This window comes from Megalobrama amblycephala, linkage group LG12 (genome assembly GCF_018812025.1).
Source record: "Megalobrama amblycephala isolate DHTTF-2021 linkage group LG12, ASM1881202v1, whole genome shotgun sequence".
Lineage (NCBI taxonomy): Eukaryota > Metazoa > Chordata > Actinopteri > Cypriniformes > Xenocyprididae > Megalobrama > Megalobrama amblycephala.
In genome coordinates, this window is record NC_063055.1 from 13,819,448 (window position 1) to 13,922,481 (window position 103,034).

Sequence of the window (103,034 nt, forward strand, 5' to 3'; positions counted from 1 at the left end):
AGTGACTTTTCTTAAATAAGACATCCTTGATGATGTATGCATCCTTCAAATGTGATCTCCGGAGGATGCAGCCTCCAAAATGAGATACAGTCTGTACAATACTAGTCAAAAAAGTTTTTGAAAAGTCCTTTATGCTGATCAAGGCTGCATTTATTTGGTAAAAAATACAGTAAAAACAGCAATAATTGAATAATTTAAAAATATAATTTATTCCTAAGATGACAAAGCTGAATTTTGAGCATCATTACTTCAGTCTTCAGTGTCACATGATCCTTCAGAAATCATTCTAATGTGCTGATTTGGTGCTCAGGAAGCATTTCTTATGATTAAATTAATGTGGAAAACAGTTGTACTGCTTAATATTTTTGTGGAAACCAACTTTTTTTCACAATTCTTTGATGACTAAAGTTCAAAAGAGCAGCATTTATTTGAAATAAAATTGTTTTTGTAACACTGTACAAGTCTTTGCCACTTTTGATCAATTTAATGCATCCTTGCTGAGTAAAATATTTATTTTCAAAAACATCTTACTGACCCAAAACCTTTGAGTGCTAGTGTATGTGCATATGTATAAACATACAAATGTGGCTGAACTATTTCATTCTGCATGTATTTTTTATTAAGCTTTGTTACAATATTTACAATCACAGTATTCGTGATTTTCCATGTTCTTACATTTTATAAGGCACAGGACAGGTCTTAGTTATCTGTATGTTACACTGATACTGCATTTGGTAAAAAAAAAAATAATAATAATAATAACAATAATAATTAAACATAAGGCAGAATTTTGCAGTCCAAGAAATTAAAGATGATATAGAATCAGATGATTGCCATTTAATAAAGATGACAATTGAACATAGGGAAAATACATTGCAAATATTTCAAAAAGAATAGATTTTAGGACAAAATTGCTTATACCCCATAACCAATAATCTGTTTTGCCTCTGGATCAATCACTCTAGCATGAGTTTAATATCAAGCAGTCATATTTGTCTATCCACACAGGGCAAAGCTTATTAGTTCTACCTTAAACCTACACACTTTATAACATTGAGTCCTTATCTAATAAAAGTAAAACATAAATGCCCTACATTCAGACTAGTCCACATGCCAAGTGCTTTAAAGAACTTCAAAGTGCGCTTTCAATGAATGGGTTTTCCATCAAGGACTGTAAAAATGTCTTCCAAGGACTTGTGAACACACTTAAGGAACTCATGAACATTTCTAGCAGGGTAGCTGGACACATTGCATCCGATCCATTCATCATGGACGCCATAGCCCACTCCGAAACCATCAGGCACCACAGGAGCAAACCCGCCCAGACTGACCGCAGGGCTGGTGAGAGTACTGGTGGACAGGATGTTGTGGTTTATGGCGGCATATGCTGGATCCTGGTACAGACTGGGCAGTGCCATTCCTTTCGAATTAGCCAGGTAGCGCATTGCAAAAAGATGGCGATCAAACCCTTGACCTAGATGAAAACACACAAAGAAAAAACAATGACGATCAAATAAATAAGCTGAGAGTGAACCAAAGATCATTTCTTCTGTGGAATACAAAAGAAGATATTTTTGAAAAATATATTTTGTCCATACAATGGAAGTCAATGGGGTCTAATGTTGTTTTGAATCACAATTTCTTTCATTACATGGACAAAAATATCTTCTTTTGTGTTCCAGAGAAGAAAGAAAGAGTCAGACAGGTTTGCAACAACAAGACGGTGAGGAAATGATGACAGAATATTTCATTTTATCCCTTTAACTTGCTCAATACTGGTTAAAATAAACATGTCTTGCTAACAAAAACATCAGTTTTTGCCTCACAAAGACACCACATGAATATGACAGAGGTTGTAAAAGTGCTGCCCTCACCCATGGCTGCCTCTTTAGTGAGCTGCCCGTGGTATTTGGAGCATTCACTCAACAGCCCCTGTAACTGCTCCACTGTGTGCTGTCCGGGCTGCTGGACGAAGGCCTTGGCACAGCGCTTTGTGTGGACGCTAGCGGGACGGATTGTTTCTGTGCGACCGTGTTTAAAGGCAGCGGTGCTACAGGACTCATATGTGGCGACAGTCTGGCCATACTGCCGTAGGAAGCCCATCTGGAAAGCAAGCTGTGCAATGGCATCCGGGCTCAGCTTCTTCTTCTTAAGTTGCTCCTTTCCACCTTTCTTGAACTCCATGGCATCGATGGTGAGCTTTGACACGGCGGCATGGAAGTTCTCTTTGGCTTTTGTGATTCCAGCTTTTAACTCTTCATCAAGTTTGAACCCTAATCGGCGCACTGCAGAGGCAGAGTCCACAGATGCGGGCTGAGAGCCAGGGCCAACCAGAGGCTTCTCCGTCGTGTCCTTGAAGACTTCATTCTGGAAGCGGAGAACGGCCACGCCGTCACCCCAAGAGTGCTCAAAATTGATGGCCGCCTGTCCGTCCTTAGCCAAGATGATACTGAAGGACTTGTCATACCAACGGTTGCAGCCATCTCCATGAAGCATGTTGTGAGAGATGTGAATATGGTCTCTCATCACCTCCTCATCCAGGCAGAGGCAAAACAAAGCGGTGTCTACTAACTGCAGAGCTTCGCCATTTCCAGCATCCAGCAGTTTTTGTCTTAAGCCTGCCCAAGTGTCTCTATTCTCACTGGTTAGAACACCCAACGGGAATGAAGGAGCTTCTGTGGGGTCTGTCAGGATGTATTTCAGGTGAGCATGAACCTCAGCAGGCTTTATCAGGTTACCGTCCCGATCCAGAATATCAAACACATACAGGTTGCCTCGTCTTATTACGAGCAAGTGGTGGCCCTTGTCGTCTGTGAGGAGCTCATCACGCTTGTACTTGGGTATACGTGTGGAGTTGAAAAGGCGGAAGTACTGTGACATATCCAGAGGATAGGCGTTTACCATATAGGCTCCAAACCATGAGATGGAGGGGGGCACCCATCGGATCAGCCTCTTGAAACTATCTGTGTCACTTTTGGCCGGGTTAAGGTGAAACACCTCCGGCTCAAGCAAACCAGCACGAAGGGTCTTCATGAACCGGACAGCTGAGCACACCATGTTGGTGGCCCGCACAAGCTGGTCATTGTACTCGGGTTTGGGGTCAGGGTTAAAGGACATGAAGGGGTTGAAGTTGAGCACAACAGACTCCCGAGCAGACAAGTACATATCAAACCATGGAGCTAAAAAAGGCAAGAAGGAGAAATTCATTGATGAGGTTACAATTAAAACAAAATTCAATTGTTATTATGTGATTTTATATATATATATATGTTTATATCCCACCTGATATATAGCTGGTGTGCTTGTTGTTCTTGTCTAAAGTCACAAGTTCCTCGTGTAACTGCTTGCCTGCACCACTCTGGAAATCGCGTGTTACTTTCTCTGTATTGCTGTTGGATTTTAAGGGAACAGAAATATTTCAAAACTCAAGTTAATTCTGATATGAAATGAATAAATTGATATAGTTACCGTTGGCTTAGTACCTGTACTGTTCATCATTCAGCAAGGGTCTTTGGGCTGCCAAATATCTCCGTATGGTATCCTCCAATTTTGGAACTGGTAACCTGTAAAAATCATGTAAAATGTATATATTTTGGGAAACACATTCATTGAAAGTTTTATGTATTCATTGGTTTCGTATAATATTCTATAGTATTTTGTACTATACTTGAATCCTTTGTATTGTTTTGTAATGTTTCATATAATTTTGTATGAATTTTATCTTTTACTTGGTATAATAACACTACTCTTATTTAAAGATTGATTTTAACATTGTTTTGTGTATGTGCATTACCATTCAAAAGTTTCTGGGCTGTAAGATTTTTGTAAGAAGAAATTAATTCAGTGTGGATGCATTAAATTAATCAAAGTAAAGACTTTTACACAGTACAAAAGATTTCAAATCTGTTCTTAGGATCTTTATCAAAGAATCCTGAAACAAATTATCCCGTTTTTGCACAAAAATATTAAGCAGCACAAATGTTTTCAACACTGATAATAAGAAATGTTTCTTGAGCACCAAATCATCATATTAGAATGATTTCTGAAGGATTGTGTGACAGTGAAGACTGGAGTAATGATGCTGAAAATTCAGCTTTGCCATCACATCACATATTTACATTTTAAATTATAAATATATTTCACAAAACTACTGTAAACTGTCTTCTCTTGCAGTGACACTTGTGATAATTGATTGTTATTGGTGTTAATTGATGATTGTGATTGGATTCAGCTGATGGCTTTGAATTGCTTGTCTTTCTAGAAAGAGGGTGATTGTTTGTTGCATTTTGAGCACTGAGGATAGCAATCTGCTGAAACCTCTGCTCATGCTCCTCTGTTTTTAACTCACTTGCACTTTATCGCACCATGCAATTGACAAAATAAATTTTATATTTTTCCAGACTTCAGTCTTTTTTGGATTCAGTGTGCGGTCAGCCATTTTTTCTGTTTTGCAACAGTATTTTTGTAAAATAAATGCAGCCTTGGTGAATTCTTTCAAAAACATTAAAATATATTACCGAGCCCAAACTTTCGAACAGTTGTGTATAAAGCATCACAAGCTCAAGACAAATTCCCTTCAAGGACATTTCTTTCAAATAAATTTAATTCATTATTAACAAATGCAATGCAACCAATGTAACACGGACCAATGCTGAGGGAACGAAAATTGAGGCAAGGGGGGCATTTTTACGTGTAACACCGTGTCCCCATCCCCTCGTAGACGTTGCACTTTCACCTACATTCTCTTATATGACCTAAGACTGTCGTAGACATAAGTTTAAATATAATATTTCCAGCTAAAAAGCGATTCAATATCAAAGACACAACATCAAAGGACATTATCACAGAAATTAATTATCTGATGTGGGTTATATGTCATATTTGTGATTTTATGTAATTCTCCTACCTTGGTAAACTCTTCTGGTAGTGCATGGTCGGGACGACACTTTTGTGTAAATACTCAATCCCAGCTCCATCCTTACTACTGTATTGACGTTGAGTGCTCGTTAGGACTGACAGGGCAGGGTTATTCCTTAACAGGTTTAATTTACTCAGTGCTGAATTATATTGCGTAGAGAGCAACCCTGCCATCATACAACTTGTAATTTAATGAATTACGAATTGTGCTTTTCTTAAAATTCAACTTCAATTCCAAACCTTCTCAAGCTGCCAACCCCCTGAATGAATGCAGGCTATCTGACAGATCCTGTCGCTTTCGGTATGGCCAACAGTAATTAGCTGCCCGTGCTCGCTTATCGTTTCAATTTAGAAAAATATTTCAACAAACTTTAAAAAATCGTCTTTGTTAAGATAATTTTTCCCTAACGGCTTCCTAACAAAAATCTCCTTTTTTTAATATTTAACTAGTAACTTCCGCCTCACTAACTGTGACACTTTTCACAATAAAAGTCCCAATGTATATAAACAAAAAATATATGTAGGCTGATAAGTTGTGCATCTAATAATTGGAAATGGAACTGTCTCACAAAAAATAGTAGCAAACCTCTTTTTTTAAGATTTAATACGGAAATGTATTTTGACTCTATTGAATCTTTAAAAAACCTGAAAGGACAGTGACTGTGTTTACTTAATCTGGACTGAAAGACTGTTGGACTCTGGCATATTGTTTTATTGTTATATGACAATGATGAAAATTGTTGTTACTGTTTTTTTTCTTTTTTTCTTTCAAGCATTTAATAAAAAACAAACAAACATAAAAAACAATAGTAAGAGTAAAACGTAAGAGATTTTGCCAGAAATAATTTATAACGTATATTTAAATAAAACCATATATTTAAATAAACCAATCGTACGAAAAATATTTTTAGTTCATATATTTCGAGTATTTATTATATTCCTCTCATAAATGTTAAATACATTTTAACGCACTGGGGCTGCTATCAAAACGTAGCCCCGCCTTTTCGTTCTGATTGGTTCAGCCACAGATGAACAGTAAGATGATTGGTCGCCGGGTCCCTTTGGGACGCTGTAATCATGAACGACGGACGGCATCAATGGGAATCAGCCATCAGCCACATCAGGCGCATTGCCAGCATCATCTGGACCGATTGTGCTGTACGAAGCGCGACATAATTCTCCATATTTAGATTAGAACCTAGGCGAAAATCATACAGCTTTATTGTAAATTAAAATGTAACAATGTAATATAAGAGAATGTATACAAAACTTGACATTTTAGAGACCCACAGACGTATTCCTATTGCGGTTCATCGCTGTCTGAGTTGATAGTGGGGGTGAAGTGCTCATCCTCCTCCTCCGCTGTCGCGCTTTGTAACGAATTGTACATTTCAGCTATTATCATTCCCATTCAAAGGATATAATACCTGACGACGATTTTACAAATAGCTTGCATCTCATACGTCCAGACCGTGCATGCTTTTTGCATTGGGGTGTAAGGGTATTTGACATCTTGCAGAGGTAAGATTATTTGAATATTGCATGACGACACGGCATAAAACATTTGGGTATTATAACAAATATATTCAGAATACCAACAAGAAGCATTTTCCCCTTATGATAATGGATTTATATAATGAAATTATAAAATAATTTCTAAAAGCTGTTGTAATCATCACATATAGGTGCATGGGTTTCAGTATTAACCCTGAGATTAAATTTACAAACACTATGTTCTGACCTCAATTCAGCCTTGATCTTGAAGCTTAATCACAGTATCTGTCATTGCTCATACCAAATACCCTGACGGTATTGATATTCTTATTTATGATACAAAATCAAATTGTATTATTATTTTCTCAGAGTCAAAGCAATGGGAGCTCTAAGCAGACAGGAGTTCTTCCAGGAACTGGGATCCGGTTGCTTGCTTCCGACTGTCCAACAGGGTCTAGAACAAGTATGGCAGCTGTTACTCATCTGCCTAGTATGTAGGCTGCTGTGGAGATTGGGTAAGAGGGTTTATACAACACAGAACATGTACTGTAATTTTAAAGGAATTGTTCCTTTAAAATGAATATTATTTACTCTCCCTCATGTCATTCTAAACATGTATGACTTTCACTCCCCCTTGCCACTTGTATATTTAAGGAAAGCGAATAGTGGACAGGTGTGTAGTGGACAAAAATGCTATAAAAGCTCTATAAAAGTAGGTAATGTACAATGTACCATATCTCAAGTCTTTTGAAGACATATGAAAGCTTTGTGTCTTGCTTGACAGCTGCGATCCCATTCACTTTCATTGTGTGATAAAACACTTATGCTATAAATAACATCTTTTGTGTTCCATGGAAAGAAGAATGTTTCAAAATACACAACAGTGAGTAAATAATTACAGAGTTGTCATATTTGTGGGAACTAATCCTAAAGTACAACTAAAAACATGTAATTAAATTATGTTATGTTAAAAATAATTTTTCTCTCAGGTCTGCCCTCTTTCTTGAAACACCTGAGTACGGTGGCAGGCGGTTTTTACACTCTCTACCTGTTTTTCGAGCTACACATGGTTTGGGTGGTGCTTCTCAGCCTCCTTTGCTACCTCATCCTCTTCCTGTGTCGTCATTCAAGCAGCCGCGGACCTTTCCTGTCCATCACTATCCTCATCTACCTTCTTCTGGGGTATGTCCTCCTGTCACACTCTTCTGTTTCTTCATTTTTACAGAACACAGTATGTACAATGTAGTATGTATATTTGTTTTGTATATTACAGTGGAAATAGTTAAGATGAGGGATGAATAATTAGGCTGAAGGATTTGAACACTATATATATATATATATATATATATATATATATATATATATATATATATATATATATATATATATATACAATATTACAGTTTTTACTGCATTGTTGATGAAATAAATGCATAAGAGCATATATATATATATATATATATATATATATATATATATATATATATATATATATATATATTGTAATATTGTTAAATATTTAAAATAACGGTTTTCTATTTTAATATATTTTAAAATGTAATGTATTCCTGTGATGGCAAAGCTAATTTTTACAGCATTACTCCAGTCTTCAGTGTCACATGATCCTTCAGAAATAATTCTAATATGCTGATTTGGTGCTCAAGAAGCATTTCTCATCATTCTGTTTCAGAGAGTTTCATATGATGGATACAACAACCTGGCATAAAATGAGAGGTCAGTTTTTTATGTTGTTTTGTTTTCTGACAACAATGACCATTAGACCAGGATGCTAAATGTTTACTGTACTGAATTTTGGCTACATTTACAATGAAATTGCTGTTATGGTCATCCAGGTTCCCAGATGGTAGTGGCCATGAAGGCAATTTCTCTTGCCTTTGACTTGGACAAAGGCATAGTGGAGAAAGTTCCCTCTCCAGTGGAGTTCATGGGGTACATTTACTTTGTGGGAACTGTCATCTTTGGACCTTGGATCAGTTTCAACAGCTATATGGATGCGGTAGAGAGTCGAAAACTTGTGAGTCTCGAGTTTGCCAGCTTTCGTTCTAATGCAGTTCAGAATTAAAGATGTATAAGAGCATTTCCAATGACACTTTAGAGCATCTATCTGATCTTTTCTACAGAGTGTCTCCTGGTTTATGAAGTCAGTCTTCAGCTGTGTGAAGAGCCAGCTCTGTCTAGTCATTTCCAACTGTATTGCACCCTATCTCTTTCCCTATTTCATCCCAGTCTTTGGAGACAAGCTGCTCCGCAAGTGAGTATAAATTTGAGTTGAGGAAAAATGTATATTTTTAATATAACTGTATATTTTTTATTCAGTGAGCAGTAAGGTGTAAAGTATAGATGGATTCTTTTAATATCAAACATGTTAATGTTAATTGTTACGCTGCTATCTGTGGCTTAGTGAAGGTTTTTAATGTTTGACTGATCTGTTTTCGTATTTTTTCCTCAGCAAGAAGCGAAAGATGAGGTATTGTCCTACTTATGTTATTAATACATTTATAAATTTTGAACATGAAGAATAAAGACATTTTAATATAAGCATGCTTACGTGAGCTAAATTTACTTAGAAATACATATTAAAATAATTATGGTTAGAGAATTCTGAATTCTCCATTAATAAAATAGCTATTTTGGACTGTGTTTAATAATGCATTTCATTTCATATTTCAATGCAGAGGCTCTATTAAAAGGTAAGAAATGCACAAGCCTTTAATGTTAAAACTCAACAGTCTCTGCGGTTTTCTCTCTGATCTGTGATAACCTTCCGCTTGTGATTCTCCTCATCAGGTGGCTACAGGCCTATGAGAACACCTTGTCCTTCCATTTCAGTAATTACTTCGTAAGTTACCTTGGTGAAACGACAACCACACTGGCAGGTGCTGGTTTCACAGAGGAGAAGGACAACCTTAAGTGGTTTGTATAAATTATACAGATTCACATACTACCAGTCAGTGTCAGAAATAAAACAGGGGACATAGAAACAATGCAAAAATGAGAAATTCCTCCATTTTCATATTCACAGAAATCTAAATTGGCTTGATCTTATGTTTAGTATGGTTTTAGTGGCTCTTAAGGCACTGATGTGACTTACAGTGGCCATAAGATAAGTGTATTTACTGTCTGATTATATTATAGGAATTATTTTGTGTTTTATATTATTTGAAAAACAATTATAGAGGGCAAATATTGTTAATAACATATTATTGCTAGGTTAGGCAATTTCAAAGAAGCTAGCAATAGCGTGCTGCAGGGATGACAAGATGTTTTCACGTTTTATTCTACAAAATAAAATACCTCAGTGATACATCAGTCATGATTTTTTTAAGTTGTTACATGTTTAGAAAAAAGGCGGTTACTAGTGGCTAAATGGGACTACAGAGGCAGTCAGGGACATTAACGTTGTCACGCCAAACAGGTAAACTTATGTACACGACACGTTAGTCTGCTTTTGCAGCCTTGTTGTGTTTATAATCAATTGTGGTGGTTATGTTGAAATCGTATGACCATGCTGTAGTTCGTTTATAGTCAAGTCAAGTCACCTTTATTTATATAGCACTTTTTACAATGTAGATTGTGACAAAGCAGCTTTACATTGATAACTGGTACATTATTTTGGCTGCACAGCAGCTCTTAAATAGTGTCAATGCAGGCAGATCAAAGCACTGTTGAATATCAAATGTCAAGTCAAATGTCAAGTGTCCCCAACTAAGCAAGACAAAGGCGACAGCGGCAAGGAACCCAAACTCCAAGAGGTGACATCAGGTGGCAAGCAAGTGGCAAATAGGTGTTAAAATGGAGAAAAAAACCTTGGGAGAAACCAGGCTCAGTCGGGGGGCCAGTTCTCCCCTGGCGAACAGTGCTTTGTTACGAATCAGGTTGCTATCCGATAGGGTCGCAACATTCAAAGTATTTATTTCAGTTCCATCCAGTTGAGGATCGTATTCATCACACCGGTATAGGCGGTTTATAGCCTACGTTTAGCTTTTTACTTTTGTAAAGCTTGACCTTTTTATTTGTTTAGCTTTCTTCTTATTGTATTTAGGCTTTAAAATTCATAAAAGTTGTGTTCATTTGTGAAGATTATTTTGATGAACAAAACGTAAGAATCAGAAACTTTTGTTGGTCACAGAGCTTATTTTCTGCAATATTCCAACGAAAAAACCTATTCACTTTTTGTTGAAGGATGCTAAGTGATGCTCAATTCCAGGTTGGCCTACAAATATACATCATCCTTGCGGCACACTATAGCAAACTAGCTTTGAAAGCATAAGTACGCTCTCTAAAGCCACGACTCCTCCAAAAACATGAACGCGCACAGCCAGAGCAGAGTCTGCAAAGTGTCACGAGAGTTGGCATCTCAAAGGACATAACATTACAATAATATTGAACATAAACAGCCTACAGAGCTCTGACTTGTACCACCTGACTGCTGCAGATTCATTTTGCCGTTGATACTGTTGCCATAGAAACACTGTCTGAGCATGTGAACAGCTTCGAGTATGAACGTCACGGGTTGCCATCTCTTAATTATGGTAATTACGACGGTGTGAACGCAGCATAGGCTTGTTGTTTTGGTTCAGGAGGAACTGTAAAAGGCGGCTGCTGTTTGTTTGTGGCATCGGTGATGGTTTGTCTATAACTCTGCATAGCCTCATGGAACACGCTGATGACGTGTGATGTCTGCGCAAGCAGGGTGCGCGGAGGTATGGAAATACATAGGATGACAAGCAGGACTGAATGGAATGATTGAATATTTTCTTGGTCCTGAAACTTCCACAGAAGATATACAGTACAGTCCAAAAGTTTGGAACCACTAAGATTTTTAATGTTTTTAAAAGAAGTTTCGTCTGCTCACCAAGGCTACATTTATTTAATTAAAAATACAGTAAAAACAGTAATATTGTGAAATATTATTACAATTTAAAATAACTGTTTTCTATTTGAATATATTTCATATATTCCTGTGATGGCAAAGCTGAATTTTCAGCATCATTACTCCAGTCTTCAGTGTCACATGATCCTTCAGAAATCATTCTAATATGCTGATCTGCTGCTCAAGAAACATTCAATGTGTACAATTGTACAAAATATTTGTGTACAATATTTTTTTTCAGGATTATTTGATGACTAGAAAGTTCAAAAGAACAGTGTTTATCTGAAATCTAATCTTTTGTAACATTATAAATGTCTTTACTGCCACTTTTGATTGATTTATTGCATCCTTGCTGAATAAAAGTATTCATTTCTTTAATTTCTTTTCAAAAAAATAAAAATAAAAATTCTTACTGACCCCAAACTTTTGAACGGTAGTGTATAATGCTACAGAAGCTTTGTATTTCAGATAAATGCTGTTCTTTTGAACTTTCTATTCATCAAGGAATCCTGAAAAAAAAAGTACACAACTGTTTTCAACATTGAAAATAATCATAAATGTTTCTTGAGCAGCAAATCAGCATATTAGAATGATTTCTGAAGGATCATGTGACACTGAAGACTGGAGTAACGATGCTGAAAATTCAGCTTTGCATCACAGGAATAAATTAATTTGTCAAATATATTTAAATAGTACACAGTTATTTTAAATTGTAATAATATTTCACAATATTACTGTTTTTTACTGTATTTTTAATTAAATAAATGTAGCCTTGGTGAGCAGACGAAACTTCTTTTAAAAACATTAAAAATCTTAGTGGTTCCAAACTTTTGGACTGTACTGTATATGCAATTTTTTTAGACCACATCTATTATAGATGTGATTATAGATGTGATGAGTTTCAACCAGTATAACAAAAAGTGTTTATGAAAAACATTGCCTACCCTAGCTTTAATAAAAATATGAATAAGGTTTATTTCTGACATTGATATCATTAATATCACTGAAAGTTTATAATTGCCATTTACTTTTAATTGATCAATATTTCATGCTCTTCCCTTCTTTCTTTCTCTCAGTCTATCTTTTTGTCATTCCATTTCTGTCTTTTCAGGGACATGACAATAGCAAAGCCGCTTAATGTTGAGTTTCCCAGGTCTATGGTTGAAGTGGTCACTTCCTGGAACCTGCCCATGTCCCGCTGGCTCAACACCTGTACGTGATTTTTTTTTCATTTGTAAATTGGCTTCTCTAACAATTTTGTAATTAATTAATTTAAACATGTATTTTAGCTCCCAAAAGACTTGAATGAACAGATTGACCAGCTTTTACTTAGAGCAGGCTTTTGTATATTTTCATTACCTCCAAGTATACGAGTAAGTCACATTTCTCTTCCTTTTTAGATGTGTTTAAGAAGGCTCTCAGATATGGGAGCTTCACAGCCATTATCTTGACATATACAGCGAGCGCTCTGCTACATGTGAGTGTGCTTTTTTTTTTCTTTTTACTTTGCTATTTTCTTAATTCATTTGAATTTATTGCATTCTTTCTCAAGTGTACAATAAATGCAGTATTATATTTCTGTGCATACAGGGTCTAAGCTTCCACATTGGGGCAATATTATTAACACTAGGCTTTATAACATATATTGAACATGGTGAGTATCTGTTCAGGTATAGTTATTTAATCATAGACATCTATTATTGCTCATGTCACTGTTTTCAGTTATTGCAATATGTAATATCATTATAAAACGTTTTAATCAGTTTATAAAATGTGTTCTTCACACTTTCAGCTTGGATTTTGGTTGTATGTTTAATGGACTTTGCCTTCATTCTGTGTTTCAGTGCTTAGGAAAAGATTGTCAGTCATTTTAAATGCATGCGTCCTCTCCAAGAGATGTCTATCTGACTGCAAACACAGACATAAAAAGGTGTAGTATATGTCATTATCACTATAGAAGCACTTGTGTGAATACCTTTTAAAACATACAAACATAAAAAGCCATAAAAAAGAGTAATCATTTGAATATGGTAAAATAAACATATTTTAGTAAAAACTAAAGTTGTAGATTATGTCTTTAAAAATGTACCTTTTTTCTTTTCTCTAGGAATTGTGGGTATATTTAATTAATGGGACGTTTAGCATGTTGGCAGTGCTACATGTAACATACCTGGGCTCTATTTTTGGCTCCAGCACAGATGACACGGATTCGGATGAGGTAAAAGCCACTTCTCCTGAAATTCTATGGCCCTTACTTTCTGTGCAGGTTATTATTCATATTTGTTTAAAATATTTTTCTTTTTTCCGCAGGACGGCATGGCTAGCCACACCATTCAGAAATGGATGCAGCTCAGCTGGACGAGCCACTGGTTGACCTTCGGCCTTTGGGTCCTGTATCGCCTTATTCTATAAACACTTAGACCTACATAGACGAGGAGATATTGGGAGAGGATAGCAATAACTGTGATTGGAAATTTTATATGACCTTACCGTAGAGGAGCCGTGGCCATTCATGACATCACTGTGAACTCTGGATGAGCGTGACTGCGGACCAGAGTCCTCAAATCCAGGAAAAACCGCAGTACAGTTAATATTGATCCACACCACTGGTTTGACATGAACAGAACTCTACAACTACCAGGATGTTCTGAAGCTTCCTAAAGTAGAAAAAATCATCAAGACCTTTTTACAAACCACAGCAATCCACAATAAGTGTGAATATTGAATTATTCATAGTCAATATTAATGAATTGATCAAGATTTTGTTATGACTGACTAATAAAAATTGTAGTTGTAGTAGGTTTTGTTTGATGGTTTAGAACAATTACCTTTTAGTGTGAAAAGAATATAAATATTCTCATTGATTGTTTCAGAAGCTCTAAAGTCAAACTACTCAAATCAAGTTTTGTATTGCATCTATTATATGCATCTATTCAGACTGTTTGTTTTTTTTTGCCACTTTCATATGGAAAATCAACTAATGCTAATGCTTTTCCACTAAAGCACACATTCTGCGATTCACAATCAGATTATGTCCATTACGGTTCTCATGTGCAACAAACATGCCAAGTGACTTCTTTTAGTCATAAGTTCATCCTCATAGGGCTCTGAATGAACAAGTGATAAAGTTCACATCCTCTTTATTGTATGAGTTGTTTAAATGGTGACAGTAAGTCTCTGGGTGAGTTTGAAACCCTTTGAGACACTCGAATACTGAGACAGTATTAGCAGTGTTTGATAGTTTCTTATATTTAAACTTTTTAAAAATGTAAATTATTTACGGCAACAAGAAACGGGAAAAGGAAAAGTATAAAGTGTGTTTTTGTTTGTGTATTTTAATCTTTTATTATTATTGCTATTTGGTAGTGAATAGAGTATTGACATCATCAAAACATTGAATTAGATGGATTGTTTTATGGATGGTGTGTTTATATATTAGTGCCAAACAGAACAATAATAATTAATAGCCGATGAATGAATGAACACATTTTCCATTGAATTACACTGTTGTTAATCCCTATACTTTTATTAGTGAATATTAAATAAAGAGTTTAAATTACATGGATGATTTTTGCTGTATCATGTATGTTTGACTGCCAATCCACTCTATAATAAAACTTGAAATTTTCCCCAGTTTAAATTTATTTTTACAGTAGGGGGCAGCAGCGCTCAAGCATTTGGACAGCGCAACCTTGCGACAGAAACTGAAGGAAAACGCACTACAAATGGGACAACATGGCGATGTCCTCGGGCATGGCACTCTTTTGCCGATTGACTGGCAGATATTTGGGCACGGCGCTCGGTCACGGCCGTGGGAAAACCCTGACAGCTCGGAGATGGTATATTACTGCCAGTGCAGGCAACTGTGAGTAACTTAAACGCATGCTTTTCAGGAACCTCAATGTTGAGTCCAGTCAAACCCGGAGGTCAAAGGAATTAAAATCATACTTCTGGCTATAATTACACGTGAAACATTTCCTTTTTATTAATTATTATCGCCCGAGGCTGTCACTCAATAGAGTGAAATGCATTACTCATAGATGTCTGTTCTGTTGCATAAACTGTAAAAAACAAAAGGTTTCTGTTGTAGACGTTTGCAGTAGTCACGTGTCTCAGCGGAGATGCCAGTAGATTGGCACGAGCTAAGAATAAAATGCTCGTGATAGTAATGCGATATTAACTCGGGTCAGTGTGAATAACAGTGCAAATGTCCCTGTTACCTCAGTGTGATGCGGCCACATCATCATCATCGTGATCTCGATAAATTTGACAACGGGAACATTATGTTCTTTCATATCAATACTTGATAGAGTTATCATTTATCCTTTCCCAGTTTGCTATGCTTACCAGTAACACGATTCCAGCAAAATACCATACAGTAATTGTACTAACTGTAGCAGGGATTATTAATTAATATGTTATCTGCTTCATACAATTATAAGCTTTAGCTTTCAGAATGGATGTTATTTTTATTTATTTATTTATTCATTTTAAATGACATTTGTTGGCTAATATCAAGTTACCACTGCTAGTAGTAACCCTTACAAAAAGTACTACTTTAGCTTGGGTACTTCGTAACAAAAATCAAGATGGTTTCTTAGATGGTTTCTCCCAGTCTGCTCAGCTGAATTAGCATTGGACCACTGAGGGACCAGCCATCCTTTTTTTTTTTTTTTGCCAGTATATACAATGATACTGAATAATTATCATTTATTTAACATGGTATTTACAAGGCACTCCATTGTACTCCGAGAATACCATGGAATTACGGTGTTATCGGTTAAAAAGTAAATAAATAATAAAAAAAACTTATTGTTACATTATTTTATTATTGCACAAAATTATGTTTTATTAACAAAATTCGGGAGGAGCAGGTGCAGATAATTAGACTAATTATCACAAGTGAAAAAGCATTCAGCTAATCAACCAACAGAGGTATATATACTGCAGACTGACCTCTGTTCAATTGACAGTTTATCAGCATCCCTCCACCACCCCATCTCCTCACTTCTAGTTCTATCTCTCATAACCACATCCGGGGGGAGTACTCTGGGTTTGGGCCAAAATTCCGAGCTCGGAGCCCTGCCCCTGGACAGCACGCCAAATACGCATTACTTTATCTAATTATATGTATATGTGAACTCGTAAAACTATATAGTAATATAGTTATATATATCAGGGGCGTTTCCTCTGAGGAGGCAAGGGAGGCAGTGCCTCCTCAAAAAAAAAGGATGAGAAATTAATCCATATTACATATAAAACAACACAAATATTACAAATTCTGACATTAAAAACAGCGCAAGTTACTCGTATTTCTATAAAGGAACACTGCCCAACAGCGACACCCACAGGTTAAGTTACAGCTGGAGTCGTGCCTCCCTTTGCTCTCATAGGAAACCATTAGACCCCTATAGCATGTGGTGGGTTTAGTGGGGGGTAATTGAGAATGAATGGGGGAAAGTCACATGAGAGGAGGCAATGTCTCCATTGCGCTATGATTGGTTTGTGCGATAAATCCCGCCTCTTGTTTACGTGCACATTCCATGTGTCAGATCACCCAGTTAGGTATCACCGCTTTATGTCACGTCAGACTTGAAATGGACTGAAAACATGATGACCGCGGTGTTTTTTAGTGCAATCAGCTTGGTGAAATTAAAAATACATCTTCGTGTCTGTGACAGACGGTGTTTACGGAGCATGACTGATGATCCAAAATAGCCCAAGTTGACTATTAAAAAGAAAAACATCAATACACAAATAAAATATATTGTTTAAATTGTTACAGCCTTTAGTTATTATTTAGGAATGAATGTAGAAATGCTTAAAACACTAACTTGATGAGATTGACTTGGTTTTGATAAATAGAACATTACAATACATTGTTAATGTAAAATAAAAAAATATAATTGTATTTGTTTTCTTTTTTGATGTGATGTAAAGTAAATGTAATGTTCATTTAACAAGGAAGATGTGTCAACGTTAAGAGTAATGCATTTGAATTTTACATTTGATTCATAAAAAATAAAAAAATGTGCCTCCTCATTTCAGAACACCACTGCACACCACTGATGTTTATATATAATGGAATAATATTATAATGCAAATTAGCCAGTATATATATATATATATATATATATATATATATATATATATATATATATATATATATACGATTTTTTTTTTTTTTTTTTAATTATTTATGTCTCTATAGATTTGCAGTTTAAGCTTGATGAGCGGACAGCCCACAGCAGCCTGGACCTTTTTAAGAAGGACACAGGTGTGATCTATCGAATGCTAGGCTTGGACCCTTCCCTCGTGCAGGATACCCCTCTCCGGTTCCGGGACTGGGCTGTGGTTCTCGCCGACACCCACATTGACTCTGGACGGCACTACTGGGAGGTCACGGTTAAAAAGTCCCTTGAATTCCGTGTGGGAGTGGCCGAGGCGTTGACGTCACGTGACGAATGTGTCGGCACAAATTCCAGTTCCTGGGTGTTCGCGTTTGTCCAGAGGAAGTGGTTTGCCATGACCACCGGTAAGCAGGTCCCAGTGCCGTTGGTGGGGAAACCTGATCGGGTCGGGCTCTTGCTGGACTACGAGGCGGGACGGCTCAGTCTGGTGGACACCGAGAAAGCTGAAGTGGTGCATACGATAAAAACACAGTTCCGCTCGCCCATCTGTCCTGCGTTTGCACTCTGGGATGGGGAGTTACTCACACACTCTGGGCTGGAGATCCCACCAGGGCTTCAGTGATTCTTGTTCATTCACACATAGATGCTACATGTCTCTTAATGGATAGAGAAGAGGAAGGGGCCTTATGAATAGACATTCAGTGAGAACACAGCTGTTTTTTTACTGCCATTAAACCAGATTTGTCCGTTCAGCTGGTGAAAACATCCCCAGACTCTACTGTTTGTGATTTAATGCTGATGAACTTATGAATCTGTATATGCACATATGAATACTTGATATCCTTAGTCATTTTTCATTTTGCGTCTGTGCTCTACAGTGTTGAGAGAGGTTTTTCAATAAAAAGACACCCTTCACCAGTGTTATTCTTTATTTAGTCTTATACTTTAGTCTATACTTTCTTTTATCATTTCATCTGATTCTGTCCATTTCACACTTTTCACTTTCATTTGGAACAAACACAAATTTTTCCAAAACCTTCAGTTTTGCATCCAGCAATAAAGTGTGTCCACATAGCTAGGTTTAAATACCATTAATTTCTTGTTTAATATGCTCTAGATCCACAGAGAGTTCAGTTACAGCTTTTGTGCCTTACATTAAAGCAACATTAAATTGCATTAAATACCTTACAAAAATGTCTATTAACAAACATACGAAATTCAAACATCTTAGGAATAGTACAAATATACAAATAAGTGCTCAAAATGTTTAGCTGAACATTATTAATAACTTAACACAGAAACTGGGCTACAGTTCACATTATGAAGAGTGCTGGCTAACCTCTTAAGGCAATATCATGCAATGACATTTCCAGTATGGTTATTTAATAAATAAACTACTTTTTAATATGCATGCTTGTTTGAATTTACACTAACCTTGTACTTAGTAACATAAGGCCAGAGTCACAAAAATCTTGAAGTTCTTAAGATAAATTCGAAGTTCAAATAATGGTTCCTATGTGCAAAGTTCTTAGGTATTTCGTAAGAGCATCTTCAAGATATGACAAGAGATCTGATGTTCAAGATGTTACTTTTTTCCTTTTTAAAAATAAAATGTCAGTCTTTTATATTTTCTGATTGTATACTAGCTTGCTCATGCTGTATACAAATTCAAAACTATAAAATTGTGTAACTTAATACAGCGGGCTCCAAAAATATAGGCAACGATGGTAAATATGAGCAAAACTGACTGTAAAAAAAAAAATAGTTTTCACTTCACCTTTCACATTTCACCTCTTAGTCTTTCATTCAAAATATTCACAAAAATCTAACCTTTAATTGTTAATTTATACAACAAAATATAAATGTGAAATAAATGTTTTCTTCCAAAGATGCTGGACAACTTGTTAGGATAAACAGTATCATAAACTGGCCCGTGGTTGGATCTTCCAGCATGACAATTATCTAAAGCACTCCCAAAATAAACAGCAGAATAGCTCATTGACCACAGAATGAAGGTTTTGCCATGGACATAGCAGTCACCTGACCCACATCCCATAAATAAACCTGTGGGATGAGCTGAAGTCTACAAGAAAGCTCCTCTGAATCTGAAGGATCCTGAGAGATTCTGTATGGAGAACTGGTCTCAGATCTCTTGCCATATGTTCATCATCATATGCACAAAGTATTAAATGAAAGGGAGCAATGATTGTGGAATACGTATATTTAAGAAAAAAATTGTTTTATGATAAGAATTTTACTTTAAAATATTTTGAATGAAAGACTAATTTACAGTCAGTTTTGCTCATATTCACATCATATTCAGGATGCCAATATTTGTGGAGATATATTTGTGCTAAGAATTTTAATTCTTAAGTTTTGTCTTAAGAATGCTATTATCTTTTTTTCCCCCCGTAAAATTGTAATGATATTACAATTTTACAGGAAAAAAAAATTTATAAAATAATTTTTAAAGTAAGAAATCAGTAAGAAAATAGATTTTTTTTTTATCTTAAAGGGATAGTTCACCCAAAAATTGCATTCATTATACATCTGACAGACTGCAACGGTTGTGTTCAAGTCATCTACATCTTGGATGTTTAGCAGATAAACATTAAATTTTAATTTTTGGGTGATCTATCCCTTTAAGAATGTTTTGTGAATCCAGCCCCTGGCCCCAAGTTCCTAAGGCTTCCTTTGAGTTAAGGCTTTTACATAAAATACTTTTGCAGCAATAAACTAGGAAGCTTCAGCATTTCTAAATTGGTCCAAGAACAAACCAAACTGTCTTTGCGGAGCCGTGCCAGAAATTACCTGGAAGTACCTGGTAGTTTCATAATCCCACAGTAGACTGAATGGAGGTCTGAGAAACTACAGTAATGACTATCTTAAACCATCAGCAGAAGCTAGCTGAGGTCTACATACAGCAAAGCTTTGTCACACACCTGCTCAGTCCTTGCACAGGATTTGTCATAAATCTCACACCCTCATGCTTCCCTGAAGTCACGAGACACTGCGGTTTGGGATTTCCCATGGTAAGTTCTCACTCATATTAAACCCTCCAGCGTCTCCATGCTCTTCAGTTCCTCTACGTCAATGGTGGAATTGGGACAGGTGTCAGCGCTGATCTCCTCTGGCATTAGTGTGTGTTTGTAAATGCTCTGGTACTCCTGCAGTACCTTCACTACTGCGTTGTGCCCAAACTGCATAGCGTCATCGAGAGGTGAGTTCCCCCATCTGAAGAACAGATAGGCATGCATTTTAAATCAATGAAACAAAAACAGCCACAAAAAGTGCAAGGGAGGGGGGTTTTGCCGTACCTGTCCTTTGCATTGGGGTTAACTTTGCAAGTATCTGTTAAAAACTTGACTGCTTCTAAGTGCCCTGAAATCAGAGTTTTAGAGACCTATTAATAAATGCATCAATAAGATTCTCATTTAAACCCAATTTCATATTTCACAATTCGAACTTTAGGACTCACTTATTGATGAAATAGTAGTAATGAATTAAATAATGACTTAAGCATCAGAACAATGCCAAGAGACTGACAGAATATCTTTTATTTTTACCTCCATCATGAGATCAAATCATGAGGCACATGAGACAAAATAAGCATTTGAGGCATTACTATTTTACTTCATGCAGTCACTCATTCACTATTTATCAACCACATATGAAAGTAATTTGGATCGGGACTAAAAATTCCATGCATTTGTTGCTGGTCAGACTAGATGTTACATATCCCATGTCTCCCGGACTCCATTTCCCAGAATCCTCTTGTCTCCACACCTGCACTCACTTCCCTTGTCATCTCCCCATCATCACGGATCACCTGCACCTGGACTCTATCATCATCACTCCCTTTATAATGGACTCACTCCCTTCACTCCCTGTCCGTTCTTAATGTTATGTATTTTGCTGAATGTGTGTATCTTGTATGCTTTCTCCTGCTTTATTGAGTAAAACTCATTACTGTGGATATCCGTGTTACTCTCATCTCTCCAACACACCAGCAGTTGTAACACTAGAAATAACTACATTTTTTTTAAAGTCTCTTCAGTAATATTGTTGAATATTACAATTTAAAATAAACTCAGTATATTCTGAATATTCATTACTTCAGTCTTCAGTGTCACATGATCCTTCAGAAATCATTCTAATATGCTGATTTGCTGCTCAAGAAACATTTCTTATTATTTTCAATGTTGCAAACAGTTGTGCTGCTTAATATTTTGTGGACATTTTTTTTTTTGTCAATTTAATGCATCCTTGCTGAATAAAAGTATTAATGTCTTTAAAACTGACCCTAAACTTTTGAATGGTAGTGGAAATTTTTTTAGCCCATCTGAAAAAGGCCTTATTATTACCTTCTGCTGAAGCCACATGTAGGGCGGTACGGGTGTCATAGTCAGTCAATTCCATATTGACTGCAGAGAGAGCAATTCTGAAACAAATTAATATCTTATTGTTGCTCATGACCATTCACATGAAAATTTTTGAATGTATTTTTATTTGCTTTAAAAAAGAAAGAGAGATTTACCTCCTGAGAGCTGAAACGTCACCACTGTATGCAGCAAACATCAGATCCACCACAGACTTGTTCTGAAATATATGAAATATAATCAGTGCTCACAAATATTAACTTTGCTTTGTGAGCATAGTGTGAATGAAATGGCAAATTTGGTCAGTGGTCTCACCCTCTCGTGGCCTGTCTGTCTACGAGGGTCTAACTTCTTTGCAAAGTGTCTCAGATTGTCATAATTATGGAAGTTAAACTGCGAGACTAGCTCCTAAAAGAGAAATATGTTAACGGTCTCAGATAAAGAAATAGAAAGAGAGACAAAAGCACAGATCATGAAAAAGTACCTGGCAGAAGTGGATGCCTCGGATGCTATTGCCGACACGGTCAAGAGGCGGAGACCAGCACATTACTCCCATAATATTAGGCACTACGAGCAGCACGGCACCAGACACCCCAGATTTAGCAGGCAAACCCACCTGAGGAAGAGAAACACATAGGGCCGGTTCACACACGGTTCCACTGTTTTTCAATGTAAACGCGCTAGATGGACGTGTTTGACCATTGCGCTTGTGTCTCGTGTCTTTTGCAGCATGGGCCCATATAATAACAGTGACTTTATTTGAGTAATCAGCTGAGGTTTAAAGTAAATGACTGAAATAGTTTCATCTAGATATAAAGTCCACTGTGTACTTTATCACACTGAGGAATTCTGCAAGCAATCAGTCAGCTGTTAGTGTGTGACTCACGTGAAAGGCGAACTGGCCGGAGAAGTCATACATGCCACAGGAGTGCATGAGACTGAGAGTGTTTCGGACGGCCTCGGCACTGAGCACACGCTCGCCTGTGATTGGACAGATCCCTCCATTAGCTAATGTGGCTGCCATGACACTGCCGGACTCACATGTCACCTCAATAGAGCACAGCTGGAAATGAAAAAAGAGAAAAGAGAAACATTTTGTTGTTTTAATATGAGCAATAATAGCAAGTTCTACTTTTAAACACAATTATGTGTCAGAATGACAGTTCATTTACCTGAAAGTAGAAGTCAAGGGCTGCCGTCATGTCAGCTCCACTGGGAAAACACTACAGGAAAAGGAGCAGAGCAGCAGGTGAGAAAGCAGGAAAAATCCCATCATTATGCTTATGAAAATGACAATAACCAATAAGACACTCACTTTTTTTTCTTTGAGATAATAGCCAATTGCGTAGTTCCTGTTACCGGTCTCTTTTTCTGACTGGAAACTTTAAAAAGCAATAAAATGTTATCATTCACCAATAAACCAGTACAAATTAGATAACAACTGTAGGTTCCCCTCTAAAAGAGTGTGATTTGATAGAAATAATGGAGTTATATTAAACACTCACGTGGCATTACTGAACCCAACATATTCTCTGCCAGCCATTCTCTTCAGATAATCCATCATCTAAGCGACAAACAGAAATTAATTTTTATAACAAGTGAGATAAAATGAAAAACCTGGGATATTTCACATGGTGGAGATGCTGCAGTGTACTCACAAAGTCAAACTTCTCTGCCTTGTTGGAACCAGGCTGTGATAGAGACAAAAAAAGAGAAAGTGAGAAAAGAAGACAGAAAAATCATGAATTCCCTTGTGAAAAGAAGTACATACGTAAAGTATATAAATATAAATAATATTTCATTTACAAAATAAAACAATAAAATGCAACAAGATCTGCTCTCGCGTCAACACAACACTAATGTGTTGTAGTGCTCTCGTGAATGTGCCTTGGAGATAAATATTTTGTAAATAAAGTGGTAAATTTAGTTTTTTGCGCAAAGTCACATGGATTACTTTAATAATGTCTTCACTACCTTTCTGGGGCTTGAAAGGTAGTTGCATAGACTGTCAATTGAGGCACAGAAAGCTCTCAGATTTCATTAAAAAGATCTTCATTTGTGTTCTGAAGATGAACAAATGTCTTACGAGTTTGGAACGACATGAGGGTGAGAAATTAATAACAGAATTTTCATTTTTGGGTGAACTAACCCTTGAAATAATGTTCTGTCAAATGTACTGACAAGTATGGTAAACTAAAATATACTAATTAAATTTCTATTAAAGTTGCAACTTAGTACATTTAAATATATTAACATTAAATATTATATCAAATAACACACTACAGTTACAATTTTAATCAAGTACATTATATGTGCTCAAGTACAAAAGTCAACACATCAAAATAAATAAGTGTACTTCTTTAAAGCATGACAAAATATTATTCAAACATAATGATTTAAAAAGTACTTTAAAGTGTCCTTAAATGTGTTATATAGTCATGGAAGTGCACTCTCTTTAAGTACACTTAAGTGGCCTTTTATTTCATTATATTATACTATATGCAAGTACAGTTGCAAGTAAGCACACTTCTTTTTCACAAGTGTAGTCAAGCCAATAAAACTCATACTAAAAGCAGTAATAAAAGGCTAACCTGGAAGGCTAATTTGCCCAAAAGGCTTCACTAATTTTTATTTATTAATAAATTAAGGTCTGTGGTTAACATTGCTTGAAAGGACTATGGAAATATTGTTCAACAATATAAATTACACAGTTATACTTAGGCTATATACAATTGTGTGCTTTAAAATTTAAAGGTGCCCTAGATTCAAAATTTGAATTTACCTTGGCATAGTTAAATAACAAGAGTTCAGTACATGGAAAAGACATACATTGAGTTTCAAACTCCATTGCTTTCTCTTTCTTATGTAAACCTCATTTGTTTAAAAGACTTTCGGAAAACACGCAGATCTCAACATAACACCGACTGTTACGTAACAGCATATAGCCTCAAACTCATAGAGAATCAAATATAAACATCAAAATAAATACTTTACTCACATAATTCGAAGCATGCATACAGCATGCATGACGAACATATTGTAAAGATCCATTTGAGGGTTATATTAGCTGTGTGAACTTTGTAAATGTGCTGTAATATAATCGAGAGCTCATGTGGCAGGGAGCACGCGAATTAAAGGGGCGGCGCGCTGAAAAAATCAGTGCATAGTTAATGATGCCCCAAAATAGGCAGTTAAAAAAATGTATTTAAAAAAATCTATGGGGTATTTTGAGCTGAAACTTCACAGACACATTCAGGGGACACCTTAGACTTATATTACATCTTGTGAAAAAGCATTCTTGGGCACCTTTAAGTTGCTAACAAGTTACTTCATAAGGACTACACAAGTTTTGGAATTAATCCTTGTTATATAGTATATAACAGCTTATTTTACTCATAAATACATTTCAAAAACCCATTAGAAATTTCTGAGGGCTAACCTATAGCTAATGCTAATTCTCTTCACAGCAACAAAACACCTCTACAGACACAGCAGAAAAATCCAAAAGGAAAGAGTGAAACACACAACATATTCAACATTCACACCATCCACTGTAATTCTTTACATGTAGTCATTCAGTCAAATGGGCTAAAAATGAACTATGTATAAATAATATTAGTTTCTGTTGGCTAGTGAAAATATAGCTAACAGTGGTTCCACAGTTTGTTTGGGGATTGATCCAAAGATCCCTCTGCAAACAGTAATACAGTGCCAAATTTAGACACTTGGTGGCAGTGTGCACAGATGTTTGCAGCACAGAAAAATGTGGTATGATATGAGATCATAACTGTCCAATTGTATAAAAAATCCAAAAAAATTTATTTTATGTATAGATATATAATATGTGTTATGCATGTGAAACCATATTAAACCATAAATAGCATCTTCAATGATAATACATCTTATTTTCAATTTTTTTTTTTTTTTTTTTGCAAATTCAGTCATGCACATTTCTTTGCATAGTTGCAGTTAACATGAAATTAAATGACAGAACATGAATGCTGATTATAAAGCCAAATTACAGAACGTGAAACACTAGTCCCTAACATCTGCTGGGGGACAAAGTGCCCACGCATATTGGGTTTCATATTTCCTAAGGTGTGATGTTAAGGTGACCAGTTCCACGAGTGAGTCCAGAAGGGAGTCCCATAAGCAAAGGTCAGTGTAATGCGATCACAGCTGTTAGATGTCTTCATCTTAAAAAGCACTCCTGTGTGTCTCCTGTTGTGTAACATATTTAAGAGCATAGGTCAAACTAGCAGTGTTTGTGTGGAGTGAGTCCCTTAATTATACAGGCAGTCCGGTTTTGTTTTTATATCAGTTAATTTAAACCACTGAAACCTTTTACTCTTTCATTGCAGTCATAGAACTGCAAGTAATTTTGTAGAAAATGTGACCCTTTCAAACACACTGAAAGGCGTATTTCTCAGCACATCTACTGATTGGCTGCTTAGACACACCTCTTGACCACTAGCAGCTCTTATTATGTGATTCCTCATCGGACCACCCACTACCACCATACACACAAACACATACCTTGTCAGCTATTTAAAACAAGGTCAAAAGGAATGGAAAGAAACATAATTTTGTCCCAATAAAAGCACTTTGCCTGTCACAGCAATTATTTCTGAAAACAATAACACAGAACACAGCAATGCTGCTAGATTTAAAGTAACGATTCACGGTATGTGTCCATATAAAGGCGGGGACAAAAATTCAATTCAATTCAATTAATAAATGAATTTATGTTGGCTGTAGAAATTTAATTTTGAGGTATTATTATGAATGTATATTAACAGCAAAGTAAAAATATACAAAAAATAGCCTCTTACCTTTATGAGAGAGCTGATTACAATGGCTCCTGCATTCACCATGGGATTATGAGGTTTATCTAGGAAACCAAAAAAGTTTACAAATTGTCAAATCTCAATGTCAAAGGAGCATCATGTTGACTGGGAAGGATTCCGTAACAGATCCAGTAAAGATTGCAGATGCAATGTTCCTTAGAGGTGAGGAAATCCATTGATAAGGTTTATACTGAAAGCACGTCTGATAACTGGCATCTGTTTTACAGCTTCCTCTTGTTCCCAGACTTTATGTTGCAATATAACACAATGAGCCTTTGATATCACTGATTTAGAGTCATGCCATTGATTTTGAACCTCTGGAGTTTCGTCTAGGGCAAATTAAAAAAGATTATAATGTCCAAATACTATTTGAGTGACAGCAACAAAAAGTGAAATAAGACAGATTGTGATGGTTTCTTACCCTCTTCATCTAAAAAGAGTTTGTTGAATTTGAGGCCACTTGGTTCTTTCCCCACATATTTGTGCACATGTTCAGTGCCAGCCTCATGCACGGCCAGCGCATACTCCAGAGGCTTCACACATGACTGCAGACAAAATGGCATGTCCGTGTCCCCTATAGCATGTCTATGAAAAGAGGAAGAGATCAAACGAAAGATACAGTGAGAGAGGGAAAAGAAGCGAAAAATAGACAGAATTACTATTATTCAAGAAAGCATGTGATGTGAGTGAAATTTGGATTTGCTGGCAATTAAAACTCGTTATTATGAGATACAACATAACACATTAAGGTGGACGGTAAAAATGATAATGTGATGAGTTTGATATCATAGTTTGATGTTCATGATTCAAAGACCAAAATTGTTGATGTTGATGTAAAAAATGATATTGTTGTTGAGACAAAGAAAAAATCATTAAAATAAATGCATATTATTTTAGAAATAATTATAATCAGAAGAATATTGTGCAATTATTTTGAAATACAATACCATTCAAAAGTTTGTGGTTGATTTTGAAAGAAATCACGTTCACCAAGGCAGCATTTATTTACACAAAAATACAGTAAAAACAGTAATATCGTGAAATATTACTACAATTTAAAATAACCATTTTCTATTTTAATATATTTAAAAATGTAATTTTTTCCTGTGATGGCAAAGCTGAATTTTCAGCAGCATTACTCCAGTCTTCAGTGTCACATGATTCTTCAGAAATCAGTCTAATATGCTGATTTGGTGCTCAAGAAACATTTCTTATTATTATCAAATTTGAAAATATTTTCATTTAGGATTTTTAGATTTTTTCATTTAGGATTTTTTGATTAATATAATTAATTCAAAGGAACAGTCACTTTGATCTATTTAATTTAATGCATCCTTGCTGAATAAATAAAAGTAATTTCTTTCCACCCTTACCACCCCAAACATTGAACGTAGTGTATTTTTGGTCAGAAAATGTAGTCAATTCAGCCACAACTGCACATTGTTTGCAGAGATGCTGCAAAAAGTTAATTCTGGACATAGATGTGAATAAAGAAAGTTTTAAGACAGTATATTTTACCTCTGACCATCCACTGTGCACAGAGAAACTCCCCAGAGGTTTGGACTGAACTTAGCCAATTGAGGGATGTAGTCAGCTACCTGAGCAAACATGCACATGGACAAATATAGAGATTATAGGTTAATAAATGTGTTTGTAAAAGACAAGGTGATTCAGAAACAGCGATAAGGAAAATCAATGTCTTACTTTGCCTCCTTGCTGTGCCTGTACGTTATAATACAGATGGTTTATGAGGGAGGTAAAGGCCTCAAAGTCTGGAATGATGAACTTCCTTTGGAAGGCTTGAGTCAGGAGAACTATGTTACTGCCAACACATCTAGAAACAGAAACACATATGCCCATGTGACACAACTGTGACTTATCGGCCACCTGTGATCAGTAATGTGCTAAGAGAATTGTACATGATATTTGATCCATGTTTATTAACACTGACTGAATCGGTTCAAAAGAAACATAAGCTGTGCCTCAGAGGACTAACAAACACGTTATCGCTGCTTAACATAGCTTAGCTCCACACACACACTCCAGCAGAAAACATATACACACAATACATACAAATACAACAGGTGGAGTGTTGTATTTATCTCTGTTGGGGAGCAGAAAGTCAGGTGAAGCATTTGTATGTGATGATGATATGTGTGTATGTGGGAATGATGAATCGACTGGTTTTATTTCCAGCCTTCCAAGAACATTGAGCTATCATTCACCCGTAAGGGGCACGAGTGCATGTATATATCATAACATGAGCGTGAGTGTATATCGTAACAGCTGCAGGCTGTAAACTGTAAGTGATGTCATGACATATCGCTAAAAACACACATAACATGTTCTCTCACTCTTTGTATTGCGGAATCAATTTTCTACCCACTTTCTGAACATTTCCTGGTCCATCATTGCCGTTCCAACAGACTCTTGGAGAGCGTGATGGATCTGTCGCATACAGTCTCTCAAACGGGGGTCAGAGGTCAGCAGACCAGTGCTTTTGAGTGCCTAAGAAATACATGAATATGTATTTTAAAGGTGCCCTAGAATCAAAAATTGAATTTACCTTGGCATAGTTGAATAACAAGAGTTCAGTACATGGAAATGACATACAGTGAGTCTCAAACTCCATTGTTTCCTCCTTCTTATGTAAATCTCATTTGTTTAAAAGACTTTAGAAGAACAGGCGAATCTCAACATAACACCGACTGTTACGTAACAGTCGGGATCATTAATATGTACGCCCCCAATATTTGCATATGCCAGCTCACGTTCAAGGCATTAGACAAGGGCAGGCAGTATTAACGTCTGGATCTGTGCACAGCTGAATCATCAGACTAGGTAAGCAAGCAAGAACAATAGCGAAAAATGGCAGATGGAGCAATAATAACTGACATGATCCATGATAACATGATATTTTTAGTGATATTTGTAAACTGTCTTTCTAAATGTTTCGTTAGCATGTTGCTAATGTACTGTTAAATGTGGTTAAAGTTACCATCTTTTCTTACTGTCTTCACGGAGACAAGAGCCGTCACTATTTTCATTATTAAAACTTGCAGTCTGTATAATGCATAAACACAACTTCATTCTTTATAAATCTCTCCAACAGTGTAGCATTAGCCGTTAGCCACGGAGCAAAACCTCAAACTCATTCAGAATCAATGTAAACATCAAAATAAATACAGTACTCACATAATCCGACGCATACATGCAGTATGCATGACGAACACTTTGTAAAGATCCATTTTGAGGGTTATATTAGCAGTGTAAATTTTGTTTATGCACTGTTTAAGGAAAGCGCGAGCTCCGTGGGCGGGGAGTGAGAGCATTTAAAGTGGCCGCACAGCATGAATCGGCTCATATTTAATGATACCCCAAAATAGGCAGTTAAAAAAATTAATTAAAAAAAATCTATGGGGTATTTTGAGCTGAAACTTCACAGACACATTCAGGGGACACCTTAGACTTATATTACATCTTGAAAAAAAACGTTCGATGGCACCTTTAATATTGGCATAATTGTCAAAACACAGTTCTGTGAAAAATTATTGCTTGAAAATTTTAGCACAAATTTACGGGATGAACTACAAATTCAGCAATGTAAAATAAGTTATTTGGAGACATTTAATGTCAACATGAAACAAATTGGACAGAAAAGTAACAGAAAAGTGTAACATTATAAATGTCTTTTTCAAAAGTGACAGAAAAGACATTTATAATGTCAAAGGAGTATTTATTTAAAATAAATTCTGTTCTTTTCAACGTTCCATTCATCAAAGAATCCTGAATAAATATATCAGGTTTCCAAAAAATATTAAACAGCACACCTGTTTTCAACATTGACAATAACGAGAAACTTGAGCAGAAAATTAGCATATTAGAACAATGAAGATTGGAATAATGGCTGAGGAAAATTAAGCCTTGCCCTCAAAAGAATAAACTACATTTTAATGCATATTAAAATAGAAAAACATTATTTTAAATAGCAATAAAACAATAAAATTGAAACATTTGATCGGTAGTGTATTTGCGAGTGAGAGTGAAACAGGATATTATGGGAAGTGGGTCTTGATTTGATTAATTAGGAATTTAATGGATTGTAAAAAGTGGTCTCTATATGACAGGTGTCAAAAAAGGAAAGTCCTTTCAAAACAGCAGAGCAAGTTATTACATCGTGATAAAGATTACAAAGTTTTTTTGGAATAACATGGATGAATTGTTTACAATAATACCAGGAACATCCATTAAGACAGTAAAAAGATTCAACCAAAGGTTAAAATATTAATAGGTACTGTGCAACAGTGTTTACATAATTCAAATGAAGGAGTTCACCATCAGTCATTTGGAAGCAACATATTATCTTCAGTCAATGAAATGGCATCTGAGTTGTTAGACTGCAGCTGGTAGAGATGACCATGCAAATAAATTACAGAAGACACTTTAACAGCTATCTATTTCTGGATGGCATGTGCACTGAAGCACACTCACAGGAAGGTGCAGTACTATGTCTGGAAATGTAATGTGTTACCTTGGTTAAAACAGTCCATACTCTGATATATTCCTTCTTGTAATATAAACTCAAACATCCAAATATGGATCCACATGTGTTTGGGAATAGGTATATTTATTAGGGGCTTTAATGGAGCCCAGAAACTTGGCACAGACATGATGTCTATTTATAGTACCATTACATAATACCAAAGATTTATGATTATAACTTAGTTAAGAATTAAAGTGTCTTATTTTAATAAATGGAGAGCATGAGGGTACAGGATGTCTACAGCATGCATTTTATTCCCTTTCATTTGACATAGTAGATAGCCACAGCAGTACATGCTGACTAAGTCACATGCATAATGTCATCAGCACTGTGACTCTAGAGCAACTCACAGCCAGGAAACGTGCCACTGAGAGTTTCTCTTCTCCCTGGGTGATAGTGTAGAACAACAGGTCCTCCAACCCAGCAACCACCTTCTTACTGCTCGAAACATAAGACAATAGAGAAAACAAAATGTTTTACCCAAATACAATGCATAATACAATTCATTTTATAAAGATAGTTAGCCCTCCAAAATCACAAGACTTTATATTTTCTCTATGGCAATACAGTCAGCAGGTAACGCCTCTCCGAGGATTTACCTGTACGTCCCGGCGTCCGTCTCTGTGATCACGTGCTGATGGCGCGGATGCTGGCCCGGTGATGCGCTCGTGTGCAACAGCCGAGCAGGTGAGTGTCTTCTTTCCAAACTTCCCGCAACTCTCTCCCATTTTCCAGCATTCCTTATGATCAAAACACCAGCTCTAGACGCCAGTAGGGTTTTAACACCATGCATAATCTATCCAGAAAGTTTTTACTTCTAAACCAACGACCTAGAACAGCTGTAAAATAGTCTGAATAAACAGCGCGTGTCTCTTATGCTTATGAATCGCGTGCTTTCTAGCGGATTCCAAGTGCCTTGTAGTCCCACGAGGCATGGGAGTGACTACTGTTGACAAATTTAGCCGGTAACCGAGGGATCATACGCAGGTGTGGACACGCCCCCTGGCGGGTGTGGCGGTGGGGTGAAGAAGGGATAGATAGATCATTGGTGAATGCCAAAACACATGCAGATGGCTCAACACTAGAACTATACAGTACAAAGAAGGGCAGACTTACTGAGCATGGGCATTTTGCAACTTAGAAGTAGCTTATATGGCACAAAGTCATAAATAATAAATATTAACCCATTTAATTCCACCAATTACATTTGTGTCCAAAATTTACTTTTGAGCTTAAAGGGTTTATGAAGAGGTCTATAAAGGATCTATAAAGGTCTTATTCACATAAATCACATGATCAAAATACATTAAACATTTATGACCAGTGACAAAACTGCTTATGAGTGGACCAGTGATTTTGAATTAATAACTGACTGATTCACATTTGGTTACCATTCAGTTAATAAAATTGTAGAAATAAATGCATCGATATATTACATAGGTATTACAACACAGACACACACACACACACACACAAAACAGATGAAAATATAAACATATGTTTATACAGAAAACATATGAAATATAAAAACATATGATTCCCCTTTTTCCCCAAATTGCAGAAAAGTCATGCCGTCAAATGAAAAATTCAGACTTTCAAATTTTCTGACTATCACACACACACACACACACACACACATACATACATACATATATATATATATATATATATATATATATATATATATATATATATATATATATATATATATATATATATATATATGATAGTCAGAAAACATAAAGACATATGATTCCCCTTTTTCCCCAAATTGCAGAAAAGTTATGCTGTCATATGAAACATTCTTGTACAAATTTTCTGGGTCGAAAAAGTTGCTATCATCGTCATACTCATATAGCCTACCCAGGTCTGTTAGTTAAATTCATGGCAGGTCCCCATGCCTGACAGTAGGTTATATAATAGTGGACCTTATTCGACTCACGTCATCAAAGGGACTGAGGCAACATTCCCGGTTGTTTCCATCTCATGATGGCCCTGATCACACTACTGACATTCTAGACCTTCTGAGATGTCATTTCTTTGACTTGGGTCAGCATGACTTATGAGCATGACTCAGAGTCAACCTTGGCTTTGGGCCAGTGAAGGTAGGCCTACCATATTTGACCCTTTTGCTCTGACCAGATTGGACAGCGTGTCAGATTGAATCTAGATAACTTAACCTTGCTCATGATTTTTGCACATTGTACTAACTCACAACAGCCATTTAAAGGGTTAGTTCACCCAAAAATGAAAATTCTGTCATTTATTACTTACCCTCATGCCGTTCCACACCCGTAAAACCTTCGTTAATCTTCGGAACACAAATTAAGATATTTTAGTTAAAATCCGATGGCTCCGTGAGGCCTCCATAGGGAGCAATGACACTTCCTCCAGTAGGGGTAAAGGTACTAAAAACATATTTAAATCGGTTCATGTGAGTACAGTGGTTCAATATTAATATTATAAAGCAACGACAATATTTTTGGTGCGCCAAAAAAAAACAAAATAACGACTTATTTAGTGATGGCCGATTTCAAAACACTGCTTCAGGAAGATTCGGAGCACAAATGTATCAGTGTATCGAATCTGCTGTTCGGAGCGCCAAAGTCACGTGATTTCAGCCGTTGGCAGTTTGACATGCGATCTGAATCATGATTCGATACACTGATTCATTTATGCTCTGAATCTTCCTCAAGCGCTAGTGTTTTGAAATCGGCCATCACTAAATAAGTCGTTATTTTGTTTTTTTGTTTTTGGCGCACCAAAATATTCTCGTCGCTTTATAATATTAATATTGAACCACTGTACTCACATGAACCGATTTAAATATGTTTTTAGTACCTTTATGGATCCTGAGAGAGGAAGTGTCATTGCTCCCTATGAAGGCCTCACGGAGCCATCGGATTTCAACTAAAATATCTTAATTTGTGAAGATTAACGAAGGTTTTACGGGTGTGGAACGGCATGAGGGTAAGTAATAAATGACAGAATTTTCATTTTTGGGTGAACTAACCCTTTAATGCGCTCATAGCCTATACGTGATGAGTATCTGCATGCAGCAGATTTGACTTAATCGGCTTTGCTCGTTTTTGGCTCCCTCTGGTGGACATTGGTGTAAGTACATAGTTCAAGCATAAACTCTGATGCACAGGTGTGACAGTGGATCGTTTCGGTATTAAACAGTTCAGTGTTTATAATGTTTGTGAATTTGCTATTTTAAATGTATTTATATAAGTTGAATAGCTCATAACGTCCACATGATCTGACTAGATTTAGATTAAAACGAGAATTATGTGGCAGCTGGCAGTACCTACCTTCGAGTCCCCAATCCAACCAGGAGAGCTGTTAATATCCATTTTTGCCTGTAGGGGGCAGACCGCACCAACTCACCTCTATAAACGGATACGGAGAATCAGTCGAGTCCAGCACCAACATACTGACTAACCTCACCTTCCCACAGCCAAATGCCAGATCAGACATTATCCTTTCAGTTAAACTGTGGGGTTTATTTACAGTCTCAATTTGTTCAGTATGGGGAAAAGCATAAAAATAAGTGAAGTGTGTTCTTTTTTAAAGTTCTGCACTGACAGAATTGCCTGTGAACTCTGATTGAATGCATTCCACAGAGGCTGTGTAGGCCATTGTACTGTCGTCTTTGGGGACCGGTCACACTTATCAACACACACACATACTCAAACTAAAAAAGTTTTTCTTTTAACCCATGCAATTTGACATTCTCCCCACTCTTTTCCTACCAGCTCCACTGCAGCTGTTAGATATGGAAGTGAGGGCTCCTAACCAGAGCCTGGAGTAAAATTACACCCACTTATCATTGGATCAAACACCCCTTCCCCTCGTATTATATACTTTCGTGTTGGCACACACACATCCAAATGCATATGCACGCAAACCATAACCCATGCCCTACTGATGACCATGCGTCTCTTGGTGGAGAATGTTTTTCATTCCTTCACTGTGTCCATGAATGCTGGCTTTGTCTACCTGCTCCATCTTAACCCCCCTCTCTCCCCTCCATCTTCCTCCTTTCTGCCTCTCCCAACATTCTCTGATATCTGTACTGGCCATAACTGCACGTGTATATGGGGAAACTCAAATGCATTTTGCTCCAAGAAAATGGGAATTAGGAATGTCAAGGAAATTAGGATGTCAATAATTCCAACATATATTCTGACTGTAAACACTTTAATTATTATTCATTAAGCTCTAATTATTGCTTATAAGTTGATTCTGTACCACATATTGTACCCAAAAATACACACAGTATGTACAGTGTAGCTACACTACTGTTCAAAGGTTTGGAGACAGTAAGATTTGTTAATATTTTTGAAGTCTCTTATGCTCACCTAGGCTGCATTTGTTTGATCTAAAATACAGTAAAAACAGTAATATTGTGAAATATTATTACAATTTAGAGGAACTTTAATATATTTTAAAATGTAATTTATTCTTGTGATCAGTGTTGGGGGTAACGCATTAAGTTATGTAAGTAGAAGTCAAGTTATCAGATTACTTTTTTCAAGTAACTAGTAAAGTAATGCATTACTTTTAAACCTCTCCTGTTCACATGTTGAGAGAAATCGAGAGTAACATGCAGAGGCATTGTGTCCGCTGTGTAAACATGATGGTTATTGTTTTCAGTATTCCTCAAAATCAATAAAAAGTGAAATGCAAACTCAGAATATTACTCAAAACTGCAATAATAAAATGTGATAAATAACGCATATACTTTATGTATTTAATCTCACTTTATTAACCATACAGGTATGAATTTCCATTTCGTCAGCCTGAGGCTTGTCCATTTCACTTCTGGTCTAAAAGGGCTTTTATATTTTGCCAAAAATAGAACCTTTTTTGTTATTTAAAAAACAATCAAACAAGCTCAGCCCAGGTGAAAAAAAAGTAACACAAAAGTAATGCAACATTACTTTCCATAAAAAATAACTAATTAATGCAGCTTTTTAAGGGAGTAATGCAATATTGTAAAGCGTTACTTTTAAAAGTAATTTTTCTCAAACACTGCTTTTGATGCAAAGTTGAATTTTGAGCACCATTACTCCAGTCTTCAGTGTCACATGATCCTTCAGAAATCATTTTAATATGCTGATTTGGTTCTCAAGAAACATTTCTTATTATTATCAATGTTGAAAACAGTTGTTCTGCTTAAAGGTGCCCTAGATTATGTTTTTAAAAGATGTGATATAAGTCTAAGGTGTCCCCTGAATGTGTCTGTGAAGTTTCAGCTCAAAATACCCCATAGATTTTTTTTTAATTAATTTTTTTAACTGCCTATTTTGGGGAATCATTATAAACGCGCCGATTTTATGCTGCGGCCCCTTTAAATCCCGTTCTCTCCGCCCACAGAGCTCGCGCTTGCCTTAAACAGTGCCTTAACTAAGTTCACACAGCTAATATAACCCTCAAATGGATCTTTACAAAGTGTTCGTCATGCATGCGGCATGCATGCGTCGGATTATGTGAGTATTGTATACTGTTATATAGTTTACTTCTGATTTTGAATGAGTTTGATAGTGCTCCGTGGCTAACGGCTAATGCTACACTGTTGGAGAGATTTATAAAGAATGAAGTTGTGTTTTTGAATTATACAGACTGCAAGTATTTAATAATGAAAATAGCGACGGCTCTTGTCTCCGTGAATACAGTAAGAAACGATGGTAACTTTAACCACATTTAACAGTACATTAGCAACATGCTAACAAAACATATAGAAAGACAGTTTACAAATATCACTAAAAATATCATGTTATCATGGATCATGTCAGTTATTATTGCTACATCTGCCATTTTTCGCTATTGTTCTTGCTTGCTTACCTTGTCTGATGATTTGGCTGTGCGCATCCAGACGTTAATACTGCCTGCCCTTGTGTAATGCCTTTTAATGTTGGGAACGTGGGCTGGCATATGCAAATATTGGGGGCGTACATATTAATGATCCCGACTGTTACGTAACAGTCGGTGTTATGTTGAGATTCGCCTGTTCTTCGGAGGTCTTTTAAACAAATGAGATTTACATAAGAAGGAGGAAACAATGGAGTTTGAGACTCACTTTATGTCATTTCCATGTACTGAACTCTTGTTATTTAACTATGCCAAGATAAATTCAATTTTTCATTCGAGGGCACCTTTAATATTTTTGTGGAAACCAATTTTAGGTTCTTTGATAAATAGAAAGTTTAAAAGAATAGAATATATTTGAAAGAACCATTTTACATTTTCTGTAACACTGTAAATATCTTTACTGTTACTTTTGATCAATGTAATATATCCCTGCTGAATAAAAGTATTAATTTCTTAAAAAACAAACAAACTTTTGAACAGTAGTGTATAGTTTATTTAAACTCTGTATTCATGGCTATACAAGGCATTCATATTTCATTCATTTTTTTATATTACATTTTATAGCAATATATGTAATAATATTGATTTACATTTGCACATATAGATTCGTCTTTTATTTGATTAAATTTGATTTGATTTGACCTGGCTTTGATGATTCTCATTATTGATCATTCGGTGCATTCTTCTTCACTTTATGTTACTGGTGCTGTGTAATGAATCCATTAGTTGTGTCTTGATAAGAATGCTACCTAGATGCTTGGAGAACCTTGATGAGGCTCTTGGACTGTAATGTCCACAAACAGGGTCAGTTTCTCAGGCTAGTTCGCAGGACTTAACTCTCACCCTCGAATGTGTACCAGGGAGCTGCTAAGAATGCGGAATTCTGTGGTGAAATGTTTGTTTTGTTTAAGTAATCATTGTGTGTATGTGCGTGTGTTTGTTCTAAGATCCAGCACTGGTAAACACTATTGGTTCCACTGAAAGTAAACTACATGAAGCACTGGTTTTGCACAGAGATCCATGATATAAAATCACACCTGAGGCAATATTCAAAAAGCCTCAATGATTTAGTGCAATATAATATAATATAATATAATATAATATAATATAAACTATATTTTAGTGTGCCTTATTTGTACCGTGTGAGAAAAATAATGAATATTATCTGGAAAATATTTAAATTGACTATTAGAGTACTGTATTTTTTATGCATTTACACTTTTTCCTGAATTTTTCTGTGGACCCCCTAGCTCCCCCTTGCGGCCCCCTGGGGGCCCCTGGACCACCATTTAAAACCCCCTGATCAAGAGTTTTGATTAAATCAAATAGTGAAAGCTGGATCAGAGATGAAACACATTAAGTTTTGGATAAAGTCAAAGGGGAGTTGTTAAACCCAGACAGTGGTGTCCTGGATGAATTAAGCTCATTTGTGGCCTAAATCACTCTATCAAAAGGGACTCTTCATTCAGAAAATCCTCCGTCCCAGGACACCAGCCTCTCTGTTTGCCATAGCTTATCTCAGAAGTTATGAGAATAAATAGAAAGCTTTATGAGACCTAACAAAGACAGAACGAATCCTTCCCCCACTTCAGGCCCCCCATGTGCACTGTAATATCAAACAGTTTGGTTTCCCACGGCCGTGACAGGCTGGTTATACTAAAGGCTCATTTGCACCGAGAACGATAACTATAAAGGTATCTGTGATGAAAACTATATTGGCATCCACATCAAAGCACGATAATGCTTGAGCTCTTTAAAGCAAGATGGATTCTGAACCATATCCTTGGTGTGAATGTGCCTTAAAGGTAAAAAAAAAAATCACAGAAAATGTTTTCATATTAATTAACTGTTGTGCGAATACTTTGTTCGGCATTTTAATTAAGGTTTAGTCTCAAGTGACACAAATGTTCACTCATGTGAGGCCATTAGGCATCTTATCTTGGCACATAGTTCAGAACATTTTGTAAAGTGAATGTTTCAGGGTCTTTATGCCATGTAGTTGATTTTATTCACTTAATTATGCTTCATTCCCTTCTAGCTTTCAAAGAATGGACGAAAAGCTTCACATTTGGAAGAAAAGCCTGGCGGGTGCTTAATCTTCGGGCACGGATCGGCCTTCTGACGCCCGATGCCAATCACGGTCAGTGTTTTGCTGCCGACACGGGATCTCCTACTAATCGTCATTCCCCTCATCATCTGATCCACAGCAACCCAGCCACCCTACACACCCCTGGAGCCTCGCCGTGTTCCTGCCACCGCTCTTCTCCTCTCCTCATCCCTCTACCTTTCCGCACCCTCCCTCCATCCACACCCGCGGCTCTCTTCTCCCCCACTGCCCGGTGCTCTCTCACATTCCTCAGGTCTGCACACAGAGCCGCATTGTGTGTGTGTCTTACAGAGCACACAGTCAGGGCTCATTTCGGACACACACACATCGAACAGGGTGTGTGCACAGTCGCACCGATGAGTACACACACGTACACATATCCCTTCATAAAACTAATAGACATGCATTCATGTGCGCACACGACCACAAACACACACGCTGATTTTCATATGTGCACACTGTATACACACTCATCTACATACACAGGATGTCTCACACAGAGGCCGAGATTCCAGTATCCTTATTTCTTTTTTTACTCCTTCATGCTTCTCTCTTTCTCTCGCTTTTTGCAGTTTGATCTTTTAATCCCTCAAGCATTACAATATTTCTCTCCTCCTCTGTTCCCACAGTGGGATAGATGATATGGTAGATGTTTTATTGTGATTGAATTGAGGAACAGTTACATAAAGGAACTAAACTGGGGAAGACACAATAAAAATACATCTGCGTTGGAACAAAATAAGTCCTAATTTAAAAGCAAGCCACTTTACAGTGTTCAAAAGATCAGTTTTTCTTCAACAGATGTGAAGAATTTGAGAAAAAAAATTGTATATATGAATTTTCATACCGTTCATATACTATTATATTATTTATTCAAATTTTAAATTATCTTTTAATTTTAGATTTACAATTTTCATTTCAATTTTAAGTTTCAGTTACTTTATATGCTTTTGACATATTTGTTGGTATTTCTATTTAGCTTTAATTAATTTTTTACTGTTTTAGTTTTTGTCATTTTTAGTATTTCAACGCAGTTATTTGCCATGGCAACATTTCTAATTTTCATTTTCGGTTTATATATATTTTCAGCTTTATTTCAGTTATTGAAAATAATGTAAGCTTAGTTTAGGTTTGATAAAGTTGATACAAGTTTAACTTAGAATTTTGAATTTGGTGAAAATGAGATAATGTTTTACAATGTTTCAAAACAGTGATTCAAAGTAATTTGTGGGAAAATCCATAATCATCATGTTCATAATGCCATCTTTTTGTAGCATTAATAATCTCTTGCAAGATGCAAGAAGTAGGCCTAGGCCTGTTATTGAAAATTCAAACTCCATATATCTGATGCATCAGGTCTGATCATCTATATGAGCACCCATACTCAGTTTTCGATACATAACATTATCTTGGGTTTTCAATGGTCATGTGCAGTCTGGTGGGTCAAAATCTTTGAAACAATGAATGTATTTTGGTTCTCCAAGTCTCTTTTCTGAGCAAAGGCCATTCTGATGCACTTTAATACAAAGGCACAGAGAGAAAGCCCAGCCACCACTTGCCAGGAAAGGCCAACGAGGGGAGGGGGTGATGGGTTTGGATGGAATTGTTCTTGAGACAGAGGAGTGGCGGAGTTTTTTTCCTCTTCTTTCTCAATGGGGTGGGCTGGGGGGCTGATATGGCTCGTATTTCAGCGCTCATGGGGGTCGGGGTTGGACTCACTTTTTGGGATAAACTAAGATTCATAAATGCACCAGTGAACATAAAACCGCGGAGCTCTGACTGGCGCGGTGGGTTCTGTCTGTGTGTGCCTGGCGTCGGATCCTCCCAAACACATCCACATCCACTTCCACACTCCCCGCGAGCACAGAGCTGCTGCCGCTGCGCCGGTTCTTCGGCGACTTTCACCCCTGAGGACCTGCATGTCTAATCTTTAGACATGTTCAGATTAGTGGATTCACGGACTCTCCTGCTACTTGTAGCAACGCAATGCGTTTTGCTATCCCTTGTAAGATGTCAACAAGAAGATGACCGTAAGTTGGATAGTTTTTCATATTGAAATTCAAAGTATTCTGCTAAAAAAAATTGCACGGTGTTGCCATGGTGACATGAGAGGAAAGTTTGGAATGGTTCAGTTTGAGCGTGGACTGTGGGATGCCTTTGCTCTTTTTTAAAATATAAGACCTGAAGTATATACAGTATGATTGTATTTTAAGTCAAAGTCTACATATAGTCAAAGTTTGAACGCAGTCTACACTGCAAAAAACGCTTTCATTATGTTTAGTGAAGCTGTCTAGTCTGTATCGGTCTCGACTTCATTGATTTGAACGCGCGTCAGTCACGCGCAGTGTAGACAGAATGACAGATGCTGATGTTGCGCGACAGGTTAACGCACTGAAACTCTTGTTTTTGTTAGTTTTCTAAGTTTAAAGTTAAAGAACAAAACAGGTAAAGTATGTATGAATGTATTGGTTTTGCTTTTAAGTATGTATGAGCTTTACGAACGCTTTTAAACAACGTTTCAGCAATCACAAAAGTTAGAAGGCAAGTTAATCAGTGCGCTAAACAGATGCTCCAGTAGTAACATTCACTTGAGGAGGTTACTATAGCAACAGTAGCCTACTCTGCTCGATAACTTTCCGCTGGATAGGATCTGTATCATTATGGTACAGTAAATAAGTATGTCCCTCTCTCAAAGGTCACCGAATAATTAGATTTCTTAGTTTTTAAACTTCCTAAAACTGTAATGCTAGAAAAAAAAAATCTAAGATAAACTAAACAAACTCGCTTTCCTCAAATTTTTATGTCAGTGCCCTGGAGAGTCTCTAGCCAATCTTCAATATGTGCCAGTGTGTCGATCTGAGGAACCCCAAATGATGCCTCAAGTGTGTATATATATTTACAGTGTAGAGAAGAGGGTTATGTGTAACCATTTAAGCATTATTAGGACTAATCTCCATGTAGAGGCCATTAATATCCACTAGTGGCAGTGTGAGTGCTGTTTCACTCAAGATTAGGAGCAAAGGTTCCTACAAGGGTTCAAACGGTGCACCATTAGTACACGTGCAAAGTGTTTGGAAAGCAAAAAACTTTTGGATTTAGTTCAGGGGATTTTGGGTTGATTAGAAGGAGATTTGGGGAACTAGGTTTGGTGGGTGGATAGGGAGGGGGTTTCAGGAATGTTGCTTGAAAGACCAAAACATCACACTGGCAACCTCAAAGGGACACAAGCATCTTGGAAGGAGAAAGTTTGTGATCTGTGATATTTAGTAAACTTTGAAGGGATGGAAGAAAAATCACTTAGATGATGATATCCTTATGTTCTCACTGTGAACAAGGAAATGTTAATTACACAGAGCGCTTGTTTTGGCCAGAGTTATTTGCGTCCAAGAAAAGTGGATTTTCCATATTTACAGTTCAGAATTAAACGGCTATAAGTGCCTCATTCATATACACTAGGGCTGGGAGTTAAAGTCAAATTACACTTTCATATGGATATTTGAAAAGCAAACACATCAAGGGGTTCTGTGTGTGAGAGGGCTGTCCTTTCTGACCCATGAGGGTGTGTTTGCCCTGGTGGTAAGTAAGACCATTAGATCCAGATGGAGCTTTTGAGATCGGTGTGTTTGCATAAGGCACCAGGCTGTCAATGCAGCCCTGTCTGTGTTTGAGAAAGCCCCATTCATGGCTAGTTTAGTAGATTTGGGGTTCAATTACAAATACGCAGACTACAGGAGCCCACATTTTACACCGGGGTGTCAGATATTTGCACCCTGCAAATATTACTAGTCTGTGTTGTGGTGAATGTATAATCATAATGTAAACAGATGGTGGACACAAATGTATATTTCTAAATTATAATTATTAGGAGACCCGTACAGCTTGCTTTTTCAGGAAGAGGTTGATTTATTTTCATATGCTTGAGTATGAGTCGCTCACCTGTCTCTTACCCCCATACACTCCTTTCTGTCGCCCCCTTCTGGTGGCTGCAGAGGAAGATTTAGGCAGCTGCATCCAAGATGGCAAGCAGTATGCAGACCGTGCTGTATGGAAGCCAGAACCGTGCCGCGTCTGCGTGTGCGACACTGGGGCAGTGCTGTGTGACGAGGTCATCTGTGAGGATGTGACAGACTGTGACAATCCCATCATTCCACTTGGAGAGTGCTGTCCCATCTGCCCAGCTGAAACCGACGAGCCTATCGGTCCGCTCTCTGCTTATACACCTTTTTTTTTTTTTTTTTGCTTATCATACCTGTCCCACTCACTGTCTGCTCTGAGTTCTGTAAATATGGCAATAGTCTCACATACCACTAGACTGTAAAAGTTGGTCATGTGATTGTGTTCAGAACTCAAAGCAACATTTAAAGGGGAAGAAAGCAACACTTTTAAGTTTTACGTTTGCATTAAGTAGTGCAAATTATATGTTTTTCAGTTATAGATGGTTATAGCAGTCTATGGCTAAAATGTGCCCACTTTACATTTTACTTTTATAGTATTTTTTTTTTTTTTTTTTTTTTTTTTAGAAAATAACTTAAATTTGCCACCAGTTTGCTGTGGAATCTATGAGTTTTAGACAAGATTTTAAGTCAATACTCAAAAAAAAAGGAAATTTACAATTGTATAGTGCTCATAAATAAGCTTTAAGCTAACTTTTTTATACTTTAGTCTCATGATACTTAATTCAGAGGATGATTTGACTTTCTTTAGATTAAATTATAGGTATTATATTATATTATATTATAATATACTATATTATATGTTTTCATTGTGTGACAAAAGTAGTTAAAATAGATGGATATGAAAAAAAAAGGGAAAAGAAGATGGACAATTTTTTTTGAAAGTGGACTCACCTTTGCCATAGACTGTTATAGTTTGGAAAAGCTGAAAAACAAGAGTCATTGAATGAGAGGTCATGGCATGACCTCTTTCAAACAACCTAATTAACGAAAAATTTAGAAGTGTTCTTTCAACTTTTTTCATGCACTTTCATGTTCAGTCAACCTTGACAGCTGATTATGTTCATTTAAAAAAAAAAAAAGAAGTGTTTTGTACAGATACACACAATAACAAGATGAACATAGTTATCAAAAAAATGTTTTTCCTAAACATTTTAATATATTCTGTCTCACTGTAATCAGCTCATGGGACTGATACAGAATGAGTTTTATCAAAATATTTATTTTAATTTCTTTCATTTAATTTGCTTGGCAGCATATATATTAATAATGCCTCTAATATTCAACTAAAGCATAATGCATCATGTTTTAATCCTCAGCTTGCACCCTCATATTCTGCTTTTAACAATTAAACCGAAGCAGACTGGGAAGGGAATGATGCTGTTTTGGTACACAGCCTAGTGGGGTGCCGTTGAGTTGGTATTTTCAGCTATGTAGTTTCAGCAGGGAATAGCTGTTCATTAGTTCTTACAGCAGCACCGAGTGTCTGACTGGTTTACCGTCCTCATTATGAGTTAGAATCTGTTGGTTACTTCATTCACAGACAGTTTTTCCTGACCCTTTGGTGACCTCTATTTTTTTTATAATCAGCTTGCAGTGTTGTTATGAATTAATGATTCAGATGTTATGACTCCAGTTATTTTGCAACATTATTATTTTATTAATACATTATTATTTTAAATACTTGCTTATTGATAGAATACATGAAAACTACTTCATTTTGTGTCTAACTGTCAATCTTTATCTTCCCTTCATCCTGTGACCTGATTCAGCAGAGTCAGTTGGTGCCAAGGTGAGGTCTTGACTTATTCACTTATCAATGACATTATTTAAGAAATGCCTATAGTCTTAAGGTTTAGATCTTAAATAAGTTCTTTCTTACTGTCCACAGGGACAGAAAGGTGAACCAGGCGATATTGCAGATGTAAGTTTTTTCACTAGTAAACAACTTTGTTTTAGAAGGATTTTACCAAATTTTAAGTTGCTAAATACAATTTATTTGTTTGTTTCTGTAGGTGGTAGGACCAAGAGGACCTGCTGGCCCAATGGTGAGATGAATTATAAACACTTTGGTAGTATATTTCTGAATATTTTCTAATGCTGCGCCGCGATTCTCCACTAGGTGGCTCTCCTGAATGTTTATTTGCCTACTGTTTTTGCAAGTTATTGAGTTCACTTAAGAGACTATATAAATGATTTTTTTTCTTTCTTTGATTTCAGGGACCCCCAGGAGAGCAAGGACCACGTGGCGAGAGAGGATCTAAGGGTGAGAAGGTAAGGCATTTTCCCTTTTCAAACTATTTTTTTTTTCTCAGACTTGTTAGGTAAAGTGATGTCAGTCCTTATTAGTAGTTATCCGGGTACATTAAGGGGGCAGTGGACACACTCTGCAGGAAGCTGTCATGTGAAAAGGCTTTAGTTAATCTGTTCATTCTCCTTTCTTTTCTGCTCATATGCCCTGTTTTTGATTTTTTATTTTCTTTCTTTTTTTTCATCTGCCTCTCAGGGAAATCCCGGCCCAAGAGGGAGAGATGGCGAGCCTGGTACACCTGGAAACCCAGGACCCCCTGGACCACCAGGACCTAGTGGACTTGGAGGAGTATGTCTCTTCTCTCCTTTAATCTACTCCCTAAATTTGTATCTGACACTTGCGGGGTTACTGTAAATGTGTTTTTCTGTGCAGAACTTTGCTGCTCAGATGGCTGGAGGTTTTGATGAGAAGGCAGGAGGTGCTCAGATGGGTGTGATGCAGGGACCAATGGTGAGAAAAACCCACACAGAAAACATACATATGTATTAAATAAGTATTAAAAGGGCATGTTATACCTTACATCACACCTGTTTTAAAACACAACCCATTTGGAATAAATCTCACGTCAAGTCAATATTTTAAAGTACTCAATTAGACTAATATGAAATTTCAACAATCTGTCAAAATAAGACAAATATTCAGTTATTATAGGATATAGTTCTATAATTCATAAACTGCCCCCTTGTGGAATGGTCTGGAATGACACAAGCTGCATTTTTAACATACAAATAAAAAAGGGAGAATATAATGCAAAAACAACATGCACAAATGAATAAAACTTACCTGAAGTTTCAATATTTAGGATTGAGATGAGCATAGGCCTCTATTTAAGCTGCTGCTTTGTTATTGTACTTTGAGATCTGTAAGCCAAATTAATCCATTGCCTAAAGCTTTTATTTAAATAAATGATCAACTCTGAAGCATACTGAACAATATAAGGAGAGTTTCTTGACTTCTGATCACTAGTGTGTCCTACTGACATTTAGTCACAATATCATTTTCAAATGCCACCTGTTCTCAGGAAGCTTCACGGATTCAAAGATTTTAATATATGAACATATATCCACAATAAATGTGGTTACTAAAAATAAATCACACACAACTAAACAAATAATTCATCTTATTAGACTTCAACTAGCTTTGAAACATAATATATAAATAACTGGAAAATACAACACTGCCATGCTGTTTTGTTTATCTGGGTCAAAGTGGCCATGCTGCATTTAACTCTATCTGTTTCTACAGGGTCCAATGGGTCCCCGTGGTCCTCCCGGTCCCTCTGGAGCACCTGTAAGTTAATGCACATATTCATATAATTATTTCATATTACCAATTTATTGAAAAATACAAAATAATGCTGATTATATTCTCAACAGAAGCCACTATTGATGAGACAGATATGAGTAACATGTTAGCACCCACCAATGCCAACTCCTAACCACACACTGTCATTTGTTTCCATTCCAGGGCCCACAAGGTTTCCAAGGCAACCCTGGAGAGACTGGTGAACCCGGCCCTGCTGTGAGTGTCCCAGATCTTGCCGGTTTCAAGAATAAGCCTACATATATGACATTTATATGCCCACATACATATTACATGGCCCACACAGATGACACATTCATATGCACATTGACAATGACATGGCTTTACAGAGAGCGATGGTACATTCTATTTACTATGACACAATACAGTTTAATCAACTTTTAATGATTGTTTAATTTTAGGGTGCCCTCGGACCCCGTGGCCCACCAGGCCCCCCTGGAAAATCTGGAAGTGATGTGAGTAATTTTTGCCATTAGCTTGATATTTAACCTATTAAAATTGGGAAGGCTTGAAAGATACTAACTACTATGTCTCTGCCCGCTCTTCTTCCAGGGTGAGGCTGGCAAACCTGGTAAGCCTGGTGACCGTGGACCCCCAGGGCCTCAGGTAAACAACCAGCATGCAACAGTTTTGGTCACTTTTTGTAATAATGGTCATATAATGTAATATAATACAATTTTTACAAAGATGCAACATAATCATTGAATATGGTTATTTTTCGTTTGACAGGGAGCCCGTGGATTCCCCGGAACTCCTGGCCTTCCTGGAATCAAGGGACACAGAGTGAGTTTCAGTGGAGACTGGAGTCATTGGTTTCTCTGTACATTTATTTGTGTATGCATCTAACAACTTTAAATGTGTTTGTAGGGACACCCAGGTATTGATGGAGCTAAAGGAGAGGCTGGTGCTGCAGGTGCTAAGGTAAAGCAACATAAAAAACAGTCAGTTTTTAGACAAAACATCCAACTGTGACATAAGCTGTGTAAAAGTCACATAACACACTGTCTATAATCATATCTGACAAACAGCATGTAAGAATAAACTGCACATGGGTTTCATCAGAATTTTATCAAACATTTATTAAATTTATGTAGTTGTAAAGCATTACTGTTTGCAAGTCTGGTTTGGAATAATATATATTATTAAATAATTAAATGTATTATTTAATGTGATATTTATTTTAATTTCTAAAGATATTTTAAATTATAAATATATTTTAAACTATAAACACACCAGCCCTTTGAGAAACTGAGTATATAATAACATATTACCTTAATAAAATATTACATGCTCATTTACACCCTACTCTTACAGATAAAATATGTAAAAGTCACATAACACACTGTCTATGATCATATCTGACAAACAGCATGTAAGATTAAACTGCACACGGGTTTCACAGGGCATCAGAACTATTTATCAAATCAGATATTTATCAAATTTATGTAGTTGTAAGGCATTATTGTTTGCAAATATGCTTTGGAACAATACATCCATATTATTAAATGAGACACATTTTTTATTACATGCTGATGTATTGTAAAACACTTGCTGCTATTAGGTGGGATACGGGTAAGGCTAGGGACATGTTTAGTGGTATGGGTAGGTTTAAGGGTGGGTTAAAAGGGAAGGGAAGGGAAGGGTCAACAGTGTAATTATAGCTGTAATTAATTAGAAATGAATTGCAGATGTAATTACATGCATGCAATTCTAATAAGTACAATGTAAAAAACATAATAAGTGCATTGTATCAAATGATTAATTAAAATGTTAGTACATAGTAATTAAAGACATCAAATATAGTTGAATTTATTTTATGTATAAAGATATTTTAAACTATAAAAATTCCCATAAGACCTTTGAGAAACATATTGAGGAACATACTTACCTGCACAGATGCTAAATGGGCTAATTCATTTTATTCAGTTCTGAGGAAATTATGCAACTGGGTCTAATCAGTCTCCTCTCTTTTCCTACAGGGTGAGGCTGGTTCTAATGGTGAGAGTGGTGCTCCTGGACCAATGGTGAGTACCTAAAGTCAGAAATGGCCTAATGATTCAATGCATGTAGTTTTCTAACACTCAAATAGTGCATCTAACTCCATCCTATTTTCTTTTTTGTCTATCAGGGTCCACGTGGTCTGCCCGGTGAGAGAGGTCGTCCTGGTGCAACTGGTGCTGCTGTAAGTGAACACTCAGAAGGGTCCTGTATATGATCACAATTTCTGTAGCTGATGGTGGCTTCAAACTATAATGATTCTACTTATGTCTGTCCATAGGGTGCCCGTGGTAATGATGGTCTGCCTGGTCCCGCTGGTCCTCCTGTAAGTGCATTTCCTTACTTCCTTTCTCACATACTAATAATCCATGTGATCTTAAAATCATAGTTCCTGTTCTGTTTTGAAGGTTATTCATTATAATGCTATGGCTAATGCTAACTAATGGTTAACCCATATGGGATACACAGAGATATCCAGGTGGAAAATTGTTGATATATATTAATTAAACTTGATAGCAAATTACTTCACAAAATATTTATTAAAAATTATTTTTTACTTAAAAATCAGAAAGTGTGCATCATTCACTTACAAATCTCAGAGTAACATTTAAGGGATTTGTATAGGGTGCACAAGAAATAAGCATCCCTCTTTGATCATTTGTTGATGTCTCTGTCTTCAGGGTCCTGTTGGTCCTGCTGGAGCTCCAGGTTTCCCTGGATCCCCTGGTTCTAAGGTAAAATACCTCTCATCTACAGTACTTTGTGAATTCTTTCCCATTCTCAAATTTAAACATTTTAAGTATAAAGAATACCATTAGCCTTGATAATGAGATGTGATCTTCACTCCTGTAGGGTGAAGCTGGTCCCACCGGAGCTCGTGGACCTGAGGGTGCACAAGGACCCCGTGGAGAGGCTGGAACACCTGGATCACCTGGACCTGCTGGTGCATCTGTGAGTAAACTTACAGATAATATTACAAGCCAAATATTTGATTTTCTTTGTCAATGTATAAAATATATATTCAATATTTTGATTTACAATGGTTACAGTGAGTTTTAAATATTAAATGTTTACATTCTGCAGGGTAACCCTGGTACTGATGGTATTCCTGGAGCCAAAGGATCTGCTGTGAGTATATCCACATAATCTTTTAATTTTCTTTCACTCATTTCTCTGTTAAGAAAAATAACATAAATTTTTTAGTTTTTCACCACAATGAAATGGAAGTAGCAACAGATTTATTCTTCCATATTGTGATGTACATCTGAGTGTAAAAGATTATCAAAAAAGAAAACTGGTGGGAACTTAGTTCTATGCATTGATTGTTGATTGGATTTTGAGATGTAGGAACTCAAAAAATGGATGCAGATGAACATGAGCTTGCAGGGGCGGGTTTAAGCATACTAAATGATTAGAGAAGTTACCAGAAAGATTTTTGATTAAACATTACATGGTCAAAACATTTTAAAAGAAAGATATGCACTGATTAACTGTTCACAATAAGATCTATAACATGTATTTGAAGATAGATAAATTATTTTCATTTCATGCCAACTTTAACACTTTGGTCACACTGTTGCATTGAATCTATTGTAAACAAGTATTGATTTATTTCCCCTTTGCAGGGTGCTTCTGGCATTGCTGGTGCCCCTGGTTTCCCAGGACCCCGTGGCCCGCCAGGACCTCAGGGAGCTACTGGACCTCTTGGACCTAAAGGACAATCTGTACGTAATCATATTCTGAACCAAAAAAGCTCTCAATGTTTCCCAGACATCTTTTAGTTATTTCATATAGATGATAGCACAGGTTACTGATTATTCTGCCATTTGAGGTTTACCATTGTACTAATTGAAAACACTATTGTATTTATACAGGGAGACCCTGGTATCCCCGGATTTAAAGGCGAGGCTGGACCCAAGGGAGAGCGTGTATGTAACCAACGTCATACTAATCATCAGCTGTGCTTTCTATTGTATCCAAAGACTGATGACCATAACAATCATTTGAAATATTGTAGCAAACTAATCAGGCATATTTTTCTTCTAATTGTACAGGGTGTTGTAGGACCTCAGGGTGCCCCTGGGCCATCTGGAGAGGAAGGAAAGAGAGGACCAAGAGGAGAGCCTGGTTCTGCCGGACCTCTCGGACCCCCTGGAGAGAGAGTGTGTATCATATCCGAATTAGTTTCACTGATTCACAGAATGAAGAAGAACCACACTAATAAGTCCATATGTGTTCTTCCTTAGGGAGCTCCGGGTAACCGTGGATTCCCCGGTCAGGATGGTCTAGCTGGAGCAAAGGTTGGTGACTCATAGTTGGATACTCAACTACTCAACACATGTATTTCCTCCTGATTTCTGTACTCAAATGTTCTGTACTATGATAGGGTGCACCTGGTGATCGTGGTGTTCCAGGTGTGACCGGACCAAAAGGAGGGACTGGAGATCCTGGCCGCACAGGCGAGCCTGGTCTTCCTGGAGCCAGAGTGAGTCATTGTGGTATTTCTGGGATTTATCTGAAAATATATTATTCAGGTCAATTTAGATCATCATAACTGTACACAACAGACATTACAATCTAAAATTTAAGCTTTTATGCTTGTTGCTTTAAAGGCTCATTGCATTTTTCACCATTCATCTGTTCCCTCCTCTAACAGGGTCTGACTGGACGCCCTGGTGATGCTGGACCTCAAGGAAAAGTTGGAGCACCTGTGAGTATCTAGAGAATTTACAGCACTTTTATTGTCACTTTAACAGTAAAGGGTTACAGTCTGCAAACTGATGTACACTACCATTCAAATGTTTGGGGTCAGTACGATTTGTTTTTTCATAGAAAGAAATTTATATTTTTATCCCAGAGGGACATATTTTGTTTCATTCTTTAATTCACCAACAGCTTGACAGTTAACATCATTTAAAAAAAAACAGAATCCTGAAAAACATATCACAGTTTCCACAAAAATATTAAGCAGCACAGCTGTTTTCAACATTGATAAACAGAAGAAATGTTACTTGAGCACCAAATCAGCATATAAAAATGATTCCTGATGGAAATCAGCTTTTCCGTCACAGAAATAAATTGAATTTTAAAACTTATTAAAATAGAAAGCAGTTATTTAAATTGTAAAAATATTTCACAATATTACAGTTTTTTACTATATTTTTTAATCAAATAAATACAGCCATGTTGAGCATAAGAGACTTCTTTTGAAAACATAAACAAATCATACAGACCCCAAACTTTTACCCTAAAAGTGACTAAATATCTTTTGGGTACAAATGATTTTCAGATACTAATTGCTGCATATTAACAAAGTTTAGGGCAAACTTCAGTGCTGAACATGTTTTATTCATTGTAGGGTGCCCCTGGTGAAGATGGACGCCCTGGACCTCCTGGGCCTCTGGGAGCTCGTGGTCAGCCTGGAGTGATGGGATTCCCTGGACCTAAGGGAGCCAATGTAAGACCATTGGAGTATTTCTGCAAATAAACAATAAGTGTTTATATTCATGTCCATTAAAGTGGGTGGGAAGCGTGTGTGTTGTACCACAGGTGACTGTATCTCTCTCACACAGGGTGAACCTGGAAAAACTGGAGAGAAAGGACTTGTTGGACGCCCTGGTCTTAGAGTAAGTCATGTTCCAAACTTCCAACAGACATGCATATTCAGATTACTCCTATGAAATACTATGAAATACAGTAACTCATTGCACACAGCATTGCACTGAAAACCAATCAGAACACCTCAGCAACTATAACGCAACACCTCGGAAAACACCCACAACACCTAGCAGTGTGGCAGTTTTCGCACAGACAAGCACCAAGAAAATCTAACAGTCAATTTTTCTCATTCTTTCTCACTTTGTTTTTTCTTCCATTAGGGTTTGCCTGGTAAAGATGGAGAGACTGGAACTGCTGGTCCACCTGGCCCTGCTGTTAGTATTTTGTCACATTACTCACAATGCCTTATGACCTAAATTTTTGCTATCAATCAATAATATTAAAATCCACTTTACTATTCTCTCTAATACTTCCTAATAAATTGTGATTTCAATGTGTTTTCAGGGTCCTGTTGGTGAGAGAGGAGAGCAAGGTCAGCCTGGTCCATCTGGCTTCCAGGTACAGTTACACAACTATATTTGTCAATTGTGAAAGAGTGTTAAAACTGCACTTCTTAAATTAATGAAAGTGAATAAGTGTAATTACCAGGCTTTTATAAGATTTACTCACATTTTTGCACAGGGTCTTCCTGGACCTACTGGAGCCCCCGGAGAGCCCGGTAAACCTGGTGACCAGGTAAGGATCACTTAAGATATTTATTATTATTCTCTATTTGTGCTATTATTAGTGATTTTAACTATCCTGACTGTGCTGAACTTCTCTCCTGTTCTTCCTCTCTATAGGGTGTTCCTGGAGAGGGTGGTGCTGCCGGTCCCACTGGACCAAGAGTGAGTTCCTATCCTTAACTAACAAGATTCCCAATTTGCGCTCAATGGAAATCAGTTCTAATGCATCATTATTTTGCACAAAAATAACTCTTGCCTGTGCTTCTCTTAGGGTGAACGTGGTTTCCCTGGTGAGAGAGGAGGTGCTGGCCCTCAGGGTCTCCAGGGACCAAGGGGACTTCCAGGAACTCCCGGAACTGATGGACCTAAGGTCAAACCCAAATCACGTCTTACTGAGATTGTGCTCTACTATTCAAAATCACAGTCAAATGAATGCATATAGTACCATTTATAGTCTCTTATGCTCACCAAGACTGCATTTATTAAATCAAAAATAGTAATACAATAAACAGCAATACAGTGAAATACTTTTACAATTTAAAATAACTATTTTCTATTTTAGTATATTTTATAATATATATTTTAAAATGTAATTTATTCCTGTGATGGCAAATCTGCCATTTTCAGCAGCCATTACTCCAGTCTTCAGTGTCACATGATCCTTCAGAAATCATTGTAATATGCTGAATTAGTGCTTTCTTATTGTTATTATTAGTGTTGAAAACAGTTGTGCTGCTAAATATTTTTGTGAAAGCATTGATGCATTTTTTTTCAGGATTCTTAATGCATATGAAGTTTAGCAGTTAATGAAAAGTTCAGTTTATTTGAAAAATTTTTTTAACAATGTAAAATACTTTACTGCCAGCTTTAATCAATTGAATGCATTCTTGTTGAATAAAAGTATTAAATCCATACTTTTATTACTTCAGTACTGTATATACATGCACATATATAATATATAAATAATTTTTATATATACATTAACTGCCTGGAGTTACAATAACTTATATATTTTTATAAACAACTTGTTTATATTTAAGTTAATAACATATTTTTATAATAACTTTTTTTATAAATCATTATTATCCAAGTTAAAAAAAAAAAAATCCAATATTTTCAACGTGGTCTCAAACATTTGGACCACACCCCAACACTCTAAACACAAGCCATCTCTCAAACTCCCACTCATGTCTCTGCTTGATTTCCAACAGGGTGCCATTGGACCAGCTGGCGCTGCTGGAGCTCAGGGCCCTCCCGGTCTGCAGGGCATGCCTGGTGAGAGAGGAGCTGTTGGAATTGCTGGAGCTAAAGGTGACAGAGTAAGTATATTTAGAAATGGTACAATCCCTCTTCTCTGTGATTGAATCAACCTAATGTCATATTACTTATGAATAGCCTACTGAATGATTGAATGACTTATTGAATGTCTCATTTGCTAGGGTGACAGCGGAGAGAAAGGACCTGAAGGTGCTCCTGGCAAAGATGGTGCAAGAGTAAGTGCTATAAAGACAGCAAATGTTAGGAAATCATTTGCATTTTTCTTGCTCATTATAAGTATTGATGTTTCTGTCATCTTTTTGTCAGGGTTTGACTGGTCCAATTGGTCCACCTGGTCCTTCTGGTCCTAATGGTGCAAAGGTGAATGTCTCATCCCTGCCTTGGTCTTCCACCATTGATTTTATGGTGAAATTATTTGAGGAGATTGTTTAATTCACTATTCTTTTTCTTCTCTCACAGGGTGAAACTGGAGCCATTGGCCCAATTGGTGCTCCTGGTGCTCGTGGTGCCCCTGTAAGCAAAACATTTGTTCGATTTTTGTTCTATGTGATTAGTGTAATTTATTAACATTACAACTAGACAGCAAAAAGAAGTCAAAATGGAGTTTGTGGTTTTGTCAGATGTACAGTTTAAAGGTTTTCTTCTTGTTTATTATCTTTTTTGTCATCCTGTTAGGGCGACCGTGGTGAGATTGGTGCACCTGGACCTGCTGGCTTTGCTGGACCCCCTGTAAGTAGAAACAAAGTTACAAAATGCCTCAATTTTTCTACAGTGATAATTGTGATAGAATATTAAAGACTGTCATTTATCATAAAAGATCATTATCATTGTGAATTAATTAAAATAAAAATGACTTCAAACAAAGCAACTTAAAGAAGCAGTAAAAAACAACCAATTAATAATATTGTGAATAAAAAGGGTTATTCTGTGAGACACAGATGCAAATACAATACAAGTATAGCCACTAGCACCATTATAAATTGTTTTATGCATTCATTTCAAAATGGAATATTCTTGACATGAAAAGGTGGACATATCTTAAGATTTTGGCTTTTTAAAGAGCATCTTAAAAGACAAATAAAATGATTAGAAAAATAATGTATCAATTAATGCCACCTAATTTTTACATCTATTGGAAACTCCATAGATTTGCTACAAAAATCAATACTCTTTAGTTACAATGTACGAAATGCACAATTCTCTGTTGCTACAATGTAAAAATGATTATTCATATACTTTTTCATTTCACTTTTTTATTTGACTTTCTCAAACAGCCCAGTGGAAGGTAAAAAATTATCGATTAGGGAGTGTCATTATTATTTAAACTGGAATTAAGAGCATTTAGTCATGAGAAAGCCAAAACTGATTACAACCTTTCATCTCTGTCTCTCCTCAGGGTGCTGATGGCCAGCCTGGAATTAAGGGAGAGCAGGGTGAGTCAGGACAGAAAGGTGATGCAGGATCCCCTGGACCCCAAGGACCATCCGGAGCACCTGGTCCAGTGGTAAGGGTCTTTGCCTCAGCATTGAATGCTATTTTGAATCCGTTTTACACTGATTTTCAGTTGAAAGAGGCTGTTTTTAGAAAGCAGTTTGGTTTTGGTTATTGCCACATGATATTTTTTGAAATCTTTGTGATTGGGTACATAAATAAATTGAGAGTTTAGCGTAGTGCATAAACTTTGTGCTGTTTTTACTATTTGGCTCATCAATGTTCACTGCTTGATTTCAGGGCCCAACTGGTGTTACAGGACCTAAGGGAGCACGTGGAGCCCAAGGAGCCCCTGTGAGTTACTAAATAAGTCAATTAGTCACGAGTAATCATTTTCAAATAGTTTTTTTTTTTATATATTTTCTAGTTACTTTTATAGTAAAGATATTAGACTGCATTGATTTTTCTTAACAAAAATACATTCCTCTATTGTAGGGTGCCACTGGTTTCCCAGGTGCTGCAGGAAGAGTTGGACCACCTGGCCCCAATGTAAGCCTCTCAATATCACTGATAGCTCTCTGTGGTTCCTCCATAATGTGTTTAAATTAATAGACTAGACTGTATTATCCAAAACTTATCCTAATCTAAATATTTTTTCACTTATTTTTCCCTTTCTTCTCAGGGTAACCCTGGTCCTGCTGGCCCAGCAGGTGCTGCTGGTAAGGATGGTCCTAAGGGAGTTCGTGGTGATGCCGGTCCACCAGGTAGAGCAGGAGATGCTGGACTGCGTGGACCTCCTGGTTCTCCTGGAGAGAAGGGAGAGCCTGGAGAGGATGGTCCTCCTGTAAGGCTCAGACTGATTCATTCATGCCCATTTTAGCACCAAAGGCACATTTGACTGGTGTATTCAGTACAGGTTCATTGTTTCTTTACTGTATTCCTAACCTTTCTTCTATTTCCTGTGTAGGGTCCTGATGGTCCTTCTGGTCCTGCTGGTCTTGCTGGTCAGCGTGGTATTGTTGGTTTGCCTGGTCAGCGTGGTGAAAGAGGTTTCCCAGGACTCCCAGGACCCTCTGTAAGTAGAAGAAACCCCACCGGAAACATAATTTCATTTGAAAATCTCTTATTCTTCATTCAATCACTGTTTAAATTCAAGTTAAATTTTACCATAGACTTTAGTGTTTACCAGGTCAAGTAAGTGGTTAATATTAAGTATTAATATTAAAAATGGCCTCTTTTAATAGGCCACTTACTGTACATATTTTAGCTCATGATATATTTAAATGTATTTTTTTTTCTCAAAATGAATATTAAGTACTGATGGTGATATTATTAGATACCGATGCAGTGTCCCTAATCTGACACTAATGATTTGTACCACAGGGTGAGCCTGGCAAACAGGGAGCTCCTGGTTCTTCTGGTGACCGTGGACCACCTGGCCCTGTTGGACCTCCTGGATTGACTGGACCTGCTGGCGAGACTGGACGTGAGGTAAAAAAAAAAACATTCATGCATAACATGATAATATCAGAACCAATCAAGACAAAACTAGACTGGATTCATCTGACTCAAAAGTAGATCTGAAGTGAACACTTTACTGAACAGATTCCTTTAATATAGATAATATGATCATATCAAGACCAGATCTCACTCATCCATTCTGTTTGTCTTCAGGGTAATCCTGGATCTGATGGTCCACCTGGTAGAGATGGTGCTGCTGGTGTGAAGGTGAGGAAACAAACAAACACATATGATATCTTTTTATTGCCCTCTGATCTTTGTAAATCACAAAGCAGTCCAGAAAATCCACACAAGTAAACAATATATTACTATTTATCACAGACACTGGTGTCCAAAAGACCTCTAGTTAACTTTTATTTTTTTCTTTTCTAAATTATATCATCAATTTAATTTTACTGAAAAAAATCAGGAACTTTAGAATGACTTAACATTTAATATATAGTAAATGCAATTATTTAGTAAAATGTTAAATATTTCTTATTCATTTTAAGTAATTTCTCTGTCTAAAATTTTGGACAAAAATTGTGGTTTGTCCATACACAGAAAGATTTGTATGAGTGTTTCGCTTGTTCTTCTCCAGGGTGAGCGTGGTAACACTGGCCCGATTGGTGCTCCCGGAGCTCCTGGTGCCCCTGGTGCTCCTGGTTCCGTTGGTCCAGTTGGCAAACAGGGAGACAGAGGAGAGAATGTGAGTACATAAACACAAGAAATCTCATTATAAAGATTATTTTAAGATTATATCTTCTGGATACAAGAATGCATGACATTAGCATCCAGAGGACAAAAACACAAAAAAAATCATTAGGAGGATTAGCCTAAAGAGCTTTAGCAATGTTTACCACTTACATTACATTAAGTATTTTTTATTTATTATGTATTTACCATCTTACTTTCTAAAGGGCCCACAAGGACCTGCTGGCCCCCCTGGACCGGCTGGAGCTAGAGGCATGGTTGTAAGTACCTTTTATGAAGCTAGTGGAACAAAACAGAAAGTAAAAAATACATGAAAATGGCCAGTTTCAAAATATATTATGCTAACAATATAGAAGAAAATACAGTAAATTAACCAGAAGAGTTCAGTTTCTTACACCTGAACTCCATTAAGTTATAATGCAAAAATTGTCCTTCATGTGGTAACATCTAAATTAACTAGTTTTATTCAAGTTAAACTTATTATTGATTTATTTAAGTCACATCAGGTCGTTTCTGTTGCTCACATGTTGATGGACCTTTTCCATTTCTACGCATCAGGGACCACAAGGACCTCGTGGTGATAAGGGTGAGGCAGGAGAAGCTGGAGAAAGAGGTCAGAAGGGACACAGAGGATTCACCGGTCTGCAGGGTCTGCCAGGACCTCCTGTGAGTCTCATTTACAAGTCTTAGTTTTTACAAACAGGCTAAAATGGTAAAGCAGAGACATGAGATATGCTAACACCTCTGTTGTGTCTCCTCAATAAAGGGTTCTCCTGGAGACCAGGGTGCTGCTGGACCTGCTGGACCAAGTGGCGCTAAGGTGAGTGTCTGTTCTGTTGTCTATAACTTGATGAGAACCACAATTTAGAAACTTCAATGCTTAGATTGATTATTAATGGTCTGTTTAACCCATCTTATTTGGAATAGGGACCTGCAGGACCTGTTGGACCAGCTGGTAAGGACGGTTCTAATGGTCAACCTGGACCCATTGGACCACCTGGACCTCGTGGACGCTCTGGAGAGTCTGGCCCAATTGTGAGCACAGCTGAAATATTCACAGACATCATGTTAATAGGTCTGTTTATATGAAAAGAATATGTCTAATTCATTTTTCTTTCTATCCACTCTCTTTAGGGTCCACCTGGTAACCCTGGACCTCCTGGTCCTCCTGGTCCCCCTGGCCCTGGCATTGATATGTCTGCCTTCGCTGGGTTGTCTCAGCCCGAGAAAGGACCCGATCCTCTGCGTTACATGCGTGCCGATGAGGCCTCCAGCTCTCTTAGACAACATGATGTTGAGGTGGATGCCACACTGAAGTCAATCAACAGCCAGATCGAGGACATTCGCAGCCCCGATGGGTCCCGCAAGAACCCTGCACGCTCCTGCCGAGACCTGAAACTCTGCCACCCTGAATGGAAGAGCGGTAAGAAATGATTAAGAGAAAATCTTTCATTAGGAAAATGTTCATATTCATCATGAAAAAGATTCCAAATGCTCAAAATCAGGGGTGTCCAATCCTGCTTCTTGAGGGCCACTGTCTTGCAGAGTTCAGCTTCATGCCCAATTAAACACACCTGAGCCAGCTAATCAAGGTCTGACTAGGCATACTAGAAACTTCCAAGCAGGTGTGTTGAGGTACGTTGGAGTTAAACTCTGCAGGACAGTGGCCTTCCAGGGCCTAGTTTGGACACCCCAGCTCAAAACAGTAAAACACACTTTTTGAATGATACTCACTCTCATTCATTTGAGCAGAGGAGAACTGGCCCATGACTGGGCCTGGTTTCTCCCATGTTTTTTCTCCATTTCTGTCCCCTGGTAGAGTTTAGGTTCCTTGGCTCTGTCGCCTTTAGCTGGGGTTTAAAAGACACTTAATATTCAATAAAATTAACGATTTGACTGCACTAACATTATAGGATGAGTGCAAAACCTGAACTGAAATGAGCTGAATAGCGAGACTGTTGTCTTCTGTAGAGCTGCTTATAGCTGAATTGAACTTGTTTCATAATTGATGAACTTTACACAGTTATTTAACTGAACTGAACCAACACTGAACTGACTTGAATTGAATAATAACTCTATCTTTTTAGAGCTTTTTTTTTTTTTTACAATCTGTATTGTATAAATACAGGTGACTTGACTTTAACATGTTTGGTCCCTATCCACAGGTGACTACTGGGTTGATCCAAACCTTGGTAGCAGTGCTGATGCCATCAAAGTCTTCTGTAACATGGAGACTGGAGAGACCTGTGTGAAGCCCAGCACTCCCAAAATCCCACGCAAGAACTGGTGGAGCAATAAGGGCAAGGGACAGAAGCACGTGTGGTTTGGAGAGAGCATGAATGGTGGATTCCACGTGAGTATAATCCTTTTATTTTGAAGATGTTCACTTTAAATTTTAGTGAAGTGATAACAAACAAAACAAAACCTAAAAAGAATCCTAAAAAAAGTCTAAAAAAAAAAAAGATTTACAGTACCACAAAAAGCACATTTGGATTTGATTATGAACAGCTGTTCCATAGCCAGTCTGGGTCCCTGCAAATTCCCATCATGTGGTTGAGATCACAGCTGGTTTGGGGAGCTGTTCACAGTTCTGAATTTCTGTTGGTCCATGGTGCTGAAAATCGGCCAATTATAAATCAACAGGGACAAAGAGCTAAAATACTCCCACCTTCCAGTTTCACAATCTATTTTTCTAGTGTTACATTTAATGAGCTGTTTTCATGCAGTGACATTAACAACCAATTTTTCAAGTAAAAGACACTTTTTTCTCTTTTCTAACAGTTTAGCTATGCTGATAGCAGCCAGACTCCTAGTACTACCAGCATCCAGCTGAACTTCCTGAGACTGCTGTCTACTGAGGCCACTCAGACCATCACCTACCACTGCAAGAACAGCGTGGCTTACATGGACCAAGCCACAGGCAACCTGAAGAAGGCCATTCTGCTGCAGGGCTCCAATGATGTGGAGATCAGAGCAGAGGGCAACAGTCGCTTTACATATGGCGTGCTTGAGGATGGCTGTCAGGTGAGTCACACCATATAATATACTTTTCAAGCATACTGGCTATGGTAAAAAAAATAATTAAATTAAAAATGTTTTAAATTAATTTTTTTATTAAATAAAATTATATACACTACTGTTTAAAAGTTTTTTTTTTGACCAAACAAATGCAGGCTTGGTGAGCATAAGAGACTTATTTAAAAAAAAAATCTTATGGAAACCAAATAAAATAATCAAATATTTATTTATTCATGTTATATATGTACACACCGACTTATATGGCTTTTCTGCTGTCTTACAGAAGCACACAGGTCAGTGGGCCAAGACTGTGATTGAGTACAAAACTCAGAAGACATCCAGGCTGCCCATCGTGGACATTGCTCCAATAGACATCGGAGGAGCAGATCAGGAGTTTGGAGTGGACATTGGTGCAGTCTGCTTCTTGTAAAAAAAACAAAACATATGTGGATTGAGATAAGACATGGAAAAATACCAATGACGAGCAATAACTGTGAGGATGCAATACACTCTCCAAATAACGAAATATGGAAGAAAAGAAAAGAAATCTGAAAATTGACGAAAGTTTTTTTTCTCTAAAACAAAAAAAAGTCGTGCTGTCCACGTTTAGTGTGCAGGAAAACCAGCGCTAAATGGGATTGCCCCAAATAGTCTCTCCCTCTGAAATCCAGCCATGTTTCCCCACAAGTCCTCAGTGCAGCGCCTCCTCCTGACGGGAGCCAAGAGGGGGACGGAACAAGTGAGCGCAACCAGAAGAATAAGAGATTCAATGAAAGACTGAAACATGGCTTGATGTCATCACATCCTGCAGTGGGTGGGTGGGTGTGGGTGGGTGATGCTGTACAGCATCATGGCTGGATACCACAGTAGTCCCTCCCACTAAAGAAGAAAGAAGGCCATACCCAGTCCCACTTCCCCCCTCCTTCTGCCTCTTGACTGTGACTCAGAAGAAAACATCACATTATGCAAGATTTTGTGAAATGTTAAACCTGAGGAGGGAATAAGTTTATATTTACTGTGTATAATAACAAAAAAAATCTTGATTCAGTCTGTACTGAAGCAGCCAGATCTATATATTTTCACAATTATGTGTTTGTGTGTGTGAGCATGTGCTTATACACACCGACAATATTTTGGGGAAAGTGCAGTTCCATTTCTTTCTTTCTTTTTTTTTTTTTTTTTTTTTTTTTGTGTAAATCAATATTTTTTTTCCCATGATTGCCCAAACAAGGAAATTTTGGTCCCTTAACATAACAACAAAAAAGAAAAAAAATCAAATAAATTTGGAAAACATTTCTATTTTTTGTTTATTTGCATGATCTTCATTTTTCAAGAAAAGCTACCTCACACAGGAAAAAACGAAGTTAAAATCTGGATGTGAACGAAAGCAGCCTGGGGTTCGAGAAACGTCAGGAAGACACCCCGGCACGGCTCAGTCCATCTTCAGAAGGTGCTATTAGTATTGATCTATCAGTCAGTATTTCCCAGAATTCCCAGACCATCCCACTCCCTAACTGGCCTCATTAAACACACACAGCCTGCTCAGAGGATGCGGAACTATGCGGGATGATCAAAAAGCAGAGGGACTCTTTTTTGCTCCCAAAGGATCACCGTAGCACTGAGCAGGATGTGTGTGTGTGTGAGGGTGTGTATATTTTTGTTATAATTAATATTATTATGATCTTGGTCTTTTTTTGTTTGTTTGTTCTCTCTTTTTGGTTCTGGTTTTGTTACGATTTTAATTAATGTAAATTGAAAATAAAGGAAAAAACAAGGAATTATGAAGTCAGATTTTAATTGTGTTTTTAATCATCATGAGCACAAAATGTTAAATGTATCAATTTGGAGTACAAAACTATAATTGCATTGCTTGTTTGAATTAGTTTGTGTGTGTGTGTGTTTGGTATGTTTTTAGGAATAGAAGTCTACAGGGTAGATAAATGAGTACACCCCGTCTGAAAGTTCACAAATTCAGCAGTTACACTTCATGTAGAAAATATTTTAGGCTTCCTTAAAGATAAAGGCCCGGTTTCACAGACAGGGTTTAGGACTCAAGCCAGGATTAAGCCTTAGTTCAGTTAGGGCATTTATAGTGGTAATTTTATAAATGTGCCTTAAAAAAACAAACACACTACTGGTGTGCATCTTGAGACAAATCAATGGCTCCAACATATTTTAAGATACGTCACTGGCTTTCATTTAAAAACATGAACATGCATTTTAGTCTGGGACTAGCTTAAGCCTTGTCTGTGAAACCAGGGGATAATGTTTCAGCAAGTCTGCTTAAAGAATCGTATCAATGTTTATAATGAAGATTTTCTTATCAAATTGATAAAATGTGTTGCAAAATTGATCACAGCCTCCTGAAAATTTAAGAATAACACTCTTCTGGTGCAAGACAAGCAATTTTTGATCAACAGGTGAGTAAGGTGAACCAAAACATTTAAATAGTAATTCCTCGACAATTAAAAGTGTTATTTAGCCCATTGAATCTTTCTCATACTTAATGCTGACAACAATGGAACCACATATATGAGAGAATTGTCAGAAGACTTTCTTTGCACAAAAGAGGACAATGGTAGCCCTACATGAGGATTACCAAAGCAATATTTTAAGTGTGAAATTATAGCAGAAACTCAAAAATAATGGACTTGTGACAAAGTTCATGAAACAATTATGTCATTACGGAGCCCCTAAAGGGACATGGTGGTAGAAAAAAAAAGGGAAGGAAGGAAATTTTACGTGGTGGTGGAAAAAAATTTGGGATGGGAGGAATTTTTTTTTTCCAAATCTTTTGCGTTCCCTCGCAAAGATTGCGTTCCCTCGCAAAGATGTTTTGCGTTCCCACGCAAAACTTTTGCGTTCCCACGCAAAGATGTTTGCGTTCCCTCGCAAAGTTATAATCGTTCCCTTGCTGTGAACTCGGACAAACACTTCCTCTTTAATGTCCCGCTGGCTGACAGTAGTGTTTCAGTTAGTAACATACGTTAATAATGCACACAAATAATGCGCGGCTCATAGAGTTTGAACTTGTTGGACTCAAAAATGAAGAAATGCAGTCAGTGCTTATGTCAAGCAGTTCAGTTGGCAATATATCACAGATTCGAGCTTCCCGGATTAGTAACTCGTGAGCTAAACGTTGTTAAAAACACAAATACAGCTACTTCCAATCATAGTAACCTAGACAACAAGCTATGACAACCCAATTTCCCTCAAATGTGCTTTATAATAAATTGGTCTCTATGAGCAGGCGGCGGAGATACACGCCTGAAGGGACCGTCTGAAAAGTGCAAAACCCAACACTTAGTTTGATAAAAAAAAAAAAAAAAGCATAACGTTTATGATTATTAATTATTAAATAAAATAATATAATAATAACTTTACTGTTATTAGTAAAAATATTAAATAAATTGTAATGCCATCAAATCCAGTAAGCTGTGTACCAACATCATTTGTGTAAAGAAGGCCTTTAAGTGCTACTTGCCAAACTAAGTGTTGTAGTACCTATACACAAATCCGCCGCGAACTCTATGGGCGCCGCCATACAGTGTTGTAGTACCTATAACCAGCAGGAGAGCAGTGATGTATGAACTGAATTTGGTGCCAGTACAGTATGTTACAGTGAAGTTATTGAGTATTTTTCGTAATATAAAATGAGCAAAAGGGTTTCGGGGTTTGCACTTTTCAGACGGTCCCTTCAGGCGTGTATCTCCGCCGCCTGCTCATAGAGACCAATTTATTATAAAACACATTTGAGGAAAATTGGGTTGTTGTAGCTTGTTGTCTAGGCTACTATGATTGGAAGTAGGCCTAGCTGCATTTGTGTTTTAACAACGTTGAGCTCACGAGTTATTAATCCGGGAAGCTCGAATCTGTGAATATATTACCAACCGAACTGCTTGACATAAGCACTGACTGCATTATTTGTGTGCATTATTAACGTATGTTACTAACTAAAACACTACTGCCAGCCAGGGGGACATTAAAGAGGAAGTGTTTGTCTGAGCTCACAGCAAGAACGATTATAACTTTGCGAGGGAACGCAAAACATCTTTGCGAGGGAACGCAAAATATCTTTGCGAGGGAACGCAATCTTTGCGAGGGAACGCAAAACATCTTTGCGAGGGAACGCAAAACATCTTTGCGAGGGAACGCAATCTTTGCGAGGGAACGCAAAAGATTAAAAAAAAAAATTCCTCCCATCCCAATTTTTTTTTCCACCACCAAGTAAAATTTCATTCCTTCCCATTTTTTTTTCTACCACCATGTCCCTTTAGGGGCTCCGTATGTCTTTACTTTACTATGGACACTTTACTATCCCCAAAGAGTGTAGAACCCAAGAGGCGACACTTTGATACTTTTTGGGTAACAGCCACTAGATGGCGCTCCGGTAGCGCGGCCGCCATTATGGGGTGAAAATACTAACTGGACATAGAATCCTTCACATCTTACACACCCAAAATCGGCGAATTTCACTGCCAAATCAAGTCATCAGTAAATTGTATGGCTTCTACAGTAAATGTTGTATTGTCTTATATATGTTTTATTTTACCAGTTGTGGAATCCAACCAACCATCTGAGATAACGTAGGCCTAGTTAGCTTACTTTGAGTATTTCCATTTTATGCAGCTACACATTTAAATTTAAATTAATAATTTTAAGGTCATAATGTTTGCAGCGAACAATACATTTCAAACCTAGGAGTAATAATAATAGCCTAATATATTGGTCTGAATGCTACAAACACAATGATCTTATAACAGGCTATATGATGCATTGCTGTGTCGCATAATTCCCACTTTTGGACACTTTTGCTTTAACGGACATTAGACAACACTGCAAAATCAAGCTGTTATATTCATATATTTATTGCCCATTCCCATTTTTTTATTCATGTCCTTAATTTAATTTCATATGTTGTATTAATTCAGTGTTTATAATGCTAATACTTGAACTTCAAAGAATTTTAACCCAAACTGAATGGGTTTCTAGAGAGCAAAGGTTTTGTGAAAAATGTTAAAAAGACAAACACAAAGTGTGTAAAATAAACTGTTAAAAGGATTTGATGATCACTACTGATAGTGTTTCATTCTGTGTTGTCATCATTCAGGTTGGATTTTAGCTTTAATGCACATTTTGTTTAACAAAGCAGCTGATATTGCCATAGAAACTAGTGGACTGCCGACTCGCTTTCACCCCAAAATGGTGGAAACGCAGGGCCGCTGCTGGGCGCCGGTGTTGCAATGGTTCTATTAACCCTGTAAAGCCCACTGTTGCAGAATTACAATATCACTTTCAACAATTTTTTTTTTTTTTTTAAAAAAGGCCTGCAAATATTTTTTTCTCAAGACCACATTTACATAGTTAATGGGTTCTATTGTATGTCCTTGCAATGCCATTGGATAGAAGAAGTGTTTTTAGGTCCGGTCAATCTGGCCATGAACTCAAATCCTGACTGGATTTGTCAAGATTCAAGTAAGTAAAATTCCTTACATATTTTTTTTGTGTTTATTACAATGTCTAGAACACAAACATATTTAGTTATTTTGGAAAACATTAACCAAATTTGATTTAGAGATTGTTAAAGGTGCTACAGAGGATGTTTTGTTTTATACATTTTTGCAATATTACTTGAAACTGTCTTTACTAACTGATAAAAGACTTTATTAGGTGCACTGAAAGGAATAATATCAATATACATCATCTGTGCACGAGGTAGGGCCTTAAAAACATCAGCCAATCGTTTACGCGATCATCGCGTAAACGATTGGCCCTCTGGCTTGTCAATCACTGCCATGACGTTCCTTGTGAGAGACATGCGCACTATTCCCTCCTCAGGTTTAACATCCACTAACACGACACACTCGTGTTCCAATACTCGTGCAGGAGTTTTGGGAGGCGTTCCCTCGAAATGAGCTGTGAGGAGGGCCTGAAGGAGGGGGGTTGTTCTTACGCATGCGCTCATTTCAAAAACTCAGTAACAGTCTTTGGTTTCTCAGTCGATAAAAAGATCCTCTGTAGCACCTTTAAGTCCATGTTGTAATTCTACAACGTTGGGCCAGAGTGGTAGTCAAAATAGCCTGTGCTCCTTACACATTACATAAGGACACTGCACTTCTCACATGGTCACAAATTGAAATTTAAACTGTTAGATTATTCATTGTAACTAAGTTAGTAGGCTACTTAGTTTAGTTTATACCATAATTAAACAAAGGAATAAATTGTATGTGGGATTTGAAACTCCATCATCTAGAGCAATATCTGAAACTCCCTGTATCTTTGTAGTTTTTGTTTGTTTTTTAACTTCTAAATGATCCTGAGATTTTTTATGAGTGTTGCCCAAGTAGCAGTTTATAGGAGATAGAAAAACAGGCTCTGAATGTTCTGGATTTTTTTTCTGTTACATTGTTCAGGGACAGGTGTGAATGGTCTTGAATATGAACCTGTAAGTGCTCTGGGGGGATGCATGTGTCCCTTTTAGTATAAGTAGAGAGCATAATAGGCCAGCCAGACAGCATTGTTTGAATGTAATAGTGGAATTTTGATTAGCATTTACATTGAAATTATAATACTTTGATGGATGATACTTAGATGTCTACCCTCGACACATAGTCTACCACCCTGTCTATTTTTTCAGTGTATCTACTACAATATGAGACCCATATGTATTATTCACTTATTTATTTTTTTACTTTTTCCATTTCAGAATGCCAAGATGTCATCGGACCACCCCCCACTGGATGTACGCAAAGATATGATTGCACATTTCCCAGTTGTCACAGACACGTCAGGTTCCAACGTCACCCAATCACAACGCACGCAGTCTCCAGAGTACTGATCACCGCCACCTGCACCTCATCACTCCACTCATCAACAGCACCATAAAGCACACACTCACACAGCACTCTATGTCCGGTCTCGTTCGCATATACTCACTGTTATGCTTACCTCAAGGACTCCTCTTCGTATACTCACCTGTCTCCAGCGTGTCTCCTTCCCTCAGTGTGCCTCGTCTGCTGTGTGGGTGTTTCAGCCAGCTCCCAAGTTCTCCAGCGATCTCCAAGCTCCAGCGTGTCTCTACCTGCAATAGAAAGGACAGTAACTATACCTCATATACCTGCTCAAACCTATCTACAACCAGTTCACTCACCTGTGTGTGTTCCTCTGCTCTACTGTGGTCAATAAAACAACCGTTACCTGTTACATCTGTGTCTGCCTCCTGTATACCTTAACACCAGTAAAGACGAAGAGAGGATGCTGCAGACACTGCAATTACGGATACACAAATACACTGTGTAGCAAGTGCAATGTTCGCATGTGCTTCTCAGATGAAAAGAGCTGTCTTAGAGACTATCACTGCAAAACACAGACTTCATTCAAACCACATTGAAAGTGATAGAAGCAAAAGTTTTCTGTCTTGGGATTTTTCCATTGTGCACATCATGTACCTACCTAGACAAAACAAGAAGTAATAGTCCTTGGACACACTGACACTCTCACACGTAACCAGAAGTTGAAGACGCACACACATTTACGCACATACATTTCTTATTTGTTATTATATTTCTTGAAATGCCATACATGGTAAGTTTGATTCTTAAGTCGTATGATTGGATGCTCATGCCATCATGGAGATTGATGTTTGACCTATGTCTAGAAATATGACCCTTCTTCCTGAATAAATCGGAGAATGCTTTGTACCACACTTGATCTGTGTCTGCTTGGTCATTCTCCCGAGATCTCGCGCTGCTGCTGCCACACATCACAGGGGTTGAGGCGCCTGTTTCTAAACTGATGACTGAGACTACAAATATTCTACCTATTATTGAGATTTTGATCTAACATTAATAAATGCTTATTCATAAAAAAAAGATTGTTGTGTGATTATTACTCGTGATATATACTGTTATGGGGCTAAGTAAGCAATCAACTCTGCAAATGAATGCTTACATGCTCTATATATCTGTTTAGACAAAGTGAGTACAAATACAGAAATTCTGCTCCTAACTAGGCCCAATGTTGCAATATTACAACATTTCCCTAAAAACTTACTAAAATGTAAAAAAAAAAATTGAAAAATCTTTCATTTCTACATCAGAGGCCTCCTAAAACAATATCTGAGAGGTCAAAAAAAAAAAATTTTGCTTGCACATTTCATACTAAACACTAGAACATATTACTTATTCAATAGTACCTACTCAAGTGGTTGCACCAGGTCTTACTTAAATTGGAACGTAAAGTCCACACCAGAGGCTTAGTAACTACTAGCAAATATGTACTTTGTTTGGTTGCACCATGTACCAAGTAATGCATAGTCGCATAATATGACGTTTACTCTCAAAGATCCAATAGCAGCCTTTAGTTGTGTTGAAATGCTGTGAATTTCAGTTTATCCTTCATTCTAACTTTTTTGCCTCACTTAACTAATGCTAAAAATAGGTTTCCATTAAATATAAATATCACGAAAAACGTAAAAGGAATTTTATATGTAAATAACATTCAGAAACTGTATTTGAAATTAATAAGATTAATAAAAATACTGATATAAAAAACAAGAAATTATGGAAACACTTTACAAAGGTCTCATTTGTTAACATTAGTTAATTAGTTAACATGAACTAACAATAAGCAATATTTTTTACAGCATTGATAACGTTAGTTAAGAAAAATTTTCATTTTCATGTTCATACGTTCTTCGCACGTATTCTTATTTTTGATATTACAAACTGCTCATCTATTCAGTAAATTCATTCCCACCATCATGTCTTTCACCATTCCATGCTTCCCAAACGTGAGCGTCCACGTACCCCGTGACCTCGTTTCGACCAATCAGAAGCGCTATTCCGCTCACTAGGAAATCCACATTGAGAGCGTTGCATTGAACCAAGAGCAGAGAGCCAAACAGAGCAGGCGCGGCGCACGAGCCTCTCATGTAGGCGACTTGACCGTCTGAGAGCCAGACTGAATCTGAATCGGCGGAAAAGCACAGTTTTTGAGCTGTGAGACTCTCGCTATATCGTGGGAAGAGATGATCATGTCTTCGGGACTGACATAACGGTCAAAGGTAATGCGTTCGAGTCGTGTATTTATTCCTTTAGGCTTTATTTATTGCCTTGTAAAAAAACGCGTTACATAACGTGCGCCTGTGACCCAATTTCCCATGTTTGTTTTTATATTGAAGTTTTTCATTTTTTCCCCTATGTCTCAACCTCAACGTTTTAATCTGAATATCTCGTTTTAGTTTTAGGGAAAATTGTGGGGAACCCGAAATGTATACATTAACTCTAACTACAACGTCTCGCCATTTTCACCTACTTGAATTGACCTAATTTCTACTCCAGGATGCTTTCAATGTGTCTGTGGACCATTGTCGCGCGCCACTGTATTTTTTTTTTTTAATGTAAAACAAATTTATTATATTTTGTTTTATATTTTTGTTCTCTAAAATATTTATTTTGTTTACTACTATTATTTGTACCATTTTTTGTGGTGTTTTTTCACCAATGGTAATTTGAGACGGGTGCAGTTATGAAAATCTGACCTACCTTTCCTTCCCACAGCATTCTTTTAATGTTAAGGTGTGGGCTTTGGTTGTGGGTTCTTTTGGTAGTACATCCAGTACATTCATTCTACTTAATGAGGTTTTCTTCCCATGTTGTAAATTTAAAGCTCAGACTCAGGTAAAATGTCTTTAAGTAGCTTAAAGGCAGGACACCACTGGTGAATAGGGTAAAAGATTTAACTAAAAGATATCACCATACTAAGCTGGTTGATTAATTACAGTGCAAATTAAAATATGCATTAATTTGCATACATTTCCAGAACAGAAATCTGAACTTTACCAAATTTCTTTTTTGCAAAATCCTCTTAATCTCTTTTTATAACTCCATACATCAGGAAATACCATCAACAGCCAGAAAAAAAACACTGTGTTTTTAGGAATAAAATGTTTTATAAATCAGCCAAATTATATATGAATAAACCCATCTTTAAAAACTTTCAGAGTATAGAAGTTTTAGTGCTACTGAAGTGGAGATTTCTGGCGCAGTGCATGAGAAAACAAATTTTGAGAAAACAGCCTTTAAATATGTTTTTTTTGTAATTTGAAATCTACAGATGCAAATAGATAACGTGTAATAAAATAAACACTTAAATAGTTTTTTTTTACCCACTAGTCTGAAAGAAGTGCTACGGAACATAACAAAATAATCCAAAATCTCAAAATTGACCAGTACATGAAAACAAACTAACAAAAACAGTGGTTTTACCTATTGTGTCTTGCCTTAAAAAATGTATCAGTGTAATAGTGGCTGGTGTATATTATGCACTTTATAAGTAATGTGATAAAGTGCTATTGCATGGAAATTAAGTGGTCCTGTATTATATAAATGTGAGCCATGTCCTGTATAATCAGCTATTATAGTATATAGTTGTTGTCCTGCAAATTTTAACTTTACACATTAGCCCACTTTAGTCCTCTTAGTACACCCAAACAGTTTTTCAGCTAAAAGATTTGTAAAAATTAAAGACAAGAACCTGCTCAATTGTGTGCACAGTTGTAGCAGATGGGCTGCCAGTACAGTTGCTAGATCAATCCCAGTTAGAGGTGGCCCACAGTAATTCCCAGGACACAGACAACTGATAAGTTGCCTTAGACAGAAGTTTATCCTTACATCTAGATGAATCCTCTGCCTCTTTTAGACCACTTTCTTTGCATATGTGTACAGCTGTTTTCAAGCAGGGCTCAAAGATATACAAGTAAGCTTCTATGAAGGCCACTTCATCAATGAGATAGTATGGCATTAGCATTTATGACAGTAATTCAGTCCAGTACAGACGTCACACATCTTGAGTCAGACTGAGGAAAAGCCAAGAATTGAATGTCACAGAATGACTGCTCAGATAGACAGGTTTCAAGTCCAGATTTGGAGGATTCCTCCATCATGAACGGAAACAGGACAAGGAAAAAAAAAAAAAAAAAGACTAAAATGTATACCAAAAAGTCTCTAAGCAAAAATTAAAAATGACAATCCATTTTTGCTGCATCAGAGTAGGTTATTGTGATGATGCTGATGTCTGTCAAATAAGAAAGAAATAGTCTAACAGACAGTGTCATCAGTAGATAATTGTTTTTTTTTTGTTTTTTGCTTTTTGAAGGGTGACTCAGTGAACATGGCCCCAAATTCCATCCACTGGTTCCGGAAGGGCCTCCGTCTCCATGACAACCCTGCACTTCTGGAGGCAGTGCGTGGGGCAGACACTGTTCGATGTGTCTACTTCCTGGATCCCTGGTTCGCTGGGTCGTCCAACCTTGGGGTCAACAGATGGAGGTTAGTGCATTTCTATAAGAAAGAATAATTTCATTTTATAATCTAGCAAATCTCTGTCAGTTATCAGTGTCCCAAAAAAGGAGTGCAAGACACTAAGAATCTGTACCTTAAATTATTAAGGAGTGATAATTACTGAAAATCAGCCATTGATATTATATGCAGTGTCTTAAAGGACAAAAACACTACAAACACACTCACATGTGGTTGCAACTAACAACAAAAACTAGACCTATCTACATCTTATTTTTACTGCATACAGTATGATGTGTTGTGCAACTTGAAAAGTGGCGTAGCCTTGACATGTATATCAACTGCAAGGACACTAGTTGCTAAAGTGAAAGGTTTCTCTTCTGATACATTCACACTCATAACATAATTGTCATTTAGCAGGTAATTTTGATCACAAATTGTAACTGATCTCTCATCTTATGTCACTTTATGTTGTTTACATTTGAATGAGGGTCAGAAACTTATATTGAGGTCTTGGTGTTGAAAAAAATCAATGTTTTTAGATTTGCGTGTACGTTCTGTTCTAATGAAAACGAAGCTTTTTGTTGCATGAACCTGAAATACGAGATGAGACAATTTGATGACCACATAAGCAGTCTATTGTGTTTTTATTATTGATGTTTGTTCCAACTGTAAAATATGACGGGGCAAAGTCATGATGTTACATGTTAAAAAAGTTTAAACAAAAGATTTGATTTCCATATTGTAAATTCACTGCAATTTGAATCATTTTACCGGCACATCCTGCCTGGTGTGATCATAAAGGTGCAGCCTCATTATCAGTTGATTGAGGCTGCATTTGTACTGAAACAGAAATGTCATATTCTCTTATGATCTCAGATTTCCTCATTGTTTCTTAACTGTTGGGTAAATACCTAAAAATGGGATATATTTTGTAGACCAGATATTTTTGTAGATTTGATATATTGTAGACAGCATATTGCTGGGTCTGTCCAGTTCTTGGTAATGTTATACATTTTCATTGATTTGATTTTATGAACATTTGTTTTATGTTTGTACCATAATCAGTTTTAGTATTATGTTGGGTGACCACTTGATGTCTAATGTACTTTTGGGGTTCTGAAGCAAAACCAGTGATTACACAATGGTTAAAATTAGGAAACACTCCTTTTGAGTCAGGCACTTGCTGCTTTCACAAGAAGGATTTCAGAATTTTGTTATAGTTGGAAGTGAGCAGTCAGATATCCCTGTATTTCTATTTTAAACCAGTAAATGCCCACACATGAAGTAATCTGACCACATGGCCATGTATGCAGATCGATCCAGTGCCATAACTGTAAGTCATGAGGAAAGTAGGCCAAGTCGCAAATCAGCAGGTGCTTCGCTCTCAGAAGACAATCAGACAGTCTGGTCTCAGACTTGTCATTCAGCTCTGCTCACCTGCTGAATGGATACAGCGCGATCTGACAGAATGCTAACGAGAGCTAATTCACCAGATTAAAAGATGAAGCACCTGTGACTGGATATGTCATTGTCAGCTGCAGCGCTCAGATGGCCTCTACTTAAAACACGTGTTGGGCTCCAAGTTTAGGTACTTTAATGCAGGAGAGGAGATTGCAGGTCACATTGTGTGGTCTGCTCTAAATTGCCTTTAAAAATAGCATGTAAATAAGTTAGCTGCAGTTAGGATTCTTTGTCTTTACCTCTATCATGTACACTAATCATTACATCCTCAAGAGGGAAATTTTGTTTCATGTCATTGCATCAAAAATAGGTTTGATGTTATGCACTACAAAATTAGCAGTAACTCTATAAACCACATTGACACAGATAAAACTGACATAACTGATTGTGTTAATGATAAATAGTCGTTACTGGTTTGTGTTACCATGTTTTGGGTATGGGAATGGCATTCACATAACACTAATACATTAATTAGTTTTGACTCGAGATGTGTAACCTGGCCACTCTGGTTACTCGTCTTGTGTCTGTAGCAGGTTTATTTTTTGCACCCATATTACCACATTACAATATTTATACTGCACATGTAGCAGAAGCGTTACTGAAGCAGCAGTGTCTATTTTTGCTGAAAATGCGCTGTAAACCTATGTATCCATTTGATATTTTGCAGGCTTTTATGAAGAAACATAACTCATTGCAGAACTACTCCAAACCCCTTGTTTGGAAATATGCATCTGTCGGCTTCTTGCAAGTTCTACATGCCATAAACAGCTCTTTCTAAAGGCCCATTCAAACCAATGACAATATTTGTAATGATAATGATAAAGATATTTTTAAAAATCGTTCTAAATTGAAAAGAATAGCAGAGTCCACACCACAGCTATAACAATAATGGCACAGAGAAAAAAAAGCATGTCCTATATAGTACGAATGCGTGTAATATGAATGAATTCAGACAAACTACATCGTCATGTTGTTACTGGCACATGACCTGTCAGCGTCAGTTATGTCCCTTCAACTTCATTCACAAATCCTCTCCTGTGGTCTCATAGGGTGGTAAAGTGTCCATTGTATGCGCACTTCAGAATCTCACCGGAAGTAGTTGGTCATCCGGGTACTTTTTGCCTACTGTTTTTCAAATACTATGAATTTGGACATACTACTCTGTTCGCACACTGTTTTTCACGTACTATATAGTACTATATATAAACAAAGATTAATAAATGCTGTAGAATTGCAGGTCACTGTTAGTTAATTTTAACTAATGCAGTTAAATAATGTTAATGAAGCCTTATTGTAAAGTATTACCAAAAAAATATCTTCTGATTTAAGACAGAACAAGATCAGGGTCAGATCATCATTCCCTAAATACTTAAAATGTGGAGATCAAATATACCACCTATAGTGAATTTCTTTTGAGGTCGTCTATTAAACCTTTGACATTACGATCATACCAGAATATTTAAACCTGCTTTTGCATTGCTGCTGAAAGCAGTGGTCATGTAAGCTATGTTTTAAACAGCTTCACAAAGTCTTTTCAACAACACACTATTGCTACTTCTGTGTTGCAAACATTAAATAATAACGCAAGTATTGCAATAACAATTTATAGTCCGAATATACACTGATATCAGCAATAAAATCAAGTAAATGACCTTTGAAACTAATGTTATTACACTGTTCTGCCAGTAGGTGGTGACCAGTAACTGTTAAAATGTATTTGATGCATCAGAATCATTAATTCAAGAGATTCGTTTAAAACACTGGACGAAACATGTCTTCATTAATTTCACACGATTTTGTAATGAATTCATTTAAATTGATACATTTTTTAATAGGCTAATTCATAACATTTTACACATTTCTAAATAGTCTGATTTATAACATTAAATTAGTTGTTTAATCTTTTGTTTTAAATTAATGTTTAATTTAATGTTTTGGTCCATGATATCAGCTAATATTGTGGTTTTGGATAAATTGTTCAGTGGGGTTTGACCTGTAATGTGATGCAGTTAGACAAACAAGCTTATTAATCTAGAAACCATCCAAGCGCCCCATTCTGAGCCATTTCTAAGATGTGACCTACATTTTGATTAATATTATTAAATATTATCAAATTGTAAAGAAATTAAATATCCATCTTTGTCAAAAGAATTCCAGGCGCAGTTCACTCTCAGCCAATAAGATTCCATGTAGCACTTTCATGGATCAGCCGTCTCTTCTGATTGGTTAATAACTTTTGACAGCATTTAATCCAGAAGCAAATTAATTTCTGCAAGAGCACGGAGAGATTCGCGAGCGCACAGGGTGCAGTTTGAGTGCACAGGATGGTTCAGAAGAGAGCACTGTATATTTGAGAGTGCGCATCCAGTTTTGTGCGAGAGCAAAGGAAATCCACGTGCAAGTGGAAAGATTTGAGCTCGCGCATTGCATTGATGTGCTCCTGCGTTACAATAATGTGCTCTCGACATTTGTCAGTAAAATAACTCCATAGAAATTCCCCCTGAAATGTGATTGGGCTAGTTTTGGGCTAGTTTTGATGAGCAATTGGGCGGGTTTTGTTGTGAAAACCTGGCAACCCTGCTGTGTGCGTATACTAGCATACGGGAAAAAAAAAGAAGTATACCAAGGGCTAATGCGTGTGCTTAGAATAAATAGAACATTATCCTGCATTGGTGTGGATGTTAATATAGTTTGTTACAGTTCTCTTTATAGTTATTGTTCTTGGTGTGAACAGGCCTTACGTCTGGTGAATCTAGATATTTCTTGGGTTTGGATTCTTAAACTAATTGCCATTTTAATGTATGCCATTCCAGTGTCCAGATTACTTTTTTCCCCTCCCTATGTAAATTATATAATTTTAAACAAGATTGTACCAATTCTCATAATCAATTTATGGCCTGTTATTCAATCAATATTTATATCACAGTTTATGGCCTGTGGTTATATGGTTATATCAAATATTTTATGGTTATATATCAAACAGTTTATGGTTATATCAAATATTAAATTTCAAAATCTGTAAATCATATTAGGGTTGTCACGATACCATAAAAATGTCTTAAGATACTATACCAGCTGAAGTATCACGATACCAAGTAGTATCGCGATACCATGCAGTATACAAAATGAACCAAACTTTCATAAAAACATGAAAACAGACCAGATTTTTCTCTGAATACTTCATTAATGAGAATGAATAACAGGCTTTTATTACCATTCAAATGAATCAATGTAAACAAAATTCATCTTAGCACTGCACAGAAGCTGTATGAACTGACATTACGATGTAGCATTTATGCATTTACACTTCAATTACAATTGCATAAATAATGTTATGATATTAATGTTTCAAATATAAAAATTTGAATATAGAAATAAAAATGTTGGTGGAAAAAAATGATAGAATAGACCTACTTTTAGATGGTAAAAAATGATAGAATAGACCTACGTTTAAATGGGAGACTAAAGTCGCCAGTAGGTGGCAGCAAGTGTTAATGATTAAGTCAATGAATCATTCAACCGATTCGTTCAAAAAGGCTGATTCATTCAGGAACGAAGCAAATGACTGTCTTAATGAATGGATTAGTGAGTCAGTGACTCACACAATTTGTTCATAAACAGATTAATTTAGAAACGAAACAAAAACAGCGCTCTTGCTCGTGTCACGAACTATCAGGAGCATTTTTGCCAGCCTATCTTGAAATATCTAACCCTGACTGGAGAGCAGTATGTATATTAAAACATATAATACATTTATAATTATAAAATCACGATTGATATGATTGATAAGAACCGAGTGCAAACCCGCTATAACTTACTGATGAATGGAATTGCATTTGTCTGAATCGTGTTCGCAAAGATGTTTCTAGAAACAAACTATTTAATCTTTTCCAGAAGTGGCCAAATGAGCAACGGAAAAACTGTGAGAATTCATTCTTATATAAAGATTTTATGATGTTAATTAAGTGAATTTCAGACCCTTTCTCCAGATAAAATGCACTGCGAATAACAACGTGCAATGCAACTTTATCTCATTGCAAAATTAACTGAAGCATCAGAAAACAATAAGGCGCTAATTCTACAGAGCATTTACTACACAGGGCACAGCAGACAGTCAACGGCAGTCTCTTGTAATGTTTTTGCAGGCACGCATGTTCAATTGAAGTGTACCTGCCGCACATACAACATTCCTTACGGTACTGACGATACTACCGTTTAAAAAATACAATCCCTGTGTCTCAATCAGCTCCCTAGTTCAGTAGTCAGGGCACTAACCAGGGAGTCGGCCATTTTAAGGGCTGTCTCAATCGCAGAATCCTTCCAGGGCACTGAAACGTTCGCTCCCTGAAAAGTCCCACAATGCACCGTGAAAACCTGGGAGCATAGAGTGCCCCAGGGATGACGCGTTTTTGTAGGCAAAACCCGGAAGCGAGTTAGCATTTTAGGACTTCCGGTTCCAACGCCATAAAGTCTATGGGTTTTTTGAATGGGTTTTTGCTAAATCGCCTGAAATAAGGTCTGTGGTAAACAAAGCCTCTAAATACTTTAACGTTTTGATCTATGACATAAAACACACCAGATATAACCCACTTGTGATTTTTTTAAACTTTTACTGCGTCTTCAAATCGGCGGTTGCTAACAAATTGCTAAAAGGGACTACTTCCTTTGGCGGGGACTTTAGACGTCATCATTAAAAACGGGACATTTGGACAGCATTTCTCATGAAAAAGTGGATAAGTATTCATACACAGCGCAGATCATAATCAGTGAGCATGTTTTTAAATAGAGTTGTTTTCTAAATAAAGTTTGAGGACGCTTGGTGGTGACGACGTTGATCCGCGACCATGGTGTGCTGTAGTCCGTTTATAGCCTACTGTTAGCCTTTTATATCTGACGACTTTATTTAGGCTTCAAAATCTATAAATGTTGTGTTAACTTGTAAAGATTATCTTGATAGACAAAACGTGTAAGTGTCATAACCCTTTGTTAAACACAGAGCTTATTTTCTGCGATTTTCCAAAAGTCTATGGGAAAAATGAATAGGCTTTCAGTCGAGGGAACCCGCGCGCCGCTAACTTCCGGGTTGGCCTACAAAAACGCGTCATCCCTGGGGCACTCTATCGATGCTCACTATGCTCCCATAACGGAAGTTCTGAAGCGCGAAACTTGAATCACGTGAGCCAACTCACTACACATAACGATACGCGATAGATGTTTTTAAAAATACAAACCGTTATTTTATTATATTTCAGCATAAACATACATTGCTAGACAGGTAACGAACATAATCTAGCTAACATTTATAATTTATTCACGGCTGAAATGTTGCACTTATTTTTAACAAGCAAATAATTAATCATAATGTACTTTAAATAACATTACAAGTAATGTCAGAAAATATCAGCAATATCAATATCTGTTGTTGTTCATAAATACCAGTAGTGATGTTGTACAATGAGGACGTTGTCACGTCGCCGGAAATAGAGTCATAAGTGTCCCAATGTGTAGTGAACCAGCATCTTTTACTGTCCTTACCAGTGCCCGAATTCGTGTACACGATATACTGATTCACGAGCTCGGGAGCTAGGGAACTGATTGAGACACACCCAATGGCATCGCCAGTATTTTGAAGCTTTAGTATCGCGATACTACCGTAGTACCGGTACACCATGCAACCCTAAATCATATTATTTTCAGTTTAAAGCCGCAGGTCACTTCCATTTATACTACAATTCAAAAGTTTGGGATCAGTGAGATTTTATTTAGCAAGGACACATTAAATTGACCAAAAGTGACATTAAAGGCATTTATAATGTTGTAAAAGATTTCATTTTTAAATAAATGCTGTTCTTTTTATTAAATAATCCTGAAAAAAAAAAGATTCCAAAAAATAAGCAGCACATCTGTTTTCATTGATAATAAGAAATGTTTTTTGTGCACTAAATTAGCATGTTAGAATGATTTCTGAAGGATCATGTGTGCCATGAAGACTATAGTAATGATGCTGAAAGTTCAGCTTTGCCATCAAATGAATAAATTACATTTTAAAATAAATTAAAATAGAAAACAGATATTTTAAATTGTAATAATAATATTTTACAGTGGTACTGTCTTTACTGTATTTATGATCAAATAATACAGCCTTTTTGAGTATAAGAGACTTCTTTTTTTTTTTTTTTTTTTTTAAAGTCTCTATTTATTATATTTAAATAAAAAAAAAAGTATTTATTTATTTATTTAAATTCAAACTTACATTACATTCAGTTGCACTCGAAGCATTTACATTAAATCAGTACATGCGTTCCCTAGTAATCGAACCCATAGCCTTGGAACAGGAATGTTACTCTCTTGCTTACACTCTGCAGAATTTGAAACCGAAAGCCTGATTTGTTTGCTTTTGCTGAACTTCAGCACTTTATCTACCTTAACGAATGAGGCACGTGTGCCTTTAGTTAGCTACCCATCTTGTGTAACAACTGATATGAACTGTAGCTCATAACTTTTTATCTTGGTTTCCTAGAAGCTAGACTGTTTGATTTTCGCTAGATGTCATGGCCAGTATTTGAATTCTACACCTTTACTTTTAAAAGACTAAACCCTCTATTGTATCGCGTCCGTTTTCACATGATCTGAGGGAACGGGAATACAAGGATGTGCTCTTTTCTCAGACTAGGTATTGTTGTTGTTATGGTTGAAAAGAGGTCACTGGGCTAATTTTATGCCCTCCAGTGGTGGAGAGACCATGTGCACTGCAAATCTAGGCCAGGCCAGTTACATAAGGAATAATGTGTGACATGGCAGAGTTCTGGAAAATAGGTTTGTTTTCAATCCTCATACTCCAATAGCTATTAGTTTTTGTGTTGTCTATTCTTTTGGATTTCATGAATGCAGGTGTGTGTGTTGGTAGAGTTGTGCAGTTGTGTGTCTGTATGTCGACTGGTCAGCATGTATCTGGAGCATAGGGAGCTTTGTCCCGGTCTGGTCCCTAATCAGGGCTTTGGTTGCAGACAGTCTGCCTTTGGGCTCAGTCAGGACTCTAGGACCAAATATCAGACACAGGTAGAAGGTCGCACAGGCCTTTCAGACAAATACTATAACCCCATTAATGAAAGAACAAGATGTTCTAACCTGCTATTACAGTGGATCTGTTAGACTGTCTTATCTGCTTTTCACTCATACACTCATATTACAGTGTACAAAATTGTACACTGTAATATAATAATGTCAAAAGTACAAGTACATTATTTAGTTGAAATAGAATAAAATAATTTATAAATAAATTTTGACCTTAATTTTAAATCTTATTTTTATTTTATTTAGAAATTGTTTTATTTCTACTAAATAAATTGCACATACTTTTGAAATTTGTCAAATATATATATATATATATATATATATATATATATATATATATATATATATATATATATATATATATATATTTGACATATATATACAAATATATATTTGTATATTTAAATATATATATGGATGACGCGTTTTTGTAGGCAAAACCCGGAAGCGAGTTAGCATTTTAGGACTTCCGGTTCCAACGCCATAAAGTCTATGGGTTTTTTGAATGGGTTTTTGCTAAATCGCCTGAAATAAGGTTTGTGGTAAACAAAGCCTCTAAATACTTTCACGTTTTGATCTATGACATAAAACACACCAGATATAACCCACTTGTGATTTTTTTTAAACTTTTACTGCGTCTTCAAATCGGCGGTTGCTAACAAATATATATATATACATATATATACAAATATATATATATATGTGTCAAATATATATATATATATATATATATATATATATATATATATATATATATATATATATATATATATATATATATTTTTTTTTTTTTTTATATATATATATATATATATATATATATATATATATATATATATATTATAGTTTTATTTTATTTATTTCTTTTTGAAGTTAAAACTAAATCTGACCTCTTTATTCAAGTGCACAGTGTGTCATCTGTTTGCTGATATATTCATTGTTTCTCAGTAAAGACTCTAGTACTTAATGTCTCTTTAGCTGGTAAGGCAGATGTGAAGAGAGGAAATCACAGTTAAGCTCCTAATGTTTTAAACAGGTCATGAATGAACAGATTTGTGAATGGAAACTCAGAGTATTTGTATGTTTGAGGGACAGCTTGGAGAAGCGGTAAAGCCTCAGGGCTTTGCTGAAGATCAATAGTTCTCAAACTTTTAAGGCCAAGTACCTGGCCAAGTCAAATAAGGACATCCCAGTATCATTTATTCACTACAGTGTTCACTGTATTTTGGAATTTGAGCCAAATTCTTAGTGCCATCTTAGTGTCATACTTTATAAAAAAAATATATGTATTTATACTTATTGCTATATTTACCTATACATATACAGGACTTCATTAGTAAAGCACAAAACATTTTTCTGAGAAAATGGTGGATAGCAATAGTTCCTATTCCTATGTTTTTTTTTTTTTTAGGTGGTGCTCAAAAATGGACTGACCTCTTCTGCTCTTTTGTAGAAGTTCACGTTCAAGCTTTTAAACGTTTAGCTAGACTTGACCTTTGTATTTTTTTTAGTGCAGATATATATTGTAAAACACTTAATGTTAAATTTTAATTCTTCCCTGACAGATTTCTCCTGCAGTGCCTGGATGATCTTGATTCCAATCTAAGAAAACTCAATTCCCGCCTTTTTGTCATCCGAGGACAACCAGCCAATGTTTTTCCACGCCTTTTCAAGGTGAAATTCTTCTTTTGAAAATACTGCTGTCCGTTAACTTATAGTTATTTCTTTGTCTAATTTAATGAGCTATTTTGAAAGCCACACATTACAATTTAGTTCAATCGACTACATTGACTTTTTTGATTAACTATCCAGTGTTTGTAATCTGTTCCTGCAGGAATGGAAAATATCCAGGTTGACCTTCGAGTATGACTCAGAACCATTTGGGAAGGAAAGGGATGCAGCTATTAAAAAGCTTGCAATGGAGGCTGGAGTTGAAGTCATTGTCAAGATCTCACACACCCTTTACAACCTTGAAAAGTAAGAGTTCTTTTCCTTACATTCGAAATGTGACATTTTTGATGTTTACATACTTTTTCCTATACCTGCTTAATGTGCCACTATAAGTAAGTCAGTTATAAGCTGATTTTCCCCAAAAAGTGTAAACATTGTGGCATCCCACTGGCCTGACTCAGTAACTAACCCTCTCTGTTATTTCAGGATCATTGAACTAAATGGTGGTCAGCCTCCCCTCACCTACAAACGTTTCCAGACTCTGGTCAGCAGAATGGACCCACCGGAGATGCCAGTGGAAACTCTTTCCAACACCAGTATGGGCTGCTGCGTCACACCCGTCTCTGAAGACCATGGGGACAAATATGGTGTGCCCTCCCTGGAAGAACTAGGTGAGCTGATTGAGATGAAGAGCTTTATCTGTCAGGTTTCAGGTGAATTTCAGTTTAGTTAAGTCAGTTTGGAATGGTGACTAAAATGATTTTTAAAAATAAAGATACCCAGTATTTTAGAGACATTTTAAATGAAAAACATTTTACCTAAATGATATAATCACTGTATCCATTTCCCATATATTCATGAGTTTCCTAAACTGCTACACAAGAACCCATCAAGTTATGCAAGATTAGTGGTTGTTCTTTAACCTACATTATCTTGACTCAGGATTTGACATCGAGGGACTACCTTCTGCTGTCTGGCCAGGAGGTGAAACCGAGGCATTAACAAGGATCGAAAGGCATCTGGAGCGAAAGGTGTGATCATATATAGATGTACAGCAGAGGTCTCAAACTCAGATTACCTGGGGACATGTGCCAGGTGGTGTTTAACAGCTAAAACATATACAACAGAAATTGTTTTAACAACCATGAATTTTCACTATATAGGCCCAGTTTTGCAGTTATTGATACATTGATGGACCTTTTCAGATACATCAGGCCAATGTTAAGCTTTAACAGAACTATGGGATAACAGGTTGAAAGTGAATTTAAAAGAAAAAAAAAAAAATTCATAAAGATATTTTTAAAGAAGCACCATCTTAAAGGGATAGTTCACTTAAAAATTAATATTCATTCGGTCATTATTTACTCACCCTCATATTTCCAATCCTCTATGCATTTCTTTCTTCTGCTGAACACAAAAGATATTTTTGCTTCCTAATGACTTCCTTTGTTTTTTTTTACCCATAAAACGGAAGTCAATGGGAACCAAAATGGTTTAGTTACCGACATTCTTCAAAATATCTTCTGTGATTAAAAATATCTTCATTTGTGCAACATAAGGGTGAGTAAATGATGACAGAATTTTAATTTTTGGGTGGACTATCCTTTTAAATATATTGTGATTGCAAAATGAACTGCATATATGTTTCATTTAAAAAAAAAAAATGCCATGTGCTCGTTAATAGCAGACCAGATTTACATTTTCCCTCCTTACTCATGTTTTTCCAGGCTTGGGTTGCAAATTTTGAAAGACCCAGAATGAATGCCAACTCTTTGCTGGCCAGTCCGACTGGCCTGAGTCCCTACCTCCGTTTTGGCTGCCTGTCCTGCCGCCTCTTCTATTTTAAACTCACAGACCTCTACAGAAAGGTACAGTCATAATTCTACACTAACTATATGTGTATAAATCCAGTGTGATCATCACTTTTTAACACAGGTGTATCAATTAGGGGTGGATGGTAATATTATACATCTTGTACAATAATGTAGTTTTTAAAATGCTTTATATGTTAGATAACCATGTGGTAACCATACATAAGTATAAATTAATATAAATATCTATGTTTGTAATTCTCCTTTCAGGTAAAGAAAACCAGCACTCCTCCACTCTCCCTCTATGGTCAGCTGCTGTGGAGGGAATTTTTCTACACTGCTGCCACCAGCAACCCACGATTTGATAAGATGGAAGGCAACCCGATCTGTGTGCGCATCCCCTGGGACAAGAACCCAGAGGCTTTGGCCAAGTGGGCTGAAGCTAAGACAGGTTTTCCCTGGATTGATGCCATAATGACCCAGTTGCGGCAGGAAGGCTGGATCCACCACCTGGCCCGTCATGCTGTCGCTTGTTTTCTCACTCGTGGAGACCTGTGGATCAGTTGGGAAGAGGGCATGAAGGTGCATCTCTTTCACATGGGAGATTAGAATTTTATTTTATTATAATTTATTTATTTATTTAGTTTTTATATTATCAGTGTAACAAATGTAAAACAAAAAAGATTAAATAAATTTGATTAAAATAATAAATGATTGAAATGATGAATAATAAAAAATAGATAATACATCTAACAGTACAGTACTATATTGGGGAAAAAAAAAAGAAAGTAATAAAATATTTTTTTCAAAATAATATTTTACACTTATAAAATTAATTTTTCACTGTATAAAATGGGCTCTTTTTGCATTAAAATATATAGCTTCCTTTTACATTTTAGGGTGGGGTCCCTTGCTCATGGATGAACATATTGCATTCTCTGACATCGAAAATATTAAAACTCCTGCAATAGAGCAAGGTTCACCAAACTAATGCACATTTTAGAAATGTCAATCTGCATGACAAACTAACTCTTACAACCTGTAGCTCCATTTACATGTGCTACCTACTGCAGTGAGACACAGACTAGTTTCAACCACACATTTGTGTCAATTTTGTAATCAATAAGTTGATTCGTGCTGCTTTTTCAGTTTGGTTGCTCTGTGTTGGTTAGTTGAGTAGCGCAGTCCTGCTCGTGCTCACGGCGGCGATGCAATATTGTGCAATTTTTGTTCTTAGAACAATACTTTGAATACATGAAGAGGATGTTTAATGAGGATTGTGTATATAATTTTTGAAGGGGCATTGGAGAATTTAAAAATGGCATGTCATGTCAGAAAGGTTGCCAACCCCTGTTATAGATTAAAAAAAGGCGTATAGTCACACTTGAGTGTAAAGACCTTGAGTGTTTAGACACTAGTGCTGAATGACAGTAGAGTGACCATCTACTTTTTAGCAGCTTTGTTTGTGAAAGTATTTTTTTCCATTTCTCTTTTAAAAAAAAAACAAACAAAAAAAACAATTATTAGCCATGAAAAAAAGGAATTACTGACTGACCCCAAACTTTTGAATGGTAGTTTAAATAGGTCACATTTTAATTGGTCCGAATGACTGCTTAATATCAACCATCTCTGATTGGTTGCAGAGTAATGGTAGTTATGATTGACAGGTGTTTGAGGAGCTTCTTTTGGATGCTGACTGGAGCGTGAACGCAGGCAGCTGGATGTGGCTCTCCTGTAGCTCTTTCTTTCAACAGTTCTTTCATTGCTACTGTCCAGTGGGTTTCGGCAGACGCACTGACCCTAACGGCGATTTCATTAGGTTGGTAATGTTCCCAAACATGCACACTAATCCCAGGCTGAATTACCTGCTTTCACCAAAGGGCCCTTGTTTCAAAGCTAGAATGCATAAAAATTAACCACATGGAAGGACAGATTAATAAAATGAGGAAACATTGTTTTTAAAGCAAGTCTATTATTAGAGGAATGTAAGAAATTTTGGGGTTATATTTCAGGAAGAATTTAGAGAGTTGGGGGTCATAGACAACTTTAATTGTAGTATAGCTCAGCATTACAGTATATCTGACTGAGATGCAGAAAAAGTATCATTTGAGAATTGTGTGTTAAGTAACTTTCTATATGAATTAGTCAGGAAAACAAGTCTGTCCCATGTAGTTTCTTTTTGTTCTAGCTTTTCTACCTAAGGCCTTCCAGTTCCAGAATTTGGTATTCCAGGATTTTGGTACTTTTCCAACACATGTCCTCATTATAGGCCACATCAAGGAACAGATGTTTGCTTGTAAACACATTTACTGTACCTCATACACATGTTAGCCAAGAGCTTGTATGTTTTTGTGTTTCTGTGCAGTTGCTTCATGGATTGGGTGAAAGGTTCAGCTTTCCCTTCCCCTTTGTGAATTGTGGTTGATTGCTTTTAAGACGAAAGCCATTCTTAGCCAAAGCATTTGGAAACCTGTTAGCTGTGAATGTGGTTGTAGCTTGATGCTTTATCAGCGGGAAATGCAGTAGCCTGTTTTTAGCTCGGTAGCATCTTGTTTCATCAAAAGTGATTTTGGTGGGGAAATATACAAAGCCTGGTCTGTTTTCAATTCATAAAGCCATAATGCATTTCCTAGATAGCATGATATGAGGTGAGGCCCAAAGCCAGAGCAAACAACTTCAGTCTAGCTCTGGACAACTCCTCCTTATCGCACTCTTTTTGAAATGTTTAGTGGTTCTCTTGGCATTGAATGCAGCCCTGCCTGTGCAAGAGAACAAGAGTCCTGGCCTACAGCGCACCACCATTCCAATGAAGTTGCTCGCGGTCCGCAGGTTGTCCTGCAATTTCTCAAATCTGCTTCTGTAGATGTAACCTGTTTCTGGTCGTTTGCTTGTTCAAGCAGGATGTGACTGTTCCTGGCAAAAGGGTTCTGGTCTCTTTTGGCAAAATGAGGGTGCCACACAGCAGCAGAGGACAGTATACTGCTTTTCTCCTTTGGCGGCTAACAGGTTTCTCTGCTTTGGCTTGGGATCACTGTCGTCTCAAAAGCGATCAGTGGCAGTGCGAGGGGCAGGGAGCGAACCTGAACCTCTCACTCAGCCCTGAGTTTCGATTTGTTGAAGCGGGTGGGATGGGGTTGTGGGAGGGTGCTGTGTCATTGGATCTGGAGGGATTGGGAGGGCCTGGTCACTGCCTCTGCTTTCTAACGCGTGTTGTAGTAGGAATCTCCGTAGTGTCTCAGCACAGGCGGGACCTGTTGCCCTGTTTAAACTGCCTGTCTGCAAGCCGTGCCTCCTGCAGCCCTCTGTCCCCATGCTCTGGTAAGGTGGAGCACCTTAGGTAGGTGGCCTTTTCTGTCCCTGGGACCTGGAGGATAGACGCAAGTCCTGATTTTAGTAGAGCCTTACTGAATTTTTCAGTTCTTTTCATTTTTTTCTGTTGTTGTTGTTGTTATAGTGTTGTGTTGACAGTTTCATTAGTAGTTTGAATTGGCACAAATCCATAAATTCACATATATTCACATATTCCTGAGTGGTAATACCATTTTGAGATTCTTGTAAATTATTCACCAACACATGCTGCAGTCTTGGTGCTTGTTGTAATCGAAGAAACCATGTTCTTGTTGTACCAACTTGTTCAAACATGGAAACCCAACAACCATCTCGCATAACCTTCCTTGTGTTTATGATGAGACTGTGGTTTAATCTCTCTTTTTTTCAGACGATATTTACCTATTCTCCGAGGTTTCCCTGCCAAGTATATCTATGACCCATGGAATGCCCCAGACTCAGTGCAGACTGCTGCCAAGTGCATCATCGGCGTTCACTACCCCAAACCCATGGTGAACCATGCCGAAGCGAGCCGCCTCAACATCGAGAGGATGAAGCAGATCTACCAACAACTTTCTCGCTACAGAGGACTTGGCAAGAATTTCTGTCTTGTAGCAAATAGCTAGCTTACAGGCAATCACATTTATCATTTAAAAGAAGCCTCGTGCAATTGAGACTTCAGAATTGGCTGTATAAAACACAACAAGCTATATGCACGGTTACTTCCTGGTTGTCGTTAAGCCAGCTCGGGCATTTCCGATGAACTGTTAGCTGTTCATTCTGTAGTCACTGTACATCGACACAAAACCATCAGTGGTTGACTTTTTAATGTTGTATTTATATTTTAATGCAGTTATCACATTTACCTAATTTGCCAATAAACCAGTTTTATTGATTGCAATAAAGATGAAGCTTTTGGGACCGTTTAAAAAATGCTGTGTCTGTAATTAAACACGCACAAGCATTTTTTCCCCAGCACTTCAAATGTTATTTTTAATGTGATGACCACAAACATTACTTGTTCATCCTTTTTAGATTGTTTCCATTGTAAAACCAAACGTTTAAAAATGTAGGAAATTCAACATTTTATAGAAAACACTTATTTAAAAATAAAAGAGACAATAAATACCACTTTAACCAGCACGTGGCGGCAAAGTAGCATTTATTTGTGCATATATAATGCTAATATATAAAATACTCAAAAAATTAAGAAAACCAAAAACTTTTCTTGTGAATGAATGACACAAAGCGATCACCACGCTTTCCCTTTAGCAGCAGCTATCCGTCAGTGCAGCGCAAGATAAATGATTTCAGCACACTTGTAAAAACACATTTTATTCAATTAATCTAACTAAAGTGCACAATAAATATTTAATTTTTGAAGATTTTTTTCACGTAAAAGTGTGAAAACTGATGATCGAATTGAATTTAGCTGAGGAGGAACGAGGTACGTCTTTATTTATTTATTTTTAATGCTGTCTTTCGTTTGAATAACTAAATTAATGCTATGCCTGACTATTTAAGTGACTATATTCTGATTATAAACTACTTATTACACTACTGATGCTCAACACGCCAGCAAATGACATCTCGCCGGAAGTTTTTGAGCTGGCTTATATTATTGCGGAAGTTCCAAAAACGTATATAGCTCACTGAATGTGAAAATAGTGTAAAAGTGTTGGAAGTGCTAGCAAATGCTTTTGTGTTGCATTATAGCAGTGAAGGATAATTCCACTTTCTGTGTTTTTCAGGACTTCTGGCCTCCGTACCATCCACACACAACGGAAATGGGAATGGGATGGCATACTCCCCAGGGGAACAGCAGTCCGGGACCAATACACCAGGTGAAAGTCATTGTTTTTCCCACTTTATTCAAAGGAATTCTTGAAGCCAATCAGTAGTTATTTTTTCTTAAATATTCTGAGAAATTCTCATAGATAACAAAAGTTACCATACCTTTTTGGCTCACTTAAAAGCAATTATTTTTGTATATCTTGAATAATTGATTATAATAATATAATTTACAGAGGTTGGACAATAAAACTGAAACCTGGTTTTAGTCCACCATAATTTATTAGTATGGTGTAGGGCCTCCTTTTTAGGCCAATACAGCATCAGTTCATCTTGGGAATGACAGATACAAGTTCTTCACAGTGGCCAGAGGGATTTTGAGCCATTCCTCTTCCAAAACAGTGCCCAGGACACTGCTACGTGATGCTGGTGGAGGAAAACATTTTCTCACATGCTCCTCCAAAATACCCCAAAGTGGCTCAAAAATATTCAGATCTGGTAACTGTGTAGGCCATGGAAGATGTTCAACTTCACTTTCATATTCATTACTCCATTCTGTCACAAGTCTTGCTATGTGTATTGGTGCATAATTATGCTGATACACGGCACCCCTTTTAAGGTACAATATTTGAAACATTAGGTACGCTTGGTCCTCCCAGAATGGTAGTCTTTGGCAATGACCCGCCCATCAAGCACAGCAGGGAATGCCATGATCTTCCAGCCAGCAGCTATCACCTTGTAGCCCAAGACTGGTTGCCCACTAAAGCTAAGCAGGGTTGAGCCTGGTCAGTACCTGGATGGGAGACCACCTAGGAAAACTAGGATGCTGCTGAAAGGGGTGTTAATGAGGCCAGCAGGGGGTGCTCACCCTGTGGTCCGTGTGGGTCCCAACGCCCCTGTATATTGATGGGGACACTATACTGTCAAAAAAGCACTGTCCATCAGATTAGATGGTAAACTTGAGGTCCTGACTCTCTGTGGTTATTTAAAAAAATCCCAGGATGTCTTTCAAAAAAGAGTAGGGGTGTAACCCCTGCATCCTGGCCAAATTTGCCCATTGGCCTTTGTCCATTATCATGGCCTCCTAATCATCCCCATATATACTGATTGGCTTCATCACTCTGTCTCCTCTCCACCTAAGCTGGTGTGTGGTGTGCGTTCTGGGGCAATATGTCTGCCGTCACTACATCCCTACTTCTGTTGGATATGGTTCATCCTATGTGGTGGTATGTCAACACAAAGTTTTGCTGTCCTGGTTACAGATGAGCCAGCAAGACGTGCTCCGAAAATTTGTCTTCTTCTGAACTCTGATATATATCTCCCATTATTTTGTGTGGATTGCAATATTTTATGTGTAGCTGTGCTATTGCTCTGCTAATTCAACCTTCACTCTGCTCTTACTGATGGAATGTAAAATCAGTGAAGATTGTCCACCAGGCTAGACGTGAAACCTCCAACACTATATTTGCCATTTGTTTCAGTTTCATTGTCCAACCCCTGTATAATAGAATATACTATAATGTAATGTAATATAAAAAAGTTACGTTGTATATATAATATTAAAATTAAGTTTTATTTATTTATTTGAAGAAAACAAACTGACGTACAGAGCCCTGCACATGACATGAAGAATAAAAAACAAGATATTGTGGCCACGATTTAATAATTTGTTTCCTCAACTTGTTAATTTTTGGTCACGTTGTACTAATTCATTCCTTCGTTTTCATTTTGTTAACTGTGTCCACGATGGAACTAATTACTACATACTAATGTTTTTACCTGTTTTTAACTAATTTACCTAAAACAAAGGAATTAATAAAACATGGCGTGCAGGAAAAAACAATATACCGCGGCCATAAATTAAGAATCTATTCCCATGTTATCTTTGTGTTTTTTCTCCTGCATGTCATGTGCAGAGCTCCGTACTGATGCGATGCAAATTGACGTTTTCTGACATCCCAATAGCACCAGCTGTATCGGGCAGTTCTGTTGCCAGTGGTAACAGGAGTGGAAGTATTCTGTTGAACTTTGACAGTGAAGAGCACCAGGGACCAAGTGGAATTCAGCAACCAAAACAGCAGCAATTAGGTGCCACCTTGCACACTAATATATTACACTACAAGATTTATAGTTGTAAATGATTGTTATTTGCAAAATTAGCAGCAGAACATTCTAAAATTCCTTTTTTCATGCTGTCCTTTTCTCTTGCTTGTTTCCAAGGATACCACCACATGTCTGACACAGGACACAACAGTCGAGTTTACCAGTGTAATGTCTCACATGACATGGCAGGCCCCCAACATTCAGGTAATGGACATGTATGTTACATGATTAAGATACAGTTAAACTATAATGGTTAAAAAAACATTTTTGAGAAAGTTGCTTTAAGAAAAAGTTTTAATATGCTTGTTTTAATGTATTTACCATATTCTGTGTGGTGTTTAGGCGGACACCTGCTGCACACAGGAGGAAGCGTGACAGGGAAAAGGGAGAGGGAGTCGGAACAAGATCTTGAAGGTGAAGATGACAGCCTCTCTACCTCTCACAAGTTACAACGGCAAATTGCAGAGGTCACTTCGGTTCATGCCACCAGAGGGAACCAGTCAAGTATGGTAAATTTAACTTTAAATCCTCGATGTAGAAATGTATAAAAGAAATCATACATTGCATTTAAGATGGATATTTTTCTTTTCTCTTTCCAGAAGAGTTAAATGGACATATCATTGCTCTGAGCAGAACAGATTCAAAATGAGGCAGAGTCTAAATGGGACTGACTTTCTCCATTTGAGTGTTGATATGTTTTCCTTTAAACAATTCTCAAGCTTAGGGAAAAAGCAATTTGACATCAAATTTTTTTATTATTATTTCTTTATTCCGTTCCCCCCATTGTTTCCATAATCTTACATGTTCAACGAATATTAACTGAGAATTCATTTTTATCATTTAATGAAATTCAGTTACTTTAAAAAGAAGTTAATGATTTTACATCCGTTGACAGATAAACAACCACAAAAAGGTTTTTCCTTGTTTCCTTGGTAAACCCCTTTCTCTTTTGGTCATCTTTGTGATTTGTTTCATCATTGCACAGATAAGGGTTTTATTTACTGTCAAGTGAACCTTAAAACGTGAGATTAATGTATCAGCTTTTATTAAACAGAATAAAGCTGAGCTTCGTTGTACACTCATTGCAGCTAGGATTTTGTAAGTATTTTTGCAGTTTGGTTGGTACCAGCACCAGCCAACAGTTGGAAACATAAAACTACAACCATCACAAAACACTTTTGTACATATTTCTCTGACATTCTCTCACTGTACAGTTTCACTGATTCTCAGTAGAGTGGTGTATGTGCCACTTTTTGTAAACATAAAAATTTATACAGGTTTATTTTATATATTGGTGTTTCATTCTTTGCCAGTTTAATGTATTAGTGTTTCAGTTTACTCAGAAAATCTATATAATAACTACCAGCAGAGCTGACATTTCAAAATAGGTTTTAAAGATTTCTAGATTTTAAGATTCTTTCCATAAATTTACATTGCTTAACTGATTTTAAACCCTCATGTTTTAACTTTGGACCTATTTGTAAATTCTATCAGGGACAGAACTGTGGTGGACCATGGTTCTTGAATGTTTTTAAATGGGCTACAATGGTCTATTAAATGCATCTATAGATTAGCTACAGTATCTTCTTCATTGTCATGCTTGGCAGACACACACAGACAGCTGACCTTCACGGTCAAGCCTTAAACACTGATAAAAACGCCAAAGCCGGGAAATGACTCTGGAAAAGAAAATCATCCTAGCTTATTGATCATCTGTGAACCAAACCTTTATGGATCTTTAGGAAGGAAATGTATGGAAAATGATTGAAGACACCCTGTTGTATCTCTACCCCTTAAAATCTCTTGGCATGTTTTTACATACAGTTTTGTTTTTTTAATTTATTTTATAAATCCAAAATATTTGAAATTTATCTGTTTGTGCCTATTCAGGTAAAACAAAACATCCTAGAGGCATCATCTGACAGTATTAATCATAACGTCATTTTTACATCGACTGACATTCCAAAAATAAGCAAAACATTGACTCTTAATCCCGTTTTTGTTTTGTTTTTATTGTGATATTGGTTTTATAGCTCTCTTCTGTAACTTAAAAATAAGAGTAATTAACATCTGATTTATAATATCACACTGGCCTTTCCTCTGGGAAGGTAACCAATAATTAGGATTATGAAATGTTTAGCCTCTGTATTTGGCCACAAATGCTTTATACCAAATGCCCTCTACAGACTTAATATCATTTATCAAATTTAGTTGATGCTTTGCTACCAGATATCCCAGAAATAATAATAAAAAAATGAATCTCTGAAAGAAATCATTCTTTAAAAAAAATAAAAATCTTTTATTCAGTACTAATATTGGTCACAATATTAAGAATGGTGAAACTGAGACTTTATTCTTATGATAAATCCACTACAATGTTTACAGAGTCACCAATACAGATGCCCTAATGACAACTACTGTGCATAACTATACCATGTATATAAATGTATGGGCCCTCAAGTTCATGTATGGTTGTTTATCATGGTGATCTGGCAACCTTCAACTGAACTGGACTAAAGCTGTTGGGCCTAAATTTGTGTTTGTATAGCTGGATCTACTTTGACACCGTGACATCTGTATTACTGTTGCCGACCAGGAGAAATATTCAGTTTTAATGTGAATGTTTTGATATGACAATTGTAGAAACCTCAGTGCTTTTTGACTAATGTCTCTGTGCTATTATGGTTTGTTTTTGTCACAACAGGAGAAGTGAACCCTTTCTGTTTCCCCCCCATTTGAATTAGTTATGAATTTTGTTTTTATTTTCTTTCTGTAAAATAAGTGTGACGTTAAGTCTAAAAACTTGTCCTCAAGTCTGTAAACAGTTGTAAAAGTAAATCTGATTGAAACTGGATTTGTTTTGCTGTCTTTTTTTTTTTTTTTTGTCCTACCACAATATGGTAACTCTGATCAGTCGATCAGACTTTACATTAGTAATGGTTGCTAATGTCCTGCTAGTTTCAACAACCAAGGGGATGATAATAAAACTTCAGCGAAATTGAGAACTTGTGTCTAACTTCTATACTTTATAAAGTTTCAAACAAGGTGACTCAATGTAAACAAATGGCTGTTTTTTTTCGAACCATTTCGTGCCTCTAACTCCGATCATCTTGACCTATGATCTTGACGCAAAAGTGCAATGAGCAGCTGTGACCGCTGGGCGGCGTTGTTGATACTTATATAAATTTCATTAGGCGTTGTGTGGACTTGTCCTGTGAATATTTATACAAGACATTTTTTTTTGGAATTTGGAAGTTGGTTTTTCTAAAAACAAAGTAAATGAGGGGAAAAAAGATTTCATAACTTTTTCCAATGTATTGCATCAACAACCATTGTTCTGTGACTATATTCCAGTTTGTAAAGCTTTAGTAGGTCATTTGATTAAAAAGTAAGAGAACTTGATTAAATTGAAAGAAAACTGAGCAATAATATCTCTCATGATTTCAAACTCAGTATTGTTTCTGTTTTGTGTTCTGTTTCTCACAATCAAAGTGGTTTATTCACACAGCGCCATTCTGTTCTCTTTTGGAACCTTGGCACACAACATGAAGGGGAAAACAGGGTTGAGATGTCCTGAGCCTACGAGAAGCAGGGAAATGTGGCCTCCCCAGAAGCCACTGCAGTACCTACTCTTGTTTTTAGATTGCCATGTGCCTTGAATACACAAGTATGACAAGAAAATGCAATGGAAAACTTTTTTCAATCCTTAAACTGGCATCGTGATTTAGTGAATCAGAATGAAACTCACTAGCATTTCCTGTTCTCTATTCGCGGTGGTCCATGGCTCCGGTTGCGTTGTTTTTTGTGCCCAGGACCTCAGTCCAGACCCTGATTTGTATGTTAGTGTACCCAAGGGGCCAAAACTAGTTGCCACAGCAACTGTGTTGAATCTCTCACGGACCCCCCGTCCCCTTCCACCCCCTCTCAGAACTCTGTGAAACAAAACAAACATTGTCCCTTAACAAGGCGCGGAGAGACAGCGTTCTGTTCAGAAGTGCGGGACATTCAGGTCATATTAGTCCTTCCTCATTGAGTTTAGTCTGAGAATAAGAGAGTCCCCACATACAGGACACTCACCACTTTCTCACGTCTACTGAGGGTGACTTGAAACGGGAAGCCCTGGATTCACCTCACCAGCCTGTCATCTTACCCATGCCAAAATAGCTCTTAAAGGTATAGACATATATTTGATGAGTGCCTCCTTCAGAACTGACAGTAGCTGGAGGTCAAGTTCTGAGACTCTGCCTTTCATCTGTTAATACTCACATTTCAATGCAAAATAGAAAGTGAAATGACTCTTAAGGGAGCACATATTCTTAAAAATAATTTCCAGGTTCCAGAAGAGGGTTAGAAGAACCACAGAACTGAACCTTTCAATGAACAGTTCTTAAAATAATAATAAAAAATTCTTAGTATGAAGAACATTTTAATAATCTAAGAACCTTTTTCCACTATAAAGAACCTTGCTAAAGGTTCTTCATGAAACTATAGATAAAGAAACGTTAGTATATTTAAGAGTACAGATCAACATTACTAGTCAAACAATGCAATTATACACTGCCTGGCCCCCCCAAAAATTTGGATTTTAATAGGCAAATACTTAAGAATCTATGTATGGATCATTATTACAGTGATTATTATGTTTCTAGCATGTTTTATTTTTGACAACGGTTCTTTTAAACCTTAAAGATGGAGTGTGTAACTTTTCATTTCTTAAACAACCATGTAGGAAGATACATCATGGCCATATATTCCAGGATGACAATGTCAAGATTCACCAGTGTTAAAACTGCGAAAGATTGGTTCAGAGAGCATGAGGAATCATTTTCACACATGAATTGGCACTGACCTTAACCCAACCCCCAAAATTGCTGCACATCGTGATGGAAATAACATCACAACATTTATTTCCATCAAGAGGTGCATCATTTTTTGGTCAAGATCTTGTATTGACAATGCAAGAGGTGAGCACTCTGTAAAGTCTCCTCCAGCACATCCCAAAAACTTACACTGAGGTTAAGGTCAGTGCCAATTCATGTGTGAAAATGATTCTTCATGCTCCCTCACAACATTTCTTTCACAATTTAAGCCTGATGAATCTTGACATTGTCATCCTGGAATATGGCCACGATACATCTTAATAAATGGTTGTTTAAGAAATGAAAAGCTACACACTCCATCAATTAGGGTTAAAAGAACCGTTGCCAAACATATAACATGCTAGAAACATAATAATCACTGTAATAATGATCCATCCATAGACTCTTAAGTATTTGCTTATTAAAATCCAAACAGCAACTTTTTTTGGGGCCGGGTAGTGTATAACCTTCTTGTCTTCTTATTGTTTCTTCTCAACATTCATTTTGTGATTTGTTATTTAATGTGAAATGCTGGGTAATGCATTATGCTTAAGATAATAACAAATTTGTTTTGAAATTGATATGCAACATAAATTTATACAGTTTCTGAAGAAAATGTGTGTGGTGTTTGCCCCTGCAAATGGGGAAACCTATCCAACCCATAAAGTAATAATACATTTTATTTTAGAATATATTACAATATATTAATTTGAAGAAATGTTTGGAAAACATTGTAGTAAATATGGAAAAACATAAGTAACGTCTTACGAGCTCAATTATATGTACTTATGAACCGAAGTGAGATTGTGTTATGTTACTATTATTGCTATGTGTTTTTTTTTTGTTTGTTTTTTTACTTATATACAGTGACAAATTATTTTAAACCATGCATTTTGTACACAGACAGGCTAAATTGCAACTTATATATGTGTTTGGAAGAGCATTTTTTGAATTAAAGCTTCTTTTTCTCTAGCCCTTATAGCTTTTTATAAGTCTAACATTCACAGTGTTGCTATTACAGTTACAGTATGGGCAATTATGTATATATTAATATATATTAATAAGAATGATATCAAAGGTCATTTATACATTCTGCTCATGCTAAATCCAAACTGACATCATCCTGGAAGTGACCTCAATAACAACATGACATACTGATTGCTTGACAGACCGCAGTGAACAACTAATGTGAAAGCTGTCATACTAATTGGACAGTGAAATAGAGTAAATTTGAATGCAATTGAATTAACATGAAGTAAATAACAATTTTACTTTCCAAATCCAAATATGAATGTTAGAACTACCTTTCCTAATGGATGTGTTTGGTTTAAATCCGTTGATTTACTGTAGTGTAATGCTTCCTGTCGTATTAGCATGGAGTGTTGTGAGGAGATTTGTTGATTTGTGGCACAAACTTCATTACAGGGAACAGAGCCTCGTCTGTTCTCCTTCAGTCATTATGGCCAGTGGAGCTCCTCTCTTAAAGCCCTGCTCAACTCTCTAATGAGGCCATTCTCTACCTCTCTCACTTGTCTTCTGAATCTCTGACAGCCTCTGAGCGCTAGCCAAAACCACAAGACAGAAGAGGTCCAACCCCCCCCCGCCCAACAACCCCAGCAGGAGCACACATGTCGGTCTAACCCAAACATTTGTATCTTTGATTCAGTTTATTATCTTTTATGGTCGATTGAATGTTAGATGATCATTTTGAAGATGAGTTTTTAGAGATTACGTCTGCAAAAACACATAAGACTAAGGACTCCTTTGATTGTTTAAACTTGCTTCCATGTGCACTGGTCAGCGCACCGACGTACATGACAAGCGTACAAACGTTGTACTATTGACAAATTCTTTGATTCCTACATTGACAAGAAAAGGTGACAAATCCAAGTGGGTTTTTTGTTCACATTTGGCCATTCTGGAAAAACACGTGAATTTTTCACACGGTATCTTGGCAACTCAGCCGTAGTCTGGCCATTGATATTCACAGTAGAAGCTTCCATCTCCTTTTCAGAACAATAGAAACCTTATGGGAATGAACAAACCAAGTCTGCGAGGACAAATCTTCTCCCTCAGGCCTTGATGGACATTTGAGAGATTAGTACAACATGTGACACTACTTCTTGCATTTTCAAAGATGAACGAGACAACATCAATTCTTTAAAGACATTTATTTAATAGAGTTTTATAAACTGTTTATGGACTTTTAAAAGAATTTGCTTATAAAAGCAGCTATGTGCAAAAGTTACAATAGTCCCTTGAGGAGATATGCCATTCAATTTCCGTCTTTTTGTACTACCATACTACATAATGGGGGTTGGAAAGCTAGTTTGCAGGGTATTTGCTTTCAAAAATGATCTATTTACATTCTAATACAGCTGAGTGCATATATACAGTACAGAAGTTGACAATCAACAGTGTAGATGAATGGTTCAGTGGTTATGAAAAAGTGGCATTAATTAAAATTAGTGATAAATAATGTTTGCCTGAGTAACAGACAAATACCATACATTTCTGTTTTGCAAGTTTTCCTATTATATGAAGAAGATGAAGTGTTATTTGTGATATGGTAGTAATCACTGCATTTATGATCTCAGAGTGTTTAGCTAAATATTTATACACATGGAGCTATGTGTAAATATTCATATTTGTCTGTACATAAAAGTAGGACTATGATTGTGGGGCATTTGAAGTCAAAAGTACAACGACTTAAGTGGAGACCCTGGTGATATATTAAAGGGATAGTTCATTCTGACATAATTTTCTTACCCTCGTGTTGTTTCAAACCTGTATGACTTTTTCCACTGTTTTTCCATACAATGAAAGTCAGTTGGGTCCAAAACATCACTGGACCCCAATGACTATCATTTTGTATGGACAAAAAAACTTTGAGACATTTACAAAATATCTTCTTTTGTGTTCTACAGAAGATAGAAAAGTCATACAGGTTTGGAATGACTTGAAGGTGAGTAAATGATTGGGTGAATTATCCCTTTAAGAATGTATAGGTACATTGAGCCATCCTGAGATATTATAGAGGGAAAAATCGGATTTATCAACATAATTAAGAGTGAATTAGCCTTCAGATGCCAAACTTAGAACTGAAAATGTTGTTGTACCCACTAAGTTTGTACCTAAACCATGCAGAATTGCAAACTGGATGTGTTGAACAATGCTAACTTGCTCCAACATAACAATAACGTAAAGATGGCCACTTGTGGATGATGGGAAGAACGTAGGTTGTAAGTGTGGTTCCATGTCATCTCATGATGTCATCACTTAGGCACAGAATCCACTTACTCAGCTTCCAATAGACAAGATGGTTGAACTGTCCTTGGCTTTGTCAAAAAAAATGGAGGACACATCATTGGTGGTCTTGAGCTTTCCTTCAGCGACATTTTGGGTGGATGAAGAGTTGCTTGGTTGACATTCTTCACAGCAACAGCAGCAACAGTCCATGAAGGCCTGTCCCAGAGACTTACACAGGCAAAGCAGCAGCACTGGCGTCACGGATGACTTAAAGAATAGGAAAAACTGGTTTATGAGGGCCAGAAGAGAAGACACCTCCTCGGACACCTGGATGGGAGCGTACGCCAAGGTCAGATTGCAAACGTTCTCCGGCAGCGTACAGACACCATAGACCACCGCTAGAGCCATGACCGTACAGTTGAGCTGCCGTTCGACCTGATGAGCGTGCTGAAGCTTTTGTTTTTTGGATGGGGATCGCTCCTCGGGCCGCTTGGGAGAACTTCCACTGCCGCCGGACACGTGACAGGTGGCCAGTTGACAGAGCAGGGTGAAGACGACAGGTAGACAGAAGTAACAGCCAAAGTACCACCACATGCGTGCGTCGTGGTAGTTGATAATGAGAGAATAGATGGATTCAGGGAGATCTGGATATGGACTCATGATGCAGGTGTCCACTTGGTCACCCAGAGTAGCTGGTGTCACCTGATGCAGCTGCCACAGGAGCAGCTCAGGAGCTGCAAGCACCATGGAGCCAATCCACACCACGGCCAGCTTGGCCAGGACCTTCTGACAGCGCTCAACTCGTCGGGCCTTTGGCAGGGAGCTTGTGGCAGCGTAGAAGCGGTCAATGCCCAAAGCACACAGACTGAAGGTTGTCACTCCAAGAGATGTTACCTGGAGGGTGTGCAAAAAACATTATTGCTATAATAGAGAGATACAGTCAAAATAAATTACTGGGCACCCATAATAAAAACTGTGGCCAATACCAATAAGGCAGTAATTATTTTGTCCATGTTATGGTCAATAACCATTAAATGCTACTATTATTAAATATTAAAAATATTACAATTGTTTGTCTAAATAAATTTAATGTAAAACACGTGAGAAATTTAACATTGTTATTTAATTATTTTACATTTAGAATTGTTATTAAATTACTTAAGTGAGTGTTAATTGATGACAAAGGTAATCAAATGTAAAAATTGGGGGAATGCACAATTAAATATACAATATTTACTGATAATGTGAAATCATAAAATCTGTAACATTGCCAAATATATAACCAAATATGGTACATATATAAATATTGTGTATCCCTCTTGATTATTATAAATAATAATCATAGATTTGCATTTTTAAAGATTTTTTTTTAGATGTGTTATGGGTGTTTATAATTGTTCATTGTGCGTGTTATATGAAAACATTGAAGTTAAAGGGATAGTTCACCCAAAGATGAAAAGTCTGCCATTTACTCACCCTCAAGTAGTTCCAAACCTGTATGAATTTCTTTGTTTGTTTGTTTTTTTATTTCTTTGTTTTATTTGTATTTATTTTTCCTACTACAGTAGTAAATGGGGGGCGAGATCTGCTTGATTACTGACATTCTTCTAAATATCTTCCTTTGTGTTCAGCAGAGCAAAGAAATTTATACAGGTTTGGAACAACCTGAGGGTGAGTAAATGATGACAGAATTTTCATTTTTGGGTGAACAATCCCTTTAAAGATAAAAGATTAGGTTGCACAGTTTGTAGTGTTAGTAATCAAAAACGATTCCTGTATCTGTCTAAATTTAACAGTTGCTGTGATGTTGGCACTAGCTTAACTTTGGTCACATTTATATTCTTCTGGTAAATTAGACCATGTGAAAATGATCAAGATTGAGACTTGGGCCTCACCTCTATGTAAGGCACAACTCTGCAGGAGAAATCCCCCAGCAGTCTCTTATTGGTGAGTTCGTTAAAGACCACCACTGGCAGACAGAAGCATAACACCAGAAAATCCCAAAAAGCCAAACTCGCAAGAAAGTAGTTCCACGCGCTCCTCATGAAGTAATTTTGCCAAACAATGCACATTACCGCCAGATTACCCACGATGCCGAAGGCAAACACCACAAAAGCCAGAAAAAGAATCCCATAGGCACTGTAAGAGCTGTCAGTGATGGGAAACAAAGGATTGTGGATTTTTGTGATGCTCCTTTTTGTTGGAATGCCATTAGTGACCTGTTCAGTAGTCATGTCAGTGATGTTTCCAGTTTCAGCCAGTGAAGAATTGTGCATATCTGTGAAGGGCACAGGACTTGTAGTTTGTGTGTCCATGGATTCTTCATCTTCCAGAGGGAGGACTTCTTGCTGTGTGCTTTGTTGTGAATCATCTTGATCAAAAGTATCCTCTTTTTCAGGTGTCTTGTCTTGCTCTTTCTGCCCTGGACTTTCTCTTTGTGCTTCTGAAGCACAAGCACTCAGAAGCAAAGCAAGAGTCATAAAATAAATCAGTTTATAATCTCTCATCCCCATCTTCAATTCAAAGTCCAGTAATATATAAATCGGAGGAAAATACTTTAAAATCAGTACCTAAAACAGACTGCAGAGGCTGAAGAGAAGACCCTGGTAAAGGCACTGCTGCAGTTTGGGATCCCTTGTGCCAAAAGGCTCTGTTTTCTGCAATCCTGTTGGCCACAGACAGCTCCCTTTGCTGAGCTATGGATGGCTGCTCCCTCTCAATAGGGGTCTATGGAGTCACACCCCCTTTTACTGTTGTCTCTTACTGACTGATGGGTGTTATTGCCCTCTGCTGGCATCAGAATAATATTTTAAAGCTCTATCTATCTATATATCTGTCCATCTATCTATCTGTCCGTCCGACCGTCCGTGGGAATAGTTTTTCATTTTTTTAAGATACATATTGCAAATAAATACACATCTACATCTACAGATTTTGAAACAAAATGTCTTGGTTACAAAACTACACAGTCTCTCCTTTACAGAATCACATATTCTGCCCTGTATTACACTGAAATGTTTAATTCTGCATGCAAACAATTGAGATAACAGACTGACAAACTTGTATCAGTGTATCCACACTGAACTTTTTAGATACAGATTTCGGCTGGTAAAAATTTACTAGGAAAAGTCAATACTGTACGCAATAAGAAAATGAACATTTGGTCACACTTTATATTGGGTGTCTTTATCAACTATGTACTTACATCAAGAAATAAGTACAGTGTACTCATGTTGTATTGCAAAACACTTGTGCTGCTGCGCTGCTACTGAGGTGGATACACCTCAGATAGATAGATAGAAGGTTCAACAGTGTAATTACAGCTGTATTTTTTAAGTACAATGTAAAAACATGTATCAGTATGTGCACAATAAATCAAATGATTAA

General features: G+C 36.9%; 7 protein-coding genes and 1 long non-coding RNA gene across 16 annotated transcripts in view; 4 read left to right on the forward strand and 4 right to left on the reverse strand.

The window, feature by feature from the left end:
• Window positions 1-596: 596 nt before the first annotated feature.
• Window positions 597-5,402, reverse strand: cpt2 (carnitine palmitoyltransferase 2). Its single transcript, XM_048208951.1, has 5 exons — window positions 4,907-5,402; window positions 3,483-3,563; window positions 3,283-3,389; window positions 1,875-3,179; window positions 597-1,474 (listed from the first exon to the last, which is right to left on the reverse strand). Exons 1-5 carry the CDS (start codon window positions 5,092-5,094, stop codon window positions 1,146-1,148), a joined length of 2,010 nt encoding a protein of 669 aa, XP_048064908.1. The 5' UTR covers window positions 5,095-5,402; the 3' UTR covers window positions 597-1,145.
• Window positions 5,403-5,709: 307 nt separating this feature from the next.
• On the forward strand, window positions 5,710-14,866 carry porcn (porcupine O-acyltransferase). Of its 2 annotated transcripts, XM_048208954.1 has the most exons (15): window positions 5,710-6,438; window positions 6,781-6,926; window positions 7,401-7,593; window positions 8,102-8,145; window positions 8,265-8,446; window positions 8,553-8,683; window positions 8,882-8,899; window positions 9,108-9,122; window positions 9,220-9,345; window positions 12,417-12,517; window positions 12,706-12,782; window positions 12,896-12,959; window positions 13,150-13,235; window positions 13,413-13,523; window positions 13,616-14,866. In XM_048208954.1, exons 2-15 carry the CDS (start codon window positions 6,791-6,793, stop codon window positions 13,715-13,717), a joined length of 1,386 nt encoding a protein of 461 aa, XP_048064911.1. In that variant the 5' UTR covers window positions 5,710-6,438; window positions 6,781-6,790; the 3' UTR covers window positions 13,718-14,866. The 2 variants fall into 2 exon arrangements, with proteins under 2 accessions (XP_048064911.1, XP_048064912.1); XM_048208955.1 differs by lacking the exon at window positions 5,710-6,438 and having other exon boundaries at window positions 6,788-7,294.
• Window positions 14,867-14,989: 123 nt separating this feature from the next.
• On the forward strand, window positions 14,990-18,351 carry spryd4 (SPRY domain containing 4). The gene is made up of 2 exons (XM_048208956.1): window positions 14,990-15,170; window positions 17,517-18,351. Exons 1-2 carry the CDS (start codon window positions 15,041-15,043, stop codon window positions 18,056-18,058), a joined length of 672 nt encoding a protein of 223 aa, XP_048064913.1. The 5' UTR covers window positions 14,990-15,040; the 3' UTR covers window positions 18,059-18,351.
• Window positions 18,352-19,965: 1,614 nt separating this feature from the next.
• Window positions 19,966-32,170, reverse strand: gls2a (glutaminase 2a (liver, mitochondrial)). The gene is made up of 18 exons (XM_048208953.1): window positions 31,805-32,170; window positions 31,556-31,643; window positions 29,049-29,170; window positions 28,367-28,496; window positions 28,181-28,260; window positions 27,084-27,247; window positions 26,648-26,706; window positions 23,474-23,506; window positions 23,321-23,379; window positions 23,131-23,197; window positions 22,988-23,038; window positions 22,702-22,878; window positions 22,300-22,431; window positions 22,131-22,223; window positions 21,974-22,035; window positions 21,801-21,877; window positions 20,754-20,817; window positions 19,966-20,670 (listed from the first exon to the last, which is right to left on the reverse strand). The coding sequence occupies exons 1-18, from the start codon at window positions 31,996-31,998 to the stop codon at window positions 20,481-20,483; spliced, it is 1,842 nt and encodes a 613-aa protein (XP_048064910.1). The 5' UTR covers window positions 31,999-32,170; the 3' UTR covers window positions 19,966-20,480.
• A 6,916-nt stretch (window positions 32,171-39,086) lies between these two features.
• Window positions 39,087-62,783, forward strand: col2a1a (collagen, type II, alpha 1a). 6 transcript variants are annotated; one of them, XM_048209666.1, is made up of 54 exons: window positions 39,087-39,222; window positions 43,179-43,388; window positions 44,915-44,934; window positions 45,034-45,066; window positions 45,158-45,190; window positions 45,363-45,416; window positions 45,649-45,741; window positions 45,826-45,903; window positions 46,699-46,743; window positions 46,921-46,974; window positions 47,178-47,231; window positions 47,329-47,382; window positions 47,506-47,559; window positions 47,644-47,697; window positions 48,756-48,800; window positions 48,905-48,958; window positions 49,055-49,099; window positions 49,455-49,508; window positions 49,627-49,725; window positions 49,858-49,902; window positions 50,400-50,498; window positions 50,649-50,702; window positions 50,829-50,936; window positions 51,021-51,074; window positions 51,161-51,259; window positions 51,431-51,484; window positions 52,133-52,231; window positions 52,347-52,400; window positions 52,653-52,706; window positions 52,837-52,890; window positions 53,014-53,067; window positions 53,175-53,219; window positions 53,329-53,427; window positions 54,269-54,376; window positions 54,497-54,550; window positions 54,642-54,695; window positions 54,795-54,848; window positions 55,011-55,064; window positions 55,732-55,839; window positions 56,067-56,120; window positions 56,262-56,315; window positions 56,449-56,610; window positions 56,734-56,841; window positions 57,150-57,257; window positions 57,441-57,494; window positions 57,868-57,975; window positions 58,187-58,240; window positions 58,539-58,646; window positions 58,747-58,800; window positions 58,908-59,015; window positions 59,115-59,403; window positions 60,146-60,333; window positions 60,762-61,004; window positions 61,282-62,783. In XM_048209666.1, exons 1-54 carry the CDS (start codon window positions 39,102-39,104, stop codon window positions 61,426-61,428), a joined length of 4,497 nt encoding a protein of 1,498 aa, XP_048065623.1. In that variant the 5' UTR covers window positions 39,087-39,101; the 3' UTR covers window positions 61,429-62,783. The 6 variants fall into 6 exon arrangements, with proteins under 6 accessions (XP_048065623.1, XP_048065624.1, XP_048065625.1 ...); XM_048209667.1 differs by having other exon boundaries at window positions 44,918-44,934; XM_048209668.1 differs by lacking the exon at window positions 39,087-39,222 and adding an exon at window positions 40,256-41,219.
• Window positions 62,784-69,878: 7,095 nt separating this feature from the next.
• Window positions 69,879-94,393, forward strand: cry3a (cryptochrome circadian regulator 3a). 3 transcript variants are annotated; one of them, XM_048208957.1, is made up of 15 exons: window positions 69,880-70,062; window positions 72,156-72,328; window positions 82,402-82,510; window positions 82,671-82,813; window positions 82,994-83,178; window positions 83,450-83,538; window positions 84,235-84,375; window positions 84,589-84,900; window positions 85,986-86,137; window positions 88,037-88,239; window positions 89,397-89,489; window positions 91,402-91,524; window positions 91,657-91,743; window positions 91,882-92,043; window positions 92,139-94,393. In XM_048208957.1, exons 2-15 carry the CDS (start codon window positions 72,171-72,173, stop codon window positions 92,186-92,188), a joined length of 2,007 nt encoding a protein of 668 aa, XP_048064914.1. In that variant the 5' UTR covers window positions 69,880-70,062; window positions 72,156-72,170; the 3' UTR covers window positions 92,189-94,393. The 3 variants fall into 3 exon arrangements, with proteins under 3 accessions (XP_048064916.1, XP_048064914.1, XP_048064915.1); XM_048208958.1 differs by having other exon boundaries at window positions 69,881-70,062; window positions 91,882-92,048; XM_048208959.1 differs by lacking the exons at window positions 91,657-91,743; window positions 91,882-92,043; window positions 92,139-94,393 and having other exon boundaries at window positions 69,879-70,062; window positions 91,353-91,506.
• A 4,161-nt stretch (window positions 94,394-98,554) lies between these two features.
• Window positions 98,555-102,362, reverse strand: gpr37l1b (G protein-coupled receptor 37 like 1b). The gene is made up of 2 exons (XM_048210510.1): window positions 101,543-102,362; window positions 98,555-100,541 (listed from the first exon to the last, which is right to left on the reverse strand). Exons 1-2 carry the CDS (start codon window positions 102,158-102,160, stop codon window positions 99,699-99,701), a joined length of 1,461 nt encoding a protein of 486 aa, XP_048066467.1. The 5' UTR covers window positions 102,161-102,362; the 3' UTR covers window positions 98,555-99,698.
• Window positions 102,363-102,475: 113 nt separating this feature from the next.
• LOC125280176 overlaps window positions 102,476-103,034 on the reverse strand; it is an 11,900-nt gene continuing 11,341 nt past the window's right edge. Inside the window, exon 5 of the long non-coding RNA XR_007187550.1 lies at window positions 102,476-103,034. This exon is cut by the window's right edge and continues 954 nt beyond it. This is a non-coding gene — a long non-coding RNA (uncharacterized LOC125280176).

Excerpts from the sequence above, each read along its gene's own strand:
- cpt2 (XM_048208951.1), bottom strand. The coding sequence starts at position 5,094 with ATGATGGCAGGGTTGCTCTCTACGCAATATAATTCAGCACTGAGTAAA. Across the intron at positions 3,564-4,906 it reads TACCAGAAGAGTTTACCAAG|GTTACCAGTTCCAAAATTGG; the intron begins GTAGGAGAATTA and ends TGATTTTTACAG. Across the intron at positions 3,180-3,282 it reads GCACACCAGCTATATATCAG|CTCCATGGTTTGATATGTAC; the intron begins GTGGGATATAAA and ends TGCCTTTTTTAG.
- porcn (XM_048208954.1), top strand. The coding sequence starts at position 6,791 with ATGGGAGCTCTAAGCAGACAGGAGTTCTTCCAGGAACTGGGATCCGGT. Across the intron at positions 12,518-12,705 it reads GTCCCGCTGGCTCAACACCT|ATGTGTTTAAGAAGGCTCTC; the intron begins GTACGTGATTTT and ends CTTCCTTTTTAG. Across the intron at positions 12,783-12,895 it reads CAGCGAGCGCTCTGCTACAT|GGTCTAAGCTTCCACATTGG; the intron begins GTGAGTGTGCTT and ends CTGTGCATACAG.
- spryd4 (XM_048208956.1), top strand. The coding sequence starts at position 15,041 with ATGGCGATGTCCTCGGGCATGGCACTCTTTTGCCGATTGACTGGCAGA. Across the intron at positions 15,171-17,516 it reads TACTGCCAGTGCAGGCAACT|ATTTGCAGTTTAAGCTTGAT; the intron begins GTGAGTAACTTA and ends ATGTCTCTATAG.
- gls2a (XM_048208953.1), bottom strand. The coding sequence starts at position 31,998 with ATGCATGGTGTTAAAACCCTACTGGCGTCTAGAGCTGGTGTTTTGATC. Across the intron at positions 23,380-23,473 it reads AGGCAGAGAAGTTTGACTTT|ATGATGGATTATCTGAAGAG; the intron begins GTGAGTACACTG and ends TTTGTCGCTTAG. Across the intron at positions 23,039-23,130 it reads ATTATCTCAAAGAAAAAAAA|TGTTTTCCCAGTGGAGCTGA; the intron begins GTGAGTGTCTTA and ends CTTTTCCTGTAG.
- col2a1a (XM_048209666.1), top strand. The coding sequence starts at position 39,102 with ATGCTTCATTCCCTTCTAGCTTTCAAAGAATGGACGAAAAGCTTCACA. Across the intron at positions 52,707-52,836 it reads CTGGTCCACCTGGCCCTGCT|GGTCCTGTTGGTGAGAGAGG; the intron begins GTTAGTATTTTG and ends ATGTGTTTTCAG. Across the intron at positions 60,334-60,761 it reads GCATGAATGGTGGATTCCAC|TTTAGCTATGCTGATAGCAG; the intron begins GTGAGTATAATC and ends CTTTTCTAACAG.
- cry3a (XM_048208957.1), top strand. The coding sequence starts at position 72,171 with ATGGCCCCAAATTCCATCCACTGGTTCCGGAAGGGCCTCCGTCTCCAT. Across the intron at positions 72,329-82,401 it reads CTTGGGGTCAACAGATGGAG|ATTTCTCCTGCAGTGCCTGG; the intron begins GTTAGTGCATTT and ends CTTCCCTGACAG. Across the intron at positions 84,376-84,588 it reads TCACAGACCTCTACAGAAAG|GTAAAGAAAACCAGCACTCC; the intron begins GTACAGTCATAA and ends TTCTCCTTTCAG.
- gpr37l1b (XM_048210510.1), bottom strand. The coding sequence starts at position 102,160 with ATGGGGATGAGAGATTATAAACTGATTTATTTTATGACTCTTGCTTTG. Across the intron at positions 100,542-101,542 it reads GAGTTGTGCCTTACATAGAG|GTAACATCTCTTGGAGTGAC; the intron begins GTGAGGCCCAAG and ends CACACCCTCCAG.